The sequence below is a fragment of the Bufo bufo genome, chromosome 8 (assembly GCF_905171765.1).
Source record: "Bufo bufo chromosome 8, aBufBuf1.1, whole genome shotgun sequence".
Lineage (NCBI taxonomy): Eukaryota > Metazoa > Chordata > Amphibia > Anura > Bufonidae > Bufo > Bufo bufo.
In genome coordinates, this window is record NC_053396.1 from 185,357,698 (window position 1) to 185,475,679 (window position 117,982).

General features: G+C 44.4%; 1 protein-coding gene across 1 annotated transcript; it reads right to left on the reverse strand.

The window, feature by feature from the left end:
• Positions 1-30,562: 30,562 nt before the first annotated feature.
• LOC120978245 (cytochrome P450 2G1-like) lies at positions 30,563-97,876 on the reverse strand. The gene is given in 11 exon segments (XM_040406483.1): positions 30,563-30,887; positions 64,163-64,304; positions 76,761-76,948; positions 77,221-77,277; positions 77,280-77,318; positions 77,321-77,360; positions 79,779-79,955; positions 81,568-81,728; positions 84,980-85,129; positions 90,154-90,316; positions 97,697-97,876. Coding segments are annotated over 11 exon segments (1,485 nt in total). The 3' UTR covers positions 30,563-30,699.
• Positions 97,877-117,982: the final 20,106 nt, after the last annotated feature.

Consider the following 117,982-nt stretch of genomic DNA (forward strand, 5'->3'; position numbering starts at 1 on the left):
TTTCAGACTAGGTCCTCGTTGCCGACTGCTGTAGCCTGTAAACAAAAATCAGGAGAGTTTGTTATAGACTTTTGGAAGTGGTTTAATGAAGTTTGGACTCTGGAGGCAGGAATGAGTATTCAGGATAATATGCATTCTATGCTCATTCAGACTTTCCTTACCAATCTACTTCCACATCTCCAGCTTACTGTTAAACAAATGATTTCCGAAAGGCCTAGTCTTAATAAAGATCAATTCCAAAATAAGGTAATGGAGAAAGATGCGGCAGGTTGTTTTGAAATGGTAAGACCTAAAGAGGCCCATTACCAAACTCAGGATAGGAATTGTCCCTCAAATCAGCCCAATAGGGGAAGTGGCAGAATAAGGTGTAAAAGGCCATGCTCTAGGAGAGGGGGGAATAATAGAAATTTTCCTGCAGGTTGCTTTAATTGTGGTAAGACTGACCACTGGATCAGTCGATGCCCTTACCCACTCAGGCAACATGCCCTAAATGATACCCAAGCTCAAGGCACCCAACCATATCCACAAGCTCAGATACGAGATCTTCCCCCCCCCCATCCCATTGCCACAGCCCCAGAATAATACCCCTCAGACATCACAATAAGGATGCCCGGGGGACAGTATCCCAGCATTCACTCTCATCACAAACCACTATAAGGAATCACCACTGATTGTGTTAACCATAGAGGGACGTCCTCTCCCTTTTCTTGTGGATTCTGGTGCTACTAGTAGTACTAGATGAGAGGATTATTATAGTGGTCCAAGAGAGAATGCTGAGCCCTCTGTGGGAATTAATGGCATACTGACCAGATCTTATAAAACTCCTCCCCTCTCAATCCAACATCCATACAAGCACCAGTCAATGTTCACACACAGTTTTAGGATCATTCCAAATTGTCCTGTGAATTTATTAGGGAGAGATTTTTTTGTTCTGTTAACGTTGCAGTTGGGGATTAGCAAGACGGGACTCCTACATGTCACATCCTCAATTATGCCCATTCATGTACCAAAGGATAATTGTTTTTTTTATATTTGGAATGCCAACCTCAGGTTCCGCTACTTGATCCAGTTTCTCCTGAGGTTTGGGCAAATACTGACCAAGATGTTGGCCTTATCTCATGTACACCATATAAGGCAATGCTTAAGCCCGGTGCTGCACCTGTTTATATTAAACAATACCTCCTTTTCCCAGAAAAAGAAAAGGGGATTGAGTCTATGTTGATGGAATTCCTAGAGGCAGGGGTTATTAAGGAAATTATTTCCCCCTATAATACACCTATTAACCTAGTGAGAAAGGCAGATAATACCTTTAGGTTTGTCCAGGATCTTAGAGCGGTAAATGCACAGACCATACCCATAGCCCCTGTGGTTCCAGATGTACCATCTCTGCTATCGCCTATTCCTGCTCATGCAGAGTTTTTCTGTGTTATTGATTTAAATAATGCATTTTTTTCTGTCCCAGTTGACATGAAGACACGGCCACTCTTTGCCTTCACATTTAAATTTCGCCAGTATACTTGGTGTAGAATACCTCAGGGTTATGTAGACTCCCCAGTAGTCTACTCCATTGTCCTCCAAGTTACACTGCACCCTTGGACTGCCCCTCATGGTTCTGTCCTTCTACAATATGTGGACGATCTCCTCATATGTAGTTCTACTCGGGAGGCAAAATAGTAGCCTGCCAGGCAGACTGTGTTAGTTTATTACTGTGGTTATGTGAATGTGGTCACAAAGTTTCTAGGAAGAAATTACAATGGTGTATGGAAAGTGTTGAGTATTTGGGCTTTGTTCTCAGTAAAAGTGAGAGGAAAATCAGCCATGCAAGAATTACCGCCGTACTGGGTCTGCCCCGCCCACAAACCAAGAAAGACATGTTGACCTTTCTTGGCATGATTGGTTACTGCCGCCAATGGATTGCTGATTGTTCCTACTATGATAATATTCTGAGACAAGTCACTAATACTAATATGCCTGACTTCATTAAATGGTCTGATGAAATGTTACAAGCTTTTAGTCATTTCAAATGTGCAATGGTTTCAAGTCCTGGTTTGGGCCTACCCGACTATGGCGTGATGTTTCACTTATTTGCCAGGGACAATTGTAAAACCATGGTGGGAGTTCTGGCGCAAGATCATGGAGGCAAATTCGGCCATGTTGCTTTTTTCTCAAAAGTGGTTCCCGTACAGGTTCAGGGCATGCTTGCGTGTCTCCGGACTTTGGCAGCCTGTGCTATGGTCGCTGAGATGGCCACGCCTATTACCCTAGGTCATATCACCACTCTGCATACCTCACACAATGTTCAGGCCCTATTCAACATCCATACTCAACATATGTCAGCACAAAGACTGAGTGAATATGAAGTTTTGTTGCTATCTAATCCTCAACTTCATTTCAAATACTCAGCACCCAAATTCGGTCCAATGGCTATACTGAATGCCCTACTTGGCTACAAGGGAGAGCAGGATGATATGCCTCCTCCCCATGCATGTACTGAACTTATACATGAACATACCTCACCTAGGCCTGACTTACAGTTCACACCCATTGAAGGAGCACCTGATATTTTTGTGGATGGATCCTGTTCCCACCCTAATGACAACACTTATCATTCAGGATACGCTGTGAACTGATTGCCATCACTAGAGCTTGTTGTCTTTTTGAGGGGAGAGATGTAAATGTATACACCGATTCCAAATATGCCTTTGGGGTTGTACATGATCATGGGCTAATCTGGCAGAGGAGAGGCTTCATAGCTGCAAATGGGAGGCAAATCTCACATTTCACCCTAGTACATGACCTCCAGGCCGCCATCCAATTACCAAGCAAAGTTGCTATTATCCATTGCAGGGCACATACTGGTCTCCAAACGCACGTAGCTAAAGGGAATGCCCTAGCTGATCAGGCAGCAAAAGAGGCTGCTATTAGAACAGCAGCAACCGTTCAAATGCCCTCCTAGTTTCAGACATTACCCTTACTGACAATCTATTGCTAAGCCTCCAGGATTTGGCTACCAGTAGTGACAAAATAGAATGGCAGTCGGTAGGTGCAGTACAAGACGATGATACGGGTCTTATCTGCAAAGAGGGGAAACCATGTATTCCAGTTGCAAGCGCCCCGATTTTAATTGGACAATATCATGGCCTTGGCCATAGGGGAGCACAGGCAACCACTAACCTCATTCTGAAAGATTTTTTTATACCAAGTCTTAGATCAAAGGTACAATCTTATGTTTCACAGTGAATTATATGTCTCAGAAAAAAACCAAATAATTCAAAGAAGGCCCAACACCAGCATCTGAATTACCCGACTTCGCCATTCACTCACTTATAAATTGACTTCACCCATATCCCAAAGACAGGAAGAAAGCAGGAGTATGCCTTTGTAATTGTGGATATGTTCTCTAGATGGCCTAGAGGTTTTTCCTACTACCAATGAAACCACACAAATTGTGGTAAAAATTTTGTTACAAGAGATTATCCCCAGATGGGGGTGTCCTGTTCAAAATGATATCGGCCCAGCTTTTGCGTCCAGGGTATGTAAGGAGCTTTCCAAAGCCCTTAAGATTGACTGGAAGTTCCACCTCCCTTATCACCCACAGAGTTCCGGGGTAGTAGAAAGGATGAATAGAACAATTAAAGAAAAAAATAAGGAAAATTACTGGAGGCACGTTCACTAATTGGAAAAAGTTCTTGCCTATAGACCTAGCAGAAATTAGGATGCAGCCTAATAAGAATACTGGTTACTCACCATTTGAAATCCTAATGTGAAGACCCTTCCCCATCCCTTGGGGTCCAAAGGCCCTCGTGATAGAAAAAGGGGATCTAGAAATAGTACAGGCAGAATATGTGAGGAAACTTGAAGAAACTTTAGATCAAATTGAATGAGATGTTGCTCGTGCCTCTCCTTTATCTCCACAGGAACCTAGGCATACTTTCCAACCAGGAGACGTGGTGATAGTCCAACGCCTGGCAAAAGGACGAAAACAGACTGAGTTCCCTTTTGGACCACCCACCCGAGTGGTAGCAGTCACCAGAACAGCGATTCTCACAGAAGAGGCTCCAATCTGGATTCACGCTAGCAGAGTAAAAAGGGTCCCTGAGGCTTCTTCTCCGGTGATGGACAAAGACAAAGAGGGTGAAGTAGGTGTGAAATCCCTGAACAAAGAAGGGAGCTCAGAAGAAGTTTCCCTGAGAAAGTGCCTTGCCACAGGCTGAAGATGATGACCCCACAATATTCTGGGAGATTTGTTGGTCTGCTGATAATTACTAATCTTTGTGTTTTCTTGCCAGTCTGGCTTATTACTACATGTATTTATCACCCAGAGGAGATAAGTTTCTTCTACGGTGCACCAAATAATCAGTCAGTATATAAAAAAGCTCAGGAGCAAGATCCCTTTGATCCCGTCCCCTTTTATTCTGAACAGAATAGTATAGTCAGGATGGCAAATGCCCTAAATGTTAGTTCATTGTGCCTTAAAGACTTACAGAGCCCACAAGATCTTATACAAACATGTGTTATTGCTGTGCCTACACCCGATGAATCCCTCCTTAAAGTCTGGTCGAAGGCTAACAATACACAATCTTTTATTCCCTTTTATGACTTCTGTGGTGAGTGTCAGAAATTAGGCCGCTAGTTCATGTGACCGGCCGTCTCCTGATGCGGCCCAACTCTCCCTGCTGCCTCTAGCTGACGGAGGTCACATGCTGCACAATAGGCCATGTGATCGGATCACATGACTCTGCCAGGTCCTGCGCCCACACAGGCTTCCCGGAACCATTACCCTCACAAATAAATTAAGAATTAGAGATCGCACCACTTTGAGGGTCAATCCTCTGACTATAGACCATATGAGAACCGAATGAAATAAATTATTCAAGTTTGTAAACATTTTTCTCCTTCCCTGTGCCAAGCTTTGAAGAGCCTTCTCAGCACTGCCCATTGACCCGCCCCTTTCCCGCCCCCTTTGTCTTTGGCGTTTTTTACAATGTATTTAAATGTATGCAATTTGCTTTTATGTATGCAAGTCATTTGTACCTGAAGAAGGGGTATATCCCCGAAACGCGTTGTATTGATTGCTTAATAAAAAAGAACCCTCATTCTAATCCAAGCACTGGGTGTTTTTTGCACCGTGGGATTTTCCTTTTCTCTATTTGAACTACTGGCTTTCTGAGGGATTCCAGGCATCCCTGAACAGAAGTACTCATCCCGGGCTGCATACCATCCGCCGTGAGGGGCTTATGCCAACCTGACACATGTCTACATTAGAGTTGTGCCTAATATAGCACAACTCTACCAGGTGAGCCTCCATTCATTGGAGATACTATTCATTACTCATTTAAGACGTTATTACCCTATGGTGCGCCATTTTTTTGTTCTACAGCTGAACGAAGCCTGCTTTTATTACTGATTTGCTCCGCCCCCTGTTCGCAGTTCTTTGGCAGCACATAGGACCTACCGATTCCTGAACAATATGGAATATGTTCAGAAGCGGCTCGAACAAAGAGAACGCTTAATCTCACAGCTTGTACTAGCCCCACCCACATTGGCGACTAATGCCACAGAAGGGCCGGATACAGTACCTGAGGGAATCGATGAAAAAACATTGTCTTCTTTTTTCTTTGAATTAGAGAAACTGATAACTAGCGAAATACAGCATCAATTAGATGCTGAATTTCTTGAAATTTACCTCACAGAGGGACTCATCCCAAGGGGACTTCGCCTACGCTTCAAACACTCGTTTGAAGATGATATTGATTTTTCTAAAGACTGTAATAACTATCTATTGACATGTGCAAAGGGTCTGATGTCCAGACTCGCAGCTAAAAGAAAACAAATAGCTGTGAGCCTGGACACAAAAATTACGGATTGTCATAACATTATTTTAAAACATAAGGCACACCGGTCTTTCACCAAATATGAGAGATTGATTACAGCACGAGCTATGGCTATAGAAAAAGACATTTTGAATAAAAAGGCAGGCAAACTGTCAAGAGATAGAACTGATTTTGAGACTGATAACATCAAATTCTGGACAAAACCCTATGGGACCAGTAATGGACCCTCAGATAATTTCCAAAGACCCACCACCAACCAAAGGGTTACAGATCCAAACACGAGCGATCCACACAATACTGCCCGTCGTGGCAGCTTCAGACCCCAGCATAGAAGCACATATACCTATAGTAGCAGACATGTTCCACCCTCTAGGAAGCAACACTCAACCAGGTATCAAGCTCATCCAGTTTAGCACCCACATCGCTCTAGTCAACATGCATCCAATACACATAATTCGCCTGCCACATCTGAGACCATACATCCAAACACCACAGTTGCTACTCCATCCAACATCATAGAGCTGTCCCCAAGGATTGCTTATCCCCCCTTGACTATTGATATGGGAGGTTCTCCTTCCTCTACACCCATCCAAACTTTGGGATACTTCAGCCAAGAAGTGCTTTCCAATTGCGCCCCCTCAATTTACTTGCAACCTCTTTCATCAAAAGTTCCACACACAAACCGTTGCCCAGGAAAATCACTACTCCGGTATCCCCGTCTACATTGGTAGAATTGGACTCACTCCTCACAATACACACTGAGTCCCCTATCGAATCCTGCACCATTCCCGCAGGAATTATCTCTCCACCATCAGGTCAGACCTGTCCTGCTACAGAACTGGACCTTGGAGCTACTGCTCTCTCAGATATCTCATTACAGATGACAAAAGGTCAGCTTTCTTTTTTATCCCTACCCCCCCCCCCTCCTCACACCGGTCTCAGCGTATCCAATATTGAAAAGTCCATCAACCGTCACGATAACCAATTATTTGGTTCGCTGGGAACCAGACCTATAAAAAGAAAAAATGTAGGAGAGGAAGTAGGCAGGGCCAGGCTCAAAAGAAGAATTTTAAATCCGCATGCAATCAGAAGAAAGAGATAAAGATCTTCAATCTTTCCAGTTACCAAATAAACCAAGAAGAAACAAAGGTTTTATCCAAGGGCCTCTCATTCTGCCCCTCTGCGAAAGTTGATGGATTCAACCTCTTCCTCGACCTACACAACTTTATCAGAAATCTCACTTTGAAGAGACATTTCAACATCATAGCGAACCAGAGAAAAGAGGCGGACCCACCGGAAGAACTGGCAGACCCCACACCGAAAGAACAGTTTATCAACACTGATCTGAGGCCACGATCCAACTTTTACCCCCTACACCATAGGGGGAACTTTATAGAAACCTTTTATGATCTGGTTTTGGATGATTTTCGATCCATCAAAAAAATACAAATCGAAAAACATAACCTTTAGCACCAAAGAGAAGTTGGCCATCAAACAATTACAGGATAACCCGGATCTAATAATCCGCAATGTGGACAAAGGGGGTGGCATCGTATTACATGATAGGTATGACTACACTAAGGAGGCGATACGCATACTGTCTGACACTGAATACTACCTACAGCTGGCTGAGAACCCTCTCAAGGAACACCTTCAGTCATTCAAGGCCCTTATCAACTCAGTGTCTCATATTCTTAGTAAAAAAGGAATATAATTACATTCATGTCACAGATCCAGTCATTGCCACCTTCTATCACTTACCAAAAATTCACAAAAATATTTCCAACCCTCCTAGTCGTCCAATCATTTCAGGCATTTCATCACTCACATGTAACCTATCTCATTATGTCAATATTTTTTTACAAAAAAATGTAGTACAATTACCATCATATCTCAGAGATTCCACTACCCTAATACAGCTTTTACAGAATGCTGAATGGAAAGAAACATACCACTGGTTGACCTTGGATGTCACATCGCTCTACTCAAATATCCAGCACGATTTGGACATTAACTGTGTAAAGGGTTTTTTAGATATTGATGATCAATTACCATCAGAACAAAATGATTTTATTCTAAGGAGCATTCATTTTATTCTCACTCACAATATTTTTTAGTTTGAAGACGCTCTGTACCTACAGACAAAAGGGACCGCGATGGGCGCGCGTTTCGCGCCCAGTTTCGCTAATCTTTTTATGGGGGCTTTTGAGGATTCTTTTATTTACAAATCAAATTTTTGGGCACAAAACATAATATTTTACCGTCGTTATATTGACGATCTGATCCTGATTTGGGAGGGGGATCTTTTAACAATAAACAGTTTTATTGAACACCTTAATTCCACCAACTGGGGTATAACTTTTTCAGGGACAAGCGATAAGTCTACAGCAGAATATCTTGATTTAGAATTAAGAACAAACAATGGAACAGTCAACACACGAACATTCTTCAAAAAAGTTGACTGCAACAGTTACCTGGAATATTCAAGTGAACATTTTAAAAAATGGAAGAAAAACATCCCGTTTAGCCAATTCAAGCGAATTAGGCGCAACTGCTCTAGGGATGATGACTTCATCACACAAAGCAGGGTAATTCGATCTAGGTTCATAAAAAAGGGCTATCCAACAGACATTATAGATGCAGCCTTCAATAAAGCTAAATCATTCACACAATCAGAATGTCTGGTGGGAACCAATAAACAAAACGACACGAGATGCAGTAACACCAATTTTCGAACTACCTATAACAGTAACCATGTGGATATCTGGAGAGTCCTGTCCAGACACTGGTATATTCTGAAAAAGGACCCCTTTCTGAATATAGAATTAACTAAACAACCTTCTCTAATTTTTAGAAGAGCAAGATCACTGAAAAATATGTTAGCCCCAAGTAAACTGAAAAGTAGACGGGAACAAGTAGCCAGACCAGTCAGCTCCAGGACACTGGAGAGCTATAGGTGTAATCAATCGAGATGCTTATGCTGCAGATCCCTAAACATCACTACATCTTTTTTGGGCCGGAATGACGAATCTTTTGCAATTAAGGATGAATTAGACTGCGGATCATCGAACATCATTTATCTCATCACATGCCCATGTAACCTCCGCTATGTGGGGTGCACTATACAAACCTTGCGCAATCGGCTCAACAAACATAGATCTAACGTTAAGAAGAAGTTCCTCCAACACAGCGTCTCTAGACATGCCACTATCCACCACCAAGGCTCTTTTTTCAGGTTCACAGTTACTCCGATTGAACAAGTCCGATCAAACGGATATAATGTTATCCAGAATCTGAGGAAACACAAGATGTTCTGGATATACAAATTGAATTGCCTTAATCCATATGGCCTAAATGAAGCCTTTGAAATTAATTTATGAAATCCCCCTTTTTTTAACCCCGGCCCAAAATTTATTTCCTCTCCTCCTGTTTGCCCCCATTCCCTCCTTATATAATGCCACCATTTAGTACATATGACATCCCATATACCTTCCTTCTAACCTCTCCGTCCCAAGACACTCATATAAGGATCTACTGATTTTCCAGTAAGCTATTGCACACATAAAGTGGACCACTGTATTTTAGTGACGTTTTACACCATATTCCACATATCTTGTAAACATTCCCACTATATCCTTTTAGAGTCTCTTATTGATATTTATCTAGTTTTATTGTACTACATTATATTATATTTTACCCAAGTTTTATTGCTTTAATATACTACATCTAACTTATTTATACCCAAACTACCTTTTATTATATATAAGGATTACTGTATTTCCTGAAACAGTTATATACCAGTATTATTTTCTGCATTTATGTATTGCATCTAACTTAGGCTACTTTTACACTTGCGTTCGGGGTTCCACTTGTGAGCTCCTTTTGAAGGCTCTCACAAGCGGCCCCGAACGGATCCGTACAGCCCCAATGCATTCTGAGTGGATGCAGATCCGCTCAGAATGCATCAGTTTGGCACCGTTTGGCCTCCGTTCCACTCAGCAGGCGGACACCAGAACGCAGCTTGCAGCGTTTTTGTGTCCGCCTGGCCGTGCGGAGCCAAACGGATCCGTCCAGACTTACAATGCAAGTCAATGGGGACGGATCCTTTTGACGTTGACACAATATGGTGCAATTTCAAACGGATCCGTCCCCCATTTACTTTCAATGTAAAGTCAGGAGTCCCCTATTAATATACCATCAGATCGGAGTTTTCTCCAATCCGATGGTATATTTTAACTTGAAGCGTCCCCATAACCATGGGAACGCCTCTATGTTAGAATATACCATCGGATTTGAGTTAGATCGTGAAACTCAGATCCGACAGTATATTCTAACACAGAGGCGTTCCCATAGTGATGGGGACGCTTCAAGTTAGAATATACTGAGAACTGTGTACATGCTGCCAGGCAGCAGGGGGCAGACCCCCCCCCCTCCCGCCCCTGTATTTAACTCATTGGTGGCCAGTGCGGCCCCCCCCTCCCTCCCCAGTATTAAATGTGACCAGTGCGGCCCCCCTCCCTCTATATTCATTGGTGGCCAGTGCGGCTCCCCCTCCCTCCCTCCCTCCCCAGTATTAAATGTGACCAGTGCGGCCCCCCTCCCTCTATATTCATTGGTGGCCAGTGCGGATTCCCAGTATTAAATGTGACCAGTGCGGCCTCCCCTCTTCCCCCCCCTAATTAAAATCACCCCCCCCATCATTGGTGGCAGTGGAGAGTACCGATCGGAGTCCCAGTTTAATCGCTGGGGCTACGATCAGTAACCATGGCAACCAGGATGCTGCTGCAGTCCTGGTTGCCATGGTTACTTAGCAATTTTTAGAAGCATTATACTTACCTGCGATCTGCGATGTCTGTGACCGGCCGGGCGCTCCTCCTACTGGTAAGTGACAGGTCTCTGCTATAAGCAATGCGCACAGACCTTTCACTTACCAGTAGGAGGAGCTCCCGGCCGGTCAAAGACATCGCAGGTAAGTATAATGCTTCTATTTATTGCTAAGTAACCATGGCAGCCAAGACTGCAATAGTGTCTTGGCTGCCATGGTAACCGATCGGAGCCCCAGCGATTAAACTGGGACTCCGATCGGAACTCTCCGCTGCCACCAATGATGGGGGGGGGATTTTAATTAGGGGGGGGGAGAGGGGAGGCCGCACTGGTCACATTTAATACTGGGAATCTGCACTGGCCACCAATGAATATAGAGGGAGGGGGGCCGCACTGGTCACATTTAATACTGGGGAGGGAGGGGGGGCCGCACTGGCCACCAATGAATATAGAGGGAGGGGGGCCGCACTGGTCACATTTAATACTGGGGAGGGAGGGAGGGTGGGCTGCACTGGCCACCAATGAATATAGAGGGAGGGGGGCCGAACTGGCCACATTTAATACAGGGGAGGGAAGGGGTCTGCCCCCTCCTGCCTGGCAGCACCTGATCTCTTACAGGGGGCTATGATTCGCACAATAATTGTGCGGATCACAGCCCCCTGAAAGAGATCGGGTGCTGCCAGGCAGCAGGGGGCAGTCATGTACACAGTTCTTTTAGTATATTCTAACTTGAAGCATCCAAATCACCATGGGAATGCCTCTGTGTTAGAATATACTGTCGGATCTGAGTTTTCACGAAAGCAGTTATGCAGACGGATCCATTCTGAACGGATGCAAGCGTTTGCATTATAGGAGCAGATACATCTGTGCAGACACCAGACGAATCCGCTCCAAACGCAAGTGTGAAAGTAGCCTTATCTGTACCCAAAATATCTTTCATTATATTAGGGATTACTGTATTCCCTGAAATAGTTAAATACTAGTACTATCTTCTATCGATTGTACTTTATTTTATAACACCATTAGGATTATTGTAGTGTACAATGAGTTTCTTGTAAACAGCTCTTCAATAGTGTGATACAAACAGACGAACCTCCCTCCCAGCCAGCCTTCTCTGACGTGGCATTAGCATCTGGTTGCCAGGAGACGGGGAGTGACGTGTGCAGCCGCCGGGTCATGTGACCGGCCGCTAGTTCATGGGACCGGCCGTCTCCTGATGCGGCCGCACTCTCCCTGCTGCCTCTAGCTGACGGAGGTCACATGCTGCACAATAGGCCATGTGATCGGATCACATGACTCTCCCAGGTCCTGCGCCCACACAGGCTTCCCGGAACCATTACCCTCACAAATAAATTAAGAATTAGAGATCGCACCGCTTTGAGGGTCAATCCTCTGACTATAGACCTTATGAGAACCGAATGAAATAAATTATTCAAGTTTGTAAACATTTTTCTCCTTCCCTGTGCCAAGCTTTGAAGAGCCTTCTCAGCACTGCCCATTGACCCGCCCCTTTCCCGCCCCTTTTGTCTTTGGCGTTTTTTTACAATGTATTTAAATGTATGCAATTTGCTTTTATGTATGCAAGTCATTTGTACCTGAAGAAAGGGTATATCCCCGAAACGCGTTGTACTAATTGCTTAATAAAAAAGAACCCTCATTCTAATCCAACCACTGGGTGGTTTTTGCGCCGTGGGATATTCCTTCCCTCTATTAGAAATTAGGAAATAGCAGGGATAATATTAGAATAATTACTATTAATGTGACTACAGCAGAGACTTGTTTTACCTTTTCCCAGGATATGACTTGCTAGCTCCCTGAATAATTCCATGAGTTGTAATAAGACCATTGTGACTCCCAGTTTTATCTATAATATAATGCTCCCTAAGGGATGTTTTTTGTCTTGTGGTAAGAGCACTTACAATTACATTCCTGCTAATGTTATTGGAGGTCCCTGTGCGTTATCCAGGCTGACTTTGGCCCTTCCCAGTCAACCCCCTATCAGGAGAGCTTACAGATCGGTTACCAAGACTTTATCAGAAAACTGTGACTCTACTTTACCCCTTCTCAGCCATGCAGAATATACAAGTTTGGGCGCCTTTATATTAGGAGTGCCTGGACTGGCTATATATAATACTCGTACTATAAATTCTATTGCATGTGACTTGGCTAAATCTCTGAATCATACCTCTATCGCCTTATCAGACATGCTTTTAGATCTACAAGGCGTAAGAAGAGCAGTGCTAGAAACTAGATTTGCTGTGGATTATCTGTTACTTAAACATAATATAGGATGTCAAGATTTTAAAGGAATTTGTTGCTTTAATTTATCTGACCATTCCAGATCAATCCAGTCCCATATTCAAGCGTTACATGAAATTGCCAATAATATCAAGAAGGATGTTGATTCATCCTCTTGGTGGGACTGGTTATTGAGCTGGCTGCCGGATTTGAGTTGGTTAAGAACATTATTTATCAGTATCATAATTATAATTGCTTCCTTGATTGTCATATGTAGTTGTATTAAATGTATCCCTTCCCTTCCCATATTCATGACTTAAAAGGGGATTGAAGGGTTAAATAGAATAAGCTATATGATCTGTATTAATGACAGGATGTTGGGTGACATCATACTAGAGGATGAATGTATTTACATTAGCCTTATTTCCATATAAGGAATTGTTTCTACTCAGCACCATTGTAATGTGAACCACATCTGTTTCCTATATGGATGTTTGTATAAGAAGCCGTAATTGTCCAGATAAAATCAGAGCTGTTTCAGTCTGTGTGTGTGTGTCATTGAAAGCTCTCCAGGCGCCTGTCATTGGGGATGGAGGAGGAATCAGGGTGCATACAGAAGCAGAACCCTTTCATTGGTGATGTTGATGATCCGGTGCCGATTCTACAAAAGGGGGTGGTTGTCTCTGCGTTACACTCAAACCTGGAGTGGATGGTGTTGGAGGCTCAGGGGGACACCACAGTCTCCCTCGACCCAGGAAAGTTGTTTGTGCCTTTTTAATTTGCACCTTGAAATATTCAAAGAACACCATAACTTTGCACTAGATGGGCACTCTGGTAGTAGGGAAACCTAGGAGCTTGTGTCTCGTCGTTTTTGGTGGTCGAGGTTGCACCAGGATGTAATTGATTTTGTGTCTACCTGCACACCCTGTGCACGTGCTAAAGTCATTCAAATGGGTCTCTGTTGCCACTAGTAATTCCCAACAGACCATGGACACACCTGTCGATTGATTTTATTACTGACCTAGCTGTATCTGCGGGTAAAACTGTTATCCTGTTAGTAGTAGACAGGTTCAGTAAAATGGTGCATTTCATTGCCTTACCCGCGTTGCCAAATGCTAAAACCCTGGCTCAGGATTTTATCAGTAAATTGTAAAGCTTCACGGGGTCCCTTCGATGTTGTTTCGGATTGGGAACCCAGTTTATTTCTAAATTCTGGAGAGCAATTTTTCTCGTCTTGGGGTACATTTGTCCTTTTTCTCAGCCTTCCATCCGCAGTCGAATGGCCAGACCGAACGCACCAACCAAAACCTAGAGACTTACTGTACCTTAGGTGTTTTGTGTCTGAAAATCAGGAGGAATGGTCATCTTACTTACCTTTAGCAGAGTTTGCTATAAACAATCGCCATCAAGAATCAACTGGTAAGTCACCATTTTTTGGTGCATATGGTTTTCAATCTCAATTTTGCACTTTCAGGGAGGAAGAGCCTTCTCGGATCCATGAAGAAGAACGGTTTACGTCATCACTCTCCTCTGTATGGCGAAAGGTTCAAAGCAATTAGAAAAATATGGGAGGCAGATATAAACGTATGGCTGATAAAAAAACGTTCACCAAGTCCGGACCCAGGGGTGAATGACTATATGTGGTTGTCAACTAGAAATATTAAGTTAAAGGTTCCATCTTTGAAATTGGGTCCTAGGTTTATCAGTCCTTATAAAATAGTCACTGTCATTAACCCCGTGGCATTTTGCCTGGAGCTGCCTCAAACTTTAAAAATTCATAATGTATTTCATAAATCGTTGCTCAAAAAGTATGTTGCACCTCTGGAACCATCACCGTCACTGCACCCTCCAATTATTGTCGATGGCAATTTGGAGTTTCAGGTGGCAAGAATTGTTGATTCTTTGATTCTCGTTTTGTCCGTCGCTCCCTTCAACATCTGGTGCATTGGAGGGGTTACGGTCCGGAAGAAATAATGTGGGTGCCAGCGTTGGAAGTAAACGCCAGCAGGTTAATTCGTTCTTTTCACATTTCTCATCGGGAAAGACCTGGTCCTGAGTGTCCGGTGGCCCCTCGTAGAAAGGGGGGTACTGTCACAAGGGTGTCACTACCTATCGCTGACCCTGTTTTGCCTGGGGTCAGAAGGTCGCAGCGGGTGGCTACTCGCTCGGTTTCACGAGATTGCTCCATGACCTAGTGGTGGGAATAGATTCCGGTCGAGGTTTTCCTGCTTAGGTTTGCAATCCTTTTTGTCCCATTTAGGAATCGGTAGCTTTTCCTTTCAGCTGTTCTCTGTCAGCCACTTTCCGGCTAATTTATATTCTCCTTTTCTGCTTCCCTTGTTGCCAGATATAGACCTTCTTTCCAGATCTTCTATTCTGACTTCTGGTGGATTTGTAGTTGCTGTGGAGCTGTTGGAACTGGTGCTGTTGGATCTCCGGTTCTCTCCTGTTTGTTGTTTCTCTTCTGGGATTGTTTGTGTTGTTTGTCCTTGACCAGCGTATTGTCAAGTCGTTTTACCTCCCACTCTCCCCTCCTTCCCCAAATAAAGACACAACTCCACTGGTGGATTTTATTGGCCACAGCAGCCATTTATTTATTAATAATAATAATTTAAGCATAAATAACATATAACATAACCAATCCAAGGCCTTCCCACCTGAAGGCCCCCCGCCCCAAGAAAAAACTTCCAGACCACAGAGAAACATGCCCAGCACGGAGAGGGTCCTTGGAGCCCCGTAAAACCTGACGGATAACAGCCCCGTGCCCTCAATTAAATTACCTCCAGCCGATAAACGCCAGCTCGGAGGCAGAACCGGTAACCATGGGCAACAACCGTGGGGCAGATACCCGCCATATCACACCCAAACATCCAATACCTGGGGAGTCCAGAGCCCCTTTGGCTCCCTCCCAACCACGCCAGAGCCACCATAACCACCAACTCCAAGGACCCACCCCCGCCATGGCCGCTATGACAATGCCGTCCCTGCTGGACCAAAATCCACCCATAAACCACATCAGCCATGACCGCAACTGGCTTCCCTACCCAACCAGCAGCCAAAGGGTGGGTGGGAGGGGGCTGCTGAAAGACTGTTGTCCCGCACGAGATGACCCTGATCCCGCCTCCCGCTACCCCTTTTAAACCCTACACTCCTCCCCTAACGCCCCTCCACCTCTCATCCTTGCAATACCCCTTAACCCTAAGCCTCCCAACTCACTCCCTCCAAACGCCTGTCATGCCAGGCCTACCCCCAGTCTTGCAGCCTTAAGTCCGGCCTGTACTTGACCAGCGTATTGTCAAGTCGTTTTACCTCCCACTCTCCCCTCCTTCCCCAAATAAAGACACAACTCCACTGGTGGATTTTATTGGCCACAGCAGCCATTTATTTATTAATAATAATAATTTAAGCATAAATAACATATAACATAACCAATCCAAGGCCTTCCCACCTGAAGGCCCCCCGCCCAAGAAAAAACTTCCAGACCACAGAGAAACATGCCCAGCACGGAGAGGGTCCTTGGAGCCCCGTAAAACCTGACGGATAACAGCCCCGTGCCCTCAATTAAATTACCTCCAGCCGATAAACACCAGCTCGGAGGCAGAACCGGTAACCATGGGCAACAACCGTGGGGCAGATACCCGCCATATCACACCCAAACATCCAATACCTGGGGAGTCCAGAGCCCCTTTGGCTCCCTCCCCACCACGCCAGAGCCACCATAACCACCAACTCCAAGGACCCACCCCCGCCACGACCCAAGGGGGTGACGCCTCACCTCCTTGCGTCCCGCCACACCCGCAGAGCAACCTCGATTCCATCCTGTAATCCTGAACACCACAGGTCGATACCCACCGCGTTTAGATGAACCCCATCTGTCCTCCAAAAAGCCCCCTCTCCCGCCTCCAGCTCCCTATGCCGGACTGCAACACCACCATTCCTCACCACAAACCGGCCCACTGCCCTATTAACCTTTATCCGGGCTTTGTTCAACCTCTCTACCGACCTAGCGTCTCTCCACTGCTTACGCGGCACCATATCCGACCAGACCGTAACCATACCAGGACACTGCGCCCACAAACGCAGCAAATAAAACTTTATATCCCTCGTAAGCTCACGAAAAGGGCGCCCCCCCAAATCGTTACCCCCTACGTGTAACACCAAAACCCCCGGATACGAGTCTACCTCTAATCCCCAACCAACGAACCACCGCCACCTCCCTAGAAAAGCCCAACTGCCTTCCATCCGGCCTGTCTGCTGCTCGCAACGCTCCCCAAAACACGTATGAGTGCCCCATAATCCACACCAGGCACGCCACTCCACCTGAAAGAAGCACAAAATAAAATACGTCAACCGGGCAGCAAAGAACAGCTCTCCACCCGTTCCCTCAGCCCAACAACACTAACATTCTCCCCCCCGGTTATAACAACGCCGGCCTAACATAGGACCGGAAGCGCAGCGACTCCCATCGCCCAATGCGGCGAATAGCCTCGTCACTCAATCCTCTCCTAGCCGCCTCGGTGGCAGCACCGATCCGGAATGAATGCCCCCCAAACAACGCTGGGTCCCTGCCCAGCCCTTTTAAACATGCTCGAAATACCGCTATAAACTGGAATCTAGAAAGGAAGGACCCGTCATCGTGCACCAACAACGGTCCGCTCCCCCCAACCTCCTGCCCCCAAAAATTCCTAGGACACTGAACTGGGCACGCATCCGACCCTGCCACCTGATATAAAACCACCCGACAACCCCGGCCCAACTGATCAGTTTTCGACCGCCGAATAACAAACTCCACCCTGTCCTGAAATAAAAACACGTCCTCACCCTGCAGTCCCCCTGCTCTGCACTTACTCAGGCTAACCAATTCTCCAATGCGCAACGCACCAAAGAAAGCCAACGAAAAGGCCAACTTAAACAGCCTAACTTCACTCACTGAAACACAGACCTTTTGCACCTGCTCCAATATCTCCCCTAACAACTCGAAGGAAACCGGCCTGCGCCGATCCCCACCCGGTGCCCGCCTCCTCCAACCCTTCAAAGCCTGCAATACCCAGAATGATTTAGTCACATCCACTATATCCCGACCCTTACAACCAAAAGCCACCCCTGCCATAAACTTACTCATTCTGGACACTGACCATCCCTCCTCTCTGCAGTGCCCCACAAAAAGCAACATCATAGCCCCTTCCTCCAACCCACACCCCTGAAAACGCTCCCTCCATTCCTCCCATAATCTCCAAGCCCTGTCGTATGCCGCCCAACTCCCCCCCGACAGGGATCCCCTCACCAAATCGCCAGCCGACCAAATGGCAGCTTCCACAGTTCCTGCGGGAAACTCGTTCCTTGCACGTCCGCTTCTGGTGCCAGCACCCGGAAACGCTCCCACTGAAAACGAGACAAAGCATCCGCAATTGAGTTACTCACCCCTGGTACATGGGACGCTACAATCCAAGCATTCAACGACAAGCAACTCAAAACCAAATGTTGAAGAAAACAGACAACCGGCGGTGACGAGGCCGAAACACGGTTAATGGCCTCCACAACCCCCAAATTATCGCAGTGGAATCGCACCTTCCTGTTCCTGAAATGTTCCCCCCAAACGGACACCGCTACCACAATGGGAAAGAGTTCCAGCAACACCAGATTTTTTACCCAGCCCTCCTCCTGCCATTGCACAGGCCACTCCCCTACACACCAACGACCTTGTAAGTACGCCCCAAACCCGCACCCCCCAGCCGCATCCGTAAAAAGGTCAAGATCCGCTGCCAACACCCCCTCCGCCATCCACAAAGACCGCCCGTTATACCGTTTTAAAAAGGAAGCCCACACCCACAAGTCCCCCCGGAGTTCACGGGTAAGCCGTACAAAATGATGAGGGGCCTGAACTCCAGCTGTCGTCTGTGCCAACCTTCTACAAAAAATCCGCCCCATGGGCATAATCCGACAGGCAAAGTTGAGTTTTCCCAGCAAGGACTGCAATTCCCGCAGACGCAGCTTCCTCCGCCCACAGGCCGCCGCGAGCACCCCTCGCAGATCCTCAACCTTGTCATCCGGCAACCGGCAACCGACATTCCATAGCCACCGTATCAATGACTATCCCCAGAAAACTCAGAGCAGTCGCAGGACCCTCCGTCTTTTCTGACGCCAAAGGAACCCCAAACAGTCGCGCCATAACTTCGAACGAATGCAGCATCACAGAGCACCCCTTCGACTCCGGCGGCCCAATAAACAAAAAATCGTCCAAATAATGGATAATAGAACCCCAACCCGACCAATCCCTCGCCACCCATTCCAAAAATGTACTAAACTTCTCAAAATAGGAACATGAAACCGAACAACCCATGGGCAAACAGCGATCCACGAAAAAACCCCCGTCCCAAAAACAACCCAACAAGTGCTGACAATCCGGATGAACCGGTAGAAGACGGAACGCCGCCTCAATAACTTCTTTCGCCAGCAAAGCCCCTTGCCCATAAAACCGAACCCAACGAACCGCCTCATCAAACGACGTATACACTACCGAACACAACTCTGGCGCGATACCGTCATTAACCGAACCTCCCTTCGGAAATGAAAGGTGATGTATCAAACGAAACTTATTAGGTACCCTCTTTGGTACAACCCCTAACGGCGATACCCGCAAATCCGGCATCGGCAGATCCTTGAAGGGGCCTGCCATGCGACCCAATGCCACCTCTTTGTTTAAATTTTCCGTCACCACCCCTGGAAGCTCCCTCGCCGACCTCAAGTTCTTAGACTCTTGCAAAATTTCCCCCTCCACGAACGGGATACGAAAACCCTCTTCAAAACCTGACAACAAAAAACTCGCCGCTGCCACATTCGGATACCTATTTAGGAAGGGCGCCATCTCGGTTACCCGGATGGGCGTCTGCCCCTTTTCCAGCCGAATCACTCCAACCCCTCCCTTTTCGACCCCTGAAGCACCGCTGTGCTCCATGACTCCCTCCACATGAGGAACATTCGTGCTTGAACTTGCACTTGTCCCCATACTTGCATCCCCCTTCATTGAACAGGAAGCATAAACCCTTTTGAGAGGCCGCCGAGCGTTCCGCTTGCCCAGAACCCCCGGCTCCCCCTGGAAAGGACTGCCCCCCCCTGACCGGAGCCATCACCCTCATCCACAATCCGATGTCCTTATGGTCCCACCGGATGGTGGACCGAGCCGCTTTTCGTTGTCTAAATTGCTCATCGTACCTCAACCATCCCATCCCCCCATATGTCCGATAAGCCTCTCCTATTGCATCCAGGTAACAGAAAAGCGCGGAACAATTTTCCGGCGCCTTTTCCCCAATGACACTGGCCAGGATAACGAACGCCTGCATCCAGTTCGAGAAAGTCCGCGGAATCAAACGGCATCGCCGCCTGTCCTCATCCTCCTTCTTCTTATCCTCCCTCCTATCTCTATCCAAATTAAACCGTTCTGGCGGGAGCAATGAGAATATGTCCACGTACTCCCCCTTCCATATTTTTTCCTTCAACTCTGACTTAAGGTGAGCCCCCAGTGGCCCTTCAAAACAAACGTATACCTCCCCTCTCGCCCCATCGTCCAACCGTGGTTCCACCCCATCCTTTTCCGTATTCGCTTCCTTATCTCTACCACCGGCCTTGTCCACCGGACCTGTCGCTGGAACCCCCAATGACCCACCACTGCCTGCGCCCGCGATCCCGCCGTCCCCCGGCCCAACAGACCCAGCCGTCTGCCCCTGACCCCCGGACCCTGCCCCTTGTATGCCCCAAGCCGCCACCGGAGACCCTGTCCCTGGCCCCACATTTACCAACCCCTTCACTAAATCCCTCAACCCTCCTAACAATGCCTCTAACCCCCCCGCAACAGACCCCTGTGGGCCCCCCCCAACCCCAGGACCCCCCCCAATACAAGCCACCGCTAATGCTGAATCCCCTTGAATCTCACCTGGCTGCGTGGACGCTGTGATTCCACCAGCCGGAACGTGATGTCGTGGATCTTGACCGGCGCTGATCTCCCCTCTGGACAATCTCCAATCTTCAGCACTACCAGTGCCCACTCTTGCTGCTTGAGATCCCAGAGCCTGCAGTTATGCAGCTCGCCCACTAGAGGCCGCCATTTCCCCAGCTGAGACTGGAGCCTGCAATACTGCAGCTCGACCACTGGAGGCCGCCATTTCCCCAGAAGACGTCGATGCTGAGCCAGCTCCGTGCTGCCCGATCAGAGAATCCTGCTCCCGGCCGCCATCTTGACCACGCCGTCCCCCAGATGGATCCCGGACTTCGCTCCCACGGCATGCCAGGTGAGCCCGCCCTGGCCCACCTGCCGATCCTGGTCCCGCTCCCACGTCGCCTGATTCAGGGGTGGAGATGTCAGGTCTCTCCTGCCCAGGGCCCCGCCGTGAAACCGGATTCCTCCCGGCACGCGACCGCCCGGCTCTACTGCTCCCACCTGCGGTGCGTGCCGGAGGGTCCCTGATGGGGCTCCGTACCCGGCGCCGGACCCTCGGGGTCTCCTCCGGACTTAGGCGCGCCGGAGGCCTGGTCCTCCGCGGCCGGCGAATAGGGAGGGCTGTGGAGGCCGAATCCCCTGACCCCGGAAGCAAGCCTTGAACCGTCGCCTGGAGCCATTCGGGTCCCTTGCTCTCAGCTGCCGCCCGGAGCTGCGCCAGCAAAGCCTCAACAGAAGACATCTTCGGGAAAAAGGTCAGTCACTAACGAGGTAACGCAGCAGCAGGACAGGGGCTGCTGAAAGACTGTTGTCCCGCACGAGATGACCCTGATCCCGCCTCCCGCTACCCCTTTTAAACCCTACACTCCTCCCCTAACGCCCCTCCACCTCTCATCCTTGCAATACCCCTTAACCCTAAGCCTCCCAACTCACTCCCTCCAAACGCCTGTCATGCCAGGCCTACCCCCAGTCTTGCAGCCTTAAGTCCGGCCTGTACTTTCCCTGTTTTTACCCTAGGTGTCAGTGGTGAGGACTAGTGCTCCCACCGCCCTACTCACTACCTAGGGCTTATTTCAGGGTAGGCCAGGGAAGAGGCACGTGATCGGCATATTGGGTACTCCACTTCCCTCCCCTCTGCGCCGCACATCTGTTACCTGCCATATCAGCAGTAAGAGATATTCTCATAGACCCCAGTGCTAATGCATTAGAGTATATGAAACAAGCAATCTAATGATTGCTTGTTCAGGTTCCCAAAAAAGGTTTTTAAAAATATAAAAAATATATATACAAAAAATATTTAAATTCAAATCACCCCCCCTTTCCCTAAATTTCAAATAAATAAAAAAACTAAACATCATGGGCATTACCGCATGTAAAAACACCTGTACTATTAAAATATAAAAATCTTTATCCCATTATACCTTCCTAAAAAATGATCAAAAAGTTGTACATAGAGTTGAGTGGACACATGTTCGGGTTCAACAGGTTCAGCCGAACTTCACCAAAAAGTTTGAGTTCGGGACCCGAACTTGACCCCGAACCCGAACCCATTTGAAGTCAATAGGGACCCAAACTTTTGAGCACTGAAATTGCTGTAAAAATGTTATGGAAAGGGTTAGAGGGCTGCAAATGGCATCAAAATGTGGTTAAGAGAGTGTCAAATAAGGGACGTGGCCCTGGTCGTGGTGCTGCTGGTGTTGGTGGAGCTCCTGTTGCAGGGAGAGGACGTGGTCGATCTGTGCCATCTACACGCCCAAATGAAACACCTTCCTCAGTTGCGCGTAGGCGACAGAGCCTTCAGCGGTATTTAGTAGGCCCAAATGCCGCTCTACGAATGGTGAGGCTTGCTGACTTTTCGCAATCGTTCAGCCAAGCAACAATCAAAATGACCTTTCTCACACAAAATTGTAACGTTACTCTCTTCAGAGACAGGATTCGTTAATTCCTTTGCTTACAACACGGAAGACTTAGCAAATAAGATTTTTCAATCTTTTAATAAAAGCTGAAAGGAAAAACAGTGCATATATACATTTACAGAAAAAAATGACTATTCTAGATAATAATAATTCAAGGTAATAGTAATTCACGACAGGTAAAATAAAAGGGATAATGGATGAAAAGTATACTTAAGAGCCTCTGTTTCAGTCCTTGAAGCTGTTGTGCAATCCGATTGGTATAATATCAGTGGACCCTCAGCACTGACATTCAGAATGTGATACAAATCCTGGTGTTAAGGCGAGGCATGGTTGCCATACAATGCCCTGACAGCATCTTATAACAGTTCTAAAACAGGAGGTGCCAGCAGTTCTGCCCACCAATGGTATGAACATGTGGGCAGGGTCGAGGAGGTGTCAGCAAGGTTTATGACCCAGCTAAGGTCAGCCCAAAATGTCCTAATTCTGGCTGAGCCCACAGTTCTGTGAAACCACTAAATACAGCTATGAGATTCATGTATTAATGACCCTTATGATTTTACGAGTCTAACAAGACCAAACTTGACTCTGCTGGGGCTTCTGGTTCTCCAGGACAGCTTAAAGCTGGCTTTTTAGCCTTCCAAGGGCACAAGAACATACTGTTTGATATCTCCATGATTGCACTGGTCGACGGAGGTTGATTCCGGCCTTAGCCAGTGCAGAATATGCCTACGACCAGAGATATGAAAAATTACTATGTTTGAGTCCCTCAAAGGCTCAATAGGTCGCTTTCCCATCTCTCTCTGGTCCCCTGCTTGGACTGTAGTCAGAATGTCTGGCTAATGTTATCCCAGGATCCAGTATTTTCCGATGAGCCTCGGCAGGGGAAACCCCCCAACGTGCCTCAGCGTTCGCTGCAACGCAGGAAAGCAGGGAACAGGGAGCAGGACACCTCCTAACGCGACCCTGCAGATCTCCCTAAACTCCTAATGCATGAGCTGCCTCAGAAGGTAAGGGGGCTCATGCTCTCCAACCTAGAACCCTAGGTATCCCTGCAATGCCCTAAGCCTGAGGAGAGGGCAGAGACCACCCATTCATCCAGCACAACGGATGCATGGTGTCTCCAGAAGCCCAGCAGCTGGCTACCAACTAGACAGGGTTCACAGCCGAATGACAGGTAAATACCAACAGGCAACCTAGTTTACCAGAACTTACCTGCCGCTGACACGATGGACCGGAAACGCACTGTCTAGATGTTTGCTTAAACCCCTCCGGGAAAGCAGCCCCCATACGGAGGAAACACGCAATGAAACAATAACAAATAACAGCTCCGCAGCCGCGGTGCCCTCGAAAAAGGGTGCAGCATGTTTTGCCAGCCGTTTCGGCATACATGCGCGTTCTCCGGAGGGAGAGCGTTAAGGGGTTCACCGTTAACGGCGCGGTTGGTGGCCTTTTCCCTGCCACCTTGTTAACCGTGTCCGTGTTGGTGCCCCCTCGTCCCTCTCTATGTTCCTATCTCTGGTCGTCTGCTGGCAGAATTCCTTTGGTGTTACAGATGTGTGCTGGTTGGGGATTGGCTGCTGGCAGCGACCTGGAGTGGGAGCGTTTTCTGAGTCGGACGCAGTGTTCAGTGTGTCCTTCTGACTGCTTTGCTGGCTGGTGGCCAGGGACCTAGGTGATGGTCCTGGCTTGCTGACACTGACCCTTCATTTCCTACCCCCCCTCCCATTGTTTGTTGTGCCCCACCAACTTCCCCTTTTTTGTTTGGGGGGATTTGAGGGGTGGGGATGTCACAGCCTCGGTGCGTGCCGTGACATTTTCGCCGTGCATGCTGGTTGCCGGTAGCAAATTGTTTTTATGCATATGTGTGCGCCTTCCCTTTTAGGATGTTTCCTTTCCCTGCTTTGGTGTGCACGGGGTTAAGGTGTGCTTGGTAGGTGTGGTGGGTGTGACCTCAGGCCTCCTATATGTTGGTGTGGTGGAGCCTGAGTGTCAGTTTGGTTTGTCAGCTTGGTGTGGAGCTCTGCTCCTGGGCTGAATGATACTATCTGTGTGAGCTATCCTTATTTGTTATTCTGTTTCCTTGCTGTGTCAGTTTGTCCCCTCCGGTGTGTTTCTGTTTTTCCTCCCCCACCTGGTGTATGTAGTTTTGGTGTGGTCCCTGTTTGGAGGTGCGCATAGTGGTGCGATGGCTCCGAAAGGGGCGTGCTTTTCCCGGAGGGGTTAAGCAAAGGCAAGACTGTGGGTTTCCCAGCCTGGAGCCTCCGTCCATCTCGGCTGCGGCAGGTATTTGTAGATAGCATTGTTATGTTGCTGTGTGACTTACCTGCCGTACTGTTTCACCCACAGTCTTGCATCCTGTCAGCTACTGGGCCTCTGGAGACGCCTGTCATCCGTGTCGTGGATGAACAGGTATTCTCTGCCCTGTCATCATCTGTATGGCAATGCACGTGGGTATGAGTCCTCTTACCACTGAAGGGGGCTTATACAGTTAGGAGACTAGGGCCTGTTGAGGGAAGCGTTAGGAGGTGACCAGCTCCCTTTTCCCTGCATTGCGGCCTGGTAGCCAGAGCATTGCGCGATGGGGGGTTTCCCCTACTCCCCATAGTGACAGGTGCTTTTTAAGCTCCTATCCTTATCTTTATGATGGGGAAGTGTCATTTTCAATTACTAGGACACAGCCCCACGCAAGGGAATATTTGTCTATTAAAGCAGAATAAAGGGGGCCTCTAGGCCTGTGAGTGTGTGTGTATTTAAAAATGGGACTCTACTTGGGGTGCCCTTGTCACAGAGTAGACACCTCAAAAACCAAGAAAGCTCTCTGGATCCTCCTGCTTCCTCTTCTGCTGCAGTCTCGGCCTCTTCATCCCCCTGTGGAGTGACAGTGGCACCTGCCACCCTGCAAGCAGAGGATGTGGCATCAACGCCACCACCTCGGTCACCAAACATCTCCACAATGTCCCATGGTAGCATTCAGCTGTCTATCTCAAACACTGGAGCAAAAGGGGAAGTACCCCCCTACCCACCCGCGATCCCTGGCCCTGAATGCCAGCATTTCAAAATTCATGGCCTTTGAAATGCTGTCATTCCGTCTGGTGGACTCGGACAGTTTTAAGAATCTGATGGCGGTGGCTGTCCCACAGTACATTGTGCCCAGCCGTAACTACTTTTCCAGGCGAGCCATCCCTTCCCTGCACAACCAAGTGGGGGACAAAATCAGGTGTTCACTGCGCAATGCCATCTGTGGCAAGGTCCACATAACTTAACAGCACACTGGGAAAATACATTGGCGGCTAGGCTTGAGGCGGATAGCAGTTTGGCGCATGTCCTTCCACCACCGAGGATTGCAGGGCGTTTCTCTTTGCCTTCTGTTGCTTCCTCCTCCTACTCCGCTTCCTCATCCTCTACCACCTCCTCATCTGGTCAGCGTAACACCTTCACCACCAACTTCAGTACAGCCAGGGGTAAACGACAGCAGGCAGTTTTGAAACTTATCTGTTTGGGGGACAAACCCCCCACCACGCAGGAGCTGTGGACGGGCATGGAACAACAGACCGATGAGTGGTTGGTGCCAGTGAGCCTCAAGCCCGGCCTGGTGGTGTGCGATAATGGGCAAATTCTTGTAGCAGCTCTGGGCCTAGCCGGCTTGACGCATGTGCTGAATTTTATTTAATAACTTGTCCCACATTCCGCCCCATCACATTTCAGCCATTGACCTCCCTTGGATGTGGTATACCTTTCTCAGGCTCCCTCTCCGGCATTGAACCCTGATTCCCTGTTACCCGTGATCACCATGGTAGGCGCATAAAAGAACATCGAAAGTTGATAGGGAAGATATCCAATTGGATCGTGGACATCACGGGGACGTGCGACATGGTAGAGCAGCTTGTGTGCACACGCCTACACATACTGACTGATGGGTCTGCCCCCTTCAACTTCTGGGTCTCCAAATTGGGCACATGGCCTGAGCTTGCCCTTTACACCTTGGAGGTGCTGGCCTTCCCTGCAGCCAGTGTATTGTCTGAACGTTTGTTTAGCACGGCAGGAGGGGGTTATCACAGACAAGCGCAGCCGCCTGTCCACAGCCAATGTAGACAAGCTCAAGTTCATTCAAATTAACCAGGCAGAGATCCCACAGGACTTGTCGGTACCTTGTGCAGAATAGACATGTATATCGGCCTCACCCAGCCATTGTTGTACTCCAGTGCACTTTCTCTTTGTTTTATTTTTTATATTTCCCAATGTTTTGGGGTCTACCCAAATTTTACCCAAAAATTATTATAATAATAAAATAAAATAAAAAACAAAAACCAGTGTTGGCTACCTCTTCCACCACCACTTCCACCGCCACATCCACCGACTCCTCAACCTCCTAATCCATATGGACCTCCTCCTCCTAGATCAAGATTATTATTTTTTATTTTTACGTATTTTATGCTATTTTAAGTCGTTTCCCTAACCACATTTGTTTGCAGAGCACTTGTCATGCTCTTAACCACATTTTGCTGCCTTTTTTAGCCATCTAGCCCTTTTCATGACTTTTTTAGAGCCATTTTAGTGCTCCAAAGTTCGGGTCCCCATTGACCCCATGGGGTTCGGGTTTCAGGGTCAAGTTCGGGTCGAGTTCGTGTCCCGAACTCAAACTTTTTTGCGAAGTTCGGCCGAACCCGGCGAACCCGAACATCCAGGTGTTCTGCTAAACTCTAGTTGTTTTCTTTCAGGAAATCTGTTTGCTCTTCTAAAGACTTCTCCCTGAAGGCTCTGCATTTTAGTAGAGAATGTGGTTTCTTGTGCAAGGGGCATTCTTTGGTAAGATCTTTGAGTTTGTTCTCTTCTTGAGAAGACTTAAACGACCTGTAAGAAGAACCTGTGGAGGCAACGTTAGTTTTGTGGTGTTTTATGAGGTTTGACACCAGGGGTAGTGGGACATGACAATGTAAAGTCAAAACTGGGATCATTCCTAATCCTTGCCTGTTCAGCGACAAAGTCTACAAACACTACGAAGGAGGGAAACTGTACATTATGAAACCGTTTATAATGGTAACTATGCGTGATCCACTTCTCCTGTAGATTATAAGGGAGTTTTTGGACAATTGGGTTGACACCTCTGATGGCATCCAGGAATGCTAGCCCTGGCAGATCTCCTTCTGCCTGAGCAACCTGTACCTCTATTAACAAGTCGCTGAGTTCCCTGATCTTCTGGTGACCAGTACCCACTATTCTGGGAAAATTATCAATTCTCTTAAATAAAGCATTTTCTATAGCTTCTTTTGACCCATAGCACTCATCAAGTCTTTCCCACACCATCTTTAGGCCTTTGCCAGGATAGTTTATGTTACTGTTTGGTGTGTTCAACAGACTAGCTTCCAAGCCACTTTACCAAGAGCTCTAACTCCTCATTATAGGAAAGATCTAAGTCTCTTATGGCGTTCTGAAAGAAGGCTTGCCATGCCCTGTAGTTCTCGGCACGATCAGGGAACTTTATAAGCCCTTTGGTAACCAGCTCCCATTTAGCAAAGAACTTAGTGAAGTCCATGACGACCTAGTTGGTGCCAATACTACTCCTGTGTTGTTGTTATGCTGCATGTGTGGTGTATCACCATACCTTTTAGGGGTTTCTGGCTTAGGGGAGTCTGTATAATATCGTTCTGATGTGAAGGGTTTCCCTTTAAGTCGAAGCAAAGGTTGTAGCTTTTGTTCTGTAGGGCAGTAGTTGTGGTCAGCATCGTATTGTCGCATACCGTCCTGCTTGCGGTACTGTGGTTCAAGGTAGAATCTTTGGCACTCTGTATAAGCTGGCTGATATACATAGTTGTCATCTGTCTTGGGATGCTGATGGACGCATTCTGAGACACAATGTGTTGAATCTTGCACATCCAGGTCAGTTTTTCTGAGTCGGGGAACTCCAAGGCTTCTAGGAACTCTGCTTTGACTACTGTGGCTGCTGCTTCTTTCTCAGTGGTGAGCTTTTCCAGTGATGCTTGCAGGCATGCTGTCTCTTCTTCCAGTGCTGCTTGCAATCGTGCTCTCTTTTCTTCCATTGCCGCTTGCCGGCGTGCTCTCTCTTCCTTTAGTTGCATCTCTTGTGCTGCAAAGGAAGACCTTGCTTTTGCAGCCTCAGCTTCTGCACGGGAAAGATCAGCCTTTTCTCTTATTGAGAACTTGCTAGAGCAGCTTGCTCGTGACCTGGTCCTGTATAATGATGCCTGGATAGCGGACATTGTGTGCCTGTTTGCTGGCTGCTTAATGTCTCTGTGCGGACTCAGTCTAGGTAGGGACGGACTTCAGCGTGGTATGGATCGTGCTGCACTTGCTGGGGGCTGCACTCTCACTTATTGTGACTGTATGGCAGCCATTGCAATCTTATACGCAGGGCCGCATGTGTAGTCAGATCCACTATCACTGGTGACTAGCATCTTTTTTACTGTTCTGTCTTCATACACGTTCACACAGTGTGAAGTCTGACATTCAGTATAAACCATTCCTGTCTCCCAAATAAGAGGACTGTTTTCTGTAGTCTAACTTGTTTATTGGTCAACAGGATTGTGAATTGGTAAAACTACAAGAATACAAATAGCTTGTATAAGTATAACGCATACAAGATAGCATGTACAGCAGGAAGCATAGAACAGCATGTACTACAACATTACATTAACTCTGAGCAAATGTCCCAAAATGGCTGTCTATACATAGGATTACATATCTAATATCTAACAGCTACAACATGTTCCCTGAGTAACACTAAAGCTAGCTAAACATCACTGCATAACATATTCCTGATACAAGGCAGATCTCGCTCACCAGATATACTTGCACAAAAATGGTGGTGTTTTAGAAGGAGAGCTGCATGGAACAGCTCTGCTGATGTCCTGTAAAATTGAGACTGGGATTCTCTTTCCCAGAATGCCTTGCACTACCCGCAATGCTTAGCACCTCCCAACAATACAATAAACTTTATTAACAAGAAAAACAAGTGTAATACATTTTTACCACCGCTGCATGGTGCTGTTACCTAATTAATAACAGGAATAGCAAACTGAAAGCAGAATTGATCTGTAATGATACTGAAATGAATCTCCCAGTGCTGGGAAAGAACACGGACGGTGGGGCGTGCAAATAACGGTGCACCTAAATTCAGAAACCAAACGGGTGAGCCGCAATATTTTCATTATATTTCTATTAAAATTAATAGAAATTAAAAATCTTTTGTACAACGTGGGGGAGATCAGATCTTGTATTGTACAGTGTGGATAAGGCCAGATCCTGTATTATACGATGTGGAGGAGATCAGATCCAGTATTATACAGTGTAGAGGAAATCAGATCTTGTATTGTACAGTGAGGAGGAGATTAGGCCCTGTATTGTACAGTGTAGAGGAGATCAAATATTGTATTGTACAGTATGGGGGAAATTAGAACCTGTATTGTATGGTATGGAGGCGATCAGGTCCTGTATTTTTCTGTATGGAGGAGATCTGATCTTGTATTTTACAGTGTGCAGGAGATCAGATATTGTATTGTATAGTGTGGAGCAGATCAGAACCTGTATTGTAGAGGTAGGTAATGTACAGTACAGTATGTGTATGTGGCAGTGTTTGCATTGCTGTTCTTGGCTTTTAATCCGTGTTTTTGTCATGCAATGCCATCATTGCCAGAAAACTTTCATAAACTCTGATGAACTCCAGTAAATAGAATCTATTATGCAACAGAATAAGTAAAGCTCGATAGCTTCCATTGTGAACAGAAGCCATGACTCAAATGTGAACAAATAAATTTACCAAGTCAGTTTTTTTTTTTTTATCTTTATTTTTAACCATTGTATTCTTTAAAGAGACAAAGCCCTGCAGGCATTTTTATTAAAAGTCTAATTAAAAATCACATATTGCTTACAACAGCAAAATCCAGTTCATTTCCAAACTATACAATTTGAATGATCTTGATGATGGTTTCCGTTTAACCTATGCCACACGAGGAACAAATGACATCTGGTAATCTATGGGGACATTTGCAAATCCAGTCATTCGGGGGACAATGTCACATTCTGTGAACTGCGTATCTGATTTTAATGTGAAGTTCTGGAGAATGGTTGTAAGGAAAAGAAACAGTTCCATGCGAGCAAGTCCTTCTCCCAGGCAAACCCTTTTTCCTAAAAAAAAAAAAAGAGAACATTTGTGACTTAAAAATTCGTATCCATTAGGTGCTCTTCATAAAACATAACAGTGGATTCTATCACTCCAGCTGAGAAGTGCCGTGAACTTCTGTTTGGGGCCAGATTCAGATTATGGATTGTACAGTATTTCTTAAAAGGCTCTTCTTAGCTCAATTGGTCTGAAGATATATGTAGATTCGGCCATGGCATCTTTTGGCAATAAAGTATTGTGGTTAAGCCGATCTGAATAAGAGGCACCATCACTTGCATGCCCTGCATACATTAAAATGGTGCCTCAAACTTCCACTTGGGGTGCCACTCACTAATGCCAGTTAGAGAGTGCTTTATTCTGTCCGGTGGTGGATTTTTTTCTAAGGCACATGCTGTACCCCAGCCCTGGAGATATCTACAATTGTTGTGTATGTCGTTTTGTATTGTATTGATATATATATATATATATATATATATATATATATATCTACAGTACAGACCAAAAGTTTGGACACACCTTCTCATTCAAAGAGTTTTCTTTATTTTCATGACTATGAAAATTGTAGATTCACACTGTAGGTATCAAAACTATGAATTAACACATGTGGAATTATATACATAACAAACAAGTGTGAAACAACAGAAAATATGCCATATTCTAGGTTCTTCAAAGTAGCCACCTTTTGCTTTGATTGCTGCTTTGCACACTCTTGGCATTTTCTTGATGAGCTTCAAGAGGTAGTCCCCTGAAATGGTTTTCACTTCACAGGTGTGCCCTGTCAGGTTTAATAAGTGGGATTTCTTGCCTTATAGATGGGGTTGGGACCATCAGTTGCGTTGAGGAGAAGTCAGGTGGATACACAGCTGATAGTCCTACTGAATGGATGTTAGAATTTGTATTATGGCAAGAAAAAGGCAGCTTAGTAAAGAAAAACGAGTGGCCATCATTACTTTAAGAAATTAAGGTCAGTCAGTCAGCCGAAAAATTGGGAAAACTTTGAAAGTAAGGGCTATTTGACCATGAAGGAGAGTGATGGGGTGCTGCGCCAGATGACCTGGCCTCCACAGTCACCGGACCTGAACCCAGTCGAGATGGTTTGGGGTGAGCTGGACCGCAGAATGAGGGCAAAAGGGCCAACAAGTGCTAAGCATCTCTGGGAACTCCTTCAAGACTGTTGGAAGACCATTTCAGGGGACTACCTCTTGAAGCTCATCAAGAGAATGCCAAGAGTGTGCAAAGCAGTAATCAAAGCAAAAGGTGGCTACTTCGAAGAACCTAGAATATGACATATTTTCAGTTGTTTCACACTTGTTTGTTATGTATATAATTCCACATGTGTTAATTCACAGTTTTGATGCCTTCATAGTCATGGAAATAAAGAAAACTCTTTGAATGAGAAGGTGTGTCCAAACTTTTGGTCTGTACTGTATATTGTTTATGTTATTTTGCCATAACTTCTAGTAAGGAATGGTTGACATGGAACAGGGCTAACTACCCTGTCCCTCTTCTCTTGGTGGGAGTGGGCTGGTCAGAAGGGAGAGGAAGCACACTGCAGAACTCCTGCTCCTGTTACGGATTCTACAGAGAGATCAACTTCATTTAGACACAAATCCTTGAGAATACAGACAGCAGAGTGAATAGCTTCAATCAACATTAACCTTTCCCTGGCATGGCAAATTTTGCATATAATTTTTTTGCTCCCTGCCTTTCCAGAGCCATAACTTTTTTATTTTTCCGTTCACATAGCCATTTCAGGTCTCTTTTTTGCATGACAAGTTGTACTTTCTAATGCCACCACTTAATATTACATAGGATGTACCATAGTGGGAAGCGGGAAAAACAATTTTTTTTTTTTACAGCGCTATATGGTAAAACTGTCTTGTGCTTTTCATTTGCGATGTCAATATGAATCCAGTGGTACCACACATTGTAGTTTTTCTTGCATTTTAATACTATTTTCATATTCTGACCCCCATAACTTTTATATAGTCATGTCTATGAAGATGTATGAGGGCTCATTTTTTGCAGGAAATTCTGTAGTTTTTAATGCCATTTTTTGAATGTGTATGACTTTTTGATCACTTTTCATTACATTTTTTTGATAGATAACGTGATGAAAGAATGGTGAATTGGTGAATTTTTTTTTTCTCTTACTCCATTCATAGCATGGGCTGCTTGTTTGATATTTTGATAATATGGGCATTTTCACATGCAGTGATGACTATGATGTTATTTTTTAAAATTGTATATTTACTTTGAGAAAAGGTATTTTTTTTCTTTAAATTTTTTATACATTTTTTTTTTTTTTACTTTTTGTTAGGTCCCTAAATGGACCACAACTTGCAATCATCAGATTGCAACTTGTACAGAATAATGAAAGATGATCCATTATTCTGTACAGAAATTGATATATCCCAGTTCAGAACTGCCACCTGCTGGCCTGAACTGGGCTATACTAATAATGAGCCTTGAAGCCTCTGGTTCATTATTACCTCAGTGTGATTTCCCAGATCACCGCAGGGGATAAATGCGCCAGAACTGGAAGTGCACGTTTACGGTTTTGAGCACTCTCAGGAACAGTGGTTATGCTTGACCAAGGCATCTGAGGAGTTAAATGTCTGTGGTTTGCATTACCGCTGATCACGGACATTAGCTACGGGTGTCTGCTGTATGAAACAGCAGGCACCTGGTTGCAATGGCACCCGCTCTGCTACAGATCTGGGGACATCCTTAAAGACCCGACATCCACCGTACATGTATTGGGAGGGACTATGACTAAAACACCCATCACCCAGAATACTCCTAGGCCAGTCAGGAGCAGACTGGCAACTTAAAGTGTTCTTGGAAAAAATAAACTAAAAGTAGACCCGTGTTGTTGGCGGACCTTAATTGAGAGAATGCAGGGCAACACAAGTAGGAGAGGACAGAAATACCATAGCGCAAAATACAGTCCCAGCAGAACCAGATACCACACCACAATATACTGCCTCAAAAGCTGTCCCTCTGTGGCGGCCATGAATAGCTGCCATTTTCTGTCCGTCTATTCCTCCAGTTGTCTCTGATTAAGATATGGTGAGATGCAGGCCACAACAGTGGAATTCAGAAGGGCATGTGTGGTCACTGGCAGAAAGGAGGGCTTGGGCGACCCCCTGGAATATTTACCTGTAGGGTCTAATGCCAGTCTACCCGTGAGACCACTACTACACTAGTGCTAAGTTGCAGCCATCCAACCTGCCTCCATAATCCTTACTCGTGCCAGAGAAATGCACCTGGAATTTTCTGCTATTAAATGTATCTGAAGTTACTACATAAATTTTTTTCCTGATTCTTCAAAACTACCTTTCCACGGCACTGATCCCCAGAGAGCAATGGCCTAAGGGAGTGCACGGTGACACAACACTTCAGGGCTAGTACCACTCTCATCTTCTGCATTGGCTTCTCAGGGGCTCATCTGCTTGTTATAGTTACCTGGCTACCCATAAACATGTTCAATTGCATCACTACAGCCAATGACTTGCAGAATGTCACTACTGGATTACTTGGGGACACGGCACTAGTGAGGTCAATCATTGACAGTAGCAACTCATTTGACCCAGTCTATCTAGCAGTTTACATAATAGGAACCAGAAGACTGCTGAATGAAGAGAGCCAGTCAGAGTTAGAATAGTAAAAAAAGCAGTATAACCCCTTTAATTATATATATACAATGCCTTGCAAAAGTATTCACCCCCTTGACTTTTTTTCGTATTTTGGTGCCTCACAACATGGAATTAACATGGATTGCTTGAGGATTTGCATAATTTAATTTACAGAACATGCCCACAACTTTGAAGATGTTTTTGTTATTTTATTTTTTTATTGTGAAACAAACAACAAATAAGACAAAATAACAGAAAAAGTCAATGTGCATAACTATTCACCCCCCTAAAGTCAATACTTTGTAGAGCCACCTTTTGCGGCAATCACAGCTCCAAGTCGCTTTCGATAAGCCTCTATGAGCTTGTCACATCTTACCACTAGGATTTTTGCCCACTACTCCTTGCAAAACTGCTCCAGTACCGAACTTTTGGATTTTTGGACTCCAGACCCGAACCCGAACATTTCAGTAAAAGTTCAGGTTCGGTGTTCGGCGATTTCTTGGCGCATTTTGAAAGGCTGCAGAGCAGCCAATCAACAAGCGTTTAACTGTGTGACCTTAGAAGCCATCACAGCCATGCCTACTAATAGCATGGCTGTGATTGGCCAGTGCAGCATGTGACCCAGCCACTATATAAGCTGGAGTCACGTAGCGCTGCACGTTACTCTGCTGATACTAGTGTAGGGAGAGGATGCTGCTGCTGGTGATTTCAGGGAGAGAATAGGAGAGAATCTGTGATCAGAACTCCAATTTAACTCAGCGGTCTACATAGATATAGTTGTGTGGGTGCAGTGCACAATCTTTTTACCCTGCCCTGAGCCCAGTGACAGGAAAAAATTACTTTTATCAGTCTGTTAGTTAGGTGGGCGGCGGCGGCCATTTAATGCAAGCTCAGTGCACCAGCACGGCATCTGAGCTGTTGTGACATTCAAATCCAAGCTTGAAATACTGCAATAATAATCTGGTTGTAAAAAAAATCACCCTTTTTTAGCAATATACAACATCTAGAAATACAGCCATAATTTTCTGGGTTTTTACAAACACCCTTTTTGTGCAAAATACACTATTTTACAGCCCTTGATGCATCTGCACGTGTGAAATTCAATTGTTATATACAGCTTTCATATTCTGTTATAAAAAAACAACCTTTTTTTGCACAATACTTATTATTGCAGCCCTTGCTGCATCTGTGATTGTTAAAAACAAGTTTTAAAAAATTTCATAATTTTTTGGCTTTGAAAAAACAATTTTTTTTGGCAATATCCAACATATGGTGCCTTTGCAGGATTATTCAGTGGGCAATTTAAGCTAGAAATACAGCCATAATTTTCTGGGTTTTTAAAAACACCCTTTTTTGGCAAAATACACAATTTTACAGCCCTTGCAGCATCAGCACGTGTGAAATTCAAGGGTTATATACTGCTGTCATATTCAGTTATTAAACAAACACCCTTTTTGGGCAAAAAACGTAATTTTGCAGCCTTTGCTGCATATGTCATTGTGAGATACACACTTTAGATACTGTGGTTATATTCAGTTATTTAAAAAACAGCCAATTTGTGCACAAAACTTAAATTCTGGCCAATTCTGGATCAGTACGTGTGAGATACACCCTATAGATACTGTAGTTCTATTCAATAATTTGAAAAACAGCCATTTTGGGCAAAAAACTTAAATTCCGGCCTAGTCTGGATCAGGACGTGTGAGATACACCCTTTAGATACTGTGGTTATATTCTTCTATTAATAAAACAGTATTTTTGGGCAAAATACACAATTTTACAGCCCTTGCTGCATCCGAACGTATGAAATTCAAGGTTTATATACTGCTGTCATATTCTGTTATTAAGCAAACACCAATTTTGGGCCAAAAACTTAATTTTGCAGCCTTTGCTGCATATGTCATTGTGAGATACACACTTTAGGCACTGTGGTTCTATTCAGATATCTGAAAAACAACCATTTTGGGCACAAAACTTTAATTGCCTCCAGTTCCTTCACATTGTCTCCCACCCAGTCTCCTGCTTAAAGATCAGAGTTGGCACCTGCAGCCGATGTCCATCAGTCTTTCACCTCACCCCCTTGCAAATCAGCCAAGCAGTCTGAGCCCCAAGTCATGCAGCATGCTCTTCTGCTTTTTGTTGACTCTGTTAGCAGCGTTTCCCAGGGCCATCCACCTATCCCTGCCCCAGAAGTGGAAGAGATTGAGTGCACCGATGCCCAACCACTTATGTTTCAAGATGAGCACATGGGAGGACCATCACAGCACGTCTCGGATGATGACGAAACACAGGTGCCAACTGCTGGGGCTTTCAAAAGTGTGCAGACTGACAAGAAGGGCAGGGGTGAAGACTTGGTGGAAGATGATGTGGAAGACGATAAGGTCCTCGACCCCACATGGAATCAATGTCATGCAAGCGACCTATGTAGTTCGGAGGAAGAGGCGGTGGTCGCACAGAGCCACCAGCACAGCAGAAGAGGGAGCAGCGTACGCCTGTTACTGCCCACCGCAGCAAGGGACCGAGCACACCAAAGCCAGCTCCAAGGAGTTCCTTGGCCTGGCAGTTCTTCAGACAATGTACTGATGACAAGACACGAGTAGTTTGCACACAGTGCAATCAGAGCCTGAAGCAAGGCATAAACGTTCTCAACCTGAGCACAACCTGCTGTCACGACCATGGTCATGGTCGTGACTCCTGTATCCGCATGCTGTTGCCTGCGGTCTAGTTTGGTTGTTCAACCACAGGTGAGGGCCGCTTGTATGTTGCCTCACTTGTAGTTGCCGCTGGCAACATGTAGTTAGTTTGCAGTTTAGCAGCCTGAGCTGGTGCTAGGCAGCTTTCTGCAATGTGCATGCGGTTGCACCTGGCAACCTATGTTTGTTAGGTGTGTCTTTTGTATGTCTGGTGTGCAAAGGGTTTGAGTTGTGTGCACTTTCCCTTTAAGTTGCTGTCTTCCCTTCCCTGGTGTGTGAAGGGTTAATTCCCTTCTGTGTGTGTGAACACTGGGTGTGTCTGTGTGGGTGTGGCTACTTGGGCCTATATAGCCTCTGCTGAGAGCAGTAGTCAGGGGGGTACTTCAGCCATGGTCTGCTGGACTCATCCTCCTACTTTTATACCACCTGCCAGTGAGGGCCACCCTTGTGGTCATAAGCAAGTTTAAGTTATGTATGGTGTTTAGAAGGTGTCAGTTTGGTCTTTATTTATTGCAGAATATGGTTTCCTGGGTTCCCGTGTGATGTCTGTGTGTGCGGTGTCCTGTGTGTTGTTTGTGGATAGCAGCACATGCACGTGGGTTCCAGGTGGTGTGTCTGTGGCAGGTAAGTGTGGTGCTAGTCTCACTTACCTGTCACTGCCATATGTCTGTTCATGTTCCCCTTTCTATGTAGCCTGGCCATTATTAGACTCCTGTTCCTCCGTGTCCAGGAGGAACGGGCTGTCTACCCAGCTTCTAGTCCAGGGCCACCCTGAGGGCGAGCAGGAATATCAGGTTCCAGTGTATGAGCCCTCCCACCATCAGGGTCGGCTCATATGGCTAGGAGACAGGGTCAGAATTAGGGATGTGTAGGAGGTGACCTTCTCCCTTATTCCTGTCCTGGCCATGCTCAGACCATCCATCTTCTAATACCGCACGGCTGAGGGTTTTCCCCATCCTCAGCCGTGACACCTGCATGACCAGGCATTTAAGTGCAAAGCATGAACTACAGTGGAGTAGACACCTCAAAAACCAAGAAAGGTCTCTGGCTCCTCCTGCTTCCTCTTCTGCTGCAGTCTCGACCTCTTCATCCACATCTGGAGTGACAATGGCACCTGCCACTCCACAAACAGAGGATCTGCCAGCAACACCACCACCTGGGTCACCAAGCATCTCCACAATGTCCCACGGAAGCATTCATCTCTCCATCTCCCAAACACTGGAGAGAAAAAGGAAGTACCCCCCTACCCACCGGCGATACCAAAAGATAACAGCGGCCTGAATGCCTGGGATGGCGTTACCCCGACACGCGTTTCGGCGTATTCCCTGACGAAGGTACGCAGAAACGCGCTTCGGGGTAACGCCATCCCAGGCATTCAGGTCGCTGTTATCTTTTGGTGAGTCCATTCATTTCCATCCACACTTATGACTTTTTGTTATATAGGCAGGATATAGCCCTGGTGGGCTCATACAGCCGCTTTTCGTTGCGGTTCCCTGTGTGAATACCTCCTGGGGACACTACCTGTTATAGTCATATTGCCCGCTAATGCCATGATGTTTCTATATTAGGACTCATTTTTATTAATTTTATTAATTTTCGTGCTTATCATTGCTGATGTTACACATGTCGACATTGAAATGCTGGGATGGTGTTTGTGCTCCCTATCCCCCTTGTTTTATGGTATTTATTATCCATAGATTTTTTGTAATTAATAAAGTATACTATTTTTCATTATTGGACGTCTATGAGCTTTAGTTCTCTTGTTTTTTCCTTGTATTTAAAAGCTTGTCTAGTCATATACACTCACCTAAAGAATTATTAGGAACACCTGTTCTATTTCTCATTAATGCAATTATCTAGTCAACCAATCACATGGCAGTTGCTTCAATGCATTTAGGGGTGTGGTCCTGGTCAAGACAATCTCCTGAACTCCAAACTGAATGTCAGAATGGGAAAGAAAGGTGATTTAAGCAATTTTGAGCGTGGCATGGTTGTTGGTGCCAGACGGGCCGCTCTGAGTATTTCACAATCTGCTCAGTTACTGGGATTTTCAAGCACAACCTTTTCTAGGGTTTACAAAGAATGGTGTGAAAAGTGAAAAACATCCAGTATGCGGCAGTCCTGTGGGCAAAAATGCCTTGTGGATGCTAGAGGTCAGAGGAGAATGGGCCGACTGATTCAAGCTGATAGAAGAGCAATGTTGACTGAAATAACCACTCGTTACAACCGAGGTATGCAGCAAAGCTTTTGTGAAGCCACAACACGCACAACCTTGAGGCGGATGGGCTACAACAGCAGAAGACCCCACCGGGTACCACTCATCTCCACTACAAATAGGAAAAAGAGGCTACAATTTGCACGAGCTCACCAAAATTGGACTGTTGAAGACTGGAAAAATGTTGCCTGGTCTGATGAGTCTCGATTTCTGTTGAGACATTCAAATGGTAGAGTCCGAATTTGGCGTAAACAGAATGAGAACATGTATCCATCCTCTGATGGCTACTTCCAGCAGGATAATGCACCATGTCACAAAGCTCGAATAATTTCAAATTGGTTTCTTGAACATGACAATGAGTTCACTGTACTAAAATGGCCTCCACAGTCACCAGATCTCAACCCAATAGAGCATCTTTGGGATGTGGTGGAACAGGAGCTTCGTGCCCTGGATGTGCATCCCTCAAATCTCCATCAACTGCAAGATGCTATCCTATCAATATGGGCCAACATTTCTAAAGAATGCTATCAGCACCTTGTTGAATCAATGCCACGTAGAATTAAGGCAGTTCTGAAGGCAAAGGGGGGTCCAACACCGTATTAGTATGGTGTTCCTAATAATTCTTTAGGTGAGTGTACCTCCAGCCACATAATCACTTGATGTTTTCTGTCCGGGGAATGCATAATTTGTGGGGCCTGTAATCTAACTGGCCAACAGTAGTATTGTTATACGGTGACCGCCTAATGTACCTCCAGCCACGTTTTCAATTGTTCTTTCATGTACGGTGAATAAATAATTTTTGGGGCCTGTAGTCCACTGGCCTGCAATAAAATTGATATCCATTGACAGTATAATATACGTCTAGCCACATAATCACTTTATGTTTTCTGTCCCGTGAATGCCTAATGTTTGGAGCCTGTACTCCACTGGCCAAAAGGAAAATTGATATCCAATGACTATCTAATATACCTCCAGCCACATAATCACTTGATGTTTTCTGTCCGGTGAATGCCTAATTTTTGGGGCCTGTTATCAACTGGCCAACAGTAGTATTGTTATACGGTGACCGCCTAATGTACCTCCAGCCACATTTTCAATTGTTCTTTCATGTACGGTGAATAAATAATTTTTGGGGCCTGTAGTCCACTGGCCTTCAATAAAATTGATATCCATTGACAGGCTAATATACCTCTAGCCACATAATCACTTGATGTTTTCTGTCTGGTGAATGCTTAATGTTTGGAGCCTGAACTCCACTGGCCAACAGTAAAATTGATATCCAATGACTGTCTAATATACCTCCAGCTACATAATCACTTGATGTTTTCTGTCCGGTGTATGCATAATGTTTGGGGCCTGTACTCCACTGTCCTGCAGTAAAATTGATATCCAATGACTATCTAATATACCTCCAGCCACATAATCACTTGATGTTTTCTGTCCGGTGAATGCATAATTTTTGGGGCATGTAATCTAACTGGCCAACAGTAATATTTCTATACGGTGACCGCCTAATGTACCTCCAGCCACATTTTTAATTGTTCTTTTCTGTAGGGTGAATAAATAATTTTTGGGGCCTCTATTTCACTGGCCTGCAATAAAATTTATATCCATTGACAGTCTAATATACCTCCAGTCACATAATCACTTGAATGTCCATTGAATGTCTAATGTTTGGGGCCTGTTGTCACTGGTGAAGTTTGCAGATAGCTGGAACTTATAAATAAACGAGCAACTGACTTGATCCCAAACTAAGGAGCTTATAGGTGAGCCCTATAAAACCCTAAGAGCTCTCCCTGACTGCTATGCACATGCAAGGGTCTCGATGGTAGACGATTGCATGCCCACGTACCTAAGTCTGTGTGACACCTGAAAACCCTATAATAGTGAGGGGACACAACCACCGGCTCCCTGCACTTAATACGGACGGAGTAAGGGTCACCTAGAATCAAGCCAGCAAGGAAACACAATAAAGTAAAGGACTTATCTGAGCAAACAGCAGAAGCAGCCTCCAGCAGTGAACACTTCATCCAGGAAGTAGTATAAACCACAAAGTGAGGCAGTATGGGAGGGATTATAAAGGAAGACGATTAGTCAAAATAAGTGACACCTGGCAGAAGGAAAGGAGATGAGAAAGTGAAACCAAAACAAAGAACATCATTCAAGAGGTAGAGAAGAACGTCTGCCAGACCTTCTCACAGAACTGGCGGTGACAGTACCCCTCCCTCTACGGGTGGACTCCGGACACTCAGAGCCCACCTTCTCAGGATGAGACCTATGGAAAGCCCTGATGAGACGAGGTGCCTTAATGTCTGCCACTGGGACCCACATCCTCTCCTCAGGACCATAACCCTCCCAATGAACGAGGTACTGAAGAGAACCGCGGATAATGCAAGAATCCACAATCCTAGAGACCTGAAATTCAAGATTACCATCAACAATATTCGGAGGAGGAGGCAAAGAGGAGGTTACAGTGGGTTGGACATAAGGTTTTAATAGGGACTTGTGAAAAACATTATGGATCTTCCAAGTCTGAGGAAAATCAAGACGGAAGGCAACGGGATTGATGACGGACAAGATCTTGTAAGGCCCAATAAACTTAGGACCCAACTTCCAGGAGGGAACCTTCAGTTTGATATTCTTTGTAGACAACCACACCAGATCACCCACATTCAGGCCCGGACCAGGCACACGTCTCTTATCCGCCACATGCTTATATCTCTCCCTCATCCTCTTCAGATTATCCTGAATCTTTTGCCAAATAAATGACAAAGATGAGCAAAATCTCTCCTCATCAGGTAAACCAGAAGACCCCTCTCCAGAGAATGTCCCAAACTGCGGATGAAACCCATATGCACCAAACAATGGTGACTTATCAGAGGACTCCAGGCGACAGTTATTTAAAGCAAACTCAGCAAGGGACAAAAAAGAATACCAATCCTCCTGATTCTCCGCCACAAAACAGCGCAGATATGACTCCAGATTCTGATTGACCTGTTCGGTCTGACCATTCGACTGCGGGTGACAACCGAACCCCCAAGCGAGAACAGAAGGCCTTCCAGAATCTGGAAACAAATTGCGTGCCCCTATCAGAAACGATGTCTGAAGGAATGCCATACAATTTAACAACATGATCAACAAATGCTTGCTCCAGCATCTCAGCATTGGGTAACCCAGGAAAGGGAATGAAATGTGCCATTTTGCTAAAACGGTCCACTACCACAAGAATCACAGTCTTCCCCGAGAAACGAGGCAGGTCCATAATGAAGTCCATGAACAGATGCGTCCAAGGACGGGAAAGAATGGGTAACGGGAGGAGAGAACCCGATGGCCGTGAATGAGCGACCTTGGCATGAGCGCAGGTCTCACAGGCTGCCACAAAACCCTCAACCGTCTTACGAAGAGCCGGCCACCAGAATCTCTGAGCAATGAGATCCACTGTGGCTCTACTTCCCGGGTGCCCAGCAAGGACAGTATCGTGGTGCTCCATAAAAACCTTGTGTCGTAAAGCGAGAGGCACAAACAACCTCCCAGAAGGACAAAGATCAGGAGCCTCTGCCTGGGCTGCCTGAACCTCTGCCTCCAAATCAGGATAAAGAACAGAGACGACCACCCCTTCAGCCAAAATGGGACCTGGGTCTTCAAAGTTCCCCCCTCCCGGAAAACAACATGACAGGACATCCGCCTTCACATTTTTAACCCCAGGGCGGAACGTAACAACAAAATTAAACCTAGAAAAGAACAAAGACCATCTGGCCTGTCTCGGGTTCAGACGCTTGGCCGATTCCAAGTTGGCTAGATTCTTATGGTCGGTAAACACAGTAATAGGGTGTCTGGCTCCCTCTAACCAAAGGCGCCATTCCTCAAAAGCTAATTTGGTGGCCAACAACTCCCTATCTCCCTGTCTCCCACATCGTAATTTCTCTCTGCAGAGGATAGTTTCCTTGAGAAAAAGGCACACTGTCGCCATTTGGCAGGAGAGGGACCCTGAGATAAGACCGCACCCACACCCACCTCAGAAGCATCCACCTCAACAATAAAAGGTAGAGAGACATCAGGTTGTACCAAAATGGGAGCGGAAGCAAAACTCTCTTTAATACTAGAAAAGGCTTTAAGCGCATCTTCCGACCACGAGGAAAAATTCACCCCCTTTTTAGTCATATCAGTGAGTGACTTAACAACAGAGGAATAATTAAAAATTAACTTTCTGTAATAATTGGCAAAACCCAAAAACCGCATCAGTGCCTTCTGATTCTCAGGAAGCTCCCAATCAAGCACAGAGCAGACCTTCTCAGGGTCCATCCGAAAACCAGAAGCGGAGAGAAGAAAACCAAGAAATTGAATCTCCGAAACCGCAAACACACATTTTTCCAGTTTAGCGTACAATTTATTCTCCCGCAGAATCAGCAAGACCTGACATAGGTGGTCCCGATGAGTCTTGAAATCAGGAGAAAAAAATCAAAATGTCATCCAAATACACCAGTACAAATTTCCCCATTAAATGATAAAAAATGCTGTTCACAAAATGTTGGAAGACGGCCGGAGCATTCATCAAATCAAAGGGCATAACCAAATTCTCGAAATGACCCTCAGGGGCATTGAAGGCCATCTTACATTCGTCCCCTTCCCTGACCCTGACTAGGTTGTATGCCCCTCTTAAATCCAACTTAGAAAAAACTTTAGCCCCAACAATCTGGTTAAACAGGTCGGGGATCAGAGGAAGCGGATATGGGTCACGAATCGTGATACGGTTCAGCTCCCTGAAATCCAGACAAGGTCTTAAAGAAGCATCTTTTTTCTTAACAAAAAAAATCCCAGCGGCAACAGGTGACTTTGAGGGTTGGATGTGTCCCTTTCTCAGGCTCTCAGAGATATACAGTCAGGTCCATAAATATTGGGACATCGACACAATTCTAACATTTTTGGCTCTATACACCACCACAATGGATTTAAAATGAAAAGAACAAGACGTGCTTTAACTGCAGACTGTCAGCTTTAATTTGAGGGTATTTACATCCAAATTAGGTGAACGGTGTAGGAATTACAACAGTTTGCATATGTGCCTCCCACTTGTTAAGGAACCAAAAGTAATGGGACAATTGGCTTGTCAGCTGTTCCATGGCCAGGTGTGTGTTATTTCCTCATTATGCTAATTACAATAAGCAGATAAAAAGTCCAGAGTTCATTTCAAGTGTGCTATTTGCATTTGGAATCTGTTGCTGTCAACTCTCAAGATGAGATCCAAAGAGCTGTCACTATCAGTGAAGCAAGTCTTCATTAGGCTGAAAAAAAAAAAAAAAAAAACATCAGAGGGATAGCAAAAACATTAGGCGCGGCCAAACCAACTGTTTGGAACATTCTTAAAAAGAAGGAACGCACCGGTGAGCTCAGCAACACCAAAAGACCCGGAAGACAACAGAAAACAACTGTGGTGGATTACTGAAGAATTCTTTCCCTGGTGAAGAAAGCACCCGTCACAACTGTTTGCCAGATCAAGAACACTCTCCAGGAGGTAGGCGTATGTGTGTCAAAGTCAACAATCAAGAGAAGACTTCACCAGAGTGAATACAGAGGGTTCACCACAAGATGTAAACCATTGGTGAGCCTCAAAAACAGGAAGGCCAGATTAGAGTTTGCCAAACGACATCTAAAAAAGCCTTCACAGTTCTGGAACAACATCCTATGGACAGATGAGACCAAGATCAACTTGTACCAGAGTGATGGGAAGAGAAGAGTATGGAGAAGGAAAGGAACTGCTCATGATCCTGAGCATACCACCTCATCAGTGAAGCATGGTGGTGGTAGTGTCATGGTGTGGGCATGTATGGCTGCCAATGGAACTGGTTCTCTTGTATTTATTGATGATGTGACTGCTGACAAAAGCAGCAGGATGAATTCTGAAGTGTTTCGGGCAATATTATCTGCTCATATTCAGCCAAATGCTTCAGAACTCATTGGACGGCGCTTCACAGTGCAGATGGACAATGACCCAAAGCATACTGCAAAAGCAACCAAAGAGTTTTTTAAGGGAAAGAAGTGGAATGTTATGCAATGGCTAAGTCAATCACCTGACCTGAATCCGATTGAGCATGCATTTCACTTGCTGAAGACAAAACTGAAGGGAAAATGTCCCAAGAACAAGCAGGAACTGAAGACAGTTGCAGTAGAGGCCTGGCAGAGCATCACCAGGGATGAAACCCAGCATCTGGTGATGTCTATGCGTTCCAGACTTCAGGCTGTAATTGACTGCAAAGGATTTGCAACCATGTATTAAAAAGTGAAAGTTTGATTTATGATTATTATTCTGTCCCATTACTTTTGGTTCTTTAACAAGTGAGAGGCACATATGCAAACTGTTGTAATTCCTACACCGTTCACCTGATTTGGATGTAAATACCCTCAAATTAAAGCTGACAGTCTGCAGTTAAAGCACATCTTGTTCATTTCATTTCAAATCCTTTATGGTGGTGTATGGAGACAAAAATGTTAGAATTGCGTCATTGTCCCAATATTTATGGACCTGACTGTAGGTACGCATAGCGACCCTTTCAGGCTGGGAGAGATTGTATAGTCGTGATTTTGGCAGCTTGGCGCCTGGGATGAGATTAATAGGGCAGTCGTACTCCCAGTGCGGGGGCAACTCCTGGACACCACTCTTGGAAAACACATCCGAAAATTCAGAGAGAAAAGATGGCACAGTCTTGGTAGAAACCTCTGAAAGTGATGCCGTGACGCAATTCTCTCTGCAAAACTCACTCCAACCATTTATTTGCCTTGCTTGCCAATCAATGGTGGGTTTATATTTAGTGAACCAGGGTAGCCCCAACACTAGAGGAGTAGTTAATCCGCTTAAGACGAAACATGACATATCCTCAACATGAGCGTCACCCACAGTCAAACGGATATTGTGAACTATGCCCTTTAACGACCGTGTATAATCGAGAAGGCAATGAAAATCAGCGGCACTCACCAAACGCAGATTTTCAACATATCATCACTTTTTTATTGTGATAATAGGTACATGCGTTTCAGGGCTGGGGCAAACAAGCCTTTCACTTGAATCAAAAACCGCCTGAGCGGTGTGTGGCAGCGACGGCCGTTTCGCACAGTACGTGCTTCTTCCGGCTACCTAGCTGACGCATACAGGTGTGCCAGCCTATTTAAGGAGGCGCGTGAGAGTTAACCCCATGTGCGTTGAATCATCCTCAATCGCAATTAAAGGCAACACCTGTGTGCGTATATAATAAACTTCATCAAAAACAGTTAGTACATTTAAATGAATACACTGAGATCATTCCAATCGTTTAGACCTAGTGTAACGGTCACGTACACACACACACAGGGGGGAGGGAAGTGACCACTGCGCTCCACCCTCACCCCTGGCCCTGCCTACTTGCCTCGCGAGTCCTAATGACAGGGGACAACTGGACGGCAATCCCTAGCTTGGAATAAGTGCAGGGATGACAGACAGACAAACAACAGAACGTGAACGGACCGAGTCAATACCAGGAAATCTGCAAAGTACAAATGGAACAAGCAGAGAAAAGTCAGGAGAAGCCGGGGTCATAAATACCAGGAGAGTCGTGAAGCACCAAAGGAGTCAGCAGAGGATCGTCAGGAGTTCAGCAGGGGGTCAGTACTCCAGGAAAGACAAAATCGCAGGTGGAACCTAAATAACAGGCAATCTGTGGCCAGCAGATTGCCTGTTTAAATAGGGAGCTAGAGGGGTCATGTGACGTGGCCAGCGTCTTCTCGGGATGATCCTCATGAAATTTCTTAACCAGTCTAGGGGCATGAACCTCCCTAGCTGGTACCCAAGACCTCTCCTCAGGTCCATAGCCCTTCCAGTGCACCAGATACTGCAAGGAATTACGCACTCTCCTGACATCCACAATTTTAGATACCACATACTCCACAGAATCCTTAACCAGAACAGGCAGAGGCGCGGCTTGTGACAGTACAATAGGTTTGATGTATTTTTTTAGTAGGGACTTGTGAAATACATCGTAAATGTGGAACGAGTTGGGCAATTCTAACCTAAATGATACAGGATTAATCACCTCTACGATTTTGTACGGCCCTACAAAGCGAGGAGCAAACTTTCTTGAAGCAACTTTGAGTGAAAGATTTTTAGAGGACAACCACACCTTATCACCCACCTGAAAGTTCACCCCCGTGGAACGTCTCCTATTGGCCTTGACTCTTTGAGTATCTTGAGCCTTTTCCAGGTTCGATTGAACCCGAGCCCATACTGTGCACAGTTCAGAGGAGAGCCTATCCGCCTCAGGGTTAGAGGAGGAGACGGATGACCCAGAAAGAAAATGAGGATGAAAGCCATAGTTAAAAAAAAAGGACAGACCCCAGCAGAGGAATTAACACGGTTATTCAGAGCAAACTGTTGATCATCTGCAACATATGCCCTGAGAAATTGTTCCACCGACTGATTGAGGCGCTCAGTCTGTCCATTACTTTCAGGGTGATAAGCAGAGAAATCCGGCATCTCAGACAGAAGGCCCTCCAAAACTTGGACACAAACTGCACACCCCTGTCAGATACAATATTTTCTGGAATGCCATGTAAACGTACAATTTGTTCCACAAACAAAGATGCTAGGGTCTTCGCACTCGGGAGTTTAGGCAGGGGAATAAAGTGAGCCATCTTGCTGAATCTAGTATATATATATATCGTGGCTCACCCGTATCTGTTACTGTGGTTAAGGTGCTCTGCTTTTTGGATGATTCACCTATTCATCCCGCATGGAAAATATATAGATTAGAAATAAAAGCAGGCACTCACCAGCTGGCAAGTCTATAAGTAGTAGCTTTATATAGTAGTATAAAATTTTTACATAAAATTTGCAATAAAATGTTCACATAAAATATTAACATAAAAAGCACTGGGGACAATAAACAGTTATGTGTCTTCCTTATATTGGCTAACTGATTGGATAATAAGCTCTAGGTCAAATCCTATAAGTGTATATGGTACATATAATAACAATAATGTCCTGTGTAAAAAATCAAGGATAAATATCTATCTATCTATAAATATATTTATCCTTGATTTTTTACACAGGACATTATTGTTATTATATGTACCATATACACTTATAGGATTTGACCTAGCGCTTATTATCCAATCAGTTAGCCAATATAAGGAAGACACATAACTGTTTATTGTCCCCAGTGCTTTTTATGTTAATATTTTATGTGAACATTTTATTGCAAATTTTATGTAAAAATTTTATACTACTATATAAAGCTACTACTTATAGACTTGCCAGCTGGTGAGTGCCTGCTTTTATTTCTAATCTTGCTGAATCTATCGACCACTACCCAAACCACAGTTTTACCCTCTGCAGGTGGTAGATCAGTGATAAAATCCATCGAGATATGAGACCAGGGTCTACTGGGAATGGGTAAGGGTCGTAGGTCCCCAGCCGGGCGAGTCCTAGGGGTCTTAGACCTCGCACAAACCTCACAGGCCAACACATAAGACTTGACGTCTCTAGTTAAAGTAGGCCACCAGAATGATCTGGAAACCAGCTCTTTAGTGCCCTCAATGCCCGGATGTCCACAAAAAACAGAGTCATGACACTCACCCAGCAGTTGGAGACGAAACTGTACGGGAACAAACAACTTATCTGTAGGAGTGGATGGCGGAGCTAGGTGTTGTTCAGCCTTGATGAGAGTCGTGATGTCCTGAGACAAGGCTGCTACGAAGACCTTAGCTGGTAAAATGGTTTCAGGTGGAGTCTCTGTAGGCTGGTACGCACAGAAACTCAGAGAGAGTGCGTCGGCCTTCACGTTTCTACTTCCAGGTCTGAAAGTTATGGAAAAATTAAAGCGAGTAAAAAACAATGCCCATCTAGCCTGACAGGGATTTAACCTTTTAGCCGACTCGAGAAACATTAGGTTCTTATGATCGGTAACAACAGTAACACAATGTTTTGCCCCCTCAAGAAAATGTCTCCATTCTTCAAATGCCCACTTAATGGCCAGTAACTCCCGATTTCCTATGTCATAATTTCTCTCAAAGGGGGAAAACTTTCTGGAAAAAAAAGCACAAGGTCTCAGGTTAGGCTACTTTCACACTAGAGTTCGGGTGTCCGCTCGTGAGCTCCGTTTGAAGGGGCTCACAAGCGGCCCCGAACGCATCCGTCCAGCCCTAATGCATTCTGAGTGGACGCGGATCCGCTCAGAATGCATCAGTCTGGCAGCGTTCAGCCTCCACTCCGCTCAGCAAGTGGACACCTGAACGCTGCTTGCAGCGTTCGGGTGTCCGCCTGGCCGTGCGGAGGCAAGCGGATCCTTCCAGACTTACAATGTAAGTCAATGGGGACGGATACGTTTGAAGATGACACAATATGGCTCAATCTTCAAACGGATCCGTCCCCCATTGACTTTCAATGTAAAGTCTGGACGGATCCGTTCAGGCTACTTTCACACTTAGAATTTTTTCTAAGTTATAATGCAGACGGATCCGTTCTGAGTGGATACAAACGTCTGCATTATAGGAGCGGATCCGTCTGAGCAGACATCAGACGGACCCGCTCAGAACGGTAGTGTGAAAGTAGCCTAAGTGAGGGTAGCAGGACCTTGCGAGAGGACTGCTCCTGCCCCGTCCTCAGAAGCATCCACCTCCACGATAAAAGGTTTTTCCTGATCTGGCTGGGTTAGAACGGGAGCGCTACTGAAAGCATCCTTTAGGGTTTCAAATGAATCTAAGGCCTCAGTAGACCAATTTTCCAGATCCGCCCCTTTTTTAGTGAGGTCGGTCAGTGGTCTAGCGATTACCGAGAAATTCTTTATGAACTTACGGTAGTAGTTAGCGAATCCAAGGAAACGTTGTAAGGCCTTTAAGGATGATGGTCTTACCCATCCCTTAATCGCTAAAACCTTGCTAGGATCCATCTTTATGGCATGGGGAGTCAGAACATGTCCGAGAAATATAATCTCCTGCACCCCAAAAACACATTTTTCCTGTTTAGCAGATAATTGGTTCTCTCTCAACAACTCCAACACCTGTCTAACATGAAACACTTGACTCTTAAAATCGGGGGAAAATTTCAAAATGTCGTCGAGATATACAATGACAAATTTTCCCAAGAACTCCCTAAGAATATCGTTCATGAAATTTTGGAACACAACCGGGGCATTGCTGAGTCCAAAAGGCATAATGAGATATTCAAAGTGACCAGCCGGGGTATTGAATGCTGTTTTCCACTCGTCCCCCTCCTTGATTCAGATTAAATTGTATGCTCCTCTTAAATCAATCTTAGAAAACCAGGCCGCCCCTAATACCTGGTTAAATAAATCCGGAATCAATGGGAGGGAGTAAGTATTCCGGATGGTGATCTCATTTAATTTCCGGTAATCTATACAGGGTCTAAGACCACCATCCTTCTTCTTAAGAAAGAAAAACTCTGCCCCCATGGGAGAAACCGAGGGTCTAATGTGCCCCTTAATGAGACTATCCTTAATGTAATCTTCCATGGCCTCACGTTCAGGTTTGGAAAGATTGTAAATACGCCCCTTAGGAAACCTTGCCCCCTTCTCCAGGACTATGGCGCAATCATAAGGTCTATGGGGAGGAAGAGCTTCTGTGGACGACGACGAGAACACATCAGCATACTCCTTTATGACTGCAGGTAATACCTCAGTCTCCACAGAGAACCCAACCCGTATTGTAGCCAAACACGAGCCGCACTCAGATCCCCAACTCACCAGTTCCCCTCTGGTCCAATCAATCGTAGGATTGTGTAATTGGAGCCACGGCATCCCCAATACCACCTCGACTGGTAAGTTCTCTAGGACTAACAGGGAACATTTCTCTAAGTGGCACACTCCCACAGCTAAGGAAATCTCTGAGGTACATGACCTCACAGTACCCCCCACCAGGGGAGTGGAGTCGATGGCCATGATATGGATGGGCGTGGGTAAAACAAAAATTGGAATACCCTGTCTAGTAGCATACCCCTGGTCAATAAAGCTGGCCGCTGAGCCCGAATCTATAAAGGCTTGACCCGACCACTTATTAGAACCCAGAGAAATTGTTATTGGAACTAAAAGCTTACTCTTAGTAATAGCAGGGAGTACCTGGTTACTTGGTGGTCTTGTCTTGGAAGCCTTATCAGAAAGGATCCTCTTTGGACACTGATTGATCCAATGGTCAGGATCTCCACAGTAGAAACAGATTCCACGTCTGCGGCGCTGATCCGCTCTGGTCATCCCAATTTGCATAGGTTCTTCAGAGGAGACCTCCACATCACTCCTGGTGCAACCCTCAGACTGGACCAGTACCTGAGAAGAGAACTGTCGTTTCTGTCGTCTTTCTCTCACACGTCGGTCGAGTCGGACTGCTAGGGTCATAGTCTCCTCAAGAGTCTCAGGGAGCTGATAACTCACTAGTAGGTCTTTTAGATTATCAGATAGGCCTGACCTGAATTGACACTTAAGAGCTGGCTCATTCCACCCTGAGGGAACACACAACCTTCTAAATTGGGTGCAATACTCCTCCGCAGAGAGGTTGCCTTGAACCAATGCTTTCAGCGCAGTTTCGGCTACCAGGGCCCTGTCTGGTTCATCATACAGGGTACCCAGAGCCTGAAAAAAAACCTCTACCGTGGTTAAACAACTAGCATCAGGGGGTAAAGAAAAGGCCCACTCCTGGGGATCCCCCTGTAAGCGGGAAATAACAATGCCCACCCGTTGGCTTTCCGACCCGGAAGACAAGGGGCGTAAACTAAAATACAATTTACAGCTCTCCTTAAAGGAGTGAAACTTCCTCCGAACTCCAGAGAAGGGCTCTGGAAGCTTGATCGGTGGCTTCATATGAGGGCTCAAGTTCGGACCAGAGGCCTGAGGAGCAGCGGCGTATTGTCCTATTTCTAGGGAAAGAATCTTCTCCCCTAGCTCCTGCACCATCTGCGTCAGGTTTGACACATGCTCAGTCAGGGTCACTAGAGGATTCATGGTACAGTGGTTTCAGTAGGCCTGTTATTCTGTAACGGTCACGTACACACACACACAGGGGGGAGGGAAGTGACCACTGCACTCCACCCTCACCCCTGGCCCTGCCTACTTGCCTCGCGAGTCCTAATGACAGGGGACAACTGGACGGCAATCCCTAGCTTGGAATAAGTGCAGGGATGACAGACAGACAAACAACAGAACGTGAACGGACCGAGTCAATACCAGGAAATCTGCAAAGTACAAATGGAGCAAGCAGAGAATAGTCAGGAGAAGCCGGGGTCATAAATACCAGGAGAGTCGTGAAGTACCAAAGGAGTCAGCAGAGGATCGTCAGGAGTTCAGCAGGGGGTCAGTACGCCAGGAAAGACAAAATCGCAGGTGGAACCTAAATAACAGGCAATCTGTGGCCAGCAGATTGCCTGTTTAAATAGGGAGCTAGAGGGGTCATGTGACGTGGCCAGCGTCACATGACTTCACACAGACTACACAGCCGAGCACCAAGTGATCAGCTCGGTGCTCAGCCCTAAAACCATTAGCATGAATGCAGATAGATGCACACGTAGTATTATCAGGAGCGCGGGTGACGCTGGACGCACTGATGATGCACGCGCGCTCTGGACGTGCCCGCCTCCTAGACGGCGCCGTGACACCTAGGGGTCCCATGGCATCTGTGCGAATTATCCATTGCGCTTCTTTTTGTAAAAGGAGGCGATGTCTGTCGCCTCCTTGTTTCAATTGTGGAACCACCTCAATTGCAGAAAAGCCCAGGCATTTTTTGTTTCCCCCATGTTTTTGCCATACATGGTCTATTAAACGTGGGCAGCCCTTCTTAGTCTTGATGGAATTGAGCTGTTCATGGAACCTCTCCAGCATAGGTCTTATTGTCTTTCCTATATGAAATGCCCCGCATTCGCATTTGACCATATACACAACATATGTGGTTTTACATGTGAAGAATTGTTTCATTCTGTGGGATACATTCCCCATGGACAAAATCCTGTCCCGGAGCATGTAACCACAGAAGGAACAATTACCACACTGGCGGGGATCGGGTCGGTGACTGAACCTTTGTCAAAGTATCTAGATTGGCTCTTGAGACCAGCCCTGAAGAAATCGGTTACCTATCTTAAGGACACCAAGGACTTTCTTCTGGCACTGGAGGGACTCCAGTAGCAGGGAGACTGGAACCTGGTGTCATTAGATGTAGAGAGCCTATATACCCGCATTCCCCAGCGAGCAGGAGTAGGGGCTGTCGTGGATATGTTGTTGTCCACTAATAAGGATGAGACTTATGTCCAATTTGTAGAGGAAGCGCTGTTGTTTATATTAAGAAACAATGCTTTCAGGTTCGGTCAACAGTGGTATCGGCAGGTACACGGCACGGCGATGGGGACGCCAGTGTCGTGTACCTTTGCCAATATATACCTCAATAACCTGGAAAGTAAATATGTATTCAGCACAAAAAAAACTTTCTAGCTAACATCCAGATGTTCTTGCGCTACGTGGATGGCGTCTTCATGGTGTGGAGGGGAAGTCGAGCAGCATGCGAATATTTTGTGACCTATTTAAATCACGAAAATGACATGAACATGTCTTTCACCCTGAACTTCGGGGGTGAGACTTTGGAATTTCTTGATGTTCGTGTCATTATTCGAGATGGCGAAGTAATAACAGAGGGTTTTCATAAACCCACTGCTTCGAATTCCCTTCTACACCGTTAAAGTTTCCACCCACGGAGCGTGAGGGAGGCCATACCGTATGGGCAATTCACGCGACTAAAACGTATTAACAGCAGTAATTAGGGATATATGAGACAGGCTACAGAGCTAAAAAATCGTTTGTTGAAGAGGGAGTATCCATTGAGAATGTTAAATGAGGCTATTAGGAGGGCAGGTAAAAATGCACAAAAGGAGTAAAAAAATCTGAGAAGGAAAATAGATTTGTATTTGTGTTTAAGTACAGCCCTATGGCTGACGCAATCAAAAAAATCATCTATGACAATTGGGATCTACTAAAAAGTGAGAAATGCCTGGATGAATTCACGGTTAGGAAACCCCTCATCACCTTTAGGCCTCCTGCACACGAACGTTGTGTGCACCCGTGGCCGTTGTGCCGTTTTCCGCTTTTTTTCACGGACCCATTGACTTTCAATGGGTCCGTGGAAAAATCGGAAAATGCACCGTTTTGCAGCCGCATCCGTGATCCGTGTTTCATGGCCGTGAAAAAAATATGACCTGTCCTATTTTTTTCACGGCCAACGGTTCACGGACCCATTCAAGTCAATGGGTCCGTGAAAGAACACGGATGCACACAAGATTGGCATCCGTGTCCGTGATCCGTGGCCGTAGGTTAGTTTTTATACAGACGGATCCGAAGATCCGTCTGTATAAAAGCTTTTTCAAAGCTGAGTTTTCACTTCGTGAAAACTCAGAACCGACAGTATATTCTAACACAGAAGCGTTCCCATGGTGATGGGGACGCTTCTAGTTAGAATACACTACAAACTGTGTACAAGACTGCCCCCTGCTGCCTGGCAGCACCCGATCTCTTACAGGGGGCCGTGATCAGCACAATTAACCCCTTCAGGTGCGGCACCTGAAGGGGTTAATTGTGCTGATCACGGCCCCCAGTAAGAGATCAGGGCTGCCAGGCAGCAGGGGGCAGACCCTCCCCCCCCCCTCCCCAGTTTAAATATCATTGGTGGCCAGTGCGGCCCCCCCCCCCTCCCTCTATTGTAATTCTTCGTTGGGGGCACAGTGTGCGCCCCCCCCTCCCTTCCTCTATTGTAATAATTCGTTGGTGGCACAGTGTGCGCCCCCCCCCCCCTCCCTCCCTCTATTGTAATAATTCGTTGGTGGCACAGTGTGCGCCCCCCATCGCCCCCCCCCTCCCTCTATAGCATTAACAACATTGGTGGCCAGTGTGCGGCCTCCCATCTCCCCCCCCCCCCCATCATTGGTGTCAGCGGAGTTCCGATCGGAGTCCCAGTTTAATCGCTGGGGCTCCGATCGGGAACCATGGCAACCAGGACGCTGGTTGCCATGGTTACTTAGCAATAGTACAATAGTAGAAGATTCATACTTACCGGGCCGGCTGCTGCGATGTTTGTGTCTGGCCGGGAGCTCCACCTACTGGTAAGTGTCATTGCTAAATGAACTGTCACTTACCAGTAGGAGGAGCTCCCGGCCGGAAGCAGAAATCGCAGCTCCCAGGTAAGTATGAATCACTACTGCTAGTAACCCGCTGCCACCAATGATGGGGGGGGGGCTAGATGGGAGGCCGCACACTGGCCACCAATGTTGTTAATGCTATAGAGGGAGGGGGGCCAATGGGGGGCGCACACTGTGCCACCAACGATTACAATAGAGGGAGGAAGGGGGGGGGGGCGCACACTGTGCCACCAACGATTTATTACAATAGAGGGAGGAAGGGGGGGGGGGCGCACACTGTGCCACCAACGAATTATTACAATAGAGGGAGGAAGGGGGGGGCGCACACTGTGCCACCAAGGAATTATTACAATAGAGGGAGGAAGGGGGGGGGGGGGGGGCTGCACTGGCCACCAATGATATTCAAACTGGGGAGGGGGGAGGGGGGGGGTCTGCCCCCTGCTGCCTGGCAGCCCTGATCTCTTACAGGGGGAGATGATAGCACAATTAACCCCTTCAGGTGCGGCACCTGAAGGGTTAATTGTGCTGATCACAGCCCCCTGTAAGAGATCGGATGCTGCTAGGCAGCAGGGGGCAGTCATGTACACAGTTTGTAGTATATTCTAACTAGAAGCGTCCCCATCACCATGGGAACGCCTCTGTGTTAGAATATACTGTTGGAAATGAGGTTTCACGATCTAACTCATATCCGACAGTATATTGTAACATAGAGGCGTTCCCATGGTGATGGGGACGCTTCAAGTTAAAATATACCATCGGATTGGAGAAAACTCCGATCCGATGGTATAAAAGGGACTCCAGACTTTACATTGAAAGTCAATGGGGACGGATCCGTTTGAAATGGCACCATATTGTGTCAACGTCAAACGGATCCGTCCCCATTGACTTGCATTGTAATTCAGGACGGATCCGTTTGGCTCCGCACGGCCAGGTGGACACCAAAACGACTTTTTTTTCATGTCCGTGGATCCTCCAAAAATCAAGGAAGACCCACGGACGAAAAAACGGTCACGGATCACGGAAAAACGGGACCCGTTTTTGCGGACCGCAAAAAAATACGTTCGTGTGCAGGAGGCCTTAGGAAAACACACACCCTCAGAGATCAATTAGTGAGTAGCCGCATGAAGTGTGAACAGTCTCCAAGCCAGTGGCTAAATGTGAAAAAACCCTTAGGGAATCACCGGTGCGGTAATTGTTCCTTCTGTGGTTACATGCTCCGGGACAGGATTTTGTCCATGGGTAATGTATCCCACAGAATGAAACAATTCTGCACATTTAAAACCACATATGTCGTGTATATGGTCAAATACGAATGCGGGGCATTTTATATAGGAAAGACAATAAGACCTATGCTGGAGAGGTTCCGTGAACATCTCAATTCCATCAAGACTAAGAAGGGCTGCCCACGTTTAATAGACCATGTATGGCAAAAACATGGGGGAAACAAGAAATGCCTGGGCTTTGCTGGAATTGAGGTGGTTCCACAATTGAAACAAGGAGGCGACAGACATCGCCTCCTTTTACAAAAAGAAGCGCGATGGATAATTCGCACAGATGCCATGGGACCCCTAGGTCTAAACGATCGGAATGATCTCAGTGTATTGATTTAAATGTACTAACTGTTTTTGATTGAAGTTCATTATATACGCACACAGGTGTTGCCTTTAATTGCGATTGAGGATGATTCAACCCACATTGGGTTAACTCTCACACTCCTCCTTAACCTCCTCCCGACCGCCTAACGCAGGGATGCGTCCTGCGGGCGGTCGGTTTGTTCCTCTTGGACGCATCGGCGCGTCATCTCGCGAGACGCGAGATTTCCTGTGAACGCGCACACACAGGAGCGCGCGTTCACAGGAATGGAAGGTAAACTAGCTGATCTACAGCCTGCCAGCGGCGATCATTCGCTGGCAGGCTGTAGATGCAATTTTTTTAACCCCTGAAAGGTATATCAGACGCAATGGATAGACCACCAGAGGACACAGGCAGCTCTGTAAAGTAGCACCAATCACCACACTACACTACACCCCCTCCACCTGTCACTTATTAACCCCTTATTAACCCCTGATCACCCCTCTGTCATTGATCATCCCCTGTAAGGCTCCATTCAGACGTCCGTATGTGTTTTGCGGATCCGCAAAACACGGACACCGCGGATCCGCAAAACACGGACACCGGCAATGTGCTTTCCGCATTTTGCGGATCCGCACATTGCCAGAACTACAGGGTGGGCCATTTATATGGATACACCTTAATAAAATGAGAATGGTTGGTGATATTAACTTCCTGTTTGTGGCACATTAGTATATGCGAGGGGGGAAACTTTTCAAGATGGGTGGTGACCATGGCGGCCATTTTGAAGTCGGCCATTTTGAATCCAACTTTTGTTTTTTCAATAGGAAGAGGGTCATTTGACACATCAAACTTATTGGGAATTTCACAAGAAAAACAATGGTGTGCTTGGTTTTAACGTAACTTTATTCTTTCATGAGTTATTTACAAGTTTCTGACCACTTGCAAAATGTGTTCAATGTGCTGCCCATTGTGTTGGATTGTCAATGCAACCCTTTTCTCCCACTCTTCACACACTGATAGCAACACCGCAGGAGAAATGCTAGCACAGGCTTCCAGTATCTGTAGTTTCAGGTGCTGCACATCTCGTATCATCTGAAGGCAATCGTCTATGCTGTGAAGATACGAGATGTGCAGCACCTGAAACTACGGATACTGGAAGCCTCTGCTAGCATTTCTCATGCGGTGTTGCTATCAGTGTGTGAAGAGTGGGAGAAGAGGGTTGCATTGACAATCCAACACAATGGGCAGCACATTGAACACATTTTATAAGTGGTCAAAAACTTGTAAATAACTCATGAAAGAATAAAGTTACGTTAAAACCAAGCACACCATTGTTTTTCTTGTGAAATTCCCAATAAGTGTGATGTGTCAAATGACCGTCTTCCTATTGAAAAAACAAAAGTTGGATTCAAAATGGCCAACTTCAAAATGGCCGCCATGGTCACCACCCATCTTGAAAAGTTTCCCCCCTCACATATACTAATGTGCCACAAACAGGAAGTTATTATCACCAACCATTCCCATTTTATTAAGGTGTATCCATATAAATGGCCCACCCTGTATATAGAAAATGCCTTTTCTTTTTTTTTTCTGATCACTGCAAAAACACAGTCAAATCACTGTGGCGCTATAAAGATCACTTTTGAGGGGCATGGCGACTTCATAGAAGATTTTTTTTTTGGCACAAGTTAGCGGAAATTGTTTATTTTTTTATTTTATTTTTTTTCTTACAAAGTCTCATATTCCACTAACTTGTGACAAAAAATAAAATCTCACATGAACTCACCATACCCCTCACGGAATCCAAATGCGTAACATTGTTTAGACATTTATATTCCAGACTTCTTCTCACGCTTTAGGTCCCCTAAAATGCCAGGGCAGTAAAAATACCCCACATAGGACCCCATTTTGGAAAGAAGACACCCCAAGGTATTTCGTAAGGGGCATGGCGAGTTCATGTAAAATTTTATTTTTTGTCACAAGTTAGTGGAATATGAGACTTTGTAAGAGAAAAAATAAAATAAAATTTTCCTCTAACTTGTGCCAAAAAAAAAATATTCTAGGAACTCGCCATGCCCCTTACGGAATTCCTTGGGGTATCTTCTTTCCAAAATGGGTTCACTTGTGGGGTATTTATACTGCCCTGGTATTTTAGGGGCCCTAAAGCAGTAGTTTGGAATCCAAATGCGTAAAAAATGCACTGTGAAATCCTAAAAGTACTCATTGGAATTTGGGCCCCTTTGCGCACCTAGGCTGCAAAAAAGTGTCACACATGTGGTATCGCCGTACTCAGAAGAAGTAGGGCAATGTGTTTTGGGGTGTATTTTTACATATACCCATACTGTTGGTGAGAAATATCTCTGTAAATGACAACTTTAAAAAAAAATTTATACAAAGTTGTCAATTTACAGAGATATTTCTCTCAACCAGCATGGGTATATGTAAAAATACACACCAAAACACATTGCCCTACTTCTCCAGAGTACGATGATACCACATGTGTGACACTATTTTGCAGCCTAGGTGCGTAAAGGGGCTGAAAGTCCAACGAGTACCTTTAGGCTTTACAGGGTTGCTCAGAATTTAGCCCCGCCCAAAATGCCAGAACAGTAAATACACCCCACAAATGACCCCATTTCGGAAAGTAGACACCCCAAGGTATTCGCTGAGTGACATATTGAGTCCATGAAAGATTGAACTTTTTGTCACAAGTTAGCGGAAAGGGAGACTTTGTGAGAAAAAACTAAAAAAAAATCAATTTCCGCTAACTTGTGCCAAAAAAAAAAAAAAACTTCTATGAACTCACCATTCCCCTCACGGAATACCTTGGGGCGTCTTCTTTCCAAAATGGGGTCACATGTGGGGTATTTATACTGCCCTGGCATTTTAGGGGCCATAAAGCGTGAGAAGAAGTCTTGAATCCAAATGCCTAAAAATACCCTCCTGAAAGGTACTCATTGGAATTTGGACCCCTTTGCGCACCTAGGCTGCAAAAAAGTGTCACACATGTGGTATCTCTGTACTTAGGAGAAGTAGGGCAATGTGTTTTGGGGTGTATTTTCTACATATACCCATGCTGGGTATATGTCTTTAAAATGACAACTTTGTATAAAAAAATGGGAAAAGTTGTCTTTTACAGAGATATTTATCTCACACAGTATGGGTATATGTAAAAATACACCCCAAAACACATTGCCCTACTTCTCCTGAGTACGGCGATACCACATGTGTGACACTTTTTTGCAGCCTAGGTGCGCAAAGGGGCCCAAATTCCAATGAGTATCTTTACGATTTCACAGGGCATTTTTTACGCATTTGGATTCCAAACTACTTCTCACGCTTTAGGTCCCCTAAAATGTCAGGGCAGTATAAATACCGCACAAGTGACCCCATTTTGGAAAGAAGACACCTCAAGGTATTTCGTGAGGGGCATGGCGAGTTCATGTAAAATTGTATTTTTTGTCACAAGTTAGTGCAATATGAGACTTTGTAAGAAAAAAATATATATAATTTTCCGCTAACTTGTGACAAAAAATAAAACTTCCATGAACTCACTATTCCCATCAGCGAATACCTTAGAGTGTCTACTTTCCTCAGCTCCCCTAGCTTAAAGGGATTCTGTCACCAGGTTTGACCCCTGTCAGCTAAACATATGCTGATGTTTAGGGCGTCTTCACGATTCCTAATGTGGGCTTATAAATGTCATCTGTGGGCTTATTTAGCTAAAAAACAGCTATTACTAACCTGTCAGTCAAACAAATAAGGTGCCCAAGGGGATGTTAATCGGTGCAAGATGCCCGCCGCACCCACCGCCGTTCTTGCCCAGCGCCGCCTTTCCGGACTTCTGCGCCGCCTCCTAATCCTCTGTGCCGCCTCTAGCTCTCCATCCCTCCCCCCTCCTTCTGCTGTAAGATCTCGCGCATACAGGGGTTGAGCGAAGTGGCGGCGCATGCGCACTTTGCTGTAAGAAGCCAAATGGAGAAGTCTGCACGGGCGCATCAGGCAGAGCCCTGTGCGCAAGCGCGAGATCTTACAGCAGAAGGAGGGGGAGGGAAAGCTAGAGGCGGCACAGAGGATTAGGAGGCGGCGCAGAAGTCCGGAAAGGCGGCGCTGGTCACGAACGGCGGTGGGTGCGGCGGGCATCTTGCACCCATTAACATCCCCTTGGGCACCTTATTTGTTTGACTGACTGGTTAGTAATAGCTGTTTTTTAGCTAATTAAGCCCAGAGATGACATTTCTAAGCCCACATTAGGAATCGTGAAGACGCCCTGAACATCAGCATATGTTTAGCTGACAGGGGTCAAACCTGGTGACAGAATCCCTTTAAGCTAGGGGAGCTGAGGTGGTTAAATAGGCTGGCACACCTGTATGCGTCAGCTAGGTAGCCGGAAGAAGCACATACTGTGCGAAACGGCCGTCGCTGCCACACATCGCTCAGGAGGTTTTTGATTCAAGTGAAAGGCTTGTTCGCCCCAGCCCTGAAAAGCATGTACCTATTATCACAATAAAAAAGTTGATAATAATGATATGTTGAAAACCTGCGTTTGGTGAGTGCCGCTGATTTTTCTTGCCTTCTCGATTATACACCGTTATTTGCTTCTCTATTAAGCAGGCACCACCTTATATTCGCATATACCCGACGTACACAGAGGACAACAGCATTGTGTTATTCAATTCAGCGATCTAAGGGGGAGTGGTGCCATCTGGACTTTCTTTATCTGTAGTGATGCCCTTTAACGATCTTTGAGAAAGTGGAGCAGAATCGATAGCAAAAACAGGTATATCCTTTTCCAAAGTGCATACCTGGAAACCATGCGTTGTTGCAAATTGATTATCAATGAGATTGACAGCTGCTCCACTATCTACAAAAATCTCACAAACAATGTTCTTGCTGTCTAGCGCCACCCTGGCAGGTAGGAGAAAATGGGAACTACAAGCAAACGGCAAACCTTCAATTTCCGCATCAACCTTGCCAATAGTAGCAAATGGAAAAGTTTTAGAGGGTTTTATTTTGTTTTACTTTGTTTTTATTACCCTCAGAAAACTTCATGAATCTCCTGGGCAAACATTAGCTAAATGATTTATACCCCCACAACAGAAACAAACCCTCCTCTGAGAGCTGAATCCTCTACTATCAGAGGCAAGGAAACCCAGCTCATGGCCTCCTCCTCAGAGGGGATTAAGACAGACTGAGACCCTTGCGCACTGAATGAGACAGCCCCACTGTCCTTGGGCTGAATATGACAGGAAAGAGTAGTCTCCTCTCTCTCTCTAAGACGCCTGTCAATACGAACAGCTAGAGACATGGCTGACTCTAACGACGCTGGTCTCTCATAAAAAGCGAATGCATCTTTCAATCTTTCCGAAAGACCATGGCAAAATTGACTTCGGAGTGCAGCATCATTCCAACCAGTATCAGCTGCCCATCTCCGAAATTCAGAGCAATATATCTCTGCGGAGTGTTTACCCTGGCATAAAAAATGCAGTTCAGATTCAGCCAGAGCAATACGATCCGGGTCATCATATATCTGCCCCAGGGCCACAAAAAATTCATCCACCGATCGGAGGGGCCAAGACTGAGCGTTATCCCTGAGCAGCGAGATAATGATCCCCACCCTCTGCTCCTCATCACCAGAGGAATGGGGAAGTAGGCGAAAATGGAGTTTGCAAGCCTCTCTAAAGCGAAAAAAATTCTCACTACCCCCGGAGAACGTATCCGGAAGCGAGATCTTAGGCTCGGAACAAACTCCATGAACGCCAGCAGAACCAGTCACCTGAAACTGAGACACAGTTTTACGGAGATCTGCTACCTCCAGCGAAAGACCTTGCATGCGGTCAATCAATGCTGAAACCGTATCCATGCTTAAGACTGTTATGGCGGTTTATAATGTCACGGGTGAAGTTTGCAGATAGCTGGAACTTATGAATAAACGAGCGACTGGCTTGATCCCAAACTAAGGAGCTTATAAGTGAGCCCTATAAAACCCTAAGAGCTCTCCCTGACTGCTATGCACATGCAAGGGTCTTGATGGTAGACGATTGCATGCCCACGTACCTAAGTCTGTGTGACACCTGAAAACCCTATAATAGTGAGGGGACACGACCACCGGCTCCCTGCACTTAATACGGACGGAGTCAGGGTCACCTAGAATCAAGCCAGCAAGAAAACACAATAAAGTAAAGGACTTATCTGAGCAAACAGCAGAAGCAGCCTCCAGCAGTGAACACTTCATCCAGGAAGTAGTATAAATCGCAAAGTAAGGCAGTATGGGAGGGAATATAAAGGAAGACGATTAGTCTAAATAAGTGACACCTGGCAGAAGGAAAGGAGATGAGAAAGTGAAACCAAAACAAAGAACATCATACAAGAGGTAGAGAAGAACGTCTGCCAGACACTGGTGGTGACACCTGTACTCCCGTGGTCTAAAATAAAAAATTTCTAGACTCCAGCAGGGAACATTTTTGACAGTTTCCCTTTAAGAAGCATACAAATGGCCCCTGATTAAAATATATATTTTTTGTGGGAATTTTTGCCATTGATCCCCCTATAGTATGTCACTGTCCATGTTGTGGGACGATTTGTGTACTTCTAGTAAGTATTTGGTGGCTGCAAATATGACCTGAAGGTTTTCAGGTTCGCCTGCCATTAAAGTGAATGGGGTGTCTTGTAGTTGTGAACTTGTAGTTCGCTAACATTTGATCGTGATCGCGTTTGCAAAACGTCTCGGCTGATGTTCGTCCATCACTACTGATCCTAAGAAAATTTATGTGCAAAACGATAACCGACGGTTCCTCTGAATCAAAGTCTCTTATGCTGGTGACAGGCTTCCTTTGATATGTTCTCCACCACAACAGATTATAACCTTTATACTGTGGTTTATTAAGCAATTTGACTTAATCATTCTTACCAGGCATGGTGCCAGGCTGTAACAGTTTATGGCCAGACAGGTTTATTCTGCATTCTCATCATACTTCCACCAAGACATAATTACATAAAAAGTGAATTTATTTACCTGTGGAGAATGGCATGAATGCATCACTTTTCTTGAAGCTTCCAGTCTTGTCCAGAAAATGCCCAGGATTGAATTTTTCAGGGGTGGCAAACTGACTGGGGTCTCGTAGAACAGTGCACAGCATAGGGAAAACAGATGTGCCCTGTATCCAAAAATAAAAAAAGTTATAAAAATATCAGAAGGTCCATTACTTTCTTATTGCCATTTTTATGTTAAGATTAGATGAAGTTCAAGGTTAAAAATGGTGATCTAAAATACCCGAGTGGAGATGAGAGAATTGATTTATAAGAATCGATTTGTCCCATTAAGCAGGGTTCTATATCTGTGATGGGGTGTCCCCGAAGCTGAAGATGCTCCCCCTGCCCTTGATTGACATTTGTCCCAGATAATATTGCGCCTGGTCCGCTAGTGGTGAGTAGAGACGAGCGAAGTTTTAAAAATTTTGATTCAGCTGCTTCATTAAATTTCATCACGAAATTTGATTTGTTACAAATTGCTTCGTAATGAATCACATTCCATTGTATGAAGCGGGCGCACTGACGGGGAATGGCAATAGTGCCACCAACCATCAGGGGGTTAATCAGGGGTTAAAAAAAATAATATATACACTCACCTCATCCATTTGATCGCGGAGAGGCTGCCGCAGCCATCTTCATTGAAGAAAACGTGCCAATTGGGGCCTGCACTGATGAGATGACATCACCACGTCATCACACTGGGCAGATGCAGTGACGTCATCTTGATGACATCATCTCACCCACCCAGCTTGATGGTCTGGTGACGTCACACGTCAGCATGAGAGAGAATTTACATCTTTTCTTCAATCAAGATTGGTGTGACGGCCTCTTCGCGCTCAAATGCATGAAGTATGAAAAATGTATTTGTTACCACAAAGCGCCAGAAAGTTCAGATTCATGGCAAATCTAATTTTTCATGGCTCTCATGTTTCACTAAAACCTAGCTAACACTGCCCCCCAGCGTTAGCATTAGCTAGGTTTTAGTGAAACAGTAAGAGCACAGTTAGGTAGTGCTGGTGGGTGCGCGCAAACACTAGCACAACTAATAAAGAGAGATCCTGTATTGCTGCTGAGATATTAAGCAGCAGACACAAGCATTTATATATATACTCCAAATACTGTGTCTTCCACTGAGTGTTTTAACAATTACCTCTATAATCAAAGGATGATTCTAGAAAATTAAACTGAATAAAGGTGAAGTTTTAAACGTGAAAAACTACGGCAAAATTCACAACAGGTGTTTGATCCATGAATCCTCCAATAAATTTACTGGTTCAAATAGAATTGGTATTTAAACAGTCCTCCTCATCATGCAGTTCACATTTTAACATCATGAGATCAAGACAACACCTAACAATTGATGAACAGTAGCTCGCCATTGCAAGGCTTTAAGCAGAATGTTCTCACATGGAAGTGGCCACTGAGCTTAGAGTGTCACATTGTCATCAGCAGGATGCTAAAGAGAGAGTCTGAAAGAGTCACAGAATGGCATAGAAGTGGATGTCCTTTGGCCACATCCCACACTGATGACTGCTTCATTGTGAACAATGCCCTGCAGAACAGGATGATGAATGCCACAGTGCTGTTCACTGATGAAAGTCGATTCAAGCTGAGTAGAAATGATGGCCGCCAATGAAGCTGGAGATGTCAAGGAGAGTGCTAATTTTTGTCAGCAGACGAGCCTTTGGTAGTGGTGATGGTGTTACAGTGTGGAAAGATGTGTCTAGTCAATACAGAACTGCCCTACACTTTGTGAATGGTACAGTGACAAACCCATACTACTTGAATAACATCATTAATCCAGTCATTGTGCCTCTGCATGAACAACACAGGCCTAATTTCATCTTCATGGACAACAATGCACCAGCTCATCAAGTTCGCATCATTAGAAATCGGCTGCTGGAGACTGGAGTACCTCAAAGGGAGTGGCCTGCACTTTGTCCAGACCTGAATCCCATTGAAAACCTATGGAATCTGCTGAGTCATTGTGTAGAGGCTCGTAACTCCATACCCCAGAACATCAATGACCTGAAAGCTGCCCTTCAAGAAGAGTTTGATGTCATGCGTCAGCAGACAAGTTGACTTGTGAACAGCATGAGACATCGTTGTCAAGTTGTAATTGAAGCTCAATGCCACATAACAAGTTATTGAGACATTGGCATATTTTGTGGGTGTATACCCACCACTGTTGTTAACTTTTGCAGTGGCGTGCCTAGGGGGGTTAGAGGGGGGGGGGTCCGCCCCGGGTGCTGACTCTCAGGGGGGTGCCAGAAGCAATGAGCGCTTCCATAAATACAGATGCTGATGCCTACATACTGCGGCGGGGCAAGGGAGCACATAGTTCCCTGCCCCGCCGCCGATCACAGCTATAGGCTTCAGGCCTAGTAGGCCTGAGGTCTATGCGGCAGTGAAATCCTGGCGCAAGCGTGCGTAATGACGTCATCGCACTCGCCTGTGCCGGAACGCAGCACAGTTAAGTGTGCGCGCCTCTCATCGCGCGCCTGGACATAGGTGAGTATTTAGCTTTTAGGTTTTTACATTTTTATTTTATTTTATGTGCCAACCTTGGGGGACATGAGGGGGACACATAAGAGGACATGTGAAGAGGGTACATCAGGGGGAAATTGCAGTATGGGGGCAAATTACTATCTGGGGGGAAAATATTATGGTGGGATACTGTGTGGGGGCAAATTATTATGGGAGGGATTACTATGTGGGGGCAAATTAATATGGGAGGGATTACTATGTGGGGGCAAATTATTGTATGGCACAATGTGGGGGAAACTACTGTGTGGGGGAAAGTACTGTGGGGGGCAGTGTGGGGGTAATTACTGTTGGGGGGCAGTGTGGGGGTAATTACTGTATGGGGCAATGTGGGGGAAATTGCAGTGTGGGAAAAATTACTGTAAGGGGAAAATTATTATATGTGGCAGTGTAGGGTAAGTTACTGTGTGGGGCAGTGTGGGGAAAATTACTGTGTGGGGGCAGTGTGGGGGAGATTACTGTGAGGGGCAAATTACAATATTGGGGCAGTGTGGGGGAAATTACTGTATGGGGCAGCGTGGGGGAAATTGCAGTGTGGGGGAAATTACTGTGGGGGGAAGTGTGGGGGAAATGACTGTGGGGGGCAATGTGGAGGAAACTACTGTATGGGGGCAGTGAGGAGGAAACTGCTGTATGGTGGCAGTGTGGGGGAAATTACTTTATGAGGTAGTGAGGGGGGAACTACTGTGTGGGGGCAGTGTGGGGGAAATTACTGTATGGGGAAGTGTGGGGAAAATTACTGTGGGGGGCAGTGTGGGGAAAACTGCTGTAATGGGGCAGTGTGGGGGAAACAACTGTGTGGGGGCAGTGTGGGGGAAACTATTGTATGGGGCAGTGTGGGGGAAATTACTGTGTGGGGCATTGTGGAGGAAACTACTGTGTGGGAAATTACTGTGTGGGGGAAATTAAGATATGGGGGCAGTGTGGGGGAAATTACTGTGTGGGGGCAAATTACTATGGGGGATTACAATGGGGGGCAGTGTGGGGGAAATTACTAAATACTATATGGGGCAGCGTGGTTGGCATTGCTATTGGGGAGGCACTGTAGGGGAAATTCTATTATTTTTGGGGACACTATACAGGGATTATTACCTGAAACACAATATAGGGTGTTATTATTACAGGGGGCACTCTAGACATATAACTGCTGCAGACACTATAGGGACATTTGGGGTAATTTATTAAACTGGTTTAAAGTAGAACTGGCTTAGTTGCCCATAGCAGCCAATCAGATTCCACCTTTCATTTTTGACAGCTCTTTTGGAAATCCAGTTCTACTTTACACCAGTTTGATAAATGACCCCAATTATGTCTACTGGGGTCACTTTTTTCATCAGTATAATACCTGGGGCATTGGGGGGCACAACGGGCACAGTATTGGGAGTGGCAGCAGGATGATATTGTCGGGACACTAGGATGGGGAGGTTGATGGAAAAAAGGAGAAATCTGTCTGTGTTGCAAACTCTGTAGAGACGAGATGCGGCTGAAAGAATTTTTCATGACGGTCTAACGGAGGAGAAGAGGAAAGAGAAGGTCTACATGACAGGAGATGTCCCTGGATGTAAGAGGTATGTGGTCAAGTATTGGGGGGGGGGGGGGTGCCAGAGAAAGGACCCGCCCCGGGTGCCAAACACCCTAGGCAGACCACTGAGCTTTTGTTCCAATAAATTGCTTGATAAGAGGAAATCTCTATTGCATGCTTATACTTAAATGCCCAACTTTCATGATATAATATCACTGTAGTGTGAACTTTTTACGATTTCCATAAATTTCACCCGAAAGCCAAATATCCCTAACTTTTTGTGAATAGTGTATAGGCACGTTAACCTAGCTCACCAACTGCACAATTAATAATTAATCTGTTCAGTTATACACAGAGTTACTGTGCATCAGACTCATTATCAACAGGCGGACTAATATAAATGTACGTTTTTCTAGTTCATCTGCTGCGCCATTTATAAAAAAAATTGTCTGTTATTCATAGACTTTCTGTGCATCAGACTTCATGTCAGCAAGCAGTCTAATATATAGGGCTAACAATTACTGATGAGAATAACTGAACAAATAAATGATGTGTGTATGTGGTTAGCACTGTTGCCATGCAGCGCTGGGGTCCTGTGTTCGAATCCGAACAAGGAAAACATTTGCATGGAATTTGTATGTTCTCCCTGTGTTTGCGTGGGTTTCCTCCCACACTCCAAATACATACTGATAGGAAACTTAGATTGCGAGCCCCATTGAGGACAGTATGATGCTAATGTGGGTAAAGTGCTGTGGAATATAGTAGCACTATATAAGTCAGTATAATAAACAAGTGTGAACTAAGCGTAATAGTGATGAACAGTCATTCTACAGCTAACAGAAGGGGTTTAAATGCATGTGTTTCCATATTTAGCAGAATAACCACTCAGCTGTACTATAATAGCCTCACATACCACCGCACCTCTGTAGTGCATAGGTGACATGCTCTGTCTGTCTAGCTCTAAGTGTTCGCGCAGCCGCGGATCGCACAGCATTTCTCCCGTTCGGAATCAGAGTCTGCGCGCATGCGCAGTTCAACCAAACGAGCTCCTATGCTCTAAGTGGCGGCGCAGCAATGGCACTGGTGACGCTCCTAACATGCGACTAGGATGACGACGGCGCGCCAGCGATGATGAAGGGGTTAGTTGGTGCAGATTGGCGATTCCCTGTTCCTGAGGGGGTGTGGTCTCAGACGTAGCCAGCTGACAGGCACCTAGTCATAAATCTCATAGGATGCAAAGCTTGTCAATCACAAGATCAGGTATTTTAACCTCCAGTTTGATAAGGTACTCATTGCTGCCCATTTCCCCTGATGAAGGCAGCAAACTGCCTGTAAAGTGATAGGGGTGAGAGATAGTGCACGTACTCTCCCTCTTGATCAACTGATTATTCACTACACAGTGGAGTGGATACTGTATTTTTAACTTTTTTCTTGTTTTGGTTCATTAAATAAAAATAAAAATAAAGGCACTGAATATATGGTTTTAACATAAGCAAAATAAAAGTGAAGTATTAAGTTTTACATGGGGCAAGATAGGTTCAACGCCTGTATAGGCATTTGTAAATAAAGCATTGCCACAACATGGATTAAAAATAGTTTTTTTTTTTCGCCACTATATTGGTGCTGCCTCTACGTCCTTATTTTGTTCCTTTAAAGAGTCATTGGGACAACTGCAGGGGCGCACAGCGTTGTTGTTTTTTTGTTTGTTTTCTTGCTTTACTTACGGATGCTGTATGTTGTTTTTTTTTGCTTAGCTAGGGGCTAGTTAGGACAGTTGGTGGCCAGCACGATGACATGCACATCCATATATGTGACCTGCCTGTCATTTTGATGCAGAGTAACTGTTTTTCTACCAGAAAGGACTAGCTATGTATGTTGCTGCACTGCACAGTGATGTACACCAGGATCCATTCTCTCTAAAGTTTAACTGCAGGCCGAGATAGACCTGATTTAACATGCTTTGTGACCAATAAATGAGTTACGAAGCAAATCTTTTTGAAAAATTCAATGTCATGCATAGATATTTTGTGTCCTCCAAAGAGATGGCGCTTCAACCCATTTCTGCTCAAGCTGATAGGTGAGGATTCCAATTAAGAGACCTCAGCTATTAAGTCACAATACCCAAATAGAGATATAAATCCTCAACATCCAGAAACAGGTATACAATTTTTTTTAAATAAAATTTGTCTGTATTTTTTTTGTTGTTGCAAACAAAGGTAAATTACATGATATTACAGTATCTCTCTTAGTGCCCTCTTAGATCAATATTGAACAGTTTTTATGTAGAACTGTAAAAGTCTATAAGTCTGCAACTTCATTGAAAACTTTGAGCAATCGCATTTACTGCTGCTTTCATTGTTCATACTGAATGTGATGTCACATGGTAGGCCACTCATCTGTCAGCATGCAGAGATGACTAAATAATGTGTTCTGACAGGGGTGCAATCCCCATAAAATATTAATAAGCAGCCATTTTGATTGAAGAGGTTATCCCAAGAGCTGCTTCCTACTCTCTACACTGTGCTGACCTCTGTAGTACCTAGTGTCATCAAAAACTGTACTAGCATGTAAAGAAAAGCAGAATTTTGAATGAAGTATTACTGCAATATACATGAAAAAAAATTACGTTTTTATGGGTTTTTTTTGTACATTTTCCTCTCTGCTAGAACCTTTTCTGTTTCTCCTGTGGCTAAATTTCAGCATTTAGTGGTGGACCAGTAACTTCCCTGCTCTCATCCTCCTCTTAGTGTTGGCGTAGTGATTTTATAGTGAAGCGGCCCACTATGAGGTCCTTAACATGTACTGGTTATGAAAAACAGATCATGCTGACTATAACATGACTTGCCATTATTTAATGCCAGCAATTGCTTGCACAAGTTATTCTAATTGAGAAAGCCAGTCAGATGACTAGCAAAATGTCTTCAAGAGAAAATACAAGTTCAGTTGTTCTGATTTGTTACTACTGACATGACCATGTCAATGAGATCTAAAAGCCACAAGGACATCTTTTTTTATTTTTTTTATTCTCTATTACTCCCCATCCAACCCACAGAGACTCAGACTCAATTGAAGAGAAACAAATCAAGATAAACACATTGACCCCTCTGGGTTCTTGCCTCCATGCTGCAAAAGATTAGACACGCCCTATATTTCACCATATCTTGTGGATTGTGAACTAATTAAAGTTAATGGGTCTGCACTAGGATGTGGACTTCACATGGCCGATGCCAATGTTTTGCAGACCCGCAGTTTGTGGTTCCACAAAGTTGGCATGGCAGTACCACAGCCATGTGAATGTATCCTTAACTTTCTTATTCAAGGGCATATGGGTGTTCTAGCCCTGATATCTAGCTTGCCAGTTAGCAAATCAATTGCCTAATATTTATTTATGACTAAATATTTACAAATCTTATGACATATGAACTGAATTGAACTTGAGAAAACATGTACAAAAGTCCTGTGTTTTAAAAAAAAAAATCCTAGGACTAGCCAATGACTATATTATAGTCCAAATTTACAAATGCTGTGTAATACTTAGACAGCATAATCTTTTAGGAGGCCGTATGAAGATGCACCAAATTTATCACGATGGTATATGCCGTTCTGTTAATTATGCCAATTTAGGGTTTGCTTATATTGAGCCCTTATTTTGCCCCCCAATAATAGGTGCTTTTAACTAGTACGTCAGGCATGCTTTACGACATGACAGCTTTTCTAGATGTTTTTGAAAGGCACAAAGATCTGTTCTTTTTGGCACAAATCAAATAAGAAATTTGTCCAAATCGATTTGCACAAAAAAAGTAGGTGCAACGTATGTAAGAACTGGACTGGCCATAGACTCTACAGAGAAATTTTCCAGAGGGAAAATGCCAGGGGGCCATCCAAGCGCTCCTCACTGCCGCTGGCCAGGTACAGTGGATATAAAAAGTCTATGCACCCCTGTTAAAATGTCAGGTTTCATAAGTGGTTGCATAAGTGTGCACATCCTCTTATAACTGGGGATGTAGATGTGTTCAGAAATAAGCAATCACATTCAAAATCATGTTACATAGGAGTCAGCATACACCTGCCATAATTTAAAGTGCCTTTGATTAACCCCAAATAAAGTTCAGCTATTCTAGTTGGTCTTTCCTGAAAATTTCTTAGTCACATCCCACAGCAAAATCCATGGTCCCCAGAGAGCTTCCAAAGCATCAGAGGGATCTCATTCTTAAAAGGTATCAGTCAGGAGAAGGGTACAAAAGAATTTCCAAGGCATTAGATATACCATGGAACACAATGAAGACAGTCATCATCAAGTGAAGAAAATATGGCACAACAGTGACATTACCAAACACTGGACGTCCCTCCAAAATTGATGAAAGACAAGAAGAAAACTGGTCTAGGAGGCTACCAAGAGGCCTACAGCACCATTAAAGGATCTGCAGTAATATCTGGCAAGTACTAGCTGTGTGGTACATGTGACAACAATCTCCCGTATTCCTCATATGTCTGGGCTATGGGGTAGAGTGGCAAGATGAAAGCCTTTTCTGTTTTATTTTATTTTATTTTTTATTTTTTTTTCTTTATTGAAGAAAATTCATATTTTACAGAAAACTCTGTTAATAGTCCATAGACAAAGTAAAATAACAACTTTATCAGGTACATAGCAAAATTATAATGTAAAGAAACATCTTTGTTAGATGAATTACTGTACAAATGTATACTTCAAAAATATAATATCAACCCTATCTAATACTTAATGATATGGTGTTGAAAATCATGGAGTACTAATAATCTTAATTGAGTCATGACTAAAAGTTAAACTATTACACAGGAATAATGCCTGGAAAGGGGTAATAGATACAGATATTGGATCAGTCATAGTTCCTGAAAGAGGACCAAGGTAGCCAACACTTCCTGAACGCGACTATTTTATTGTTTTCCCATGAGGCTAATTCCTCAAACCTATATAATTGCTCAATTCTAGATATCCATTGAGGTATGGGTGGTATATCTTCAGATAACCAGTAACGAGGGATCAATAGACGGGCTGCGTCTAAAAGGTGATTTGAATAGAGGGGGAATAAACTCCGTAGAGACGGGAGTGTATGTCCCTAAGAGTGCTAGTTGAGAAGACATTGGGAAGGTTGAATGACATATCTGGTTGTATTTTTCAAATATATCTGACCACCATATTTTGATTTTATGGCATGTCCACCAGATGTGAAAAAATGAACCTTTATCACTACTGCACCTCCAACACCTATCTGACCGATCAATGTTGAATCTACATGTTGTGTCTGGGGTTTTATACCATCTTGTTAAAATCTTGTAGGCATTCTCCTGAATTCAAACCATCTTGACGCTTTATGAGGTCTCAGCAGAATCTTTGAAGTTGTTGCCTGGGTAAAGGAGATTTCAAGATCTTTCTCCCATAAACCAATAAAGGCAGGTTTTGGCATTAGAATAGGGGTACATAAGTTTTTATATATCAGAGAGATCAGTTTAGGTTGAGGGACGGGCTTTGATAACAGGTTCTCAAACCAGGTAAGTGGGCGTATCAAGGAACTTTTTGTAATATTTTTAGAGATAAAGGAATGTAAAAAGAAAATTAAAGGGGGTGGGAATTTACACTCTGGGAAGGGGCGGGAATAATGATACCGGATCCATAAACTTCCACAATCATCAAAGAGGGACACTACAAGGTGAGTTGAGTATCTTATAGATGGAGGTAGACTACTTGATAAAGCTTTGGGTGCAAGTCCTAAAATATCTCAGACCTGAAGTAAAGGGGAAGGTAACGGGATGGTGTATGAGGAGGATTGAAACCATTCCCAAGCTTTTAGGGTGGATTTAATTATGGGGTTATAGGATTTGATTGTGTTCGTAGGAAATCCAGTTCCCACTAGAAGTCCTCTGAAGGGGAGTCCAAAATGTGATTGCTCTAGATCAACCCAAGGTTCATCCAGTGTACCCCTAATCCAACCCACTAACCTAGCCAAAAGAACTGCATTATTATATAGCTCGGGATTGGGCATCCCTATTACACCATAGGGTTTAGGTTTGTTTAGGGTAGTGAACGCTATACAAGCTTTTTTTCCTGCCCAGATAAAGGATCTGATTATCTGGTTCGTTGTTTTGTAAAATGACTTTGGCACCGGAATTGGTAGAACTTGTTGGAGGTAGGTCAATCTGGGTATTATAAGGGAGGTTACTATATTCTTCCTACCAAACCAGGACAGCATAAGATTATTAAGTGAGGAAAGTTGATCTTTAATTGAGTTTAGCAGTGGAACATAATTTAGGCGAAACAACGAACCAGGGTCAGGACCTATTTTAACTCCCAGATAAGTAATATGTGGGGTATCCCAGTTAAAGGGGGAGTTAGACTTAAGTTCTTGTATAGTTGATGAGGGAAATCCAATGTTAAGAATGTGGGATTTGTTTGTATTAATTTTAAAATTTGAAAAGGTGCCAAATTGTTCAATTATAAGATAGATGTGGGGAAGGGCTGTTGCTGGATTTGTAAACATAATGAGTAAGTCGTCAGCGAAGGCTGCGACCTTGTGTTCATATCTTCCTACCCGGACCCCTTGAATTCCGCCCTCTCTCCTAATAGCCTGTAGCAAGGATTCCATAACCAGTACAAATAGCAGGGGAGAGAGGGGGCAACCCTGTCTGGTCCCATTATGAATAGCAAAGGGAGAGGACAAGGAGTTAATGACAATAACCGAAGCTGATGCATTTGAATATAAGGAAAACACTGCATTTATGAAATGAACTGGAATCTCAAACATGGATAGTACCTTGCTCATAAAATCCCAATCCACCCTGTCAAATGCCTTCTCAGCATCAGTGCTGAGAAGGATCAGAGGACATTTAAATCTTTTTGCATGAAATATGCAATTTAGGACTCTAGAAGTATTGTCCTTACCCTCCCTGCCCTTCACAAAAGGAGATGCCCTCGCAATCTGAGAGATTTGGAGTGTTTTTGCCAAGAAGAGTGGGCAAATGTGCCATGGTAATAGACTCATACCCAAAAAGACTAAGTGCTGTAATAAAATCAAAAGGTGCTTCAACAAAGTATTAGTTTAAGGATGTGCACACTTATGCAACCATATTATTTTATTTTTATATTTTTTTCTTCCCTCTACCTAAAAGATTCAGTTTGTTTTTCAATTGAGTGGTACAGTTTATAGGTCACATTAAAGGTGGGAAAAGTTCTGAAATGAGTTTATCTTTGTCTCATTTTTTTACATCACAGAAACCTGACATTTTAACAGGGGTGTGCAGACTTCTTATATCCACTGTACATCTGATAATCTGGGGCAATCATCTGTAGGTGGCTGTAGATGACCTCCTAGATTCAACTCTATTGCTGTCATCAGGATGGTGATAGAGTTAATACTGTAGAGCAAGCATGGGTGCACATAACAAGCCTGCCCTGCTGCTTTCCCTCATAGGCCACAAGACACTATATGAGCTGTAAAATGACTGGCCTGCACCACAGAGATAGTGGCTTGTAAACATTTTTTTTTTTTTTCCCTTGACCCTTGGAGGCATACCTACTGAGGGCTCTATAGGGGTAATTTCTAGGGGAAGTCCAGATGGCATGCTGGCGCTACTGTACCCCTGTCTTCAGAACAAGGGCACGTCCATGCATTGTAAGGACAGCCTTTCAGTGGAAGTGATGTACATTCCACAGATACTCCTACTGTACATTTTACAACTGACCACAAAAAGTACCAGCAGTGAGACATCCTGAAATGTTATCATACCAAATGAGTTCACTTGGTTTGCTTACATCTCAGATAATGCAAAAATCAATGGTCATATTTGTTAGTATCAGTGACTAAGATCCTTGAGAACATTGGTAATTGACAGGATTAGACCTGGGTGTGGACAGGTTGACCCAACTACTTGTAGATGACTTAATCCACCAGACTAATGTCATTGGGCATGTACTTAGAAAACCTGAAGTGTTAACTTACCGAGTAATTACCTTAAAATCACTTGGGTTTGGTAAGCCCATTTGACTACTTAAATGGACTTGTATTTCTTTGTTCACTCTTTTGAGTGCACCACCTCTATTTTTGGTTATGATTCAATATAAAGAATGTTTTTGTAAGACTTACCATTAAATTCCTACCTGCTACACCACAGTTACTCCAACTCAGACTTTGTATTCAACATTAGGGCGACAGCTATGCTTATGATCGATAACAGGAGGGCTGTACCTAAGCTGTAGCAATTGGTCCTGGACCCCTGCATGATGTGGAGCACAAATGGGTTCTCCGTGAGCCTCAGTCACAAGAAGAGGTCACTGGTTCCTGGCACTGGCAGGGCCTTCTATCTAGGATGATAGGGGTCTAGGTCGGTGAAAGTGCTATTTTTGTGGCACAAAGCTTTGACACAGTGACACCATGTGATTGGAACTGCTCTAATTTGTTCATTGATTGGGCTGAGCTCCAGACATCAATGTTAAACCATGAACTTTAAGTACTTCTTTGTAAGCATTTTGCCCCTTACTTGCCTTTGGGATGGTGAATCCTCTGAATGTGGTGTCTTTAATGACAGTATGAGGGACGTTCATTGGAATAACATCACTGAACCTCTGTATCTCATGGATGACAGCGTCCATGTAAGGCATCTTGCTCCGATCTTCAATATTTGGGCTTCGGTTGTGGCCAATCACTGAGTCTATCTCCTTATGTAATTTTTCTAGAATGAGCATTATGATCATCAATATCATGAGCTTTATGGTGTGGTACAGTATCTGGTTTCATGCAACATAATGCATTTGAAATTTCTATAAAGTTATAAAATGTACAAAATGTTTCATAACTTCAGAGGCTACGTCCAAGAAAATTTGATTAGTCATTCTGAGCTGGAATCAAGAAAAGATTTCTAATCTGGAATTAGCTAATTATTAGCCACATGAACTGTCAATTTTGCTACTGTGGTCAGCCACAATACAGACTCTTGATATTTACCTTGTATCTCAGGATATTTCATAAGAATAAGGAATCCATGCCGTAACGTGGTGCTACTGTTTCTGTCCCAGCAAAAAACAAATTCAAGACGGTCAGCAAAGGTTTCTTATGTTAAATTCGGATATGGGGTTTTCATTGTCCTGCAACGTAATATAAGAGAAATCTGTCCTTACACTGGAAGAATTCACAACTATGAACTTCACATCACTATATATATAAGATACATCTTTATATTTTGGCATGGGATAGTGGCTGTCTTGCAGAGACCCCGCTGGGAATGCAATGGTTAGGGCAATGATATTTGGAAATGTAAGCAAAAGAGCTCTCCTCCAAGAAAATAAACTGTCTAGTACCACAATAGGTGGCTATGCTGTAAGACCCAAAACACCCTTTAGGTTGGGTTCACACATTGCATGACTATTACACTGTTAAAAGCTTAGAAAAGTGCCTGTGTTACAGTATATGCTGATTTAGTTGGATTGCAATGGATTCAGTCTGCTGTGAAAATCTATGGCAGAAATGCCATTGGCTGTCGATTTCAAAATCTATAGGTTATCGACAATAAATTGCTTTTTTTGAATGGAGATAAATGAATAGGGTTTGTTAAATCTTCCCAGGGAATTAATACTTTTAGCTCACACCATGCGTTCATGTAGAAGCTTACATAGTGGATGACATAGTGATTGCAAAGAATCAAATAAGGCAATTTAGAGAAGCTGCTCAACACCATCACACTCCTAACGCCTAGTGCCACCTTCAGATTTTCATGACTCTGGTAGATTTTCCAAATTGTGAAGACCACATCCCTCCAGAAGAAGGTCTACTCATGGTTTAGCTTTATTCAATGGGATGTGGTGCCCACATGGTTTAGGCTCCATTCAATGGGGCAGGGTTCCACTCATGGTTTAGCACCATTTCATGGACCGGTTTCCACTCATGGTTTCACCTCATTTAATGGGGACGGGTCTCCACTCATGGTTTAGCTCCCATTTAATGGGGCAGGTGTCCACGTCATGGTTTCACTCTATTCAATGGGGTGGGTGTCCATTCATGGTTTAGCTTTATTCAAATGGGATGGGTGCCTCACATGGTTTAGCTCCATTCAATGGGGTTGAGGTTCTACTCATGGTTTAGCACCATTTCATGGGACCAGCTTCCACTCATGGTTTCACCTCCTTTAATGGACGGGTCCTCCACTCATGGTTTAGCTCCATTTAATGGGGCAGGTGTCCACTCATGGTTTTCACCCCATTCCATGGGATGTGTGTCCATTCATGGTTTCACTCTATTCAATGGGGGGGGTGTCCATTCATGGTTTAGCTCCATTCAATGGGACAGGTGTCCACTCATGTTTAGCTCCATTTAATCGGACAGTTTGTCCACTCATGGTCTAGCGTCCTTTTAATGGGGCTAAACCACAGTTGTGTGGGCCACAAATAATGTTTTTAATGTGCTCTATTGTGTTATCATAACATGATGCTTTCTCTAAATATATCATGTGTGTTGTGTTTAGTCTGAAACCTGTTTCCTGCAATTCATTCTAAGAAATAAGGAAGCATCTCAGTAAAAAACCTCTATAACATGAATCCATTGTTCGTTCCCTATACTTAGATTTGTTTTGCATTTCTTAATCTACAGCAGTCCAAACTAATGAACGTGACATTTTAGGAAAAAATATACATTTGGTCTCATTGCTTATCCAGTTGTAGCTAGGCTTTTGACTTTGCTACCTTAATTCTGTATCTTAAACATTTATTCCTATATCAAACATGGCTGAGATATGAATAATATGTATGCAATGACTTGCTCTCAGTTAGTCCTAAATGCCTTTTTGGTGATTCAAAATATTGAATGCCTTCCCGCACTGCGCCAGACATGCACATTGCAGTGATGGTGCAGGCTTAGGATGCCATCTGCATGCATGAGTAACATTGATGCTTGAGCCCTAAAAGAGTTATCCAGAAATACAGTTGAATGACACATTTAAGACAGCTATATTTTATGCACAGTTTAAAGGGGGTAATCCTGCTATGACATTCAGAGCATATCTTGGGGCCCCTTAGAGAAAGCTAATGCAAGGCTCTTACTAATGTATTGTTTATTATCCAATATTACTTCCTTTGCTGGCTGGATTCATTTTCTATTACATTATACACTGTTCGTTTCCATGGTTACAGACCACCCTGCAATCCATCAGTGGTGGTCGTGCTTGCACAATATAGGAAAAAGCACTAGCCTGTGTGCGCTCCCATGGTCCTGGACATCAGAGAGGCTGATGTTTTTCCTATAGTCTGCAAGCACGACCACCACTGAACGGATTGCAGGGTGGTCTGTAACCATGGAAACGAGCAGTGTATAATGTTTATGGGGAAAATGAATCCAGCCAGCAAAGGAAGAATATGGACAATAACAATACATTAGTAAGAGCCTTGTATTAACTTTGTCTACATGATAAATGCAACTTACTGAAAGTGAGACGAACCCCTTTAAAGCGCAGCCATGGACCTTCAATGTTTCTTAAAAGTTGGTCAGCGAATAGAGAAGGATTTTACAGATACCTGCTGCATTTTGGAGATGAAACAATCAATATAATCTCTGGGAGAAGTTGGGTCTATCGAAGCCTCATTCATCTTGACTCTTTCAGCTATAAATTCCAGCAATCGCTCAATGATTACATCAATTTTCTTATGCGGTCCGGGCACATACTCCATTATATTAGGAATCATTTCCAGTAGCTACGGAGAACATGCTTTCATTATTGAATTTGAGAGTGATCTTCAATGACGAACCATGTCTATTAATTGACACACATTTATGCATAGACTGAGTTTCTTTCTATAGGAACCTGGAGAGCCATAGATGTTAGATGCTTATAGCCGACAGCTATCATCCCCCCCCCCCCCCCCCCATTAGCATGCATGTTAAATTTATTTAAGCAGAACAACAGTTCTATCAATGTGGGATGGAGATAAGTGGCAACGGATACCTCTGGTTCTGCTTATCTTCAGAAGAAACAAACCTTAGACAAGTTAAGCCTTATCCACAGACTACTCAGGCAGAGCGTAAAATATATTTATTGGAATGCAACTTCTAAAAAAAAATATGTTTTTTCATAAATCGAGCCCTCAAAGGGGTTGTCTTTGTTCAGAGCTGAACCCAGACATACCCCATTTTCACCCAGACAGCCCCCCTGATATGAGCATCGGAGCATTTTATGCCTTTTAATAAATTTGCTCATCCTTTTTTACAACACTAAGGCTACTTTCACATTTGTGCTACCGGCAGAGGAGCAGCCTGCCAGAGGTTACTGTATCTCCCAGAAAGGGGAGCTGCACCGTCAGACTCCATTGACTACATTGGGGCCCGGCAGCGATCCGGATGTTTTCTGACATGAGTGCCGGGATTTAGTCGGACAAAAGCCAGTGCATGCACCAGTTTTTGTCCAGCCGAATCCTGGCACTCATGCCGGAAACCGTCTGGATCCCCCCATGGTCCTATTATTGTCAATGGGCTCTGGAGGTGAACAATAGTATTTGACTATGGCAGATAAGGAGAACTTTGGAGGGCTGTTCCTCTGACAGAACAGCCTGCCAAATACCTTAGCGCACATATGAAACTAGCCTAAGCCTAGCCTGAAGAAAGCAATAAATCAACAATCTTTTTCATTATGTCTCTATATCTAATATATGAAAGTGCCCATAAAAAGGGGCCGCATGGCCCAAAAAACCCCCAATAAAGTGCACATCCACTACATGTAAAACCAATGCATACATTTTTTTTAGACTACAGAGACACACAAACATGATTAAAAATTGTATACAATACGCCATCCGCCCATTGGGCGTCATTTCTGTACCCAGGCCCACCTGGATAGTCCTGAGTTTTTATATTTTATTCAGGTATTAGGTGCTCTGATGTCACATTATCATCTTTTATTTATTTATTGTGCATTTTAGGCTGCATCTTTGCCTTATTTCATTGGTTATTGCTATCTTGGACTATATACATTGTGCCCACATTTGTGGCTTTTGGTGGGAGCTGTGTATGTGTCTGGTCTTATTTTGTATCAGCACATGGCATATTGTATACAATTTTTTATCACGCCCCTTATTCATCGCTTATATAATATATGAAGGTGAACAACAATACTAAGACCCTAGGCTACCGTACCTGACCCCAGGTTGAGCCCGCATTTATGGCTTTCTTCATGGGAGCTGTGTATGTGTCTGGTCTTATTTTGTATCAGCACATGGCATATTGTATACAATTTTTAATCACGTCCCTTATTCATTGATTCATATAATATATGAAAGTGAACAATAATACTAAGACCCTAGGCTACCGTACCTGACCCCAGGTTGAGCTCATCAGCACTAACGTCTCATTGAACATATTGAGAAGCTTCAGAAATTTCAGGTCTTCATATTCAAACCGGCTCCCAAATACGACAGAGCAGATAACATTAGAGACAGCCTGAGCCAGGATATTCCTGGGATCTATGAGCATTTCTGTTGGTGAAAATTATTACAATAATATATAGAATCCATCTTACAAGCATATATTTTTTAGTGAACATCTACATTGACAGGCTAGTCTCAAATCTGCAGTTAACTGAACCGGCAAGCTGTTTCGACGGAGGAACAGCCTGCTGAAGTTCATCAGATCCGGCCTGAATGGATACTGCCTTTCAGAGCCAGAGTCCATTGACCAAAACTGGATCCAGAAAAGGAATACAGCGGCTCACCCTCTCTCTATATGGAAAAGGTGCTCACCCCCAGGTCCCACCCTCAGGACCGGTAGAGAAGTGAAAATATAGCAAGTGTGGGGGGGGGCACACTCAAAAGGGAATAACAAAGCGGTGATAGTGCTAATACACTTTATAATATTAAAATATTAAGAACATACCCCTAAAAATCATCTGAAATACATATACCACATATACAAAATCAGCGTATGACCCACACTCAGTCTCTGCGCCAAAGCGTCAAAAAATCGCAATAGAACCGCATGCGGCAAAATTCCACTCAGGGAAATATTGTAATAATATCACCAGTTCTATGATCGACTATCGGTGGATAGATGGGCCAGCAATAATGTGCTGCTTGGATGTGAAAGTCCAATATACCCCTTCACTGTCCAGTGCACTGATGTAGCAAAGCACAAGTCCAGTTCACACTCCAAAACGCTTGCGGTATAGCGCCCACAATGGTGGGTTAGATCTCACTTGCCTCCACACAATAAGCAGTGCTCAGAATCGAACCCGGTCTTACCCGTCTTCACTGCCTCATCCGCAGCATAGATCCAGGCGGCCGCTCACCACACAGCGTCTCACGTGGTGTGCTCGGCCTGCACGTGGCGTCCCACGTGACCTGGTTGCCTTGGGGACCGATATGCGCTCGTATGACGTAGATGTTGAGCGACTGCTTGCGAATCCGTACAGGATACTTGGTTTGCTTTACTTTTTATGTTGCCGGCTTCTTCTTTCTTTAGATGAATCCACGCTCACTCTAAAACCGCCCGACGCGTTTCAGGGTCCTACAACCCCTTCCTCAGTGGCCCACGCTGAGACGCTGTGTGGTGAGCGGCCGCCTGGATCTACGCTGCGGATGAGGCAGTGAAGACGGGTAAGACCGGGTTCGATTCTGAGCACTGCTTATTGTGTGAGGCAAGTAAGATCTAACCCACCATTGTGGGCGCTATAACCGCAAGCGTTTTGGAGTGTGAACTGGACTTGTGCTTTGCTACATCAGTGCACTGGACAGTGAAGGGGTATATTGGACTTTCACATCCAAGCAGCACATTATTGCTGGCCCATCTATCCACCGATAATCGATCATAGAACTGGTGATATTATTACAATATTTCCCTGAGTGGAATTTTGCCGCACGCGGTTCTATTGCGATTTTTGACGCTTTGGCGCAGAGATTGAGTGTGGGTCATACGCTGATTTTGTATATGTGGTATATGTATTTCATATGAATTTTTAGGGGTATGGGTTCTTAATATTTTAATATAATAAAGTGTATTAGCACTATCACCGATTTTGTTGTTCCCTTTTGAAGTGTGCCCCCCCACGCTTGCTATATTTTCAAAACTGGATCCAGACAAAAACTGTTGCATGGACCCCCTATTGGCTGTTCTCAGTAGTGAATGTGACCAGTGCTGAAACATAGAGAAGAAAGAAACATTCACTTCATGTCACCATAATGAGTTATTGCAGATCAGCTCACATTCTCTTGAAAATTCAAAAAGTTTTTTAAAAAATACACAATAGTGGTTTTACAAAAGCTGATAAAACCAGAGCCCTCAATGTGTATGAACTTGATGGGCAAAATTTTTTAATGCCCAGTAAGGGTGCTATTGATGAATTATTGTAGCTGGTTGTCAGAGAGCTTTCAATAAAAGCAAAAGACCCAATTAGATGGGGTGATGATCAGCTGAATGTTTCATTTGTAGGGAACATATTTTCCTTATTGCCAGTGTATAGATCAACAGTCAAATGACAAGCAAACCTTTTGCTGTTAGAACATATTTAACAATGTAATCAGATAACAGGCAGTGGCTCGGTGGTTAGCACTGTTGTCTTGCATCTGCATGGAGTTTGTATGTTCTCCCTGTGTTTGTGTGGGTTTCCTCCGGTACTTAGGTTTCCTCCCACACTCCAGACATACTGATAGGGACCTTAGATTTGTGAGCCCCATTGGGGACAGAGTGATGCTAACGCCCATACAGCGCTGTGGAGTATGTCACCGCTATATAAGTGTAATAATGAATAAAAGAATATAATAACCACTGAACGGTAGAGATTGTGAAGAAAGGCAGTTTTGATGTAAGACTTTACACTCAATGTTATGCTGCTAAATCATGTCTGAGATGACTGGTACCCCTGAACTTCCTTTTACCTCATCCCGAACCTCTCATTCTATGGGATGATGATGCAGTCTGATGAGTCAGGCAGCTCATCTTGGTCTCACAATATGGATTTCTCATAATGTTAAGAGAGAAAATTTATTCCCTTAGAAAAAGGGAAGGGAAGAAGAAAACAGCTGACGACTCTAGGACAAGACATTTTTTCTCTGATAAGGTATACTACAAAGTTTTATATAGTCTGAGCTTGTTATGGGCAGGTCGGCCAGTAGTGTTGATCAGGAATATTCGAATTTTTATCGTGAATATAGGTACTTTGTCGAAAATTCACGAATATTTTGAATATAGTTTATATATATTCGTAATTTGAATATTCAAAGTTTATTTTTTTCGTTTTTTTTTTTTTTTATCAGTACACATAATCCCTCACTGCTTCTAGCTTGTGGGCCAATACGAAGGCTGCAATATACTTGACTTTAGGAGTAGTAGTGTTTGCGAATTTTCTCTATATTCGTTTATTTTGAATATTCGCTATATAGCTATATATTCTTGTTTTAGAATATTACGAATATTCGAAAAAACAAAGTTATAGCATATAGCGAATATAAAAAAAAAAACGAATATAGAGCAATTTAGCTAATATAATGCTATAATCTTCTTTGTCTAATAGTTGTAAGTTGAAAATTCGCAATAAAAATTAGAATCCGAAAATTAGAATTAGCGAAAATTCGCATATTACACAATCATTACCTTTCCGATTTTTAGAGTAAAAAAAAAAAATCGCGAATTTTCGAATTTGCGAATATTCGACGAATATTCTGCAAAATATTCGAGAAATATTGCGAATTCGAATATGACACCCTGCCGCTCATCACTATCGCCAGTATCTTACGTTTATATTTTCTTATTGCTTCCACCAAACACTGTGCTTCCTCCTGGATCCTTTCCTCGATGCTTCTCTTCCCCATCCAAAATTCCCTCAGAGTAGAAAGCGAGAAGCGACGGAGCTGTTTCCAACGTTCCCCATTACTGAATACAACTCCTGCATGAAAAAAGTGGGTGTTATTTATTACCACAGCAATGTACAATACATTTACATATGTATTTAATCTGGCATCTCATGAAGATCTATTTACACAGGCAGAAAATAGTGACTCGATGTTAGGCAGAATGCTGATCAGTGCTCATCGCGTAAGGGTGAAGGATTAATAATACAGTTTTCCATTGTCAGTAAGATGTTCTATGCTCATATTGGGCACTATGCTTGCCGAAAACGGAGGATTTTCAATGCCATATAAAGAATGCAGTCACCGGACGAGTGACTTTTTGCTGGTGTTTGCAGTTTGCCAGCCCATGTAAAAGTACCCAACTCCAGAAACGTGTACATGTCTTGATCAAGTGAATGAACTTAGGTAGAGACTTTCCTTCAAGATTCTCAGCCTGTGTATAGGGCCCTAACCTAGAAGCGGTGATAAAAAGCATCTTTACTATGTGGCAGTGAATGGACTTTTATAAGGGGTTTACGTTCCCAACCATCAGGTCCTAATCCAGAAAATCAGATAGCACAGCTATTTCCAGCACAGAACTACAATATAATACTACATGCACACAACCGTATCCATGTTGTGGTCTGCAAGCTGCGTATCCGCAAAATATGAATATCTTCCGTGTACAATACACACTTTTTTTTCGGTCTCCTTAATATAAACAGCCGTTCTTGTCCACAAACAGGACAAGAATAGAACATGTTCTATCATTTTCAGGACGGACATACTGTACGGATGAGGATAGCACATGGATGACATAGATCCATAGAAACAAATGGGTCCACGTGTAATCAGCAAAACAAGCAGATCAGATGCAGATCCAAAATATGGTCGTGTGCATGAGGTCTAATGTGGATTTCTTAAGACAAAGAACTAATTTAAAGTGACCATCTGGTTCAAGAAAAAAAATCACATTAAGGGCTCATTCAGATGGCCGTATGCTGTCCGCAAAAATGAGGATCCGTTTTTTTGCGGATTAGATGTTGTCCCATTCATTTCTATGGGGAACTTTTCTTCCATTGCAAGGCTCAGCTAAAAATTAAACATGTCCTATACTTGTCAGTGAAAATCAGGACATGGCCCTATTGAAGTCTATGGATCATCAAAAAACCCGAATGCAATCAGTTTTTTTGCAGACGTGCTGAACCATCCGCATTTTTGCGGACAACATACGGCGGTCTGAATGAGCCCTAACAAATGAGCCCTAACAAATATAATCAAATTCTGGCCAATCTGAGGGGAAGGGTCTTGGCTATGAAATGCACAATATGGCTCAGAGAGTTTGAGAAGCGGTTGTGGTCATCTTGGATGCCCCAAAAGGGTTATGCCATAATTAATGTAAAAAAGGAAAATCATAGATCAAGTACATGATAATCTCTTTCTAACAAAGCTAGAACCAACCCTGTACCTCACATGGATCCAGGGATCTTCCTATTAATCGCTCTGCTAGATTTATATCAAGCTGATAGATCAAGGGGAGTGTTTTATTCTGCTGAAGCTCAGGGGGCGTGTCCATGCTCTGCCTATCACAGCTCAGGAGGCAATTGAAGGATGAAACTGAGCATGTGCGGACATCTCAGTGAGCAGGACAAAGAAATAAGAAAAAGAACAAAGAGCAGGTGGCGCTAGACAGATTCATTTTATTGAATAATATAATAATGGTGGCTATACAAAAGTTTTAATTATATGCAATTACAAAAGTATTCAGATCCAGGTGCTGATTTGAAGATTGTAAAATATTTTTCATGGGACAACCCCTTTAACCCCTTAAGGACTTATGACTTACCGGTACGGCATGTTTCCCGAGTCCTTAAGGATCCATGACATACCGGTACGTCATAACTTTAAATATAGATTGCGGCAGGGGATAATAGGAACAGGATGTCCTATGTATTGCCGATACCCCCCCCCCTCCCCCCCGTATCGGCAATACAGAAGTATTGGAATGCATTGTAAAGGGGATTAGACCCCCAAAAGATCAAGTCGCAGAGTGGGACAAAAAATAAAGTTAAAAAAAAAGTTGAAAAAATAAAGTTTTCCCCCCAAAAAATTAAAAGTTTCAAGTAAAAATCAACAAAAATGTCATTTCCCCCAAATAAAGTAAAAAAAAATTGGTAAAAAATAGGGGAAAAAATAAAATATACATATTACATATCGCCGTGTCCGTATCGACCGACTCTATAAACATATCACATGACCTAACCCCTCAGATGAACACCGCAAAAAATAAAAAATAAAAACTGTGCTAAATAAACCATTTTTTTGTCACCTTACATACCAAAAAGTACAACAGCAAGCAACAAAAAGGCATCTGCCCACCAAAATAGTACCAACCTAACCATCCCGCAAAAAATTTGCTTCTACCTGAGACAATCGCCCAAAAAATAAAAAAAAATATGGCTCAGAATGTGGAGACACTAAAAAAAATCTTTTTTTTGTTTTAAAAAGCTGTTATTGTGTAAAACTTATATAAATAAAAAAAGTATACATATTAGGTATCGCCGCGTCCGTATCGACCGGCTCTAGAAAAATATCACATGACCTAATCCCTGAGATGAACACCGTTAAAAAAAAAAAAAAACTGTGCTAAATAAACAATTTTTGGTCACCTTACATCACAAAAAGTGTAATAGCAAGTGATCAAAAAGTCATATGCACCCCAAAATAGTGCCAGTCAAACCGTCATCTCATCCCGCAAAAAATGAGCTCCTACCTAAGATAATCGCCCAAAAACTGAAAAAACTATGGCTGTCAGAATATGGAGACATTAAAACATGATTTTTTTTTGTTTAAAAAATGATATTATTGTGTAAAACTTACATAAATAAATAAAAAGTATACATATTAGGTATCGCCACATCCGTATAGACCGGCTCCATAAAAATATCACATGACCTAATACCTCAGGTGAACACCGTAAAAAATAAAAAATAAAAACTGTGCTAAATAAACCATTTTTTGTCACCTTACATCACAAAAAGTGTAATAGCAAGCGATCAAAAAGTCACACGCACCCCAAAATAGTGACAATAAAACCGTCATCACATCTAGCAAAAATCATACCCTACCCAAGGTAATCTCCAAAAAACTGAAAAGATTATGGCTCTCAGATTATGGAAACACTAAAACATGATTTTTTTTGCTTCAAAAATGAAATCATTGTGTAAAACTTACAAACTTACATAAATAAAAAAAAAGTATACATATTAGGTATCACAGCGTCTGTGACAACCTGGTCTATAAAAATATCACATGATCTAACCTGTCAGATGAATGTTGTAAATAACAAAAAATAAAAACAGTGCGAAAACAGGTATTTCTTGTTACTATGCCTCACAAAAAGTGTAATATAGAGCAACCAAAAATCATATGTACCCTAAACTAGTACCAACAATACTGCCACCCTATCCTGTCGTTTCTAAAATGGGGTAACTTTTTTGGAGTTTCTACTCTAGGGGTGCATCAGGGGAGCTTCAAATGGGACATGGTGTCAAAAAAAACAGTCCAGCAAAACGTGCCTTCCAAAAACCATATGGCATTCCTTTCCTTCTGCGCCCTGCCGTGTGCCCGTACAGCTGTTTACGAACACATATGGGGTGTTTCTGTAAACTAAAGAATCAGGGCCATAAATATTGAGTTGGTTTGGCTGTTAACCCTTGCTTTGTAACTGGAAAAAAAAATATTAAAATGGAGAATCTGCCAAAAAAGTGAAATTTTTAAATTGTATCTCAATTTTCCATTAATTCTTGTGGAACACCTAAAGGGTTAACGACGTTTGTAAAATCAGTTTTGAATACCTTGAGGGTAAACTGACTTCAGACCTGAACTGGTCCCTAAAAATTGGGTTTTTGAAAATGTCTGAAAAACTTCAAGATTTGCTTCTAAACTTCAAAGCCTTGTAACATCCCCCAAAAATAAAATATCATTCCCAAAATGATCCAAACATGAAGTAGACATATGGGGAATGTAAAGTAATGACTATTTTTGGAGGTATTACTATGTATTATAGAAGTAGAGAAATTGAAACTTTCAAATTTTTTTTTACTTCATTTTACCAGTGTCATGAAGTACTATATGTGACGAAAAAACTATCTCAGAATGGCCTGGATACGTCTAAGCATTTTAAAGTTATCAGCACTTAAAGTGACACTGGTCAGATTTACAAAAAATGGCCAATTCCTTAAGGTGAAATAGGGCTGAGTCCTTAATGGGTTAAAGGAGCCCTGAACTTGGTGTATCTCCAGCTGAACAGATCATAAGTAATCCACTATGTAAGTGTTCTGCTCATTATGCAGTTAACGTGATTGTTTTTGTACTTTGAACCGGGGTTCACAGAGAACTAATTTGAAAATTCTCCTGAAACACTAATAACAAGTTTTATCAGCCATTCGTTTACCTATTCTTTCAGTGTCTGCTGCATGCATCTTGATATTTCTTTGAGGAATCTTAATATTTCATATAAAAGCTTTATGTTAAAAAATTGTGCTTGTAATTCCATGCCTGACAATGTTTGCAGCCAAAGTGTGTCACACAATCAGTTTACCGCCATTTAGTGAGCTAATTTCTAGTTTCTGCAGTGCACAACGTACCCACAATTCACTTATTTTAACCATTCAAAATTTGTATATAAATACATTAACATATAAGAAAAAAATGACGATATATTATAGGCAATAGGCCCTCACAGCCACATAAAAATCACACACAACTTCAATTGATGCCTTTCATAACATGTCTTTGTTAGGCTAGGTTCACATCACCATTTTCTTTTCCGTTCTTCTCATCCATCACAAAAATTGGAAAAAAAAAATAAAACATTTATTCTTTACTTTGAGCATATATTATTCTAATTTTGCATCCGTTTTTATCAATTCCTTCAGAGCTCATTCATTTTAGATGGGGGAAGTCCTGCATTCAGCGGGTGTTGGAAACCTCCATTAACCAACTGTGGTCTCAGACATAGCCGGCTGATCCAGATTTCGAATTATAAAAACATTAAAATAGTATAAACATTTCCCACCATGTCCATCAAAGAGTTTGTCCACTGAAGGCATTCTTCCTCTGCCACTGAAGTCCTCTGCTTGGTCAACGAGAGCTTCCTTCACTGCCCGATAGCCACTAAGGACAACCACAGGACTTTGCCCAAAGTAAAATGTGAATACAGGTCCATACCGAGACCCCATCTACATGGAAAAAAGTTCAATAGAAAGTTTACTCCCAGAACTCACAGTATGTTACCATATAATTTATCCTATGGTAATTTAAAGGGGCTCTCCAGAATATCCTCAGGATAGGTCATCAATATAAAATCAGTGGGGGTTCGAGGATCAGCTGTTTGAGGAGGCCACAGCTCTCCCATGAGCTCTGCAACCTTCTTGAAGCTTCCCATGCCGAGTGCCATACATTTTATAGTGGCTATGCTTGGTATTGCAGGTCAGCCCAATTCACTTGAATAGATCTGAGCCTCGACAAGCCATGTGACCAATGAACGTGGCGTTACAAGGCCTAGGAAAAGGCTTAAGCGCTTACAGAGCTCTGCAGTCTCTTCATATCTTCATACAGCGGGACCCCTCCCAATTTCATATTGATGACATATCTTTTAATTTAAGGGATTGCCTTGATTAGAAGACATCTGCTGATGGGATCCCTATTGATCAAGTGTTGGGGGAACCACAATATGAAAATCAGTGGTGGGAAACAAGGGCATTTAATTTGTTGACATCAATTAATTTTGACTATGCTCCATTGAAGAGAATTGTGTATGTTTTAGCGAAAGAGTCCAGACAAGAACCTATTTCCTTAAAATCATTCCTCCAGGCTCCTCTACACTGAAGCTTATTCCCTCAGTATATGTGTAGGAATTATTCAATAGTAATCCTTTTCTCACTGGTGGTTTAGTATTCTGTGCTATATAATCATTCTTCCATTTTTATAATAGAAACCAGGTCTACATGCATTAGCTTTCTGGTGAGTCTGTGATAAACTTGTGTTTATACACAGCAGCAAATTAGAAGAGGCAAAATTCAGGGTGAGGGAGAGAACAGCAGCCTGAACCTATAAAGACACAGGAAGTATGTATCAGACACCCTGTAGACACTGTAGCTAAACTGTAGTCACCTATCATAGCTCAGTTCTAATGGATTGAGGAGCAAGATGCAATCAAGGGGCAAGATGTGCTATGGCCTCTTCCTGGGCCTGTGATATCATTGCAGCTCTGTCCAATTCAAGTACATAGTATTCAGTTGTAATACCAACCACATCCCTCATACAATGTACAGTGCTGTGTTTTGTATGCTATAAGATGGATGCAGCACTCATTTAAATGTCCCAACCAATCTGATATTGCCCTTTTTTCAGGGTAGGTCATCAATATATAAGTCCAGTAAAGCCCCTATAATCAGAGCTCAAAAATCTTGGTTTGGTGCTGGGTTGTTGTGGGGTAAGCATTCTGATGGCTTACCTCCAGGGGAGGATCGGCCATAGACCATACAGGGAAATTTCCCGGTGGGCCAATGCCCAGGGGACCACTCAAGCCCTTATGATGGCCATAGGCCAGGTACATAATGATCTGATGCTCAACGGCCATAAGTGCCCTCCTGAACTCAACTGTATTACTGTCGTCATGACGGTGATACAGTTCAATACTGTGGTAGGGGCAGCAGTATTTTGTGCTGTCTTGTGGTATTTGTTTTTTCTGGGGTGGTATTTTGTGCTGCACTGTTGTATTTGGTTCTGCTGGGACAGTATATTGTGCTGCATTAGAGTATTGCAAGCCAGCCTACTTCTCTTGTCCCTGGCTACTTGTCTTGTCCCATCTTCTGTCAATTTGGACCCGCTTACAACATGGGGCCACTTTTTTTTCCAGGGCCAGTTTAAGTTCCAAATCCGCCCCTCTCACCCTTCATTAACCTTCAAAAGGAACAAGGAATCCAAGTAACATTGTGCCCACAAGGGAGCTTCAGGCTTTCAAAGTAATACATTTAGTAGTATATAGTGTTGAGCGTGAATATTCGCATAGCGAATATTAATCGCAAATATCGCAACTTCGATAATTCGCGAATATTGCGAATATAGTGCTATATATTTGTTTTTACGAATATTCGTAATTTTTTCCATCTGAAAACATGATTCCTCCCTGCTTCTTGCTTGTGGGCCAATGAGTCATTGGCCCACAAGCAACTTAAGCAGGGAGGAATCAAGAGTTTAGATGGTAAAAAATTACGAATATTTTAAAAAACTAATATATAGCACTATATCGAATATATTCGTTTTTTAGAATATTCGTCATTGACGAATATTCTAAAAAACGAATATATAGCACTATATCACATATATTCGTTTTATAGAATATTCATTTTTTTTCCCCCAATTAGTACAGTTATTTCCCTTTGGCATACTCCTCCCCAACAAGCGTCCCTGTCACCATGGGAACGCCTGGTGGTTAGAATATACCATCGGATCTGAGTTTTCAAGATCTAACTCAGATCCGATGGTATATTCTAACCACCAGGCGTTTCCATGGTTATGGGGATGCTTGAAGTTAGAATATACCGCCAGAGCGCTGTGATCCGCGCAATTTACCCCTCAGGTGCGGGTTAATTGCGCTGATCACAGCGCCCTGTGCGCCCTCCCCCCCACCTCCCCATCATTAAAATAATTGGTGGCCAGTGCGCCCCCCCCCCAGTATTAAAATAATTGTTGGCCAGTGCGCCCTAACCCCCCCTCCCCCCCAGTATTAAAATCATTGGTGGCAGTGGCCACAGGGTCCCCCTGTCCCCCTGGCAGTGGCCACAGGGTCCCCATTCCTCCCCCCCGTCATTGGTGGCAGCAGGCAGTTTCACTCAGCAGCATTTACCTACCTGTGGGGCTCTCCTCCTTCTGAGAACTCACAGGTCTATGCGCCGCATATGCCTTCAGAAATGCTCCGCATAGACCTGTGAGTTCTCAGAGGGAGGAGAGCCCCGCAGGTAAGTAAATGCTGCTGAGTGATTATCTAACCATGGCAGCCAGGACTTCAGTAGCATCCTGGCTGCCATGGTAACCAATCGAAGCTCGGCCATTACGCTGGGACTCGATCGGAACTGCCTGCTGCCACCAATGATGGGAGGGGGGGAGGGGGACCCTGTGGCCACTGCCACCAATGATTTTAATACTGGGGGGAACGGGGAGTTAGGGCGCACTGGCCACCAATTATTTTAATACTGGGGGGAGGGGGGTTAGGGCGCACTGGCCACCAATTATTTTAATACTGGGGGAGGGGGGTTTAGGGCGCACTGGCCACCAATTATTTTAATACTGGGGGAGGGGGGGTTAGGGCGCACTGGCCACCAATTATTTTAATACTGGGGGAGGGGGGTTTAGGGCGCACTGGCCACCAATTATTTTAATACTGGGGGGAGGGGGGGGTTAGGGCGCACTGCCCACCAATTATTTTAATACTGGGGAGGTGGGGGGAGGGCGCACAGGGCGCTGTGATCCGCGCAATTAACCCGCACCTGAGGGGTTAATTGCGGGGATCACAGCGCCCTGGCGGTATATTCTAACTTCAAGCCTCCCCATCACCATGGGAATGCCTGGTGGTTTGAATATACCATCGGATCTGAGTTAGATTGTGAAAACTCAGATCCGATGGTATATTCTAACCACCAGGCGTTCCCATGGTGTCAGGGACGCTTGTCGGGGAGGAGTATGCCGAAGGGCAATAACTGTACTAATTGGGGGGGGGGGGAGAATATTCTAAAAAACAAATATATGTGATATAGTGCTATATATTAGTTTTTTAGAATATTCGTCATATTGTAAGACAAGAATATTTAGCAACATAACGAATATTAGTAAATTACACAAATAAACTGAAATTTCACTAATGTAGCGCTATAATCTTTTTTATTTGTCAAATTATTTTTTGTCTCTTTCTGATTCAGAAAGAGACAAAAAATTAGACAAAAAAAAAAAGATTATAGCACTACATTAGTGAAATTGCAGTCTATATGTGTATTTTACGAATATTCGCTATATTGCTATAACTTTGTTTTTTTTTGAATATTCGTCATATTCGTCATATTCTAAAACAAGAATATATAGCAATATGGCGAATATTCGTAAAATACACAAAATCGAAATATGCGATTAATTAAATCGCATATTATTAGCGATAAATAGCATAATGACGAATATTCGATTTCGACGAATATAAGATGAATATTCAATCGAATATTCGCGAAATATCGCGAAATCGAATATGGCACCTCCTGCTCATCACTAGTAGTATAAATCAACCATCCCCAGATTTCCTTTAGGAAATTATTGGACCTCTCTGTGTATTAATACACTGGGCCATTACCAAGGTCCCTAGACACCAGTTATAAGATTGATACACTTGATCTTAGCTTAAAGTTTCTCCAAAGACTAGAGCTTATGACTGCATAGCCAAGCATCGTAACCCCCTGTCATAAGCATATTGTTGGGGGACCCTTCTAGCAAGCAGGGATTACCTAAAGAGTGGAACTCCTTTAAAAGGGTTGTCCGCTTTTTTACACTGAACAAAAATTTTCTACAAACACAAAAGACCAATTACTCTCAAATATTGTTCACAAATCTGTTTAAACCTGTATTAGTGAGCATTTCTCCTTTGCCGAGATAATCCATCCCACCTCACAGGTGTGGCATATCAAGGTGCTGATTAGACAGAATGAATATCGCACAGGGTGCCTTAGACTGCCCACAATAAAAGGCCACTCTGAAATGTGCAGTTTGATCACACATCATAATGCCACAGATGTTGCAACATTTGAGGGAGCATGCAATTGGCATGCTGACTGCAGGAATGTCTACCAGAGCTGTTGCCCATGCAATGAATATTCATTTCTCTACCATAATCCGTGTCCAAAGGCGTTTCAGAGAATTTGTCAGTACATCCTCACAACCGCAGACCACGTGTAACCACACCAGCCCAGGATCTCCACATCAAGCATGTTCACCTCCATGATCGTCTGAGACCAGCCACCCAGACAGCTGCAGCAACAATCGGTTTGCATAACCAAAGAATTTCTGCACAAACTCTCAGAAACCGTCTCATCTGCATGCTCGTCGTCCTGATCGGGGTCTGGACCTGACTGCAGTTAGTCGTTGTTACCGACTTGAGTGGGCAAATGCTTACACTCAATGGCATCTGGCACGTTGGAGAGGTGTTCTGTTCACGGATGAGTCCCGGTTTTCACTGTTCAGGGCAGATGGCAGACAGCGTGTGTGGCATCATGTGGGTGAGCGGTTTGCTGACGTCAACGTTGTGGATCGAGTGGCCCATGGTGGCGGTGGGGTTATAATATGGGCAGGCATATGTCATGGACAACGAACACAGGTGCATTTTATTGATGGCATTTTGAAGGCACAGAGATACCGTGACGAGATCCTGAGGCCCATTGTTGTGCCATTCATCCACGACCAACACCTCATGTTGCAGCATGATAATGCACAGCCCCATATTCCAAGGATCTGTACACAATTCCTGGAAGCTGAAAACATCTCAGTTCTTGCATGGCCAGCATATTCACCGGACATGTCACCCATTGAGCATGTTTCGGATGCTCTGGATTGGCCTATACGACAGCATGTTCCAGTTCCTGCTAATATTCTGCAACTTCGCACAGCTACAAAAGAGGAGTGGACCAACATTCCACAGGCCACAATCAACAACCTGATCAACTCTATGTGACGGAGAAGTGTTGCACTGCGTGAGACAAATGGTTGCCACACCAGATACTGACAAGTTTCTGACCGCCCCCCCCCAGTAAGGCAAAACTGTGCACATTTCAGAGTGGTCTTTTATTAAGGGCAGTCTAAGACACACCTGTGCAATATTCATGCTGTCTAATCATCGCCTTGATATGCCACACCTGTGAGGTGGGATGGATTATCTCGGCAAAGAAGAAGTGCTCACTAACACAGATTTAGACGGATTTGTGAACAATATTTGAGAGTAATGGGTCTTTTGTGTATGTAGAAAATGCTTCAGACCTTTGAGTTCAGCTCATGCAAAATAGAAGCAAAACAAAAAGTGTTGCGTTTATATTTTTGTTCAGTGTATATTGATGACCTATGCTCAGGATAGGTCATCAATATCATATCTGTGTGGGTCTAACTCCCAGCATCCCGACGATCAGCTGTTTGAAGAGAAAGCACCTCTTGTATGAGTGCTGCCTTCTCTTGATTGTTTACCTGCTCGCTATCGCAACCACAGCGGTGAGCAGAAGTACATCTAAGTCGTCCCATTCACTTCAACAGGACAGCTCCTTTCTATTCACTTGAACAGGAAGGAGCTGTTCCATTGAAGTAATTACACTTGCTTACCATTGCAGTCGCAACGGCGAGCTGGTAAATGGTGAAAAGAAGGCTGAGCTTTTACAAGTGGCACTTTCTCTACGAACAGCTGGGAGTCAGCCCCGACGATCTGAAAGGGTACAACTCCTTTAAGTATTTGTTGTCTATTTGTTTCATCTCTTCTTTAGCCCCTCCCCTTCTATAAATGGTATCTTCATAATCTTAATTACCTTAATTATAAAGTTAACATAGCCCTCCCAATAATAAAGTTAATCAATTATTTATATATATACTCTAAAACTGTGCTACTAAACATGTCTCCTGCAAAAAGACCCCATACGGCTACATTGACAGAAAAATAACTTATGGATGTTTGACTTGGCAACGAAAACTTTTCCATGAAATGTGCTTTAATTGTACAAATCGAGTAAAACATAAAAAGCATATATTTGGTTTTCCCAGGATTATAATCAAACAGAATAATCCTGGAAAAAAAACAGAAATACAAAATTGTTTTTTTCAAATCCCCTCCAAAAAGGCTAAATGTTAATCCATAAGTGTCCCGAAGTGAAGTAAAAAATAGAACTCAACCTGCAGAAAACAAGTCCTTTTACAGCTACATCGACAGAAAAATAGAAAAATGATGCAACAGTGAAAAACATTGCTTCTTCCTAAACACTCAAAATAGGCAGGTCCTAAAGATTTTAAATGTACATTTTTACAGGGGGTTCTGAATAACAGAATTAAGCAAATACTAACACGAACCATTAATTCATGCACCCACCCTAATTCCCCATACATCATTGAGTTTTATCCCAGGACTTAATCTAGTCCATACCCTAGCCCAGGGCTGGCCAACCTGCGGCTCTCCAGCTGTTGCAAAACTACAACTCCCAGCATGCCCAGACAGCCTACAACTATCAGCCTACAGCATGGCATGGTGGGAATTGTAGTTTTACAACAGCTGGAGAGCCACAGGTTGGCCAGCCCTGCCCTAGCCTATAAGCCCTGAGCCCCGACCCAGCCCTAAGCGCTATCTGTCTTTTATGCTTCTCAAATCTGATTTTGGTATATATCAGTAGCAGTTTTATATTTTTAAGCAAATTTTAGGTTACAGTCAACTTCCCTTCCTAGGCTTCTACAAATGAGCCACCTATTTCTTAAAGGAGTTCAGCTCTATATTTATCGATAAAATCCATTAATGGTCATCTATACTGATATATACTCTCGATATAAAAACTAACCTCCATAAGAGATTTCACCATTTCCCCCCTCTTGATTTGCAGCAAATTTCCAATAACAGGTAATGGGGTTGGCCCTGGTGGCAAATTGCGTTTCCTGTAAAGTTTGTCCCATGTTGAGTAGATGAGGAGGCAGGAGATGACTAGAGCCAAAATGAGAGTCCCCAATCCAGTCAGGTCCATGTTGTTTCCAGATCTATGGTATCTACAGATCTACAGCTGTATATATATAAACACTGGTGCTCTCCTAAAGTTTTGTGTATGGTAGCATAATATTCTCAATCCTCTTATATAACATTTAGTTTAGTTGTTTATGTGCTTATAGTGTCCTAATGAGCAGTTATTGGGTTATAAGATGATCTCAACATTCAGACCATATAGAATTTCACTAATCACTTACTCTAAATTCTCATAATTATAATCCTTATTAAATGTGCCAAACCCATAAGCTAAAATGTGCATTACTCAATATAATATGGATCTACTCCAAAGTTTGTATTTAACACCTAATCCAATTAAGTGTCTCAGTAATTGTTATGTTACAGTACTATTATATGAATTATTTTTTTATGTAGTGCTTTAAAATGCATTCATACCTTTAACAGACAGGAAGGCAGGGAAATCCTGTCGCACTATGGAAAGATGCATGCTTTTGGACTTCAAGACTACACTCTGAAGTGTTCAAAGTGCTATCCAGTTCATCACTTTGGAGAACAGTCCAGAAGTCCAATTGCATCATTTCTCTTCTTCCATACTTTACCTTCTGGTGTCTATGGACTGTATGTGACCAGCTAAGTACTTAACTATTCAACGAGTCTTATCTCCTAAGCTCCCATGCAGGTGCATGTAAGGGATCAGACTTTATAGAAAGGAGCCTTGACCATAGAGTGGGTTATATGGCCCCAACTCCTTATTAACAGAATGAATACAACTGGACACAAATGGAAAGATTTAACAAGAGTATTTACTGGCCTCAGAAGTGGCAAAAAGCATAGTGATTGCAATAGTCATAGAGGCAACAGACTTTGTAGTTACAGACACACGTGGGGCAACAAGCTTGGTGACTGGTCGATGGCAGCATTGAAGTTGACAGCTATCACGCCATGGCATGTGGAGCGGTTCATCACAGTATGCACAGAGCAGCACGGGTTGCGTTATCTCTTTCTCTGCTTGACTCATGGCACAAAATTCTGCACAATTTATTGATCTCTCTGCACAACCTACTAATCGTTCGACCACATTGTCATGCTTCCTGATAAAATGTTGAGGAGTTGTATCTGTCCGTTATACTTTCTCCCTTTTATGATCCATTTTATGCTTTTATCTGGCTGTGGTCATAGGCAAGCGCTTTCATATAGGCCCAGTCTGCTACCAGCATGCGAGAGCTAGGTGGCTACTTTTCTCAGTTATGTTCTGATCTCAATTCCTCTGCGGAGTTCAGTTGGGTAATTGCCCTATCAATGGCCAGAGGTGGTGCACTATAATGATTATGCCAGTCATTTCTATGGCAAGCTACATTTACGAATTGGCAGCAGTTCCCGGTGGAAATGACTATATTAAATTTTGCATGGACAATGTCACTGATACCAAAATCATTCGGACCTTCCCAAATAGGAAACCATGGATAAACAGAAATGTCCAAAACCTTTTGAAGGCACGTGACATTGCTTTCCGAAAGGGAGACCCAGAGGAGTACAAAACAGCAAGGTCCAATCTGAAGAGGGGCATTAAGGAGGCAAAGCACTGCTACAAAACAAAAATACATCATTTCACAAACTCTGATTCCCGACGCATGTGGCAGGGTATCAAGTCCATTACGAATTATAAGAGCAACACACTGGAAATTCTTTCTCTCTTGATGACCTAAATAATCTTTTTGCACGATTTGACAAAGACAATGAGCTGCCTATCATCAAATTAGCCCAGCAAGAGGCTCCATCATGTTCCCTGATGATGAGAGCACATGAGGTAGAATGGGCCTTAAACCACATTAATCCCCACAAAGCAGTTGGCCCTGATGAGGTTCCTGGAAAAGTCCTAAAAAACTGTGCTAAACAGCTGAAAACAGTGTTTACCAGTATGTTTAACAGCTCACTAGAGCAGGCCATTGTCCCCACTTGCCTGAAGTCCTCCACAATTGTCCCAATTCCAAAACAGGCAGGGGTGAAGACCTTAAGTGATTATCGCCCGGTGGCTCTCACTCCTATTACTATGAAGTGCTTTGAACAACTTGTCCTCAGGCACATATAGAGCAAGATCTGCACCTCCATGGACCAATACCAGTTTGCTTACAGAGCACATAGGTCAACTGAGGATGCTGTCTCACTTACCCTTCCCACTGCGCTGTCACACCTAGAGCAGAGAGACAGCTATGTGCGGATGCTGTTCATTGATTACAGCTCTGCCTTTAACACCATCCCTCCCAACAAGTTGGCAACGAAACTGAGCAACTTGGGTCTCAGCTCACACCTGTGCAACTGGATACTGGATTTTCTTACAAAAAGAACCACAAATTGTACGCATGGGCAAGCACTTCTCTTCATCCTTAACACTAAACACTGGGGTACCGCAAGGCTGTGTGTGGAGCCCTCTCCTTTACTCCCTCTTCACAAATGACTGTAAACCTATTCACAATACCAATACCATTATAAAATTTTCAGATAGCACGACCGTGATAGGCCTAATCTCCAACAATGATGAAACAGCCTATAGGAAAGAGGTTGAGAACCTAGAGAGATGGAGTAAGAACAACAACCTCATACTCGATACCAAGAAAACAAAGGAGCTAATTCTGGATTTTAGGAAGAAGAAACAAAATGGACACCATCCCATTAGCATCAATGGTGGAAACGTGGAGATAGTTCAAAGTTTCAGATTCTTGGGAGTTCATATTAGTCAGGACCTGTCATGGAAAAAAAAAACACAACATAAATTACCAAAAAAGGCCTTCAGAGGCTTTATTTTCTGAGGAGTCTGAAGAAAGCACAACTCCCAAAACAGCTGCTAGTAAATTTTTACAGGTGCACCATAGAATCTGTTATCACATACTGCATTACAGTGTGGTCCTCCGGCTGCTCTTCTGAGGACAAGAAAACCCTCAAGCGCATCATCAGAATGGCTGGCAGAATCACTGGTACTCAGTTACCATCACTGGAGGACATCTTCACTGCTCGCTGCAGCAACAGGGCAAAAATTATCTGTGGGCATCCAACTCACCCCGGCCACAGCCTTTTTATTCCCCTACCCTCTGGTAGGCGTCTTAGAGCCCTACATGCCCGCACCACTAGGCTGAAGAACAGCTTTTACCCCAAAACAATCAGTCTCCTAAATGCTCGGAGATTATTGCCCCTTCCTAGGATAGAAACTACCACAGACTGAACTCATGATGATCTCTTGTCTGCAGTGGTGTCTGATCAGTGTGTATATATACTCATAAGCACTTCCTATTTTGCTGTGAATAGTAATGCTTTCTAGTGCAATGTTTTGTTTTTTTCTAGTGTAATGCTTTAGTTTAAATGTCAGTTCTTGTTCCTCTGTCCATGTACAGTGACAATAAAGGCATCTTATCTTATCTTAAATGGGGACTCTAACTGCAAAACTCTCATATTGACCTTTAACACAGCTCAGCCTCATAGCCAATTTGCCAGGCAGTTAAATGAGTATTCCCATCTGGACACTTATGGCATAAATATATATATATATATATATATATATATATATATATACAGTGGGGGAAATAATTATTTGACCCCTCACTGATTTTGTAAGTTTGTCCAATGACAAAGAAATGAAAAGTCTCAGAACAGTATCATTTCAATGGTAGGTTTATTGTAACAGTGGCAGATAGCACATCAAAAGGAAAATCGAAAAAATAACTTTAAAAAAAGATAGCAACTGATTTGCATTTCATTGAGTGAAATAAGTATTTGAACCCTCTAACAAAAAAAGACTTAATACTTGGTGGAAAAACCCTTGTTTGCAAGCACAGAGGTCAAACGTTTCTTGTAATTGATGACCAAGTTTGCGCACATTTTAGGAGGAATGTTGGTCCACTCCTCTTTGCAGATCATCTCTAAATCCCTAAGGTTTCGAGGCTGTCTCTGTGCAACTCTGAGCTTGAGCTCCCTCCATAGGTTTTCGATTGGATTAAGGTCCGGAGACTGACTAGGCCACTCCATGACCTTAATGTGCTTCTTCTTGAGCCACTCCTTTGTTGCCTTTGCTGTATGTTTTGGGTCATTGTCGTGCTGGAACACCCATCCACGACCCATTTTCAGTTTCCTGGCAGAGGGAAGGAGGTTGTCGCTCAGGATTTCACGATACATGGCTCCGTCCATTTTCCCGTTTATGCGAATAAGTTGTCCTGTGCCCTTAGCAGAAAAACACCCCCAAAGCAAAATGTTTCCACCCCCATGCTTGACGGTGGGGACGGTGTTTTGGGGGTCATAGGCAGCATTTTTCTTCCTCCAAACACATCGAGTTGAGTTAATGCCAAAGAGCTCTATTTTGGTCTCATCAGACCACAGCACCTTCTCCCAGTCACTCTCTGAATCATTCAGGTGTTCATTGGCAAACTTCAGACGGGCCTGCACATGTGCCTTCCTGAGCAGGGGGACCTTGCGAGCCCTGCAGGATTTTAATCCATTGCGGTGTAATGTGTTTCCAATGGTTTTCTTGGTGACTGTGGTCCCTGCTAATTTGAGGTCATTAACTAACTCCTCCCGTGTAGTTCTAGGATGCTTTTTCACCTTTCTCAGAACCATTGACACCCCACGAGGTGAGATCTTGCGTGGAGCCCCAGAGCGAGGTCGATTGATGGTCATTTTGTGCTCCTTCCATTTTCGAACAATCGCACCAACAGTTGTCACCTTCTCTCCCAGCTTCTTGCTAATGGTTTTGTAGCCCATTCCAGCCTTGTGCAGGTCTACAATTTTGTCTCTGACATCCTTGGACAGCTCTTTGGTCTTTCCCATGTTGGAGAGTTTGGAGTCTGCTTGATTGATTGATTCTGTGGACAGGTGTCTTTTATACAGGTGACTAGTTAAGACAGGTGTCCTTAATGAGGGTGACTAATTGAGTAGAAGTGTCTAACCACTCTGTGGGAGCCAGAACTCTTAATGGTTGGTAGGGGTTCAAATACTTATTTCACTCAATGAAATGCAAATCAGTTGCTATCTTTTATTTAAAGTTATTTTTTCGATTTTCCTTTTGATGTGCTATCTGCCACTGTTACAATAAACCTACCATTGAAATGATACTGTTCTGAGACTTTTCATTTCTTTGTCATTGGACAAACTTACAAAATCAGTGAGGGGTCAAATAATTATTTCCCCCACTGTATATATATATAAAATCACTGCAATATGGGATGCTAAAACAAAAAAAAACGTTATTTGTTTATTTGTGTTAGGTGCTTACGGTAGTACAGAGAAGAGCCCTGGAATGCAGGGAAAGAAATGCAGTCGGTTGTGGTGTGCCGAAACCGAGGATGAGGTAGGCCTAAGAAAGAAGAGGGCCCACCCAAGGAAAAGACATAAAAGAAATGAGTTGTAAATGAGTGGAGTGGTGGGAGGGACAAAGCTCAGACCTCAGACGGTGCAGGAGCCAGGTAAGGGGGGTGCCCTAAAAAGGCTGGAGGCGGACCTCAGCCCCTCCCACAAATCCAGGCAAATGCCTTAATACTTGTGTTAGGTGCTTACGGTAGTACAGAGAAGAGCCCTGGAATGCAGGGAAAGAAATGTAGTCGGTTGTGGTGTGCCGAAACCGAGGATGAGGTAGGCCTAAGAAAGAAGAGGGCAAAAATGGAAATAAACCAGTTTATTTGTAACCAATAAAAACACGTAAACAGCTCAACCCGACATGCTTTGGAAAGCCACTCTTAACTCTTGCGCTGGATTGGGAATGTATCGTGCGTAAGCAGACGACTTCCAGCGTCCCAATTTCTTGATAACATGGGCAGGGATGTTGGCACTGGAGGCCGTGGATGCCGCTCCGATGCGAAAGGAGTGCCCTGAGTAGTTGGCAGCGTTAAGGCCCAGTTGGGTGAGAAATGACCTGACATGGATCATGAAGGTGGTCGTGGTGAGCACCGATCCATGAAGTTGGAGTAGCGGTTGAGAGGGTAGGAACCTGTGAAGCTGACTGTAGGTGTCCAGCACCCTCACCGGACACCATTTGTTGTGCGTGGGGTAATATGAGATGTTGACGGGTGAATGCTGACTACTCTTGGAGTGAGGTAAGGTCAGGATGTAGTGATCCAGGTGTTTAGATAAGTGGGAGACAAGGAGACAAGGTGAGGTTTGGGACGTAGAGGTGGTAGTGAATTCCCCGGGCCTCAGGAACCCGTAGAAGGCTAAGTAAATTGCAGTTTTGATGACAGTGTTGGTATTTGTATCAAAAGGCGTGGCGTCCAGCAGGTCGGATAATGCTTTGAAAACATGACTGTTGATGGGCAGCCTTTGGGCTGGACGTGCGGGTTCCGTCTTCTGAATGCCTCTGAGTATTGTTTTGATTTGGTGGGAGGCCATAAAGCTGGTGTAGTTAGGGTGCAAGATTAGCATATGATGTTGAATGCCAGTAAGATATAGTTTGATGGTGTTGTATGACATTTTGAGTTTGAGGTGGCAGAAAGAAGCAAATCCCAAAACAGACGTCATGATGAAAGGGTGCGTGATGTTGTGTTCTACCAGGAATCTGTTGAATAGCGTGAACGCTCTGTTGTATGTTCTATGTGTGTTGACTGATAGTGAAAAGTGGGACAAAGACTGGCTATGCCGCATGATGGCCTCTAGTCCAGAATGAGTTGCTGAAATGACGGGGTGCTGGAGGCAGTGGGTGATGCTGATGGGAGATCCTGATGAAATGCCTGAAATTTGAAGCGAGACAAATTGTCAGCAGCCGAATTGCACACCCCCGGGACATGGAAACAATGCAAGAAAAAATTATTGCAGGCGGCCAGCCAAGTAAGTCTTCGCATGAACCTCATGATTGTGAGGGATTTAGAACGACCTTTGTTGATGATCTGGCAGGTTGCTTGGTTGTCCGAGTAGCAGCGGACCGCCAGATTTGCCCATAAATGACCCCACGCCACGGCAGCCGCTACGATGGGATAGATCTCAAAAAGTGCTGAGGTATGGAGAATCCTTCCAGACCCTGGACCTCAGGAGGCCAGCTGCCCCACAGCCAATCGTCCCCAAAAATGGCCGCAAAGCCAGTGGTAGATGCCGCATCTGACCAGATAGAGGGGGAAGAGTCCGACAGCTGAGGGAGAAACAAGCTCCTGCCATTCCAGGTGGACAGAAATCTCCTCCACATTCCCAGATCAGCCGCAGCGTGGGCATCCAGGGACAATCTGTGCGAGTCGTGTAGGAACAAGGGGAAGAGGTGCAGAAGCCGTGAAATAAATGAGCGACCCTGGGGTATGATGCGCATGGCAAAGTTCAGGGAGCCCAGCAGGGACTGTAGTTCTCTGCGGTTGCAGGTGCCGAGTTGAAGATAGCCGTCTATGTGGGTGAGAATGTCCTGGATCTTCCCGGACGGCAAACTGGCTTGCATTGAAGCTGAATCCAACTGGATACCCAGGAAGGTGATGATCGTGTCCGGCCCCTCTGTCTTCTTGGTGGAGAGGGGGACCCCCAGTTCCTTGAACAGCTTGATGGTGGCTCTGAGGCTGGAAGGAGGGGAAGTGTTTTCTTCCACCAATAGGAAGTCACCAAGGTAATGTAAAACCAGCGGGCACCTTGCTATATTCAATAGCAACCAGCATAATGCTTCTGCAAACACGTCGAAGATGGCCGGGCTGCTTTTGGACCCGAAGGTCAATCGGGAGAAAAAATAATAATCCCCAGACCACTTGATGCCGTGCAGGTGCCACAGTGTAGGATGAATCGGTAGTAATTTGAAGGCGTTGGCGATGTCGGTTTTGCTGAGCCACGCCCCCACCCCTGCTTGACTGATGGCCGTGATGGCGTGATCTATGGTGGTGTACTGCAGAGAGAATTCCTCCGAGGGAATGAGGGAGTTGAGACTGGGGTTGCCTGTCCCGTGAGGCGCCGATAGGTCGATGATGAGCCTCTGTTTCTGGGAAGATTTCCCAGTGACGATGCCAATGGGGTTGGTGCGCCATGTGGTCAATGGGGGAGTCTTGAAAGGACCTAGCACAAAGCCCTCTGTTACTTCTTGGGCTATGAGGGCGTCAATGGCGGTGGGGTTGTGTAGAGCGGATAAAAGATTGGGACATTCCAGGGTGCCAGTTGGCATATACAGGATGCCCGTGTGAAATCCTTCTGTCAACCCTGAAACGAGGAAATCTGAGAGATGCCTGGAGGGGTGTTGCGACATGAGCACGGTAAAACTGGCATGTTGATGGTTGTTAGATACGGTTTTGTAAACATTTTATTTGGACACATGGACTTGGCATGTGCCCGGAAACATTTGGTGCATATATGTAACAATTTACACCCGTTATAATTACAGGACCCCTCATTGAAATTATTGCAAATCATGGATTTGCCTAGAAATTTGATCGGCCGACCCAGTTTGTCCCGGGCCAGTCTTTCCGGGACCCCGGAGGGACCAGCTGCCTGGGAGGGGCCCTGTCTGACCGACGTGTTCGGGCAGAAATTGGTGGTGTGGGCCGTGGAGGAGCAGTGCGCACAGGCTGGGGTCCTAAGGCCTGCTAAGTGTCGACAAAATATGACAGTGTCGATCCTCGCCCAGTTGGAGCGGACTCCGTACTGGGAGAAAGCCCCCGCCACCTTCGCCGAAAAAGACCTGTGATAGTCATAAAACGCTGACCCTCCGTATTTGTTGCCCAAGTCCACCAGCTTGTGCAAGTAGAGGTCGAATTCCTCCCTTCTGTTGGGGTGGACCGCACAGATGACCTCTCTGTAGATTCCGAAGGCCAACACGAATTCGGGAATGGTCAATTTCCTATTGAGCCGGGCATCCCTGGACTTGACCACAACTGACACCTCGTCGTAGGCGTACGTCGTGTTTTCAACCACGTCCTGTGAGGCAATCAGAAGGGAGGCCAGGTTTACATCCTTACCTTCCAGGATATCCCGTTTCAAGTGATCAGGAATCATATGCGCCGGGTTGACTTCCTGGTCCTCCACGCTAATGGACGGTGTGATCACGCCAAGGAGAGGGTCGTGGTGACCGATTCTAGCCTCTCCAACCTGGCGTTGACTGTTGACATAGATGTCATCAGAGAGGCCAGCATGGCATGGATGTCCCCGGTGCCAGACTGGCTGGGTCCTTCCCCCGCATCCCTATTATTGGTTGATGCGCGTAGCAGCCGAAACAGCTCCGCTTTCCTTGCCGTGGCGGGGAAGGGAACATGCCGTTTCCTCAACTCCGCCGTGATGCGTGGAATTGTCCAGGACCGGATGGACGCTGGACTGGCTAGATCGTCTCCCGGAGTAGCAGTGACAGATCTAGCAGGGGTGCCAGGTAGGGAGAAGTTTTCTAACCCATCCAGCGACATACTACAATAAAAAGTTGATTAGTTCGAGGCCACGCAGGATCGTGCTGGCTAGCTAGGCCGAACGGCGAAAAAATTACACTTGCATGGTGACAGATGAGGCCCTGCTAATTGCCAAGCGGCTTTGAGAGGCTCTACCTATGATTTGGCCCGAGGGGATAATGAGGCCACTCGTGGTAGCGGCAGGAGCGTTGGCCTCTCGGTGACTGTAAGACAGGACTAGGGGAAGGGAGTGACAGTTGAGGCCCTCTCTATGCAACATGCGAGGCGGCCTACTAACGAGGTGGCGCGTTGGGCAGGTGCCTCTGTACGTTTGAGGCGGGGTGTCGGCCTCGCGGGACCACTAACTGCCGGCGAAGCCAAAAAAGGGGGGGGTACCTAGTGGGATGATAGTGCCCCTAAAGCCAGCACGCTGACCCTAACGGGACCATCCGAAATGTAAGGAAGATTTTGGTAAATGAGCAGGTGAACGTACCTGGTACCAAGAAAAATTCTCCGGATACACGGTAGTGTAAAATACAGTATAGGTTGACCGCCTGAAAAAGGGGGAGGGTAGACATAACATAGTGTGATGAAATGTGTAAATGCATATGGTACATATACATGATCGGGAGGATCATGCGGTTATTCATGAAATGACAGCTTGCGCTTGGTGTGAAAGAGACCAGTGCGTGCCGTGTGGCCATGCCCAGGCGGAAAGCGCGTGCCTGCAACTTGATGGAACATTTTTGACCGTGTCCCTGCAATTCCCACCTATTCATGATTATGATGCAACAAATTAAAATATATATATATTTTTTTATTTTTTTTTATTTTTTGGATGACCAGACGATAACTCCTCCCCCCAGTGCTTCCATTATTGATTTTTTTTTTTTTTCACGCTGATGACCTATCCAAAGGGTAGATCATCGTTAACAAAAAGGTGATGAACACTTTTGAGACAGTCTCTTTGCAGCTGAGTGTGTGTATGGGAAGTTATGCCCTTTCAGCCAGAAGAGCATTTATAAGATCATGCATGATTTTGGACAAGAGGGCCTGGCTCATAATATTTCATGTTTTCCAAAGGTGTGGTGGCGTTTTCCCTTCTTTTATTGGGGCTGCTGGGGTGTGTATGACTGGAGGGGCGTGCTGGAAGGCTCCCCTGCCGTCCGACGGCGGCCCCCCGCAACAGATGCGGCGCGCACGGCCACCGGGACACCGCGCATGCGCCGACGGAATCGCCGCGCATGCGCAGAACCCCGGGCGCGCATGCGCAGACCAGGCACGAGGACGCGGCCGGGCGCCATCGGCCGCGCGGCAGGAGGAGCGGTAACCAGGCAGGAGGTGGTGGGGAGGGGATGTCAGGGCAGCGGTGAGCCCAGTGGAGGTGAAAATGAATGAGGGGTGTGCAGGTTGCACCGCCGCTGGCCCCCGTGACTGCGCACGTAAATGACCGGGGGGGGGGGGGGCCATGAACGTGTTGGTGAAGTGAAAGTGAATCATGTGGAACATACCTGGAAGATTATGTGACTGTTTGTAAGGAGTGACATTTGGAGCATATGAAATGAAAGCCATTTATTGTTGAACCCATTCGTCCGGAGTCCCCCCACGGCCGCCGGGACACCGCGCATGCGCCGACGAAATCGCCGCGCATGCGCAGAACCCCGGCCGCGCATGCGCAGACCAGTCCCCAGGACGCGGCCGGGGCCATCGGCCGCGCGGCAGGAGGAGCGGCAACAGGCAGGAGGCGGTGGGGAGGGGATGTCCGCACCGCGGCAAACCCAGTGAAGTTTGAAATGAATGGGGGGGGGTGCCGGGTGTACCGCAGCTGGCCCCTGTGCTGTGTACATGAAATGCGAGGAGGGGGGGGAGGGCATGAATGTTGGAAGTTTGAGGGGTGAAACCCAGAAATGGGGAATGGGGCTGGGACCCTCAGGGAGCTGACCGGAGTGACGGTCCTGTGGGGAGACGCCAGAATAGGCTTGAGCAATGAGCTGCCGGTGACTGCTGCGAGAAGCCGTGTCATGGGTGCAGCGTGTGTGAAAAGAACAACAGAAAAGGGGGATTAAAACCAGGAACCATTGGCCGCATGCCGCCAGAGTGTATGACCGGAATGGTGGTGCGGTTTGTGAATACATACGCATGAAACTGGTGTGACAGAAATGAATGCTGGTGACTTGTATGAAAACCGTGACATTGGTGCGCCTTGATGAAATGAGATGAATCGGTACTGGGGCAACCGTGAGGCCCTGCTGACCCGTACGAAATAACTCACAGTTTGACGGGCAAACGCGACCCACAGTGAACCGAGTGAAGCTGGGAAAAGAACAGCAATGCTCCAAAACCAGAACCAGACGGCGACGAAAAAGCTCTCAGAAAATCAGCGGCTCGCAGGTAAATTCCTCAGAACTCCAACAAGCGACTTCCTCTCACAAAGCTCAGACCTCAGACGGTGCAGGAGCCAGGTAAGGGGGGTGCCCTAAATAGGCTGGAGGCGGACCTCAGCCCCTCCCACAAATCCAGGCAAATGCCTTAATACATACTATAAAAGAACAGGAGAAATTTAGCAATAAAACTCTGCTTACTGAACATCATTCAATTGTGCTTGAGTAATATAGCCATTTTAAATATATCAGCCTTGGGCTTAAACTGTTGTTTGCAAAACACCAATCAGTTGTGCTCAAACCCGATAGGGATAATAAATGGCGTGATAGGTTCTGGGTGACATACTGGTGTGGCAATTATGGCATTTATGGTTTGAGCAAAATTAATTGAGCATAGTGAAGAAGGTTAGCCTGGAGAAGGTTTACCGTTTTAGAGTTTTGCCTTTCCAACACTTTTGCACCATCAACTGTAGAAACCAGGTGAGGGGTATAAGACCAGCCAGCTTGCCAAAAGAGAAAAGAATGGCCTTCCAAACTCGGAAGTATATCGTGAGAAGAGGGATACTGTGATCTGTTGAGACACTTCTTGTGCATTTGTGCTTTACAAGGAATGAGTTGCTGTGGTCTGTCAAGCACCAAAGCCATCTTCATTGCTATCAAGCAGAAGGAGACTGCAAGACACAATGTCATCGCCCAAGGAATTTGGGAGTGACGAGTGCTGAAAGTGAACCTATTGGCTCTTAAATAGACTGTATATTTGCCCGACCTGCCACTGACTAAGCCTGTGCCCTTATTAAGAGACTGTTTTAACCCCACGTGAGACTGTAACTACCAAGCTAGTAGCTTCTTCTGATTATTCTGCAACCATTAAAGGGGTTGTCTCATCTCAGACATTGATGGCATATTGCTAGGATAAGCCACCAATGTCAGATAGGTGCAGGTCCCACATATTGTACCCACACCTATCTCTAGAACAGAGCCCTCAAAGTGAACGAGAGTGCAGCACACATGCACTCCATTCAATTTTATGAGACTGCCAGAAATAGCCAAGCCAGCACAAAGAAATGAATAGAGGGCAGTCTTGCATGTGCAGCATGCTCCAGTTCACTTTGGGGGTTCCATTCTAGAGATAAGTGTGGGTTTCACAGATGGGACCTGCATCTTATTTGACATTGGTGGCATATCCTAGCAATATGCAATCAATGACTGAGGCAAGACAACCCCTTTAAGCTAAATAACTAAATAATATAATGTTTTTCATGGTTCCAAAAGATGCTGGACAGTGTTTCAAGGTGATGTACTCATGATCTGGGGCACGGGCCACAGATCTAAAGGTCTAGTAACACCCTGGCTTGTTGCCTCTTGTGAAAATACTGTAACTATCAAGCTTATTGTCTCACATGTGCACATTAAATCCACTGTTCAATTTGCTTCAGTGTGTCCACTTTAGTTCTTCCTTCTTTTTTTAGCAGTTTCACAGACTTCCCATTGATATCAGTAGGCATTTCTGTTCGGAATTCACACTTAGAATGAAAATATTGTCTTTTTTCTATGAATCAGGTTATCATACTAGTGGTAAAAAAGGGGCTGTTTATAAACAGTGTGGATTTCCCAAAATCTGATTGGGAAATCCTCTGTGTGAACATGGAATAAAGGTGAAAACCACTCAAACACCATGTTACTTGTTGGTATGCAAGGGGACAAGCCTACTCTGGGGTGGAGCTCGAGGTATGAGAGATAATTATGATACAATGAGTTCAGGTCAGTTGAGCTTTGGTAGGTTTGGGACATGTGGTTGTCACATGTAGAGTTGAGAGCGAATATTCGAAAAATTTTATTGCAAATATTGGCGCTTTGAGAATTTGCGAATATTTAGAATATAGTGCTATATATTCGTAATGACAAATATTCAGGTTTTTTTTACACAGTACACATCAGGTGACCATCCCTCCCTTCTTCTAGCTTGTGGGCCAATGAGAAGGCTTTGTCACATCTTAGCAACATCCCTAGTAACCAATAGAAAAGTTGCCTGCCACTTACTATACAAGTTGCACGTATTGCGAAAAAATATAAGCAAATATATTGGAGCACTCTATCTGCATATAAAGCTATTCTAATGTTCTGCCATGTCAACCATTTTCTCCAGTCTCAGGAAACTTATACCAGCTTGAAAAATGTAGCATAAGTGACCCGCACAGGTATTTTGTACGCATTACGCGAATAATACAATGCCGATTTTCGCAATCAAGAATATAATCTCGAATTCGCGAATATACGACAAATATTCTACAAAATATTCACGAAATATCGCAAATTCGAATATTGCCCTTGCTGCTCATCACTAGTCAGGTGGACCACATTTCCCAGACCAAACCGGCTTGTCCGAAAAAAGACCTTAACATTTTTTTGAATAGATTTCCTAATCAGGCAACACAATAATCTGGGAGACTACTTATGCTAATCTTGTACTTTGGCATGAATAAGATGCAAGGAATAAATGTGATATGGTTCATATTAACACCGTGGATTAGTATGGGAAATCTGTAATCGAATGTGAACCCTGAGTTCAGAACAAAGCGAATTCCCAGGTGAAAATCACCACAAATCCAGACAAGTCTGCTACACCTAAGAAGGGTGTTGACAACATTATTTGCATATATTGTATCTTAAACTGTTCAGGGCGGTATCTATAGAGGGTTCAGCACTAGCAGCCACATTCAGGCATTGGTTCTTAGGGAAGCAAGAGCCATCTTCTGGATGGTAGACATCATAAAATAGATAATAAAATAGTACTTGATGGACACCAGTACAGATTTTGTAGTGGAGCCTAGGAGCTTCAAGTTCAAGTTATCCTTGTGAAACTGTTCTGAAAATGTGTGTGACCATGGCCTTCTATTTGGAAAAGGGAGGCTGAGCATACTTTACAACTTTATTGATTTAGTCAGTGTGGACATTGGAGCTCATACATACACTGCTCAAAAAAATAAAGGGAACACAAAAATAACACATCCTAGATCTGAATTAATTAAATATTCTTCTGAAATACTTTGTTCTTTACATAGTTGAATGTGCTGACAACAAAATCACACAAAAAAAAAAAAAAATGGAAATCAAATTTTTCAACCCATGGAGGTCTGGATTTGGAGTCACACTCAAAATTAAAGTGGAAAAACACACTACAGGCTGATCCAACTTTGATGTAATGTCCTTAAAACAAGTCAAAATGAGGCTCAGTAGTGTGTGTGGCCTCCACGTGCCTGTATGACCTCCCTACAACGCCTGTGCATGCTCCTGATGAGGTGGCGGACGGTCTCCTGAGGGATCTCCCCCCAAACCTGGACTAAAGCATCTGCCAACTCCTGGACAGTCTGTGGTGCAACGTGACGTTGGTGGATAGAGCGAGACATGATGTCCCAGATGTGCTCAATTGGATTCAGGTCTGGGGAACGGGCGGGCCAGTCCATAGCATCAATGCCTTCGTCTTGCAGGAACTGCTGACACACTCCAGCCACATGAGGTCTAGCATTGTCTTGCATTAGGAGGAACCCAGGGCCAACCGCACCAGCATATGGTCTCACAAGGGGTCTGAGGATCTCATCTCGGTACCTAATGGAAGTCAGGCTACCTCTGGCGAGCACATGGAGGGCTGTGCAGCCTTCCAAAGAAATGCCACCCCACACCATTACTGACCCAATGCCAAACCGTTCATGCTGGAGGATGTTGCAGGCAGCAGAACGTTCTCCACGGCGTCTCAAGACTCTGTCACGTCTGTCACATGTGCTCAGTGTGAGCCTGCTTTCATCTGTGAAGAGCACAGGGCGCCAGTGGCGAATTTGCCAATCTTGGTATTCTCTGGCAAATGCCAAACGTCCTGCACAGTGTTGGGCTGTAAGCACAACCCCCACCTGTGGACGTCGGGCCCTCATATCACCCTCATGGAGTCTGTTTCTGACCATTTAAGCAGACACATGCACATTTGTGGCCTGCTGGAGGTCATTTTGCAGGGCTCTGGCAGTGCTCCTCCTGTTCCTCCTTGCACAAAGGCGGAGGTAGCGGTCCTGCTGCTGGGTTGTTGCCCTCCTACGGCCTCCTCCACATCTCCTGATGTACTGGCCTGTCTCCTGGTAGCGCCTCCATGCTCTGGACACTACGCTGACAGACACAGCAAACCTTCTTGCCACAGCTCGCATTGATGTGCCATCCTGGATAAGCTGCACTACCTGAACCACTTGTGTGGGTTGTAGACTCCGTCTCATGCTACCACTAGAGTGAAAGCACCGCAGCATTCAAAAGTGACCAAAACATCAGCCAGGAAGCATAGGAACTGAGAAGTGGTCTGTGGTCACCACCTGCAGAACCACTCCTTTATTGGGGGTGTCTTGCTAATTGCCTATAATTTCCACCTGTTGTCTATCCCATTTGCACAACAGCATGTGAAATTGATTGTCACTCAGTGTTGCTTCCTAAGTGGACAGTTTGATTTCACAGAAGTGTGATTGACTTGGAGTTACATTGTGTTGTTTAAGTGTTCCCTTTATTTTTTTGAGCAGTGTATTTTGGGCAGATTGCCCATCCTCTGTCAATACAAATTACAGTTTCTCTTCTATTGTTGTGGTTAGTGCTAGGATATGACACTGTTTGGCTTTATGATAATTTTTTGGAAGCAAAAATTAGCAGTGGATCTTAAAATTTAAGAACATATAAAGAAAATATACAACTTCTCTCTTTTTTTTTTATTCTCTTTTGGTTTTGGCTTCCAAAATTTGATTAGGACACCTGACCATGTGGCTGTTCCCTTATATGGGATGGAATAGCTAGTCTGAGGCAGAAAGCAACTGTGTTGCTAATTGGCGCTTTCACTTCCTGCTTGTGGGCAGAGACACGCAGCTTTGTTTAGTGTCTGGAAACAAAACTATTGGCATAACTGCTGTAGACACCCTGGAAAATATTGACATGTTTTGTGTGGGACCGAATAGCTCCAAGAAGATAGTGTATATGTATATATTCTTGATGATGAGAAAAGCACATGTGAGTTGATCATATTTTATTGTATTATATGACATTTTTATATTGCTATATAATTGGTTACAAAGATTTGATGCATTGCAAATCATCCAAAAGTTCTTGATGTTTCTAACATATGCTGCAGTATACTTTCCACATATAGAATAACATTAAAGGCTATGTGCACCTTCAGAGGCAATTTTTGTTTATGATTGCATTTTACTAATTTTTAGCTAAAAATCATATTTTCAGTTGGCCTTTATTAAAATTATTGAGCCGTTCCATTACAAAAGGTGAACTGTTTTTCTGTGTGCTGGTCATCTAATAAACCTTATCTCCAAAACTACTAAGAGGTCATAAAAACTTAATTAAGCCACATTGTTAGGGTCCATTCACACGTCCGCAATTTCGTTCCGCATTTTGCGGAACGGAATTGCGGACCAATTCATTTCTATGGGGCAGCACGATGTGCTGCCCGGACACGGAATTGCGGACCCGCACTTCCGTGTCCGCAATTCCGTTCCCGAAAAACATAGAACATGTCCTTTTCTTGTCCGCAATTGCGGACAAGAACAGGCATATTCTATTAGTACCAGCAATGTGCGGTCCGCAAAATGCGGAACGCACATTGTCGCTTTCTGTGTTTTGCGGCTCCGCGGCTCCGTGGATCTGCAAAGCAGGTTGCGGACGTTTGAATGGAGCCTTATCAGTAAGATAAGAACTGACCTATAATGAGCAATAATTAGGGCAGAGAGCAGAGATAAGGAGTCCATCTGCTCCTGGTCTGACGGAAAAGACAAAAGATCCAGAGGCTCAAATAGAATCTCAGGTCTGTACAGAAAAAAGGGTTCCATTAATAAACACCAATTGATTTTTAGCTCAAAATGAGTATAATGCAATAATAATAATACAAATTTCCCCCAAAGGTGGACATAGCTTTTAAGTACATTTTATGTAGTTGAAAAAAGTCCTAAATCCATCCTACTTCAGCATTTCTATATATGTAATCTCTCAGCAATGATGGAGACATTCCCTTTGCGTTTTTGATTATTTTTATACAGAAAGTAATTAAAAAAAAAAAGACTGAAAGAAGTACTAAAGTACAGAAAGTATTAACCTATAGTAAAAGTAAAATAAAATGCATACATTTTGCAATTCCATTTCTAGTTATCATAAATCATTTAAACGGTAACGGTCATGTTTTCATCAAAAAATCTATTTTAGCATATGTTACTGCTGCAACAGCATTATGCATATCTTTAGTTTCTTCGCATACCACAGTTTTCCTTGAGTTTTTCCCTTAGTTACATCTGTTTAAACATTTACAATATGAGGACCTTTTCAAGATGGCTCCCCTGCCAGTTCTCTGAAGCCAAAACTGCTTTCGCTCACTTCACATACACACTTGCCGTAGCCAGCAACTCCCTGCCAGCCAATCAGATTGGATTACTGAGAGACACACCTCCTCACTCTGAAGCCTACTGTAGGCATGCAGTGTGAAGGACTGGCCCTGCGTCTTCCTGTCTTCTTAGCAAGAGACAGACAAGCCCTAGCAACTGTCTTTTAAGGGAGCAGTGGAAAGGGACAGAGGACATTAATGAAAGCTGTTATTATAAGGTAATTACAGATCTTTTGACAATCATTGACAGACTAACTCAGGTATACATGCCTATCTGTAATAAACTGGTAAATAAAATAAAATTATGACAGTTGAACTTTAACTCTTTCCATTCCAGGACATATCTCATACACACTAGCAAGGAAGCACGTCAGTAGCCAAGGACAGTCTTGCTCGAAATGGTCCTGCACTTGGACAGGTTTTAAAGACGGATCTAGACTAAGGCTGGGTATTCGATAAGTGCTTTTTACAGGTGTTTTTATCGGGCGTTTGTATCGGGCATTTTTAATGGGTGGAAACAAGCAAACGCCAATTTAGGCGCGTTCCCGCTGAAGTCTATGGGCGGGAACGCGCGACAATACGTCCCAAAGAAGCTCCTGTACTTCTTGGGGCGTAGGGCGTTTTACAGCACGTTCGTATGCGCTGTAAAACGCTCAGGTGAGAACCATGCCCATAGGCAAACATTGGTTTTTGCCTGTTGAGCGTTTTACAGCGCGTAGGAACGCGCTGTAAAACGCTCAGGTGTGAACCTAGCCTTACAGCTTCCAATTCAGGCTGTGTGAATAAGCACGGTGGAGACAGTGGGGAATGTGCTAGCAGAGTGCAGTAACAAGAAAAGGACATGCAATCTTCCTCCTGTCCCTGTATGGCTTTAGATGCATGTTATCATTAACTACACTCAATAAAGATTACATTTGACATTGTCCCTACCCTGTAACCCCTGACCGTTAGCATAAAATCCTCTGACCACTTCTGTAGTCACTCTGCCCACTTGTCATAAGTGATTACTTCCAACCAGTTCCAGAAAAAAAAAATCAATATTAGTTAACAGATTTAATTTCCATACAAAAATCGCTAGTTGTATTGATAGAGGTTTCATGTCTTTCTTACTGCGGACGTAGACATGTGTGTTATGTGTGAACTCACATCTTACAGTTTCTTGCAAGGTATATTGTATTTTGCACATTTTAGTTGCAAAGTTGAATTTTGCCTGACATTATCGCTTATAATTAAGGTCTGGCGCAAAGTTGCATGAAGATGGCTGTGTATATAAATTAGGAAGTTGTATTTTCTAGATCATATGGGCTATTTCTGGCAGCTCTATAGCAGTGAATGGAGCACAGGCTGTGCTTGCATGGTGCGCTCTACATTCACCCCATGGGACTTCCGAGAACAACAAAGATTACTCACTTGGCTATTTTCGGACTCCCATAACAATGAATGGGGAGCACATCGCACATGCGCAGTGTGCTGTCCGTCACTCTGGGGGCTCTGTTATGGATTTGTGCCTATATGACAGTGATGGCATTGAGAAATATGCTGTTCAGGATGAATACCATGTTTATGAAGCACCTTTTCCACTTTTTCTGACAGAGGGGACATAGAAGGGTGGCTTTTTAATAAAAAATTTTTTTTTATTACAATGTCTTCTGATAATAAATTCATCAGAAATCTGGGGACTTGTGCTTTGCAATCGGCATTGCATGGAAGTGATTTGCACATGTGTTTTGGGAATGTGGGTGGGGCGGGGGGGGCGAATACTAAGTTTTGCTATGGGGACCCTTTGAGATCTGTGTAAGCCCCTGCATATTACTAAATATCTATCTCAATAATTAAGAATATGTTATACAGAGCACTTAGCTAGATCAAAGTTGTTGGAGGCCCATGACAAAAAAGAAAAAAAAAACTGGTTGGGGCCACAGTGTCACATAATGTGAGACTAGTACGAGGCCATAACATGAATAATTTCTGCAGTTGGTACCCGTATCAGTAACAAAAGTGAATGTGTACGAAGACAGCCCAAATGTTTCTCCCTTTGT